This window comes from Calypte anna, chromosome 4A (assembly GCF_003957555.1).
Source record: "Calypte anna isolate BGI_N300 chromosome 4A, bCalAnn1_v1.p, whole genome shotgun sequence".
Classification (NCBI taxonomy): Eukaryota; Metazoa; Chordata; class Aves; order Apodiformes; family Trochilidae; genus Calypte; species Calypte anna.
Window position 1 is genome coordinate 26,321,333 of NC_044248.1, and position 144,179 is coordinate 26,465,511.

At 35.7% G+C, this 144,179-nt stretch overlaps 1 protein-coding gene across 1 annotated transcript; it reads left to right on the forward strand.

The window, feature by feature from the left end:
- The first annotated feature begins 9,689 nt into the window (after positions 1-9,689).
- Positions 9,690-116,845, forward strand: GPM6A (glycoprotein M6A). The gene is made up of 7 exons (XM_008502519.2): positions 9,690-10,273; positions 83,622-83,814; positions 94,482-94,638; positions 107,121-107,274; positions 109,266-109,342; positions 110,573-110,638; positions 116,080-116,845. Exons 1-7 carry the CDS (start codon positions 10,237-10,239, stop codon positions 116,230-116,232), a joined length of 837 nt encoding a protein of 278 aa, XP_008500741.1. The 5' UTR covers positions 9,690-10,236; the 3' UTR covers positions 116,233-116,845.
- Positions 116,846-144,179: the final 27,334 nt, after the last annotated feature.

Below are 144,179 nucleotides of genomic sequence, written 5' to 3' on the forward strand. Positions count from 1 at the left end.
CTTTTTCTCTGATTTTTAGGAATGATTAAGGGGGTAGGGAGAATGATGCAGTGCAAAATTTAGTGTGTGTTCTCTTAAGACATATTTACATACCTTTTGTTGCTGGGAATGCGTATTGCAGAAAGAACTAATTTGCTGAATATTTTGCAACTGATTAGAACTGTAAAAGAGTATATATGTGTAGATGTCCTTGTGCTTTTTATGTATAAAGCTACATATGTATTGATATAAATACATATACTTATATATGCAAATGTGCTTTATATATGTAGGTGCACTTCAACACTGTAACTTCTCTCTCTCTCCTAACTGAAGTATGCAATCTATTAATTTATTTTTTCTTTCTTTTTTTTTTTCTAAAAAGAAGTTAGATTTTGGTTGGGCTTTTTTTTGTTGTTGCTGTTGTTGTTGTCATGTTAGTCACTGGAATGACAGTGATGGCTCGTTTAGATTCCTTACATTTGACACATGTAGGCCAGCATAGACATTGCTCAGTAGGTAATATACTAAGGAGTAAATTGTTATAAGCAGAGATTAAATTTCATACTTTACAAATTAAATATTAATAATCTCCAGTTTTAACAAACATGAACAACCTACACCTAAAGTTAGCGTTAAACATCTATGATTTTGTTGGCTTCACAATTCTCCATAAGACGTGAGCTTTCTGTGCCAGTGGGCGAACCCACTCAGCAGATGTTTGTCTTTTTACTATACTGCTAGTCCCCCTTTTTTGACTTGTTTTGCCCTCCTTATTCCCCTCAGATCTTGGATGAAATGAGTACAGTTGGAGAAAAGGTCTGTATCTGCAAAAATCTTAGTTGGTATCCATACTAAGAATCTAGTGACTGCTCCTTAACCAGACCTTGAAGAGTCCACAGTGGGGAATGTAGACTCTTTAGTAACAAAATATTTACCGGCGTTGCAAGAAAATGTCATCTATTCTATTCTTTTTTTTTATTTCTTTCTCTAGCTTATATTCTGTAAAACTCAGCTGAACCTTCCATATTCTACCCTAGTGCACATAAACATTTTCTGAAGCAAACATTTTTCTCAACACCCTGCCTGTGCTTCCCATGTACTTATGTTTTAGATGTGTAATTTTAATTTATGTTTCCATGTGGTTAAAAAGATGCCATAATGTGCTCTTCTTCTCATGAGAGAATATCACTATAAATAAGACAATCTAAAACCTGATTGCATTGTTTCTTTTGAAATTTGTATAACAATATATTAATTTTACAGTTCTAAAAAGCAACCTACAACTCTTAGAATAGTGGAGAGAGAACTTTTAATTAACTGGCTTGGCTTTTGCAGGAACTCTCGCATAGCTAACTGTTCTGTGGCTTGTGTGCTGAGCATGTGCAGTAACTTGGCTATTTCTTCTGTGTTGTGATTCCTGTGGAGAAACTAGAACCTGGAGTGAAAAGCAGAAGGAATGAACAAGTTTATAGAGATGTTCTATAACTCAGTGTAGCTTAACTCTGAATCCTGTAGGTAGGGTGTGGGTAAGAAATAGTGAACCTTGACATAGGTTTTAAAGGGTAACTGTGTTTTATTGCTGCTTTGATTTTTGTTGCTGACACACTTGCACACAGTGACCTGTGATAGAAGTGAGGTAGCATGAAATCAGTTGTAAAACTGTGATGCTTGGTTTCCCTGTTCACAGGGATCATTTAATGGATGGCAGGAGGGTAACATTACAACTAAAGATGAGAAAAGCGATGAGATACTTAATACCTTCTTTGCCTCCATCTTTATTAGTCAGACTAGCTACCACCAAGGTATTTAGCCCCTGAGCTGGAATATAAGGATGAAGAGTAGCCCAATACCCCCACTTGGATACCCACAGGTCTCTCGGGCCAGATGGGATCCACCCAAGAGAGAGCTGGCAGTGGAGTTTGCAGAGCCTCTCTGTATCATTTATTAGCAGTCCTGGTTAACAGGGGAGGTCCCAGATGACTGGAGGCTTGCCAGCGTGATGCACATCTACAAATCTTGCTTGACTAACCTTACTCTATGACCAGGTGACCCATCTAGTGAATGAGAGAAAGGTTGTGAACATTGTCTACCTGGACTTTAATAAAACCTTTGACAGTATCTCCCACAGCATTCTCCTAGAGATGGTGGCGGCTCATGGCACAGACAGGTGTACTCTTTGCTGGTTAAAAAACTGGATGGAAGGCTGATCCCAGAGCGACATAGTCAGTCAATGGAATTAAATACAGTTGGTGGCCAGTCACCAGTGGTGGCTGCCAGGGCTCAGTTTTTGTCTGGTCTTGTTCAATATCTCTATCAACAGTCTAGATGAGGGGATTGACTGCTTCCTCAGCAGGTTTGCAGATGGCACCAAGATGGGTGGGAGTGTTGATCTACTAGAGGGTAGAGAGGCTCTGCAGAGGGACCTGGGTAGGTCAAATCAATGGGCTAAGGCCAATTGTATGGGGTTTAACAAGGCCAAGTGCCAGACCCTTAATTTCAGTCACAATAACCCCAGACAATGCCAGAGGCCTTGGGAAGAGTGGCTGGAAAACTGTCTGACTGAAAAGGACCATGGGGTATTGGTCAATACCTGGATGAATATCAGCCAGCAGTGTGCCCAGGTGTCCAAGAAGGTCAACAGCATCCTGGCCTCTATCAAGAATAGTGTGGCCATTAAGAGCAGGGAGGTGATTGTGCAACTTTATTTGGCACTGGTGAGGCCGCACCTTGAATACTGTGTGCAGTTCTGGGTATATCACTGAAAAAAGACATTGAATTGCTGGAGTAAGCTCAGAGAAAGGCAACCAAGCTGGTGAAGGGTCTGAGAACAAGTCCTGTGAGGAGAGGCTGAAGGCATTGGCACTGTTTAGTTTAGAGAAGAGGATGCTGAGGGGAGACATAAATCACTCTTTATAACAACATGATAGGATGTTGTATTCAGGTAGGTGTTGGACTATTCTCTGAAGTAAATAAGACTAGAGGAAATGGCCTGAATTTGCACCAGGGGAGGTTGAGACCAGATATTAGTAAGTATTTCTTTACTGAGAGAGTAGTCAGGCACTGGAATGAGCTGCCCAGGGAGGTGGTAGAGTCACCATCCCTGAAGGTATTTAAAAATCATGTAGATGAGGCACTTCAGGACATGGTTTAGTGGGATGGTGGTTTGTTTATTTTGTGGGGTTTTTTGTGTGTGTGTTGGTAAATGGACATGGTGATCTCAGAGGTCTTTTCCAGCTACAATTCTGTGATTCTGTGATCTCATATTGGAAACTGCTATTTCCCAGTTGGAATGGGAACTCTTCTTTCTCTCTGATAAGCGTCATCAACATATGACTGATAGTGAGAATAATGTTGGAAAAAAAGTGCATTCTTGTCTGTGCATCTTTACCTCCTCTCTATCACCTTTCATTCCATACTGCCCTTTTTATATATTCTTGTCACTTTAATTGTACATCGTTTTTGTGTTGCATATTCTGTGCGTAGCTGCCTTCTGAGCTCTTAACTAAGAGGTAAATGTAGTTCTTGTCAAGACAAAGGTTTAGACCAGCTAAAAAACCTTTTGAAAACATGAAAAGGTATTTTGAGAAATTTCTTAAACTTTGAACACAAGGGACATCACATTGCTACAGAGAAGCCTGAATACTTTAAAAAGACTGATACCAGTAATGGAGCAGAGGGATTTATGGAAATACACCTGGGCCAAATAACATATTTAGTCACAGTGTCTCAACACCTTACTCCAAAAGACTGGTGGGAGGGGAGGAAAAAGCAAAGGTGTTGGCTGCAACTAAATTGTATATATATATCAGCCCTCTAAATTTTAAACCTATTTGAATGAACACTTTAGTGTACAGAGACCACAGAAGTAAAGGAAATCTCAGAGGACATTAAGAAATGAAATCTTTCAGAAAACATAATTACAACTTTAATTAATTAAGTTATTATAAAAACAGAAGGGACTATTGTGGTCATCTAGTCCTAAATCCTGCATAATGCAGGACTTAATCAGAGAATTCCTGTGACCTAATTAAACTAAAGTAGAACTGGAAAAATATCAGTTCTTGATTTAATTTTTGTGTGTGTGTGTGTATTCAAGAATCCAGTCTTCACAAATTTCCCTAGTGTTTTAAAGAAAATTTTAAATATAATTCCTGTTCTGAATTTATCGAATTCCACAAGTATAGACCTAACTTTTTTTTTTTTCCTAAAATGCAGGTATTCTTTAACTTTTTTGTTATATTTACCAGACTAATACCTTTTAGTTTATAAATTAAAAGGATGTTTACTTAACTATGTCTTTGGCCATTTTTTTTTGAAGTAGCTCTGGTTTTCACCAGCATCTTAGCATTGATTTCACCAAAACTTATATAGAATATTTCACTATATGGGATATTCCACCAGTATTTAATCACAGTGTAGCTAGGATTGGACAACACCCTTGGAGACAGTGTAGATCAAGTACATCAAGAAAGGCAGGATCAACTAGAACTCTGTGTGTCTGTGTGTGTATGCTACCCTGTGACATGTTAATTTTTATCAGTACATCCATTTCACATCAATACTGGTGTTTATCTGTACACCCCCACCCAGCCTTATCTGAGGGGAAAAGACCTCTGCTGGAGATCAGCCAGGTGCCAGTGGGCTTTGGAGAATCTAGCCATACAATTTAGAATCCCTTATGCATAATTGTGATATTGGGGATCTCTCTGAGTTTTACTGTCTAGCATTCATGTTCAGCTGACTGTTCTCCATTATTCCCTCTGCCAGCATGTTCTCAGAGATAAAATTTACTGGATGAGTAACAGTATACATTAGGAATGTGGCCAACTGGTTGTGTTCCCAAAGGTATTAATTCACACTTGACCTGTTAAAAAAGGCATATATTTTCTTTTAAGTTATCAAAATCATTCCAGTTCTTCAGAATTTTATTTCAGATGTATGTCTGCATGTTTGTTTTTTGGCAATGCAAAATTTTTAATGAAAAACTTTACTTATTTTCAAAAGTAAAACATTACTGAGAATAATAGTGAAACATATCCACTCAGACTGAAGTTTTCAAGTTATAGATAATACTTACGATAGCTTTAGATAATATTCTGGGAGTATATTAAGACTGGTATTCTGAATCAGCCATCCTATTAGTAAGTTTTTGATCTTTCTCCTCTTGATTGGTAAGATATAAAATATATATATGAGTACTGTGGTGTTTTAAGCCTGGGTACCATATGCAGTAGTAAAATATTTTCTCAATGAAGACTTTTTTTTTAAGCAGATGAGTCTTTAACAAAGGGGTTAATTTTTTAAATATGTTAATGGTGCTAGTAGCATCTATTAATATAGAACATAATGAGGCTATATGTAAAAATGTCTACTCTCTCCTCTTTAATGAAATCCTTGTTGCTATAAGTGTTATAATATAGAAGGATGTAGAAAAAATATAAATTAAAAAACACTGTTTAAAAACAGTGTCCCTTTACTTCTGTAAAATATAACATCCAGACTTGAGCACAAATAGGATTGTAATAACCCCTGAAACCTCTTTTTTAGTATTTTGTGTTTGTATATAACGTCTTTTTTTTTTTTTCTCTGCTTAGCAAAAAAATATTGATATTATCAGAATACAGACATTTCTTTTAAGTAGTCAAAGATTAACTAGCACAAGGTAAAGTCGTGTTCTAAAATGTCTTTGTTATATGACCATCCTGCTATTTCTTTAATAGCTGCCTGTTTCAATTCGGTCTTCTAGAAGAATGCGATTTCCTCAGAAAAATATTTTTGGGGAATTAGTAGAACTACACACACTTATCTCATTGGAATGAGCAATAATATTCTACCAATGTTATATTTTACCGTCAGCTTCCTTCCTTCTTCTCTTAACATTCCATTTCCCAACTAACACTGATAATTGTTCATGTCATCAAGGATTTCTCCTTCCCCTGAATACTTGTGTACATGTCTGACATGAATTAAACTCTGTGATGGAGCATGTGCTGTTTGTTTATTTTGATAAGTATATTGCCAAGCTGTAAATAAGAAATACACATTCTAGAACCGTCAATTAGACACCTTTGGAAGTCCTGACACTTCTCAGTGCTTCATCTAACCTCTCTCTGTTGGGATATTCCAAAGATGAAATGTCTTGTGCCATTGTGTTACAGTTATATTTCTATTCTGGATACAGAATATAACTGTTAGTTGTATACACTAAAGATCAAGATAATCCAATTTTATTTTTTCTGTGAATCTTTCACAGAAATAATTACTACATGTACATCTGCATTACTGTTTTGGTGAGTTCAGCAGTGAGCTTTTAAAATAAATGTCCTAGTTTTGCCCACTTGCTATATTTTGATTAGTATCAAAAAATATTCTCTCAGAACATAAATGTTTTTCATATAATGAAACCATAACATGCTTTCCAGGAGTGTACCTTTTGCCTTCAGTCTCAAAAGGCAGTCAGTCCTTTGGACATCGCTGGCATTGGTCCAAAGTGGATTCCCCTAAAACACAAAGAAAGGATATTGCTTCACTCTCCATATCCATCAAAAATTACTCATGCAGTCCTAGAGAAAGTATTGCAATGTAGCTTAAGTAATTTGAGCTAGCTTTTGATTTTTCTTGCTTAGTTATTGAGATAGCCACAAAACATTGTGCTTTTAAATGATGGTTCTCATGTCTTGATCAAGACATCATTGCACCACAACATTATCATTATTACATAGTTGAAAATCAATATGATTGAAGGATAGCATGGTAAACTCTTTCAAAGATCATACAAATCTGTGAGTAAAAGTCAGGTGTCTTGTCATGCTGTTTAAAGCTGTAAGTGCTCTACTACATATCGTAATATCATAATGGATACCAAGGGATCTGTTAATGTCATCAGTTTCCAATTATTCTCTTGATTAACTGTTTATTTAGTCTCATTAGACACTCAGATGTTCTGTGTTGCCTTGCCATTCACAACTGTCTTGTTTTGTCCAGTGATCGCTTGCACCAACAACCTTGTGTCGCATTAAGAGGGAATTTTGGACAGTCATATGTAGCTCCTATTGAAATAGTTTCCTTCTGTGCCAGAAGGAGAAACTTAGCATCTTGGGTTGTTCCTGAGTATCTCTTTAAAGTAGCTTGTGTTTCACTGGTGGTAAACATGTTTCACGGTATGCTGAAGAAATAAAACCTCTGTGGTTGCTGCTTAGAAAATCACATGAAGTTGGCATTTTATGGTATGGTTTGTTACTATTTACCACTTGCAAGCTTTTCTCTTGATTGATTTTAGAATTAACACCGTAATTTCATCTTGAAAGGTCCTTGGAGAAGTTTTAAATGAAACATCTAAGAGACAGATTCTGTTTCAGCATTAGTATGTTAATAAAATGCAGCTAAATATGAAGGAAGATGAAGTAAAATCTCTTTCCTGTTATATCTCTCACACAGGCATAAGCTGTGAATTCATATCCAGGTAGTAGCACCTGAAACTAATCAAGAAGGAGCTTTGACACTTGTGTAGTTTGGAGGAGTAAAAGGAGGACCTCTTAGTACCTTTATGACAATAATATCTTCACAGAAAACAGATAATTGCAAGAGATGGGTTGAAAGTTCAAAGTCATTGTCTGACAATGCTATACTTTTCTTTACCAGTTATACTTTTCTTCACCAGTTACTATAACTTCATCTCATCCTCTGACATATGAGCGTAGGCTTTTTAGGAAGTTAAAAAGCCTGTTATTAAAACTAATGTGTGTGGTTAACTTTAGTGGTTACTAAATCAGATTCACTCAGGCCAACATCTCACATGTTTGTGTCCAAGAGCGACTGACATGGAAGTAGTATAAGAAAATGATAAAACTTTCCACACAAAAATGTTCTTCTATTCTCCAATAGGCTACAGGTCAGGGATCACCTGATCCAGAGGTGCATTCATATCTATGAGTCTTTGTGATTCAGGTTCTTATTCTTGCATTTTTTTCCCTTTTACAACACCCCGCTGCCAGAAGTTCCACAGGTTAGCTATAAGTTGTGTACTATGCCTTTGTTTTCTGAGCCTACTTTCTTTGCTACCGCTCCCCCTTTTTGCAGTTCTCCCTTTGAGGAACACATCCTTTCTTATTCACCTTTTCTGAGTCACTCATGTGCTATCTTTATGTTATCTTCTCCCAGCCTTTTTTCAAATTTTCAATGGAATGCTTTATATACTTGAAATTAAGTTTGATTGTTTCAGCAAACAAGGTCATTTGTTTCCATAGGCAATCCATACATCCCTTGTTGCAAACATCACTGTTGAAGAGGTTATCTCAAATTTTGGTGCTATCAAGAAGGCAAGCTTAGAAGCAATTGCCACACTATGTAACATACTTGCCAGACACTTTTTTAAAAATAAAAAGGCTTATTAATGCTTATCAAAGAAAATACTTTGAAAAGAAAGTATAGCAGTGGAGACCTATACAGATCTTCTGTTTTAAAGGAAATATTCCCTTTTTACAAAAGTATGACTGAAGGAATAATTCCTAGAAAAATGGAAGACACTTGGATGCTATGATGTCACAGCACTTTAAAGAAGCCTGAATTTGATGATTTTAAAATGATCAATTAGTTTTGAGGACTAAAGCAATTGATCATTATTCTTCAGTTATTCTAAAAACCAGAGCACTAAAAAGGTGAATTAAAAAGGAAGAAAGGGGAAGGAAATGCACTGGATAACTAAATATTCAGTCAGGTTTATTTTCTTTATATATATATTTATACAGATAAAAATTATTCTTATATGAATCAGTTTTGAAGAGATTTATATACAGTATAAAAAAAATCCCACAGCAAAGCAAAAAAAACCCAAACAAAAAACCCAAAAAAACCCCAATCCAGCAAAACAAACAAAACCAACTAACTAGGCATTGGGGGGTTTTTCGTGCCTCAGAAAGCAGCACTGTTTTGATAGCTATTTAGCATTTATATGTAAATAAGTCTTTTCAGCCATAGTAGGTTTTATTTTGGGTTAAGTTTTAGTCACTTTTTTTCCCCAGAAGGATGAGAAGTGAAAACTGTAAAGAAAAATTGGACTTGTGTTCTAACCTCACTTTTGTGAAATAATGAAAGTCTTAAAATGATGTTACATTACTCTGTAGATTAAGGTACAAAAATGCTAATTTATTGCTAGACTGCAGCGTCCAATTTGCATTCCAAATCAGACTGCAGAGCTCCCCAAATGAGAAGGTGCCCTCACAGTGTATTTAACCTGTGCTTTTCCTGAGTAAATTCATAATAATACATGTTTGTACATGCTTCCTTACATATATAACGACATGTGGTGCTTCACCATTTTAAGAAGCTGCAGGTTTTTTTAATGGGGTTTTGAAGTGTACAGCTGATTTTGGATATTAGCAATCAGAAAAAGAATTGATGCATGTACTGTTTTAAATCTCTGAACTGCTTCTAAATTTCTGTTTACTGTGACACTGAAAATGGGTAGGTTACATATAATTTGCAGCGATTCATTTAGTGTTTTAGATTGTGCTTTTATGTTTTTATAAACATACAGTTGCATACAAAATGGTTGTTATATAGATGTTTTCCAGAATATACTAAAGGTAATAGTGTATCTTTTTTGTTAATTGCAGGTGATACAAATGTATGAGAAGGAGGGAATTGAAGAGTCATATTATTCTTAAATGTGCTGATACATGAGGAGGGGGAGAGGGGGAGGGAGGGAGAGCAAGACAAGTAATACAGCATAAAGAACCCACAGGCATCTGGGCTTTCCCACTTCAGTAGCAAATAGGGGGAATTATGGGTTGGTGGTCTGCTTCCTGTTAGGAGGACACCCCTCCATCTGTTTTCAGTACAGCCTGTTTCCAATTTAAAGCACAGATTTCAATACAAACCTCAATTTCTTTTCTCCATTTTATATGCAAAGTGAGGCGTATGAACCGATGTCTTTGCCATAAGGGCTCGGACCAAATTTCCCCCCAAAATTCACAGGCTGTTCATTTGAATACCTGCTTACAGTGGTACACAATGGGCAGCTTTGAGAAGAAAAATTGATAATCTTCACGGAAGAGTAATTTGAATGAAATTACACTTGACAGCCTGTCTCCAAGCAAACAAGGAGAGTGAGGGAGCCTTAGCTAAGCTCTGAGGACTTGCCTAAGCCTCTGCTGTTGGAGCTTCCCAGGGAAAAAAAAATCCACACTTTTTCCTACATCTGACTGAAGCTTTTGATTAATTCTCTGTAGCTGTTTCTAGTGAAGAAAGGTAGCCATGGAAGAGAATATGGAAGAGGGACAAACACAGAAAGGTATTGTGATAACATTGCTTTCTCTTTGCAAGGAGATTATTTTGCAGTTCCTTATTTGCTTTAGCAGCATGCTGTAAGGTTGGTGTATATCCGTATGTGGCAGATGGAGAGGGATTTTTTTTGTTGTTTCGTATCATTTATTTCATTTGTATCTGCAATAGCACCTAGCATTAATATACTGACTATCATCTAATATCTAGTACTAAAAGAATCAAAATAGGGTATTGTGCTTCTGTACTAATAATATTGCAAGCATTCAATGCAGCCTGCTTCCCAGACCAGTCTTTGTTAACCTTCATTTATTTCACGTTTTCACGCTTGTCTGGCTGGGTCAAGGGAGTCTGGTGTGAACTATGAGAGAGCTACTCACACAATATTTGGAGCCAGTTGCAGTTGGATATCTAACAATGTAACCAATACTTGCACCTTGAATGCTTGCTGAGAATAAACAAAAACATGGGGTATATTTTGTATATATTTAGGCAGTATTAAAACTTCCCTATGCCCTTTTCCCCCTTTTGTTTTATAATATGTTGAAGAAGCCTTGCTATGGTCCTAACATTTGTTTTCTACAGACTTGCATTTTGCTGGAATTCATTTTACATGTTGCAGCTGAGATTGCTTTAGCAAGACATACGCAGCATGTTGAGAGCCTTTCTCTTTCTGGTCAAATTGGAAATGACTGAACATGATGGGATATATGAGCACTCAGATGTGCAATTGCAAATTATTGCAAACAGTTAGTAATTTATGAATCTCTGAAAAATAGAGTGATTTTAGTCTTTTCACTTAGGTGTTTTCTATACAAGCGACAGGATTGAAAGGAACCAAGGTTTCTTTAATTTTTTTTACTGCAAGCACAAAGGGTAATCCTAGTGAGTATTTACCACAGTAAACCATATATACTTTAAATTTTGTATTTAGTTTGGATTTACTTCCATTTTTGAGGAACTTGGCAAATCATTTTAATGTAAATTGCCTGTAAAAGCATATTTATCTGCAACGATGACATATTCTGTTTTTCAGCTCCTTGATCAATCTGCTTTCTACACGTAAATGTCATGCTTTCTCATTATAAGTGACCCATTTAGACAGAATGCAGCTTTGAATTGTTTATGCTCTTGGCTTGATCTAGATGCACAGTAGATAATCATGAGAAGAATAAAGGAGGATGTATATGCCCCCTCTGTGTGTATGCATACCTATATTTATAGATACATAAATCAGTATCTGGTTGGTGATTTCAGCAGTTTCTTCTACTGAATTTTGATAATAAAATAAATTGCTAATGTGAGTCAAATTTCTTATTGTGCTTTACATTTAGAAATTAAAGACATAATTTTTCAGTGTGAAATGAATTTTTTTTCCATCTCAAAACAACTGAATTTAACTTTGACCACTGAATCAAAATACTGCGTAGTTACTGAATGGTGTTGCCTGAAGAAACACTGTGAAATTAAAAAACCTTACATTTTTATTAGATAGAAAAAGAAAATCAAAGAAAGAAGTGAATAATTTTGCATATTGAAAGACCATGCTGGTATTGATAAAATGTGTCTTCATTGTTCATATAATAAGCAGCTGAATGACCAATAGCCACTCAAAATGGTGTGATTAATAGTGTGATTACAACAGCTAACACTACTTACCCTCCACCCCCTATTTACCTTACCATGTGTTCAGCCTTTCTTCCTTTATAGGTACGCAGCTGTCATCAGAGACAGTGACAGGAGAATGCTAAGACCTCACAAATTGCATGTATTTTTCCTTATTGGTATGGGAGGTGTTGCTGCTTAGTTGCTGTGACCATACCTGTGAACCTGTCATGTCAGCCTGTGGTATCCCAGTTCTGATGATCACAGCTTTAAAAATGTATTCAGAGTTTGAAGCAAATTTACATCTTGGGAGGAAATAAAAAAATATTTTCATCTTTGAATTTTTAGAGGTGCTTGAATGCAGGTGCTGGAATTATAGTGAAATCCAGAGATGGTTATGAAATCATGGATCACTTTAAGTCTTTTTCCCTGTGCAGGTGAAAAATATTGACTGACGTTACTATGATGTTATAGTTCTCTTTCATAGTTCCATAGTTCCTGTGGTGGTTCTTGTGGGGTTTTTGGTTGTTTTTGTTTTTGTTTTTTTTTTGTGTGTGTGTGTGTGTTTGTTTGTTTGGGGTTTTTTTGTTTTTTCTCTCTCCTTTTCTTTCATTTAGCATGATCTATCTACTATGTGTTTAACTGATGTCATCTGAACTAGTTTTTCTAAATGTAGCATCTCAGAAAATTTAACTGTAATTTCTACATTCTAATTTTCATCCTCCTGCCATCTTGAGTGGAACTGTTTGTTCCTTTCTTTCTCCTCTGCTTTCTGAAAAATCAATGGGAGTATAAATTGGCACTGCTCATCAACTTCTGTCCTCTTCAGTGGGAGGTTCGAAGCATGTGCTGTGAACAGCATTACGTCTTCCTAGCAGCCATGATGGAAATGAATAGTTTCATACTGATGCATTTAATGCATACGATAAAGATCTCTCTAATAAAAGGCTTGCAGATTTCAAAGTCTTGTTCTTTTAGAGAATTTTATGCAGTAAGATATCCATAAGTGCAAACATAATTCTTACCACAGTGATTCCAAATAATAAACCTTTGCCTTACACCATCTCTATACATCCTAGTGTTTAATATTTTATGATTTGATTATGGCTGTATTTTGGAAAATTGTCAGCAGGGAATATACGTATTACATCTGTTTTCTGTGAATAGTGAAATACTAGGAAATGTACAGTTCAGATTAAAAGACTGGAAAACAGGTATGGATATCTTTCCAGCCACCCCTTACCCCCCCCTCTCCTCACCCCGAGCTTCTCAGTATTTTCATTCTGTTGGCCTTGGAAACTGTTTTCTTCTGGACATCAGTACTCTTAATATGGTAAATTGAGGTATTGATGCTGTCGAACAGCTGTCACGTGTAAAGTTGTAAAAATTTGTTAAAAAATATATTAATTAATTTTCTGTTTTAAAGTATTAGAAGACTTGGTTACCCCTGCCCCCACTCCCCCACCCCTCCTCTTCTGCTCCCTTTTTTCTTTGATCCCACATTTCCTTCACTTGCAAGCCAGTACAGGTGGAGAAGAGTGGCTTGGAAGTATTAGCTAGGCAGCTGTTTGTAGCTGTCCAAGAACTGAAAGTGTGTAGAAATCTGGCTGGAATGCCAGTTACACATGAACACTAAAATATATTCTAACAAAGAAAAAAGTCATAACATCTCAAAAATATCAACTTGTTCACAATTTCCATAATACTGACATTATGCTACATGCCTAGAACTGTAACATACTAAAAGCTTTAACTACAAATTTGCTGTCTGGAAAACCCAGAATAACTAAAGCCTGTAATTTATTTGACTGGTTTATTTCCAAAAATGACCAGCTCCATTTAGAAGCAAAAGGTTCACTGATGTCTTTAGGGATGCATGCTAATTTTGAAAAGCTCATGCATAAATCTTCATGTGTCAGTGACAGGTCTGAACTGCCAGTGTTTGAAAGACAATGACGTCAAACTCTTAGCTTTGCTATGTTGAAGAATATCAGTCCACTTTCTGCAGAACAAATCTTTTCCCCATGAAAGCACTGACATTGCAATGATGTCCCCAGCCCCAGTCATTTATCCCAGGACACAACAGTTCAGAGGCCAGGCACTGTAATTTTCTGCATTATGTGGGACTTGACATAGTAAAGATTTATTCTTATCCCATGCCTATTTCATAAAAATACCCCACTGTAGCACAGCAAGACATACTTATACCACTTGCACTAAATGGAAGATATAGGTGCCTTTTTTATGGTTCATCCATAAATTCATTTTGTAGTTCAATCCCTGTGTAAAATAAACTCTTAAAATGGATGGAGCATCTGTGTTTGTACAGCAGCAGATGTGATAAAGAGTTAATTTTACTTCAGCTCTCTTTGCTTTAGTATACCTCACTAACATTAAACTAAGGGTTCAATAGTAGGACAGAAAAAAACTGAACTATTATTGCAATGAGAAATGGTTGAATACTAAAAATTATTTATTTAGTACACATTAGTCATATAAGTATCTGTAGTCCATTATCAGCGTTTTTTTGTTTGTTCCACAGCATGCCAGTAAAGCAGAGCTTGAAGACAAGTTTTAGAAGAAAGTCATCAGGATTTTAGGATGCTATCAGTAATATTTATATGTATATACACTGTCTGCTGCTTCAGCCACGAGAGGCTGAATTGCTTCCTCTTACTTCAACACTTTTTGGAAAATGGCAGACTCTGAATTAATATAGACCAGATAAATGTTATAATTTTTTTTTTTTTTTTTTTTGCATTAGAAAGTAGGTCAGAATGCTGCTTGCAAAGGAGAACAGTTGTCCAGTTTCTCATTTGACTGTTGTTAGAAAATTGGTTAAAATAACAATGATCCAACCAGTATTTTTACTGGTTGAGTTTGGTTTTACTGGTTGATTTTTACTGGTTGATTGATTTTTTTAGCTGGCTACACTTCTAAGTAAAACCATGTAATGTACATGCCCTAGTACATGGGAGAGCCATGTATCTTCAGTTAGATGACGTTTATGTTGTTAGTACTCTGTCTAGTCTTGCAGAGCCCCCGGAGTATCATCAGTTTTCTGAGTAATTTTGAAACAGTTTTGAAACAGAAATTTGTCTTTATAGGTAGGAAGAAGCAGACATTTGCTAACTGTTATTCTTTAAGAAAAACCTGGATGTGCACTGCTTGATTCTTAAATAAGAGTTGGTGGATGGAGGTTAATCTTTATTTCCTTTGGGAATATATTTTCAGTTGTACTCTTAGTTCTCAAGCTTGTGTTCTGATTAGATTTTTACAAGCTCCTTCAGAGTAGAATGGTCTTAACTTCATGTTTTTAGTTTCCTGTTATTAAAAGTGTTTCTGTATGTCTAGTAAGGGTGCCAGATAAAATACTCAGTGGACAATCACAAAATAACTAACACAGTAAATAATTTTCCTTCTTAATCAACGTTACGTTTGGAGATAAATTGTAGCATCAGGCAAAGTATCTCACTGTGTTTCCTGCTTAATACTCCTTAGTAGTTAATCAATAAGGTTTGTTAAAGAAAAATCCAATAACATTCTACATGAATTTGAAGTTAGTTGTTCTAACATTGGAAGACTTTCTTTTATTTAGCAACTACAGCCTACCTTATTTAGTATTCTTACATCAGGAAAACTGAGTTACAGGGCTGTAATTTGAATATATGTAATGATTAATTATAATAGGATTTTATTCACAGATAGAGATGTAAAGAAATTTAGTCGTGCTTCCTTATTTAATCTTTAGCATTGAAATGTCTGTTAAAAGTGGAAAACATTGTATTTCTTACAGGCTTAACATAGCTCTAGTCATAGGCATGAAATTCCAGCATTAATTGTACCTAATTATACTTTTATATATTTTCTTACAAGGCAATAAGTATTCCAACTGCCATGAGGCATATGGAATCTGCAGCTCAATGTGTGAGAATTTGTCTTCCTGGTAATTTTGACACTAGTATGTCAATGTCTTAAATAAGGTATTTTAGAAAGAAAATATTCCATAATTAAGAAATGTAAATGCTTAGAAAAAAGTTTTAAATGTATTTAAGATGATTACTTTTTTCTAATTATTGAAAAGATACTGTATCAAACGAGCAATATTAATTTATAGAAAGCTTTTTCTATATTTTGTGAAAGTAAAGGCTCAATTTAGGGGAAAAGGGGTGTTTTGGGGGTCTGATTGCCCCTCCCCCCCCAAAAAAAGCATTTATTAATAAGAAAACAGTACTGCAGATATACCAAAATAAATTTGATCCATCTTAGTGATTAGGCTCCTTATGGGGAAGGATTGAAGGACTGATAGATCTAATATCTAAGAACTCTTTATTGTGTTCTGATAAACACAAGCAGGTTTGGCAATGTGATTTTTAATTTGTTTGAATTGCTTGCCACTGCACTAAAATTCAAGATGGAAGAATATATGGAATGATTCTGGCCTCAGAAATGACAATGTTTTCTTGGTTACAATAGTTTTGAACAGTTAAGTCTCCCTATGTAAATATGTGAGAATACTCTCTTTCCTTCTAATACTGTTACATGGAGGATTAAGCAGAAAATAAGAAAAAAAAAACCACTTTTTTTTTTTCTGCAGGTTATAGACACTGTTGAACTGGTTTTAGAAAAATTATGAAGTGCAGAAGCCTGATGGCCATTGAAATAAGAATGCTAAAGAGGCAAAGATGGATATTTATCTTTTATCAAATATTTTTAGTTAGCATTCTGGTTGAGAATTCTGTTTCATAAGAATTCTTTGCCAATTCACACAACTAAATTGCATAAATTCTGCTGATTTCTTATCATGTGGCTGATTTTTAAGACAGGCCAGCAAGTCCTACACTGATGTTTTGGCACAAATCTTTTGTTTGAAGGGGGGGAGAATTACAAAGACTTCAATTCCAGCATGTAAGGAATGAGAAATACATCTTGTCATTTTCTCAGCTGCAGAGAGAACAGAACATCAAAATCTTAAGGGGCAGAGATAAACACCAAATAGGGATTTGCTATCAGAAGTGTGAATTTTTGTATTCATATGCTGTAGGACTTAGTCTCAAGAAAGATGAATGTACTTATCTCTTCTACCCCAAAATACTTGAATTTTCTTCTTGCTATTCAGCCTGTAGGACTTCAGTACTCCCAAAATTTATATTGCAACCATCTGGGAAAAAATGTTAAAATATTACCAACTCCTACTAAGGGCAAGAATTACTCTTCTCTTTATATTTATAATACCCCTGATATTTGCACTTGGACAATTTCTGAAAAAATTTTTTGTGTTTCACAAATGTTTCATTTTTATTTCTCCATTTTTTTTCCCTCAGTATTGATTGCAATACAACTCTACAACAAATAAATATCACAAGAAGTTTAGTATCAATTTTAGCAAAAATCTGTCCTATTACCAGTGGTGTGCATCTGTTGCAATTCTGTTATAAAACTAGGCTTCAGTGACTGCAGATTTGATATATGAGCTTTACAGGAAGGTGCTAGTGCCAGAGTGTCTATGAAGGTCAAGAAAAATATGATATTTGCAGTATCTCCCCATTTATACAAAAAGAGTGTGTTTTCATTTTTATCTTTACTTCCTAAAAACCCAAACAAACAAAGAAAAAAAAGAACAGCAACAAAAAAAACAAAAACAAAAAACAGACCAAAACCAAAACAAAACTTATGTCTTTGTGACTGCTGTTCTGCTTTTCAATTTTCAATGGAAATACTTGCTTTTTAGAATGTAGAAGGCATGGAAATTAAATTCCACAGCATTTATAAATTTCTTCTGGTAGCATGTAACATAAGATGCCAAGTGTTGCATGCTTGTTAATTAAGCCATAGCTGGTCACATCCTACTCCTTTTTCTGCAGCAGGATGATTTTATATTGGTAAAACTGAACATTGAGGAACAATTTGAAGGAAGAGGTAAAGCACAGAAGCAGCTTTAAGGCACAATGGGGAAAAAGATGTGCTGATAGAGGTTGAAGAGAGGAAATATGATGAAAAGGAAAGGAATAAACAGTATAACTTGAAAGGCCTTCAGAGATTTGAAAGTCTGAAATTGGGGAAATAGGGGAAAATAATAGTAGAGTTAAAAGACTGGCAGATGCAGTCCCTCTCCAGCTTTTCTGTAGACTCCCTTCAGGTCATGGAAGGCTGTTGGAATATCTCTCCAGAGCCTTCCCTTCTCCAGGCTAAACAACCCCAACTCTCTCAGCCAGTCTTCATAGGAGAGGTGCTCCAGCCCTCTGATCATCTTGATGGTACTTTTCTGGATTCACTTCATATCCTTCTTGTGTTGGGGGCTCCAGATCTGGATGCAGAGTTCCAGGTGGGTTCTCTCAAGAGCAGAGACTCCTCAGTTATCGCAGTTGACCCATTGGCCTAGTTTTTCTGGTGAAGGAATCTGGTACCCTTCATACTTCATACCCTTGCTTAGCAAGGTGATGTAGCCAGTGTGGGAGGCTCTACACTGTAGCAGCACCCTCTACTACTGGTGAATCAGCTAAACTTGCTTTATGTAATTCATCAAAGCTTGCCACCCACTGATTTCCCGCCACATCTTCTCTTACTCTATTAAGCTATTTTCAATAGTAAGCAGCTGTCATAATTTTGAATAAATTTAAAAGCCTTTAGATAAGAATCATGGGAAGATCTTGGGGTGTCTCTTTGCAGCTGTCAAATGAGGACGTTTGGCCATAGCTATAAGCTTTGGTTTGCATATTTTCATACAAGAGTGGATCTTGAATATCTGGTGTCATGTGTTTGATTTATATTTGAGGGTATATGAGGAAAGCTATCCAAGCCAGGTACTCAACCTTATCCCTGGATGGCACAGAGATCTCATCCTCACCTCTATAGTGAAGACTGTGTTTCCAGCTACATTTTGCTTCATAATTTCTTCACGATGTTTACGGCACACCTTGGAGGCTGGATGTGGTCTCTGGGATGCTTACATCTGATATGCTTACTTTTCGATGGAGGAAGCTGGGAACAACTGAGCAGAAGATTCTGCTGTCACCCAGAACTGATGGATACTTCTGTGCTGCACCTCAGTACAAAACAGGTCAGGCAGCAGCATTAGATAAAAGGGGATGCAGCAGCTGCTGCTGCTGAGCACAGTGAGCCCAAATTCAGCTGTTGGATTCAACTGGCTGTTGGATTAGGCTGTTGTGAAAAACCTTAACTGAGCAGATGTACATGAACAGATTCTTATTTTTACTAATAAAGATAATGGTAGAATCAATAATACTTTGAATTCTTCACATGGCAAAAAGAATAAGCTTTTAAAGGATAGTGCTTTTTGTAAAAGTTATATACCAATAAAAAATATGTACTTGTGGAAATAGTTGGTTCTAAGTCATTGTAAATAGTAACTCAGTATGCATAACTGAGGATGAAAGTAAATGTCTGAAATTGCCTTTAGAAAGAGACAACGAACTAATGGTGTTTGTAAATGTATTCAATTATAGTATTGAATGTGGTATTATTGATTTTTAAACTGAGCAGCTTTAGCGTGAAATACTTCCCACTTAACATGGTTTGTCTTTTTCATGACTTGTTAATAAACCACTCCTCTATAGAAATGGAACTTATATTTCTAGCTGAATGATACAAAACCCAGTGATTTACTTTCTCATGAAATAGTCTGTTAGATTTATAAAATGCTTTTCCCATTTGTTGTGATGCTTCACTATAGCAGTAACATTGTCTTCAGAGACTTTCTCTGACTTCTGATTTCTTACTAAGATGTTGGCCACTACTTCTGATCAATATGCACTTTTAACATTATAAATAAAATAACTCTTTCCCCCCCCTGCAACCTCTTAGTACTAGGTTGTATTTCCATATAAACAACTGCCGATTCTCTTTGTGGTTCTTGTGCTATTTAGAAACATCTTATTGTCATGTTACTTAACCAGATGATTGAATTAGATTGAAATGTAAGAATATCTTGTTTTCTAAGTGTTCGTAATTAGCTTGAGCTCTATTCCTCTGAGCCATAAAACTTCTATTCTGTTTAGTCTTTACTATATTTGCTACATAATACTTCCCTTTTGCTGCAAAATTCATAGTCCCAGTAGAGTATTAAGGACCACTTTCATCAAGACTGTGCAATGATGTTGTAGAAATTAGTAGGACTTGCTTGTAAATGCATGTATTGCCCTTAATTTTAGGGTAATATAGTGTTGCTAAAATTATAGACGAAGATAATTCAAAATTTGGAGAATCAATGATAAAGGCTCTGATCCTGTGAAGACTCATGTACATAATTATGTCATTCAGTGCAAGTAATTCCTTTGATTTTATACCAGTTATTCAAATGAACAAAAAGGAAGCACGTGCACAGTTTTAAGATTAAGACCTAGCAATGCCATGGAGTAATTTGCAAGTAGTTGTCAGGTTTTTGGCAGGAAGTCTTTGAGAGGATGTGATGATGAAATTTAATAGGGTCTGAGATGAGACTGGAAAGAAGGTTGAATGTTGTTTGTTTATCAGCTGTGATTTTTTTGTCTTTTGCATGGCATTACAGAAGATTAATATTCTTTCAGATCTGCTGTGACTGTCTGCAGTTTCCAAGAAATTATTATTTTTTTCTCCTTGGCTGTTTTGAGTTTCAAGGGTTTTTGTTTCTGGTTTTCCTGTGAATTACTAGAATTTGGATTAAGCTGGACCTTCTAGCAGGACTGAAATATTTTGATAGTGTCTTGTTCACATGCGTAAGCCAAGCCAGTCATCAAATTTACTGTGCAGATGGAAATTTCCCCAAGGCAGGGTATTAGTGACCTTCTTTTTACCTTTTCTGTGCAACGCTGTAATGATCTGCTTTCTAAGACTGTCTGGGAGTTTAATTTCATTAAATTCCTGCTGCTAGTGCAAGGACTAACACAAAGAAGGTGTGATCCTTCTTGCTGTCCTCTTGTCATGAACTATGGATGAGACATTCGGTCTTTTACTGCAGGGTTGAAGCAGCATGTGTGTCAGTTGCCTGTGTTTTGTGGGGCAGAGTTGAGTAGATCTTTGATAAATCCTTCTGAATTGAGGGTCCATTATAAGGCTTTTTGTCATTACAGGGTTCTCAACTTTGACCATGTCTAGTGTGAATGAAGAAAATAGTTGTTTCTAAGATTTTTGCTTTATTAACTGTGCTGTTTAAAATATTACAAGGAAAAAGATACTATTATCAACTATGTTTAGAGTTTGTATGAATATCCTCTAGTTTTATAATACCATTCTATCATCCAGATAAAATTAATCAGAAATATAACTGTATATCACTGTGACTATCCTAGGAGCTTAGTAAACATTTGTCCTACAATCGTACCCACAGCATGAGGTATAAAGTCCAGAAAAAAAAAAAGTAAATTCATTTCATCTGTTCTACAGCACACAGAAGCTACAGTTTCTCAAAGATGTCCTCTTTCAAAATTATTCTAGTTTTATGAACATTGTTCACTAGTGAAAATGTTGGAATAATTATAGCCTACTGACGAGAAGGTCTTTTAGGTCAGCTGTGTTTATACTAGTGGTTCAGACAAGGTATTTTTCTCCCCTATCCCCATCTGGTGCAGTCATTAAATATTTAAGGCACTGGGGAACTTGTTATGGACATTTGGGGTCTTTTATTTGCTTTCTGCATTTGTTTGCATATGGGCAACTTTTGCTATTAATATTGTCTTCATTTTGATCTGTTGCACATGGCCATGCCATCTGTATTGCCTGTGCTTCCATCAGATATCCTTCCATTATTACCTGTCATCTCTCCTTCTAGAAGACAAAAACATGCACATTACTACATATTTATTGTCAGCCTTAACTTTAAAATCTAGTTCAGAAACCTCTGCTTTTCTTGAATGTGGTTGTAATATGCAGATTTCAAGACTTGAAAGTACCTGTAGCTAGATGTGGGTGTGTTTTGTGAATATTAAACACAACCAAAGAGCTGCTCTTCTCTGACAGAAGAGTCCCCACCTGGGAACTTACCTTCTATTGCACTGTTATTCCAACTTACCTGTCTTGATTTATTTCTCATATGATTTTATTTTTATTATTATCTTTAATGCAGAATCGAATAGGTTTGATACAGTTGCTGCAGTTATTAAATCTCTGGGATCCTCTGGGATCTCTTTTTTTCTCTTGCACTTGTTCTTCCTCCATAAATTCTTGATTTTTTTACTTCAAGCTGGAAAGATGGACTGTCTAATACTAGAGGTCTGAAGGTACTGCTGGTCAGGAACTGCTGATCTCTAATCATTCCTCTAATCTAATATCCTGCCAAGGTGATAGACTTCAGTGTTGCTACAGACCGCAGGGTTTTTTTTTTTAGTTTCTAAAAGGATAATTTTACTATGCTTTTTGTAGTCCTTCAGGGACAATGAATTACATAGTGGCCCAGGTGTAACAAACTATGTAAGAGTAGCAGTCACTAAACTGAATTATTGCAGTTCTCCTTACTGGACTTAATCTGTTACCTTTTTTTTTTTCCATATAACCTCAGTGTGATAAAGTGTATAATTTAAACCTTCCCTACAAAAATATGATGAGGAATAATTTGACTAGGGCTAGTAGTGGGTAATAAGGCTGCATTGTTTTTTCAGGCAGGCATGGTCATAAATTCTGTAATAAGAGAATACTAAAATAGAGAATAGTTGCATGAAATGAATGCAATGAAACAGATTTGCTGTTTGCAAGTGGGGAAGCATGTTAGGAACCTCCACAGCAATTTGTCCACTATTGTCAGAATATAGGAATACTTCCTAGATTTTTAATTTAATGATGCTGTGTAAAAAGAGGGCAACTGTTTGCATTTGCTTTATGCAGTTGTTTTGACTGGTTTTGTTCTTTGTCCATTATGATGCATTTTATCATGTTGGTTTTCCTTTGTTAAGAAAAATTAAGGAAACACTAGCTTCTTTTCTAAGTGTCTTTTATGGTTGTTGAGATAGAATAGCAGTTGCTCTGTCAGTGTCACCATGTTTATTTTAATCTCTGAATTAATTTTCTTGGTTGCTAAGCAATTCTGCTTCACAGTTGTAATGGAAATGACTAATTCAGTGTGCTCTCATTTCAGAATATGAAATCATTTGCTTTAAAGCTAAGACTAGATTTTGCTATGACATAATGCTTGACAGATACTTATGTCGGTGTACAGTTTTGTGACTGTAGCTAAGAAAATATCCACATTTCTGTTACTGAGTCTTAAATTGCTATAATATCCCAGCAAAGCCATTGTAAATCTAAGGTATTTAATAGATGCAGAACTGGGCTTTTATGTGTATGTAGAGGATAGATATCTGCTCTAATGTCTAATTCGTATTTTACACATTTTTAAAGGCAGCTTATGAAACTGGTTATGTAGTATGTATTTGGAGCTGATACCATTTAAGTCTTTTTGCATCCTCAATGGCAGTGGTATAATGAGTCCCCTATATCTCTGTTAGTTAGCTTGCAGATGTGTGCAGCAGGTCTTGCTTATTAGCAGTGTGAGGAAGTTAAAAAATAGGTATGAATATTCAAAGTATTATTTCTCTGGAGCTGTTTTTCAGACTAGAAAAATATAATGGCTCAGGACAATTTCTTTACTTTGTAAAATGTTGTTTTCTGCTATTTTAATTCTACTTTTGTTTGAAGACAAATATAAAGGAAAAAGAACCATATATCAAACTTCTTAGGTTCCTTAGTATCAGGGTAGTGCAGAGGTGTAGGCCTTGTTTATTTTGTTGCTGTCAGCTATGCTTTCATTCCTTCTGAGCTATCAGCTACTGATATACTGTCCTTTGGCTTGTTATCTCAGTTCCTCTCTTATGTTCCCATGCTGGTGAACTACACAACTTAGAAATGACTGAAATCTACTGTACTTCTTAGTAGAAGAGCAAAAGCATCCTGGTGGCCAAAATACCAATGAGATACTCTAGGATGCACAATGATCTTGACATTAATTCAAGCTTTATCAGCTCAGTTTCTTTAGCCCAGAGCATCATTGTACACTTAATTACTCTTCATTTTTCCTTTCCCTAGTCTGTAGTTTACTTATTTTCTTGGCAGTGGCCACCTTTTTGCTACCATTAGTGCACTGAGGCCCATATCAGACTTGATATGAATAATTTGTTGCGATCAAAAAGTTAGATGATGAGTCTAATTTTGTCCAGTTCAAAGATGCAAGATATTATCAAGAAGAGAAGACTATCCTCTGACAAAATATTGAAATGGCTGTCTCACAGCTGTAATTACAGTTGATGTTGGAGTTAAGTAAGCAACAAAACTATGCTATTTTGGAACTTTCTAATATGATTTGAGAAAAAAAGCAAACAAACTTAAAAAATCATACATCTGTAAGTATTTTCAACAATTTTTCAAAAGGATATAGGGAAAAAACCCCATGATTTTTCTGCTGTATTCCTTACAGAACAATCTGCTTTTATAAACCTTTTTGTTATAAATGAGCTAATAAGACGGGTAGCTAGTCAGAATGTTTGCAACTATAATGATAATGTGCAATGAAAGTAAGAAGTCTGATCATTTGCATTCATCTTGGGAGACTTTCTTAATTTTCAGAAATTGAGAGGTGGAATAGGCAGCCAGAATTCATAGATGACATTCTTGCTAGTGGTCTCTCCCAGCTCATCTTCATCTCTTTTATGACTTAAAAAAGCAGTACTGAGATGATAATTTTCTATTTGTGAAACTGGGTTACGAAATTCCTGCAACAGGAGCATAAAAATATTAGTATGGGTAAAAACAAACCTGCAGGGGAAATGAAATAAATTTCTAAATGAAGATGTGCCATACCCCTGGCTCTTGAGGAGAACACTGACTCGGATAAACTGGCTGTAAAAATAACTGCTTTATCATAATAACCAAATGCCAGTGATGGCACATTGTTGGCTCATGGCTAACTTATCACCCACCAGCACCCATAGGTCCTTGTCCTCAGAGCTGCTTTCGAGCATATCAACCCGTAATCTGTCCTGGTGCATGGGGTTATTCCTCCCTGGGTGCACGACCCAACACTTGTATTTCTTGAACTTCACTAGGCCCTTCTCTCCCCATCTCTCTACCCTGACCAGGTCTTGCTGAATGTATCTTCTGCTCCTCCCAGTTTTGTATCTTCAGCAAACTTGCTAAGGGAACACTCAGTCCCTTCATCCAGATCACTGATGAATATGTTGAACAACACTGGACCCCATACTGACCCCTTGGCAATGCCACCAGCTACAGGCCTCCAAGCAGGCTCTCAGCTGCAACTAGACTCACAACCTTCTGAGCTCTGTCCTTCAGCCAATTCTCAATACACCTCACTGTCCACTCATCTAACCCACACTTCCTATGAGTGTGGCTTACCTATGAGGATGTTACAGGACACAGTGTCAAAAGCCTGAAGTCAAGGTAGGAAAACATTCACTGTTCTTTCCTCATCTACCCAGCCTGTCATGATGTCATGGGAAGTTGTCAGATTGCTCAAGCATAACTTCCCCTTGGTGAATCTATGTTGACTACTCCTGATAATCTTCTCTTTCACCACATGCTTAGAGATGTCATCCAGAATGAGCTGTTCCATCACCTTTCCTGGCGGGGGTGGAGGTGAGACTGACTGACTTGTGTTTTCCTGGGTCATCCTTCTTGCCCTTTCTAAAGAGTGGAGTGACACTTGGCTTTTTTCCAGTCCTTAGGCACCCCACCTGTTCTCCAGAACTTTTCAAAGATGATGGAGAGTGGCCCAGCAAGAACAACTGCCAGATCCCTCAGCACATGTGGGTGCATCCCATCAGGGCCCATGCAATCCCATCAGGCCTCAGGATCCAAGCACTGAGACAGCCAACAGGGGAGAGTTGATGAGACTCCCCAAGCCCATCAATGCAGCCTCTCCTATTTTAGGCCTGTTTCACTTAGTAAGCCTGGCTGAGATATCAGAACAAGTGGAGCAGACCTCTGTCAAATTGGCTCTCCAGTCCTTATCTCTCTCGGACCCTGGGCCCTATGCAGACCCTCTCTGTCTCCTTCCTCTCCAGCAATCCTTTCTGAAATGCTGATGAGGATTTTCTCAGGGGCTTGCAAAGGTGACTTGGTGCCTGCTCCCTGCAGAGCAGTCTAAGAGGGTCCAAGGGTCAGGTGGAGGGTGTTCCTCCATCTGGTCCCTTACAATAGGTCCTGTCCTCATTTTCCTTCACACTTCCACATAACTTGAAATGCTGGTGTGTTTTGTGGGGTTTTTTGTTTGTTTGTTTATTGTGGTCAATAAGAGTAGCTCTCAGGCTTTGGTATTTTAGTTATAGAGTCAAGACACACAATGAACATAGTCTTTGCCAGTGACGTGCTGAATAACAATGAAGAGCATTTCTGCCCCTCCTTGGGATCTGACTGCAGACAACAAATGTCAAGATTAGAATGACTGACAGCAATGTTGAGCTATTATAAACTTCACTAGCTATAAATATAAAAAGGAGGTATTTATTACAAATGGAACAAATAACGAATGAGGTGTAGAGACATAATGTAAATGTAGTATAAACCTAATACATGGGTTGAAGAAAAATGGATGGAACTTGATCTTCAACAGACAGTCAAGAATTCTAAGAGCAGGGTAGGCTCACTGGAGAAGATTAATGATAGCGTGGAGAAGTTCACTTAAGCACCAACACGTACTGCATCCCTAAGGAGACGTTTCTCACATTGTGTGTGTGAATCCTGTCACAACTCCTGTAATTTTCTTATGCTTTGGAGAACAAAAAATTGCTTTCTAAAGGATTATCTGAAGGAGGGCATTGGGGGAAGGGGAAGCTGTATGGCTTTCTTTCTGAGGCTAACAATTATCTCTCTTAAAGCGTGCCAATGGAGAGTGACTTCCCTAGCGCTTCTGCAAAGGAATTGCAATCTTCTCCTACTTCTGTGTTATAAGGACTGAAAATTTTCTTAGTTAAGTAAGTTTTTACTTTAGAGCACAATAATTTTTTCTTTGCACAATGGGCAGAAAAAAATAATGACCTCTACCTCAAGCCCTTTGACTGATTCAGTTTTTATTATAGTCCCATATGTGAATGTAAAGTGGTCACAATATGTCAGTGCATTTGTCACTGCTTGTAGTGAATGTCTGAAATTTGATCCAGTCACTTTCATATGAGCTCTTTGATTTAGTATCTTTGTGACTGTAGAAGGATCAGGCCTGTTTACATCCTGGACATAGCCAAAAAGTGCTGAGAATTGTCTGTGACTCAAAGGTAGGTTACGAAAACCAAACACGTGCAGTTGCTGTGAACTTGGATGGTTCATTGCTCACAAACAGTGCAACCACGTGTGAGTTATCAGGTCATGCTAGATAACTTTTGGTCATGAAGTGATATTCATCGACCAGTTATATTATATATGTCACATACATTATACAAACATGACCAGTGAAATTGCGGGGAGGGATTTTTTCTCTTTATTCGGACTGTCTTCTTGCTAAACAAGCTTTAGCTCTATGAAGGCAGTGCTTTTTTTGTTTTGTTTGTTTGTTTTGTTTTTTTTTTAACAATACACTGGGGGGGGGAGGGGAACATGTATTCAACGTCTTAGAGTATAGAGGTAGTATAAGCATTTAATTAAAGTTGTCAAAGCAGTTTTGTATCCATAGATTATAATGGCTTTTAAATGCCAGTATCCTGAAATGTTACACAGCTGAGTACTTGATCATTCTAGAAATTGGGGGTGAGGGTGGGTGGACAAAGGGAGTGGGAAAGGAAGAAGGAAAGAGAAAATCACATAATTATTTCATTTTCTGTTTTTCAATTGAGTGGTATTCAAAGGAAAGCTTTTCATTTTTTTTCTTTATGATTTTGATACCAACCTATGAAATTACATTTATTAATTGAAGGATCTTGGAAAAAGACTATCCTTTTCAAAATTCTAATATTACAGTATTTTATTGGGAAGGCTGAAAGTTTTATACTTTTTTGCTTAATTTTTTTCTCCATACATAGGTTTAGTGTTTTCTTAATATTTTGACATGCATGGAGAATTATTTGTCCATAAGCAAGTACTGCTATGCCTGGGAGACACATATGTTGATGGACGAGGCAGTAAATATATGGCAGGTTGGGTTAGAAAGGTGCTTTTCATGGCTGAGTAGAGGCAGGTGAAATAGTAAAAGGTGCTCAGAAGTTGAATGTAACGTGAACTTGCAGTCCTAGGCCACAGTCTATGGTAGGTTGTGCTAGCTCTGTAGTAACTATTGTAATTTCTGATTTCAACTATACTCTACTTGCCAGAAAAGCAGTGTGTATAACATTTTGCAGAACAGTTTGTTTTTCTCTCTTGTGTGGAACAAAATAAGTCCTATAAATGATGATGAACAGAGCTTCTAGAAAATATTTTGAGGGAAAAATACATTTTGTAGAAATGTTGTGGAGCAAGCATTAGGCCATCATATTTCAGTCACCACTAAGGCTTCCTGTGTTAGCAGCATGGGTAGAGCACAGCTATATGTTGGTATTCCTTGCCAAGTAAAATTAGATGAGAGGAAAATGGAAAGTGATTGCAGCTTTTTCATGCTCCAATGTTCAACAAAGCCAAGTAGATCTGGGGATGAACTAGCCTGGAAGAAATAAATTATTACTGTTATTCATTACCACTGGAGAACAAAAGAGTGAAGAAGACTTTCATCATGAAGGAATTTTGAGCATCTATGCAGTACATGAGGTGGCTATTGCCTGGAGTTGTATAGCATTTCTACTTTTATTTTAAAAATTTCCAAGGACTTAGTAATAAAGAGGAAATGAAATCATGAGTCTTAATGTCATAAATGGATGCATTCTGAAAACTCAGGAACCAGAAAATGAGAGATGGAATACAAGAACCTTTATTAAAAAAAAAAAAAAAAAAAAAAAAGCGGGGGGGGGAAACCTAAACAAAGCTGCCCCTCTCCCACCTCCCCCCCTTCTTGTTTTAAGAGGCACATGGGGGGCTGGATTTCCTCTCTTTACAGTTTATGGCTATTTATGTAATCTTATGCAGTTTATTATTTCACGATAGAGAGGCTTGTGACCCCTCTGCAGCTGCTGCTTGCATGAGAGTGGTCCTTTCACTGTTTCTTTTCTGTTAAATCATGGCTTTTCTAACTCCTAAAGCAGGTAATAATAGGGCTATTCAGAATATGTAGTTGGAGACTCTGTGCCTTAGGGGTGTTATAAAATACAGTGGGTGAATAGAGACTGACTGTATAATGTTAGGTCATTGTATCTGCTGAATGAAGACATCCTTGCAGCAACTGAAGTCTTTGGCTTTGGAAAGTGCAGCACGGTGTCAGGAAGCATTTGTTCCTGTTGAAAGTGTTTTACCGTGGTTTATCAGAAAGAGGCATTAGACTGGAATCTGATGGAAGCTTTTCCTGAGCTGCAAACTTGGAAAAGGCCAAAGGAGGAGGGGATAGGACAGCTACCTAACAGTGAAAACAGATAGTAGAGTCTAATTTTTCTCTTCCAGATGTAGCTAGAAAAGAGGAGAGAAAGCTGAGGTAGCACTTTCTTCCCTTCTAACGTGCTTCTATGGACCTTGATGCCAAATGGTCTTTGGAAAGCTACACTTCCAGGGAGGCAAACATTCTGAAATAATTATCTCATTATGGTTTTCATTTAATTCCATGTTGAGGAAAATCTAGGCACATTTTAGTTAGTTCAGGGAAATTCTTCTAATGCCCTATTTAGAGGAGGTGCAGGAGAAGCTGCGCTGGATCCTGGTTGACATGGACTGGACTCCTGACAATGTTTGTTCCACAGATAGAGCAAATCTCTGAGTGTGTGTGTGTGTCTGTATACCACAAATTTCATGGACCAAGTTTAAAGGAATTTCAAGGAATGCTTCAAAGCAGATCTTCAAGGTTATTGCTGTTCTACTGCCATTTTCAAGTCCCTCCTGCAAAGCCTGAAAGAGATACTAAAGTTTTTCAAAGAAAAGCTTGCTAGATTTCCCACCCCTTTGGGCAGTTTAATATATTTTCCTTTAACTTTACTCTTTGGAATAGTGGGAGGTTTTTTGGCTGAAACTTTAAGGATTGAAGTCTAGAGGGGCACCATGCATAGCCAATTTCATCCTTAATAATTGATTTTGAAAAATTAATAAATAAAAAGTGTTTTACTTTGGAAATTTTTTGCATGATGATGGAAGTCCCTACATCTGAGCCAGTGTAGAGCAGAGGGGAAAAGAGCAGAAATAGCAAATCAGCACAGGTGTGCATCTATATTAATGGTGAGTAATATTTGTGAAGAAGGAGAGATTATGAGTTTGATGAAATGTGTATTATCTGAAGTAGTAATAATTTAAGTGGTTTTGTAATATCTTGATATTTTCTATAGCAAATATAGAGATGAATTTACTGTATAGGGAACAAGGCAAGATTATAAAAACAGATAATCTTCCTGGGAGATAGAAAGGAGAACTGCTATGTTATTTCTGCATGGTATAGCAGCATGGCCCTAGGGAGAACTTTTAAGATATGACACATTTAGGAATTAATTTGGGGGGGGGGAAACAAACCAAAAAACAAACCCAACAAAGCTAGAGAAGCCCAGAGGGAGGAATGACGGATCACTAGTGTGGGATATAAAGAATGTGTATGGAAAAGGTGGCTGGAAGTGAAACGGTTGTGTGTGATTCACCATCTCTTTAAATTAGATGAACAATTAGGCAGTACTGCAGGGATATTGAATATCATCTAGAACTGAAAATCTTACTGATGATGAATTTTCTAAAACAGGCTTGTGGGATATCATCTCAGGCAAACATAAGGAACATTTTCATTCCCTACCACCTACCAACAATAAGTTATAAAAAAGTTCATATGGACACTATGGGTGTCTGCAGGCCACAGCGGATTTCAAAACATCAGTTTCAAGAAGTGAAATGGTACCCACTCTTAGGTGTTAATCAGAAAGGTATTTCTGATGGAGGTGGGTAGTGGAGAAACAATTGCAGAATAATGATAATGTCAAATTGCTGCAGTATGTATTCTTATACACAGGCAACTAATACACATTTACAAAATATTAGGAGTCAACATAAAAATTAGCACTCAGTGTTTTTTAAGAGATCACCTGCTCAACAGATACTGCAGAAGGATGCAGCTATTTTTTGCTCTCTGCATGATTCCTCAGATAATTCTATTTGGTAACTGGTGACATATACCTTTAAAAATATTGTTGCCTTTCATTTAAAGTGACAGAATTATATTGCTAGAAATGCAAAGAATTTGGTAAATATATCTTAAATACATATATATTGCATTTAGCAGTATGCCATTATGCATGTTTAATTTTCTTGATCATTGTGAGTCTCTTCAAGAAACTTATTTATATTGGAATACTCTATTTGCAGAGAATGAAAAGAACAGAAAGAAACTGGCAAATGAAAAGGGGAAAGATTTTTGAGCATGCCTGAGAATATATTTGTGAAGGGGAAGAACAGCATGGGAAACCTGAAACAAAGCTCCACATAGTTAATTTTTAAATATAAAAGCATGATGTAACTGTCTTGCAGAAATCACTGTTTTTGTGTTTTGGTTTTTTTTTTTTCTTTTAATAATTTGCTCCAATAATGGCCATCTGTACACATATATTCTAAATTAACCATTCCATCCTTAAGAGTTTGGAAGTGCTTCTACCGTTTTAATTCTGTCGTGTTCTAGGCAAGAATGCAGTATATAAAAGATAACTAATTCCCAGTACTGTGACAACAATATTGACTTAGGTTTGTGAATCTATTTTAAAAAAAGAAGTATCCAAATAAGGAATTCAGAGTATTATGGTAGAAATTTCTCCTTTAAAGCAACAAATACATTGAAGGAGCAAAACATGCTACAGCTAACTGTTTATAGTGTTGTGGCCTTTCAAACTAAGATTTTCTTCCAGACATCTTTGTAGTTCAGTCTCAGGGATTTAATCTCAGTAATGTGTTACACTTGCTATTGTCCCAGTGAATTTGTTGACAGACAGTAATTGGGTCACTGCATTGAAATGCCCGATGCAAGCCCCGAGTTCTCTCTGCTGGTTGGCAAGGCAACCACAGCGGTCCAGGAAACATGCGCAGAGCCGGCTCCCACCCTGCCACTCTCAAATGGAAGGCAGGGAGGAAAAATCACTTGGATGCTGTAACAGGCAGCAGATTCTTCCCAATTTTTAATGTGTGTGTTGTCTTTCATTGGTGGTGGGGATAGAAGTGCAAGCTTATAAACAAAATGAAGGCATGCACATCATTTTATGCTGTATGTTGTGGCTTTATTCTTAGGTCTTAGATACTTCAGTTTGGGTTGATTGAATGCATTATGCATCTATTGTATCTAGTTGTTCTAATGTATGACAGAAGAAAGATAAATATTTCCATAACTGGAGCTCTTGCTCTGGTTTGCTGTTCTCTTTCCCCATCTTTTGTAACTCCCCATAGAGAAGCAACTGATGAAATCTGTAAATAAGCAGAGTTCCACGTCTTGCAATTCTTACATATAGTGTACCATACGTAAGAGTTGACACTCTTCATTGACATTTTTTTCATTTGGGGTATTTATTAGGGCCACAAAGGGGGATAAAGTCCATTGACTGACTATTCCGTTGTCTGCTGTGTATTCTTATTTTTTCTTTTTCCTTGGGTTGTTTAAAACAAGCAGTTTAGGGATAGTTTTGTCTGGAAGCATAAAAAATCCTGATGAGTTAAAAAGAGAAATTTGCTTTATTCCAAACTACAAATTCTGCTTTTTTCTTCAGTCTTATTTAGATTACAACATATCACACAATGCTGGAAGAAGAAAATTAATATAACCTCTTGTGCAATCACTTCATTTCTCGATATTCTTTTATTTCATTTCCAGAGATCTCGTTTTAATGGATTTTTTTTCCCCATATATTAAATTACTTCTTCAATGATTTAAAAATCTTTTGCAAATGTAGAGTTTCTAGGTGATTAGAAAATAAATATCTGAAACTAAATTAGTCGAGATAGTTTAAACTTTTTTAGTGTGGATGAAGGTGTTAAAAACACATAGAATACTATCCTGTTCTATTGCATGGTGATAGTAATTAGTACTAATAATTATGCAGTAATAGCAATATCTGTGATATCACTAATATATAGTATATAAAGTATATATGACAATTATATGATATACTATAGTATTTTTTCAAGAAGGCATCATGTAGTAAATTTCATTTACTTCAATATAAACAGATGTTGAAATTTCAAAATAAAGCTGAAGTGAGTCATGAGCTGAGAATAAAGTCTCATCTTCAGTGTTTGTAGTGGCATATTCTAGGTATCTCTACAGACAGTAGCTAAAACTCTAGTTAAGTTAAAATCACCGGGGCAAAGTCAGCTTTATTTACAGGTCCTCCAAAATGGACTCTACATGATTGCTTAATCAATAACAATGACACTTAAAAGCAAGTGAAGCTATGCATGATTGTTACTCAAGTGAAAGCAGTTTGGAGTTTGTGCCTACACAAAATCTTCAAATAAAGATAAAAATCCTTTGAGTCTTACAGAAGAAGAATTCTGCTCTGTCCCATAGACATATTTTAGAGTGTAGGGGAAAAAGCAATGGGAAACTGGTTTGAGGATTCAGTGATAAAATACTTATTTTTATATTCTTTAAATCTACAAATTTGTTATTATTGTCAGAATCTCTTGAATTGATTTTGTTCTGATATAAACAGAAGTTTAAGAAAAATTCTCATACTGCATAATGCATTTGCTTATTAGGTAAATATAAATTGTTATCACCTATTGATTTGCTTGAGTTCAATGGTTACTAGCATTTATATTATAAATAAACTTATATATAATATGTAGCATATATTATAACTATATTATATTTATAAGTATTTTGATTTAGGCAGAAAAATCTTGAGTAGGAAGAACTACAATTTTATCTTGATTTTTACTATAGGTTACTTTAATTGAAGCATCCAACATTGAAAAGACATCAATGATAATTAAATCTATACCAACCAGTTGCTGAGCAGTACTCCATGCACGGAGGAAACTTCAATTTGGATATCCACATTTTCACAGAAATAACTGTTGATTTAATTAACTGAATTCTGTAGTCAAGGTTGAAGCTGGAATGTTACTCCTAAAAACTTCATAGAAGAAGGGCTGTGAAAGGAAAAGGATGGAACTTTATGACTGCATGGATATTGAAATATTACCCCTTGTGGCTAAGGGCTTGGTGCTGCTTTTACAGAAATTAATTATAAAACTGCACAGAATTGATTGCAGTCAGATCTTAAATCATCTGCCTCTGCAGTGCTTTGAAGTTCTCAGGTCCATGAATAAATGCATCATATTTCATTGGAATATGTTAAATAATGTGAGGGCCAGAGCTGCAAAAAAGCCAGGAATGGTAAATAAAATCTCCCACAACTCTAGTCTTAGGAAGGTCTCAGATTTCTAGAGGCTGTGATTAAGGAATTTATATTCATGTGTATGCACAAGACATCGAAGGACACAGTTTTAAATCTCACCACTTCCTCTGCTTTTATTTCCTGTTTGTAGCATCGTAATTTTCAGTACATCTTGCATATTTTACAAAATAGACTTTATTAGAAGACTTGAGAATTCTATTTTGTTCACCTACAGTAATGTCTTTTCCTCCTTTGGACAGCATATTGGGAGTACCTGTAGCAAGATCTATTTTAAATATTCCCTGGATATCTATTTTAACAGATGGACTGCAGTGACAATGCGTGAAGCTGATGCCAGCTCCCAGTCATTAAAAGGTGTCAGGAATAAGTATATTTTTGAGAGGTTAAGAAAAAATAAGTTTCCCTTGCACCAAAAATGCTGAGGTCGCCATGAAGAAATAATCCTAAAAATTCTACCACTTTGATATTTAGCAGGTGATTTACTGGATAATTAATAAAATGATGTTTTTTCAGAAAACACAGAAATGCATTTTCATATTGAAATTATTTTGATTAAATATTTTACCTATCAGTCAATGAAATGAGCACCTTTATTTCTGGCATGATTGCCATGCCTTTTGAATAGCCTGTGAGAAGTGAAAGATAAAGTAGAAGTATTCAAAGTACTTCCAAGATGTGTGAGGAAGATCTTTCTTTTGCTTGAGATCTGGCAAGGCAAGACTTCTTACAGACTCCTTTCCATTTACATTTTGTTTGACTGGTGGTTTTGGAAGTGTCAGATATGACTTCTGTTGCTTTCTTGGAGAAAGAGCACATAGCCTAATGGATTGAAACATCACAGAGGCTATTGAAATTTTTCTGTATTTTAAGATCTTGCAGAGTTAATGGAATGCCACCAAATCATCTCTCTCCACATTCCTTATTTGCATCGTAGACAGAGCATTATTGTAACACATCCTGCTGTTGTCTTTTATTTTAAAATTTCTTTGAAAACTTAAAGGTCTCTTTTCTACCCACACATCCCCCCCTTCATTTGTCTGCTGTTGCAGGACAAACTAAAAGCTGAAAAATAGGAGGGGAATGGGAGGAAAAACTGGTTTTAATTTACTAACTTTCTACAGTAGAAATACTGGAACCCACCCATAATTTTGTCAGCTTCATGTGCACAAGGAAATATGAATGCATTTAAGTCTATTTCAACATGTATGCAACCTTAAGCCACAGATATGTTAGGTGTCCATTTTGAGATTTTTTTGCCTCAGGATATTCAACAGTCCTCCTGAGGGCTTTACATCAAGTATTTACATCATGAACTTCCAAGGTTCCAAATTGTAAAGTCCATCTGTGTTTTAAAATAAAACTTAGCTCTACTTGCAAAAGCAAGTGTGGAAATACAAACTGTATGATACCAACAAGATCTAAAAGCTTTTCATCTTGGCTTTGTGGGCTGTTGGATTTTTGTTTTATCTTGCTTTGTTTTTCTTTCGTCCTTCCCCCAAAGATTCCTAGGTGCTTGTCACTGGAGAACCTCCCACAACTCAGCTTTGGGTTTGAACTGGCAGGGAGTCTCTCTGAAGTCTGTGGCAGTAGCTCTTTGTAGGCTTTGATGGAGAGTAGCATTATATTTTTCAGATTCCTATCTTGAATCTCTTGCAGTTGTCCATATTTAAGGAGTGGAAGACATAGGAACTGTCCAAAAGAGAGTCAGAGTATAGGTATGCGTATTTTAAACTGATCCTCAGTAAACTTCTTGAGATTTTGCCTGATCCTGGGGGCTTCCAAAATGTGTATTACCAAAATAAGTTGCATTAGAGAGATCCTGGAAGTGGAGCTGCCAGGAAGTGGCCTAGAAGATTTCAAATCTTAGTGCAGCTCATCTATGTGCAGAGTGTTTCTTTACCCATGCTCAGTTCCAGGTTTCATTTTGTGAAGTGTGATCTGGAAATGCATCAGATACAGATAGTGGTAAATTAATGGATACAACATAAGCTTGGGATCAGTTTCCTTCTCACCTGTGTTTCCTGTGTCCCTGAGTATATTCCAATAAGCAAGCTGTAGGTAAGGTTGCAATAGGGGCATTGCATTCCATCTCTTCTGCAACTGTTGGTTTGTACTGAAAATGATTACAGATTCAGTAGAATAGAGAGGAAGAAAAAAAAAACCAACAGTGAAGAGAGCATGATGATGAAGCCTAGTGTTTGCATGAATATTTTAAATAAGCTGTCACTGAATAAATTATTGAAATAAGAATTTCAAAACTTGCATACCATGCTGGGCTATCAGAGTTTCCTTTCTGACACATGTAATTGCCCGGGGTAGGAAAACTGCATCTTACAGAGAATATTTTGTGCTAGAAAACTGATACAATAACAAGTTAATTTTGAACTTCTACCTTAGTTTGTGTAAGTCTAAATAACAAAAAAAGCCCCTCTTCAATTTTAACATGGAAATAGTAATCACTATGTATGATCATAAAGGTGTCCTGTTTTGTTGCGGGTTTTTCTTTTTTGAAAATGCAATATGATTATAGTAAAGTTCTCTAAAAGTATAGTTAATATTTTGAGATGCCCAACTTCTGCAGTTGTTGGTCTTTTAAAATCTTCAGAATTATTAAATTTAGTGCACACACTTGTTTTCAATCTTTTTTATAGTGCTAGGATACATGAGACACTGAATTTAAAATCATTATGGGTACATCTTGTGTATATTATTAAAGACCTTACAATATCTTAGGTTCCAGCTAAATGTGTAGGGGGAGGGATAAATGAGCCTCCTGCCTAAGCAACTTAAGTATTACTTTAAATAAAATATGAAAGATGAGGATAAGGTTACATAGCTGACACTTTCCCATGAACATATTAGGCATTTAAAATTTTTTTTTTCCTCTAATATATTTGAAAAAAAAAAGAAAAAAATTAGTAGTTCATAGTAGTTACTGGAAGATATTTTGGCCTTAATTTTCTGGGAGGAGCATAAAGCTTATCTAATGAGTGAGACATGGCAAATTAAACAGTGAAAAGATTTGTTCTCATATATTCCATATCTGAAGTTGTTTTATTCATATCTCATCAGTTAACAGAGTATTAATTAAAAAGTCTTGAATGATTCAAATAATTCTATGAAATATGAAGAAGTAAAAAATTTCTGTGAACATGAAATTTTTTTTGTCTATTCTGGCATTGTCTATCTAGTTTTTTATATAAATGCATTCCAGATCACCTTGTGATACTCTTCCAGTGGCTGGTATTAAATTGTTCTGGGAAACTAGAAGAAAACTGCTTAGTTAACACACATAACTTATCCTGAGCTTACTAAAGAATGACACAATCATGGAACAGGAGAAGTATTTTAAATTCCTTTGTGGGTATTATTACACTTACTAGTTTTCTTGTGTAATATATATTTATCTATTTCATTGTAGTATAGTCCTCATGACCAGGGTTCATACCACTGTTTAGGATTTTTCTGTGGTTAGAATTCTTCTTCCTGATGGGAGGGCTGCAACTACAGTAACACTAATAAATGATTATTTGACCCATACATTTTTAAAACATGCCCTCATTTTACCAACAGTGTCCAGAAAATATAAAGAAATACTAAAAGTTAGTTAAACTGAAGAAACTGAATCTAGGCAGTTTGTGAATAAAATACATGTGACTAGGATGGCACAAAAATAGATTTCCGAGTGGAGTGATTTACTGAGAATTTCTAAACAGCTCTGTATTTCTGCATTTGTTAACTTTTTTGTTATCACTAACTGTATCTCTCTTTTATAGACTTCTTCATTGGTCTGTGTAGTGAAATGAGGCAACCAGGTGCCACTAATTGCCGGGGAGTGGGCATGAGCTTGTGTCAAGCCCACCTGTGCCTGATTAGAGCGGGCCCCCACTGCGCATGAGCAGGACTGGGGGCCAATAAAAGGTGAGTCCTGAGACACAAGCTCAGCTCACTCCCTGGCAATTAGTGGCATCTGGTTGTCTCATTTTACTACAGGTCTATGCTTCTCTTTTTGTTCCAGTGATATCTGAATTTGCTGATGTGAGTGTGCTCCAAGAAGTAGTTATATGCACTGGACTTGATCTGGTAGTTGGAACTATATGCTAGGTGTTCTCTGTTCATTTTTATTTGCATCTTTGTAATCCTGAAAAATTTCAAACTCTTAATTTTTTGCATTAAATCATTTTATGAAGTTATAGGACAACTTTAATATAGAATATTACGTTATAGATTTTTGTGGTGATTAAAAGATCTAAATCACCTTTCCCCCTTAAAAATTGTATGAATATATATATGTACATATGTATGAATGTTGAATACATATATTGTATGAATATATGTACATTTATCTATCTGCTTTGCTTCTTGTTTGCCTGTATGATGCTAGTATTAGGTTTTCTATCTAAATGGAATATAGCTCCATAATGTTTATTGACTGTATCTATTATATTTATATCTGATTATAACAAAAATTTTCAAGAATGAGATAATATTGGTTAGATCATTCAAAATAGTATTTGACTAATTAGGCATACTTGGGTTTCAATTGCTTCACGAGAAGTCATGCTAATAAATGAATACTTTTCAGAAATTGCAAAGCAATTTTAACCATTGTGGGTAGTTACATATACTTTATATGCTTTTTAAAAGCTTTATGTACTTTTTAATGCTTCAGCATTGTAGCTATAGTAATGAAGTGTTGTTTTCCTTACTATCCTGTTCTAATTGAGCAGGACTGCAAAAGCCAGTACATTCCTAGAGAACTTACTCAGTTTTCATGACTGTGGCTAAGGTCTTTTGTTCATTTGAAATGCATTTCTGAGTTTTACTTTCTTGCTCTCAGCTATTGAAGCATAGCACAGGTGTTCAGTTCAGAGTGCTTAATTACCTGTGTTAACTGACAGAAGCTGTTAATGAAGAAAAACATAGTGCCCTTCTCTTCATGTAGAGATCATCCTTGCACTCTCTTAATTGAATTAATCTCTGCTGCTTAAGAACACTGAAGTCTCAAGTCTTTTCCTTAACCCAGTCTCTTAGGCTGGTGTGAAGCATGGTGTGTGGGAGCCTTGATTTCTCTCTGTCTTTATTGGCTTTAAAAAGCCGCCAGGGAAATAACTTGAATCTTTGCAACACTATGACTCCGTGTGCATAGACTAAATCACTCTAAATTAAGCAGATAAACTGTAGGTAATTGATTTATTTGAAGAGGTAAGATCTGTATCTTAATGAAGCATTCTCCTTTTTATTTATTCATATTTGTACAACAAATATGTGTTAAACAGATTCCAAGGAGAGACCCAAGTTCAAACTTTTTAATTTGGCCTGCGCAGCTGGAAATAGTAAGGACTAGTTTCATACTGTAAATCACTTCAGCTCAAACTGATCATCCTTCTGAAACCTGGACATGAAGTTCTTTCTCAGGCTTATACATATATTTTAAAAATATTTCTGGTTTTATTATTTTGTTCTTTTCTTCATTATATATGATAAAATTTAATTTTCTGTAAATGTGGTTTCAGTACAGAGTTGTAATATTGACACAATTGCAGGGTCATAGAGAGATGTCATGCTGACTTCCAGGTTTGATTTTTTGAGAGGTGATGGCTTTCTTGTCCTTACCAGTACAAAACTGATGCAGATGATGGTGACAATTCTGAGTTGCACTTACACAGGAAAAATCAAATAGAATTCTTTGTATCAACAGAAAAAGCAACTTAGTCTTCTTCAATAAGAGTATTCTATAACATGCACTGTGTCTGTGCAATTATTAAAGCTGCTAGTGATTCCTTCTTGGTTCAAAACTGCTCTAGTTTTGGCATCATGGCCATCTGTTCATATCCAGTAAAAGGAATTTCTTGTGCTTCATAAGCCACGTTTAGTGTAAGCATGTTCCTTGGTGCTGTGACATAGCTGTATTTGTGGGGGGTTAGTCTCACTTTTGGCACCTGAGATAGTTCTATCATGCAATATCTTAATATTTGCTATATGTACTTATGCAGGTCACTTAAAACAGTTATTGCTTGTGAAAATCACAACTGTATGGATAACAAGTTCAGGGTTTTTTGGCAATTTCTACAGTTTCACTTCTGTGTTTAGTGCTACGAATAAAACATTTGAATTTGTTCACCTCAGTAACAAAGCTGGGATGATTCAAATTGATCAACAGGAGTTGTCTTGGTTTTCTTTGGGAAGAGAGTAAGATGTTTTCATAATTTAACAATTAGGGCATTTGTTCCTGATGAGACATGCTCAAATTTATAAGTGAATTTAAGGCCAGAAATTTCATTTCCTTTTTGAGCTTTAGCTTTTTGTCTTTCTTTTTGACTCATATCAATATCATTTCCTGAATTCAATGTAAATTCATGCATACTTTAACCCTGAAAAAAATAGTTTCAAATATACTAGTAGTATGCAAAAAATGTTTTGTAATTGCAGGGTGTGTTTAGTGACTCTCATCTCTGTTCTCTCCCAACTGCTAGGGAGGAACTCTCAAGTCTCCAGTGGACTCAGGCAGTGAGTGCAGACACCTGAGACTCCTGCACACCCTTCTAGGTATCCCTCCTCCCTGCAGTTACATTCTGCCATAGTTTTAAATGTTAAAGATAATCAGTGTAGGCAGATGAGACTAGAAAAATCTCTCAGCCTCATTTTTGTTCAGTAATTTGCATATACTGAAGACGAATATAGATGTCTGAACCTTGAGGTGTCAGGAATCTGTCTAACTAGACACGGAGTCGTATGTCAGACTGTGGTAGCCTTGGCTGTACTGTGCTCTCCGTGTGTAGCCTGTCATCTGTTTCCTGAGACAGGTGGCACTCCTCTGCTTAGCAGGAGTATCATGTGTTAAGATCACAGTGAAAGATTTTTCTCTACAAATCAATTGGAGGAAATAATTGGATGACGACAAAGAGTGCACATATGCTGGATGTGAGGCAGAAAAGATCCATGGGTTCAAAATAATGTTTATAAAAACTCAAGTCTTACAGGAACCTAACGCTTTTCTTTCACAATTGGCTTCTCTTTATCCATTGTTTTCCTCCTAGAAATCTAGGTAACACAATTGTGAAAAATTTGGCAATGAGCCTATCAGTTTGGCCTTTTAATCATAACCAAACGTACATTTCATGTATGCATGGTATTAGATATGAATTTCAGCTTCTGATTGGGAGATAGCTATTCATTTATTGCTTACTATTTTGTGGACAATGCTTGATCTCATAATAAAATCTTTTTACATGAGTTGTAGTTTAGTATATATTTATATTATATTATATTATAATATATACTAATATATATACTATATATTATATACTAATATATATAGTATATTATACTATATATACTAAATATACTTTATATTTATATATATATTTATATATTTATGGTAGTTATATACTTAGCACTTTCAAAATGCTTCATAGTGCATTTGTAGTTATGTGCATTTGTCCTTATTAAAAACTGCACAAGTAACACAAAGCTGCTCAGTACATGCATGCTGAGTTTGTTACTTGAAATGCCCAGCATGATGAATTATTGAATATATTTATCTAGACTGACTTAGTAGTAAAATGGAATTCCTTTAACATAAAAGTTACTTCCCACTAGGAAGATTTTAAAGGCATTCTGTATGCACAAAATACTTGTGATATAATCCACTTAAATCCTTGTCTGTTTAATTTGAACTATAAAGTCCACTTCTAGTCTTGTCTTCTGCATTAGCATGTCTGGCATTCTGTCTGCATTAGCATATGGTAAAGCTACTATTTTGAATATCTTTCAGCTTTGTACAGGCAACAGCTCATTCAAGACAAAATTAGTATGCATTTATGGCTTATTTTTTAAGAGCTACTTCTTCATGTTCTCTTCATGTCAATAATCCAAAACTCACTGACAAATATTTGCTAGAATCAGATAGTGGTTCTATGGTTTTACAAATATTGTATTAGCAAAGCACAGTTGGATCCTGATTGGATGGTGTGCCAATGGTGACTCAATAATCAGAATACTGTATGCCTAAGCCTCTGCCACCAGCATTAATTATCTTTATGTGGCAAGCATAGGTCTAAATATATTTTGAGGGGAAGGACAGCATGCATTTAACTTCCCAGATAAGAGCTGTACATTTCAATAGCTATCTTAGCTGCAATTTCCATAGTAGGACTCGAGATCTTACAGCATATATAGCTCTTATCTAAATGTGAAAACATCTGAATAGTAATGCTACTCTCCTAGTAGTACTCTTCTAGTGGTACTACTCTGTCCATTTCAGAGATTTCCAGGATGAAAAGCAACACTAAGAATATTCATACTTCAGCCTTGAAGAAAAATCCATCCGTAGTATAACAGAGTGGATAATTTATCGAAGGACAGTTGTTTTTTGTTTTTGTTTTTTAAGCCTATCCTTGTAATGTGTCCAGCATCAGTATCTGAATAAATTATACACAAACTAAATTAACTCATTGCATAATTGTTTTTCACATCTTTTTTGGAACCAATCCAAATTTTAGTTTTCTGAATTTTGCCAATTAGTCCAAATGACACCTTTGTTTTTTTCTTTCCCCAACCCCATCTGGATTCACCTCCTTTGTACTTCTAGCTAGCTGAGTCTCTGTTTGCATTCCAAATGTCATGATAAATACCTAGTTTTTATGAGTTACATGGAAAAGATGTGACATTATTTTTTCACTTCTTTTACATATTAGTTCAGTATGGTCTAGATAATAATAAAAAAAAATTTCTAATTTTTGTACAAGGCAACTAAACGTTTGGCCACAGAAAATGAAAAAAATTTTGGAGAATAAAAGCATGTTCATACCTTAGATAGGCACATTAATACACCAATATACACACAAGGATACTTATATTTATGTTTCCATTCCAACATGGCACATAACCTTAATTAAAAAAAAAAATTAGTCTTCTAAAACAAAGACTTAAATGCACCTCTTGCTGCTTGCAAGTTTATATTTATGTAATTTTAAATTTCAATTTTTCAAATGAATCTGTTCAGTGCTTTTATTGATGCTTAAGTATCTCCTATTGAATGAAAAATTTTATTCATTTTAATGTCTTAAAAACATAGAAGTTGTTCCTAAAATACACAACAGTGGATGATATGGAATGTTATTACTTGGCAGGGTAGCAAGAGGAAACTGCAGTCTGTACCTCTCTGGATTCTGTTTAGGGAGTACAAACTGCAGAACTTGCTCCCATTTTGCCCATCGTCAGAGAGGCCAGGAAAACCCCACTTCATTACATCAACAAATCAAAATTTCTTTTGACTGAAAACTATGATTTTTTTCTGTAAGTGTTTCTGCCTAATGGAATTTGAAACAAAATTGCTTCTGAATGCTTATGTAACCTGGTCATTCAAATCTAAGCTGTGTATCTAGATATCCGTGAGCAAAGATACAATGCTCTGCTCTTGCCTGCCTGCTTCCTGTGGGCTACCCTAGTCCATTACTATAAATACAGATTTCTGATGAAAATTTCAACCTTGGCAAATAAACCTAGCTTTAGAAAATGCTTCAGAACCACTTAGATATTAATATATATTTAGACTGTGATTTATTTTGGATTGACATGACTATGTTTTAGTGCATCTTTTAATGGATTATGTGTGCATTTCTTTTTTTGGTGTTGTGTTGGGGTTTTTTTGGGTTTTTTTAGCTATGCATAGTCATTTATTTGCCTTTGAATTTTGGATCTGTTATGGTGTTGACCAGACTTACTTTTCCTTTAGCCAGACATTTCCCACACTGTGATTATTGTGCAATAGGATTGTCAAAGCCTACTGCTCAGTATATTTTTTGCCTTTGCAGCTTTCTCTTTAAAGTATATTTTTTACCTTTGCAGCTTTCTCTTTAATTTGTTTGAAGTTTATTTTAAATGTAGTATTTTCTTAGTTTTTCCCCTCCCACAAGTAATTACTGGTCAATGGGCATAACTTTTAAAAGGATTTCTAGGGATTTAAAGTCACTAAGGTAAAATGTCCTTAAAAGTACAAGCTGAGTCTTCTTGAAAAACTGATTTTCTGTGCATAATGTTTCTGTAGTAACAGTTATTTTCACAATGCTGTTAACAAGGACCATGTGATTTATATGGTCTATGATAAAAACATAGTGTAGGGAAATTTCCACCCCTTTCCACACTGTCCTGCTTTTTCACTCTAAGACTTGCAATTTTCTCTTTTTTCCTTTTGTTTGCTTTTTTTTTCTTTTTGTTGTGGTTTTTCTTTCTCCTTTGTTTCTTTTTTTTTCTTGCATCTTGATAACAATATAATTTCATTACACCTTGCCTTTTTATGGTTTTGTCTTTGCTGCAGTATCTTATTTTAGATGGATGTTTATATTTATTGGAAAATCATCATCTTCCAAGTTTTAAAAAAATGATCTAGATGATGTGCCAGGAGCCTAAGGCCATGACACCTGTCTAATAAAGGCTGTATTTTCAACTCATATGGAACTGTTTCTTTCTCAACTAAAAAGTGACCTTTGCTTGCCTAGGTAATGTTCACTTTTCCTAACTGAGGTACATTCCTGAATTGACCAGGAAATATTTAAAGGTTCTGAAGAAAATAATGTTATATAGTTATGTAAAAAATCCACGAGCAGAACCTTGGGCATTATCTCTGTACATATTTTAAAACTATTGCTTTAGCTGGGTAAATCTTGCCTTTATTTTGCCTTAAGATAAAATGAAGGTCCAAGTGACCTTCTGAAATCTTATCAAGCCTTACTTTCTGAGATCTTATGGTTACAGCCAGGATACATAAGAGGACACAATTTTTTAAAATGTTTTTTCAGAAATTAAACACATTTCTACATATTTGTTAGAGTACTGTGTTCCTTTAGGTAAAAAATATTAATATAGTATCTTGGAGGTATATATTCAGTACATACCTCAGCTTTTAAAGCTCTGTGTATGTGATATTGATACTTTAAATTGTATCTTTGTTCAGGACTTGAGCAAAGAGATCCATGGAACTAAAACTGCAAAAAGTCTGATAAAAAAAAATTATCAGATGATAATGGTCAGATAGTTAGGTTTGCTCTATTAGTTTACTGAAATAGTATTCTTGTGTGATTACGTATCAGGTTCTGAAATCAAATAGTTCAGTGACAATTGTTTTTTGGTTTTGCATGTTTGTGGGTTTTTTGGTTTGTTTTTTCATTGCTGTTTTCTCTTTCAATATTATTTGATGAAAGAATGGCACGGTACTGCTGCTAAAATTAATTAAAAAAATCAATTCTTTAGAAGAACTTTTTAAAGTTCAAGGCCATTACTATGGTCATTGAAGTTTAAAAGAACTCCTGTTAAAGACTTTGTACAGGGGCCAAATCTAGCCAACTCTTGGGAATTCATAGTTTTCAATTACTTTGATTTAATCTGTGATAAATGTAAATTACAGCCACTGACTCAAAAGATAAATCTTCAAACCCACTATTTAGAATGCTAATAGTTTAGAAACAATACAATTACAAAATCTTTTTGTTACTGTTTCTTATCGTATACTTAAGCACAAAACACTGCTTTGCTTTGTCAGCAAATGGGGCAATGTTATTTGCAAGATCCACTCCATCCATTGTTGTGTTGCTATGGTAACTGTTGCCTTTTTCTACTATATCTAACAGTGTCCTAAATTACGTAAGCAGGATTACCCAATCAAAACATTTTTTTTTAAATGAATGCCATTAATTTTCTTCTCATTCTTCAAATGTTTCATACTTGGTTGCAGATAAATTCTTCAGACAACTGCATCTGCAAAAGTGCTTTGGCTTGGGAACATAGGAGAGGATGCAGAAGGGAAAGATGAGGGTTGCTCCAGAGATGCTTTTTTCCATTAGCTTTTATAAAACATGCAAAATGAGTGTAAGTTTCCTTATTGCTTCTAAAATATTTGTATGTTTTGAATTGCAAACAGTAAGTTTTACAGCCTGTGTCACAGGATCTCTGGCTTGAAGTAAACAAGAACACTCATCAAAATAATCTTGAACAAGTAGAATATTGTCTTGCTTTGATTTTTGCAAAAAATTGTAGAAAACAGCTCAAATGCTTTAGAAATCAATTGCGTAGCAACAAAATTTTACCATAGAATGATTTTTTTAAAAAGGCCTTTGGCCTTTGAAAAAGAAACTTGGTATTTGTCATTTACAGAAATTGAGTTAATTTCCTTTGAATCTGCTTAAATGTATATAATTCCTGCTCAGATAATATCATTAAAGCTGTAGTTAAATAGGGTATGCCTATTTCTGGTAGGCCTTAGTATTCATGCAAGAGAGTTAAGATTTTTAAAAAAATGTGTATTCTGATATATTCAATAAAAGTGTCATGTACCTAGCTGTCAAATTCTCAATTTTATGTAAATGGTGGGGTTTTTATTTGTTGATAATTCTTTTTTCCTTGTAAGTACTAAAATGAGGTTATGTAAGAGATAATTTTTTGAACTAGGTTTTTTAGATTTTTTTTCATACGGAAACAATGCCCCTCATAGCAGGCACTTCTCAAACACTGGGTGACAGGACACTAGGATGTTCAGGTTTGCAGTAACACCATTAGTGTGGAACAGCTCCTTATTTTTCTGTACAGCCTCAAAGCCATTGGAGAAGTATTTCCTAAACTATGTCTTTTAGGATATGTTTTGTTTTTCCATCAGTCAGAAGTTGTGGCCTGTGAGAGATCTCCCTGAGTTGTCCTGACCCTCCTGGGAACCAAGGCAGCATCTGGGACCATTTCAGATGATGCAATTTTTAAAGCTGCCTGGAAGTTTTTTAACAAGTAACTTTTAGATCTGTTCTGGAGTAAATGTTTTATATCTGCCATTGGACCATTGCCATAACCTCACATTTCCAGTTGCATTCCCTGCTATGGGCACTTTCTCTTTTCAGAATCTGATTTATTTCATTTCCACTTTGACACATGCTGACCAGGCTTATTTCATCAAAAGTATAATAATAGACCAAAGGTGCTAAAGCTGCTAAACCTCAGCCATTTTCATCAAGGTGCTATGTATTGTATCTCAACATAAAATTAATTTCTGAAAAAAGGCTTATTCTGAGTTTAGGGAATAGTTAGATTAGTTTTCACAGTAAACAGAATTATTACAGACATTACCTGAGGCTTGATTAATTAATTTTCAACATGTACAGTAAGGTTCTGCCCCATAAGACTTCTTTCCTTACATCAATGTCACTGAAACTTAAGGACAGCTTTCCTGACAGATAGATATTTTTCAATTTTCTTCATATTCATAAGGGATAAAGCATATGCACAATTCAGTCTTTTTATCAATAATAATAATTTATAATAATTTTTATCTAGACATTTTTAATACATTCTTTTAAATTACTGATTGTTGGCAAAGCCACTTCTGCTGCTTGCTTTCCATTAAGTGAAATGGGGATATGTAAAAACACCATGGAGGCTGGTTGCCTTAATTGATTTATTTATTTTTCTGGAAAGTGGGTGTTGCTATGTAAGAACTCTCCGATTTTTCGATATTTTGGTTCTCTGTTGTGAATATAATTTATCTGGCTAAGAAAGTATAGTATTGTATAAGCTTCAGTTAATGTCCTGAATGAGGTGTCAGTGTTAGGTCTCTGTGAGGTATAACCCATTTCTTTCATTTGTATGTTTGGCTTATCTCTGTAAGATATTAATGATTTTAGTGTTCCAAAAGCTCTTTGCCAGAGCTCTTTGCTCTTGTATGTAGCTCTGCTGAACAGGAAAGGACTTGATGACTGTATTGGAAGAGTTTGCAGAACAGAACTGAGAGTTAGGTGGCCATCTGTGGACAAGTAATATCTCCTTGTGAGCACCAAGATTCCTCTTCCTACTTTCCTACTTCTTTCTCATCATGTCAGAGCATTAGTTGGCTTCTAAGGAAAAACATGTCTATTATTATTTTCCAAAACAGTGTCCTGTGCTATGCCACTGCATCCTGGTCTAGAGGTTTGACCTAATGGGTAAAGAAGGACCTTTATGTTTACCATCAACAGCAAGTGGCACAACTGAATTATTTCAAAACCTGTTTTTGTCCCAGTGAGAGCTCTGTGTTTCTTTACAGTAGAAAAGTCTCACAGGAAATGATGAATTTACTTTCTTTCTGTCAATTTTGTTCATATTAGGCCACAAATCTGTAAATCTCTTTGAAGCATTCCAGCTATCTAAATCAGCAAGCCTTTAAGTGGCTAGATTAGTGTACTGCCACTGTTCAAACAGAATTAACTTTTTGTCCTAGCTAATTATTTAGTTCAGTCTGGTTATTTTACTTTTATTTGTGCCTTCACTTTGGCTTGAAAATATTAGATGGATTGTTGCATGCCTAGATTGTCTTTTCCCCCCAATAAAATATGCTGTTGGAAGTGTATTTTTTAAAGAGTTTTATCAATATGATTTAAAAGGAACATTTTTTTCCAATGGTGTATACACTTAGCAACATCTTTAATTCATCCCCTGAAGAGCATGACGATTCACTTTTAGGATTTCTTTCAGCTTTTGCACTGAAAAACAGGAGTTTGAAATTTAATAAGTATCTTTGCACAATACATGCATATTCTTTTCAGCCTTATGACAGTTGGTAAATGTGCATTAAGAGATCATCTTCCTGTCCCCCACAGGAGATCACCTCCACACAACATATGCAGCATTTATCTGCCAAAATTCAGAAGTCTTTGAATCAAGCTTTTCAAAAAATTCTTCCATCTGGAGCTCAGTATTTTCCAGAGATTCCAGAAATTCTACTGAAAGAAATTTAAGAACGCTTCAGGAGCTATAGTTAAGCTTAAATATTTTTAAAAGAAGAGTTCTTTTGAGCATCATAAAATAAGCAACACATAATTTTAGAGCAACAATAATTTTAATCTGTGTGTGTATTTCTGTGTTTTTAATATACAGAACACTCTTTACATGCATGGGAAAGGCATATACTAAGTATATGAACAGAAATCAGCTGTAGATTTGTTTGGATTGGGTTTTTTTTTGTGTGTGTATTAATTTGTTTTGTTTGTTTGATGTGGAGTTTTCTGTTTGGTTTACTCAGGAGTAAAGAGGTCACTATGCAGGGGTAGTATCACAAAAATTGAATACCCTTTTCAGAAATTATCTGTAACATCATTAGCCCATCATTCATTTGATAGTATTACTGATTGCATGCTCATAGTATTGGCAAGTGAAAAAATTATTTTGATTTTAAATGTGAGAACCTGAAAAATAGAAGCAAAGATGGAGTGATAAAAATAAATGGAAGCTGCAAACCCTTTATTCTTCTCACACTATTCTCTTTGCTTTATATACACAGAATCTAACTCCCTAGTTGCCTAGACAGGCCAAGGAAGGAGAAGAAGTAATATGGTGAATACTAAATGATCTTTTCATTTCAGCTCTCTGGCTGGGAAAATTTTAGCCCTTTTTCTGCTAGCTCTGCAGAAGTATACTTTCAGTTATAGTCAGCACAATGAAAACTATTACTGAAGAACAGGGAAGGCAAAAGGCATAGTGGAACTGCTGTGATTTTACAAATTCCCTAGACTTTGGAGTATTTATTTTCAGTGCTAATAATATGGAGAATGATAATATGGCCTCTAATGATGGTCAACATATACATACCAAGTAGGTGCCATTTGCTTTAGTTGAAATTATGAGGTAATTTTTTGAGTTGCATCAAATCAGCTTAGTCAAAGGCTTGTTCTATAGAGTACTTGTTTTCTAACAGGTTTTGACAATCTGATTTTATGAGATGGTTGCCTTGGCAACCCATTCATTTTGCTTACATCTATGAAAAAGCAAATGAGAAATCAGTAATCCAGCTAGAATTGTTTCTTAAATCTTCCATCAATTACTTGTTTTTATCTTCCTGTCAGATAACCTAAAAGCTGGAACCTGAAGTAATATAAATATGTAATATGTAACAGTGAATAATGCTGTCTGCATAGCTCATAGGCAGATAGATGTACTATGCTCACTTAGTGTATAATTCAAAGAGCACTTAATTATAAGCTCTTCAAGGCAGTGACCTCATTTTCAAAGACATCTGTAAAGTGCCAGGCATAATAATGGTACTATCTGAATAATAAGAGAAAAACTGTGTAAAAAAGTGTTAAATATAAATTGAATTTTCTTTGTTTATTAAAAAGCACATATTATATTCTTTGCTTTGCATAATTTCTTGTTATTTTTGTCAAAATTTATAAAATTATAAATTCACCACGTTCTTTTGTGAGGAACTCCTTGCTATTATTTATTTGCTTCTAACTGGAATTAAATGAATGAAAAATGCAAGTATACACATTTATTTACAACACTTAAATTAGGTAGTATAGTTACAAATTATTATAAGATACTTAGGTAAAGAATTGTAAGAAGAACTACTCAGTATATTGATGTTGCTGCAGTATGCTAAGCTTCTTCTTTCTTTATCTTACTTTGTTTCCCTCTTGACCAATGGTAGCAATAATGTCAGCATTTTTCATGCCTTTTTATTCTGTGCATAGAATTTTTTGTCAGTCTGCCCTTTCAGGTCTTCTCAGCAATCTTCACCAATTTACTCCTTTTTCCTGAAGTTCCTCAAGTTGTTTCCTTCAGTAGGAGACAGTTGTCACTTGGAATGACAAGTTTGAATGTCTTTCAAAAAATCATTCCTTAGGTGAAGACCACCCATCTGTAGTCTGAAGGGAATTCTTTCTGCTGAAGGGAATTTTTAAAATCTCTCGTATTAATTTATCTGTTCTCTATATCCGTTTTGGGATGTTCCCACAAACCACCAGCAGACTTCAGATTGCTGGGGGCATACATGTCGTGTGAATGCTGCACATATCTGGCTGGGTGCCCAAAGTCTGGACTTGCTGAATAGGAGAAATTCCTGGTGCCTGTGCACATAGCTCTACATTGCATTATGTGGTATGTAAGATCTTGACTTTACACATGGATAATATGAACATGTACATTTTTTAACTTTAATATGAAGGAAATAATTGTTTTAAAATATAGGATGTAAAATACAAGATGTGCAGTAGGTTAATGATATTAATATCCATTTGGGAAAATCATTAGTAATGAGTAGGATATCTTGCTGATAGTCATTGCACTACCACCTCACATATGCATTATAACTTTCCTCCCTTTAATAGACCAGGTTTTCCAGTGGTACAACAACAACAACAACCTGGTCCTACTGGTTGACTAGTAATATAAAATACACCTATAGTATTTTAAGTTCTAGAAGTATTTTTGGCATGGTTTTTTGTAAGCAAACTCATCTGTAGGTGGTGCTGTTAAGTTAAAAAAAAAAAAACAACATAATTGCATTGCTTTCACAAGACTAATTATTCCCCCCTAGATACCTAAACAAGAATTCATTTTGTGTGCATAACAGATTGCTAAATGTACTGATTAAAAGTGTCTTCAGAAGAATTTTAAGTTGTAAAATTAGAAACATCACACCCCTATGCTGGGCTGCTAAGTAGTTGGAAAAATGTGGCCTGAAAATATTTATAATTGATGCTTAGCGATGGATTTATTTTTTGTTTGGTTTAGAAGTGTTAGAAGAAATGCCAAGAATAAGCCTTTCTTTTTACCTTAATTTCTTGCTTGCCCTGTAACTTCATAAAGATCATGAGGTCCTGTATGAATATCTTGTCTTCTTTTTTTTCCCCCTGTTGTAAACTCACTTGACAGTTTATAGAAAAATTTAGCCCTGAGATTAATCACTGAATGTGGCAGTCAAAGATATCAATATCTGACACACCACAAATATTTTGCATGTTACATACTTCAGACTTTAAAGATGAGCTGGATTTTGATCTGATCCCAATGACTTGACATGAAGTAACTTGATAGGAACAGACCCAGATTTAAGTATGTGGATGCTGCAGAAAACCTGAGTTGGATTTTGTCATGCATATATCTCATAGCTTAAAATTCCAATATGCTGAGATGCTACTGCAGACTGTTAATGGTTTCAGGTGGTCTTCTAGAACAAATTATCTTGTAACTTACATTTGTATTAGCTTTATGTCAGGCAGAATGAATTTCCAGTTTATTCCAGCCATATGATGTATCACTGCTGGCTCTCTTAATTACATGGCTATCATTTGTCCAGAACATGGAGTTGTAGCACAGTATGGTTTCTTCTGAATGCATAAACGCTTTCACTTAGCTGGCATACACCTCTCATGCAGGGAAACCTCAAGGGCAAAATAATTGCCTTTCTGCAATATTTGTCCTAGAAAATACACACAGAATTGGCTGTCTGGTAACTTGACTGAAATTTTTCTCTAAAAAGGTCTGATTTTACTGGATTGGGTGCATTCTCCACCATGTTGATTCATCTGAAAAATCTATGTCACCAGCCTCACAGGTATTAAATTGACAAAGGCGTGCTCTAGAGCCTTCCCAAAACGTTTGGAATATCAGCCATCAGAGTTGTACACAGTCTGAGTGTACTCAGAATGAGATGGAAATCATGAGCCAGACACAGTGAAGCACAAATGGATTTTAAAGGCTTAGGAGTTATGATTTGCCATATCAACTTACCGGTTGGACTAAACTTCAACATGAGTCCCAGAACTGACATAGTTGCCTACATGTGGGCAAATAGTCATTTTCACATGATCTGAACAAAACCTATCATATCGGACACCTGTAATCTGCACCCACATCTCCCTATTAAATTTGCTGCTATTTGAGACGAGTTAATGGCTGATGACTGAGAAAAATAGAAGGTGATATGAACGGACCAGTATCTACCAGGTCCCTTAGATCATCCAGGTAAAAATATTCCTAAAAGGAAATAAATCAGTATGAGTTTCTCAGTTGCTTGTGTTCGGGGGGTGTTTGGAGTGCCTGCAGCAATGCAGTAGCAAAAGGAAATGGCCATCTAACTGTGAGAGGTAGATGTCACTCTGGAGACTGTGCAGAAGCAGAAGTCCTTTAGGCAGAGATTTTTGAATGCCCATCATCAACAGCCTTGGAAGCAATGACTTGATTGCTGTGGCAGAAAGTGGACAGTCCTATCCTAGTAGCCAGAATCACTGGAAATAAAAAGTATCCTTTTGGGCATTGTTGAACAAGGACCATGGATGACCATAACATTCATCTCCATCCAGCTGGCTTATTTCCCAGAACTTCTCCCACTTCCAGGATATTTCCTCCAGGAAGGATCTTATCTTTTTGTCTTCCTTTTCTTTCCACGACCCCAAGACCCTAGACTTCCCAATCTGAAGCAGCCAATATGTAGAAGCACAATGTGCTATCAGCATCCTAATGTGTTTCTCAGAGTTCCCTAGGAGCTGGGACATACCTGTTATACAGCAGCCATTATGAAAATGTGCTGCCAGACTCTACTTGCTGCAGCAGGCAAATAGCAGATTTCTGTTTGACAGTTCAAAAATTTGATTTTGGACTTTCAACCCTCCTACACATATATACCCAATTATCTGCCACCTGGTAGTGCTCTCAGCTTACAATTTTAAGGTTTTTTTTTTGCCTTTGACAAGTTCTGATACTCTTAAAATATCCATAGCTGTACATCTTACACACTGACCCAGTTCTATACTGTTTGCTGTGTCACAGCCCTTCCCTAGAGCAGTATGGAGTGTGGGGTCAGCAGAGGTTAAAAGACTTCCTAAACTTGCTCTGAATTTTGGCCTAAAGGTGTAATGGTGTTTTAAAAGTAGGTGATGATATGAGACCTTTAATATCTGCATATGAATGATTACAAAATTTTTTCCCCTCATTAATGGACTATGCAGAAAGCATCAGTAACCTCACTGTTAACACATGATGTAGCTATCTGGTTTTGAGTCTCTGAGGCACTTCAGTGAAGAGATAAAAACATTCAGACACTTCAGGCTTGGAAAGTACAACTAAGTTCACACTATTATCAAATTGTAATTTCTGAATTTTTTTCTTCTTTGACCATGTTAAGCTATTGTTGGTGAAACAGGGAAACTTCTACATATTTTGTATGAATAATCAGAACCCAAACTATTTTTTTTCTTTTTTCTTAAAAAAAAAAAATAGGATTGCAAGTAAAACATTGGGGTTTCTCCTTTTATATTATGTAAGAAATATGAATATATAATAAAATGGTGGTTTTCTCAACTATTTATATGGTGCAGACATCCTTTGTTACTTTTATAACTGCACATGCTTGTCTTTTTGACAGTGTGCACTCATAGATGCTGTGGTGCATTAGAAAGAGAGCTGATGTCCAAAGAAGTATATAGATGAGCCCACTGACATTAAATGAGCATATGAAATCCTTGCCAGTATTTTTAGCACAGAGTACTTCACTAGAAATCTCCTATTTATTCATAAGGTGTATTTTTGTGGTTTGGTTTTTTTTTTCCACCCACTGTACTGTCACACACTCTTGAATTCTAAATTTCAAGAAGAGATGCTCCTACAGGAAGAGCTTGTATAAGTAGATTGTGTTAAAGAGAATTAATATTCTGGTCGTATCTTAGTGACAGCTGAAGTGAACCCAGTTGAATGTTTTTTGGACATAAAGCTGTGGTAGTTGCAGCTCATTTGTGAATTTAATCATTAAGGAATTGTTTGTAAGTGTTAGTAACTAATGCATCTGAAATTTATATATCAAGCATTGGAGGATGATTTTTATTTGAGTAAATGAGAATGAAAACTGTGTAAAAATTTATTTTAATAATCGTCCTGAATTTGTCCAAATTATGCTTAAGTTGATGTTCCCTGACTGAAAAGACTGTTGCTTAATCTACATTGTCCTCTGTCTTTATTGATATGAGAAAGATATTTTCCATGGCATTTCTATTTTAATAAATTAATTTCTAAATATGTATATTACAGAAATAAGATTCTAATGTTTCTTTCTTTTCAGTAATGCTAGATACAAGAAAGCTGTATTTTCAGACTCATCATAGCTGTCCATTTGCTAAGACAGTTGAAGGACTGTGATCTTAAGTAACTTTTTATAAGCATCATGACTGTTCACATCTGTTTATGTGGGACAATAAACCAACAACAATTACTGGGTAAATAACTGAATCAAAAATAAACCCCAAAGATTACAATTTTGCTCTTCTTCATTGACATTATTTGTGGGGGCCCTTAGTGAAGCCAAATATTTGTAAACTCTTTGGAGTTTTTATTTTAGTGTGAGATATTTGTTTTGTTTGCTTTCTTTCTGATTTTGTTGCATGAGGCACAAGCAGGAAACAAGCATATTCAGGGAAACTTGTATTGTTAGCTATGTCTGAGATTATTGCCTCCTACTCTCTGAAGCTTCTTTAAATCTCTATTTCCATTATAAACTTGTTGTAGAAGTATAATGGTGCCAAATATAGGAAGAGTTGGTACTCTGAATGAGGCTGAAGCCACTGGCATCAAGTAGCAATTCAATAGACTATTTGGTTTCTCAGTATTTAGAGAAAACTTAATCCCACTGTTGTCCTGAGGTTTCTGTTCAACCTAAAAAATTTCTAGAAGAAAATGGTCTTGAGACAAGAGTTTGCAGTATGGGGTTCTTTCCCACAGATACAATTTCAATTAATGGAAGAGGCATTTTGGCCTTCACCAGGCATTCTATCAGTTGAAAGGAAACAAGCAAAACTGATTTCTGTAACTCCAACCTGTATCATGTGAGTTTAAGCAGAAATGAATGGGGGCAGTACATAAAGGAGTTGGATGCAAAATGGATGGCTTTTGGAGCAAAAAGTGTTCAAAATCCTCAATCTAATATAGTATAAAAGTATCACAGTGTTCTTTCAGTTGAGAAAATATTTCTATGTTTTTCTGGCTGTTCAGGAGGTATTTTCTTAAGTCCTTCTGTGTGTTTGGTATAGAGAAGGTAGTATTGTGGTTTACTATATCATTACAGAGTGAAGCTTGAAGTCTTCAGCCTCAAGAAAGGTACATCTTGTAACTTTTTCTAGCATGTGTTGCTCCTGCTAAAAAAACTTATTTTAATAACCTGAAATGCAAATCTGCCTGTACAAATTTGTACTGTTTACATATTGTTGTGGTTTTGACAGTTCTAAACCTCCTAGAAAGATCAGTAGATTCCTGAGCTGTGTCTGTTACCAACTTGCAAAAACCCAGAACACACTTCTGAAGGATTCTGTTACTTCCTCTTCTATTGAAACAATAGATGTTTAGGTTTTCTCCTCAATCAGCATTTTTAACATATTTTTGCATTTTTCTGCCAACACATTACCAAGTAAAAATAAGTGTACAGCTGAATAAGAATTCTGCATTGTACTGAAGTTTTTTTCTAGGCTGCAGCTGTAGCAAGAACTTATTAAAACTGATCTTCCATTGGACCATTTCTTGGACAGAACAAATGAAATATTCTGCACTCTGTGACCTTTTGAAAATCCCCCTGGGAATTATTGTAGGTTCCAGATCTTACCTTGCATTTTACATGTAGTATTTTCAAACAAAGCTATTGCTTAAGTTTCAGTTGTTGCATCTGCATTCTGGGTATCTCAGGAGGCACTAGAGGCTATATCACCTTTGATATTCTGGGTAAGTATATGCATATCTTTGAACCATAAAGTAATCATGATTTTTTTTTTTTAATCAGCTCCACAATCTTATCAGGTCATTGTGAGTACCTCTCTCAGTTCTCATAAGCAAGATATTGCTAAAATGTGGAGATCAGAAGAAAGCAAATTTAACAATAAGATCAGAAAACAATCTGGCTTTTGTCTGCTACCTAGCTGAATTCAATAGATAAATACTGGTATTAATGACTACAGAAATAAGTGGCATACCATTTAGATGTGAAGATGGATAAATCTTGTTTTATGGAGCAGCTGATGCAGAAAGAGAGAGCTCTGAGACATGAAGAATCAGGTGTTAGGAAGCTGTTTATAGCACCTCAGCTATGGAAAATGCAAGAGCTTTCCACTCTTTTGTGGAAATTTTCAAATTATTTTCATGACTTCTAGATATTTTGCACAAAACATATGGAAGAATATTTTGGCACCTCCAATACCATTCTCCTGTGACTGTAGGGAAAACTTTGAGGAAAAGAATTTTTCTGTGTGATTTTATTGTAGTAATGACTTACAAGTAAAGAATAACAAGTGCAATGACCTTCCAAGCATTAGCTTAATTCTTGCTTAGATGAGAGGAAATTATATTCCCACAGAACATTTTTCAGGGAAAAAGCAGGGAAAGTGTGTTGCTATTATCTTCAACTGAATATTACAATCGGTTATTTCTTTGCTCTGTGTACCTATAAGCATCCATAAAAATACAAAATTATGAATATGAAAATATTTTTCTCAGCTCTTAATTATTTTGGAAAAGCATAAAATTGAAGAAAAAAAATCTTACAATCAGTTTGATAAAATTGTGCTTTAAAGACTAAAATGAAATCAACTTTACAAGACAGAGGCAAGGTTCCTACAAATAGAAATTCATATAAACTGAAATTTGAGCTAATTGCTCTATTGTAAACACTGAAATATCTTTAGGCTGTTATCTTTAAAACTGGCATCTGCCCTACTGGTCTCTAGCAGTTATTGCAGAATTTAGTGTTCTACTTCTGTAATAGAGAACATGTGTAATTAATTGCCCAAAAGCATGGAGTATGTTAACCAGACTACAGGAAGCCTTTATTAAGATCAATAATGCCTCTGGCATCTGCCTGGAAAGTTACCAAGAGTATCATTAGATCTCTCACAGCCCCTGTGTTATATTTTGGAACACTGTTTTTTTGGTTTTGGTTTTTTTTATTATTTTTTTGGAGACTAGAGCAGGGTATTCTGTAAATAATCCCAGTTTGTATAGACTTTCTCCTTGTTTTGGGTAGTCAGTCACATATTCTCACTTTTAGATTCACCTCAGGGCTTTAACATTTTACCTGCAGATAAGGCAAATAAATCAATAATCAATAAGGAAAATTAATGTTATGAAAAATAACATTTCTAATGTTTTCTAATCCTCTAGTTGTTGTAGAAAAACAACTCTAAAATTATGGAGGTAGTCTTTCATTCAGATTCCATTCTTCCTAACATCTGCAAGGCTTCATGTGTGAAATCTTGTAGAGGCAATTCCAGATTTCCATGCCAGTGGTGCATCTTACACTCAACTGAACTCTTACACCCATTGATCTGACTTTACAATCATCAAGCACACAACTTTGGGAAGAAATCAGCACAGATCTGTGAACAGCTGTCTCTGACTCAAAGCAATACACAGAGATAATAAGAGAAAAGAGATTTGGTGGAATTTTGCTAAAGCTTTAGTATCGAATAATTAGCTGGAGACAAAATAATGCTCAGCTAATGAAGCTCATATTTTAGTCATGAATATTGAAAATGCAGTTGTGAAAAAAACAACCTTTAGCAGCCTTCTGTGTTCAGCTAAGAGAAAAAATATTACTGTCTTCAGAAGAAAGCTACTGTTTTATTTAATACTGTCCTTTATAAACAGAAAAGAATGTTTATACTTTTGATGTCTTCAAAACAAAATTTAAGACTTTATAACATTTATAGATGTCAAATAGATCCTTGAAGATTGTATTCTTTTCAGCCTTCCAAGACAGCTAAATTTCTGAAAAATGTTTAAAGAGAAGACTATCTTTAAACAAGGACCAAGCCAGAAGTTTCAGAAACAGATATAAATTCCCCAGAAGTAGAAAATCCTGTCAGCATGCTCTGTTACCTTTGCCTTATGTATTGTATTCATCTTTAACTCCTTAAATAAAAAAACTAAAAAACTTCCCATATATTATTTTTAGTTTATGGCTTCTTGGCAGGGTAAAATTCAGTTACATTAATTCATTTGCAATGATTTTGTTATGGGTTATATGTGTGTTATATTTTTTCAGGATTACTTCAGAAGAACTTTTTAAAAAACCTTTGGAGAATGGAAATATAATTGTAGGCTACTGCTGCTGAATTTAATCCCTGCATTTTTTTCTGATACTTAATTTTTTTTTCATTCTTACATTCTAGGCTTTTTTGTCCAAATGGGTCAAATCATGAAGTCCTTATTAAAAAGGGGAACAGTGAATTCATTTAGGGGCAGGTTGGATGGGAATTTGAGCAGCCCGGTCTAGGTGGAGGTGTCCCTGCTCATGCAGGGTGGTTGGAACTAGATGAACATTAAAGTCCCTTCCAACCCAAATCATTCTAGGATTTAATTAAATGAGACAATAAGAATGACTAGTCAATTCTCTTCGAGTTGTCTGGAAATTTTTATTCCGTTTTCAAATACTTGCTGTTTATGGGTCATCTAGAGCTTTTGAAAGGTGAAAACACATCAAAATAGCTATTACCACTTTTCTGATGTTGATTCTTATTACTTTTGTGCCTAAAGACTGATCTGGTAATTTTTGAGACCTTCACAACTTCAAATACATGATTCTTTAGAAAACTTTTCTGAATTAAGATTTTCAAAGCTTTCTTACGATATATGTCTGTCTAATGTGCTAATTGGCAAGGAAACCTTTATGTCTCATTACAAAATACAGGATTTCAAGTGATGTTTTTGCCATTTTTTGGTCATCAAAGTTGGTTTGTTACAAAGTACATTGACCAATTTTTCACCCCCAAGAATAATGAACTCATGACTCAATTCTGCCTGAATTATTACTCAATATATCAATAAAAATGGGCTATTTCTAGCTATTTAGAAGTAGTGAGACAGAAGGACCTCAAATCTTTTTCAAAATTTTTTTCCAAATGTATGGTTTATGAATATTGGGAATTTTTTTGCACTTTGGCTGGGTTCTACTTGTCACAAGTAGAACACAAATTATTGACAGCAGTTTTAACCTGTGCTTCAATAGAAACAAATGCCTTGGCAACTGGCCATTGTAACAGATTTTCTGGGTGACATGCATATTTTATACTGATCTTGCCAAAGCCTGGCGTTTCAGATAGCTTCCTTTTCAAGAGCAGGTGTTCATTTATTCCACATCATTCTGCAACCTTGGCAGATGAGATAAAATTCAGAACTAGTGAAAAAAATAACTCGTTGATCCAGCTCCACGGGGAAAATATCCTAACGCTTAGAACTTGAAGCAGAAAATCCAGAGAAAGGAATAAGAGTGTGAAGTCACTATGTAGCTGGTGGGGGAATAGAAAAGATGGTGAGCTATACCCAAACATGCTACCTTATTACATTGTATGGATTTTGCACTTTTCAGATGAATTTGATAATACTTTGCCTGCAAAATTGTGTATTGTTTAAGTAATTGTGTATTGTTTAAGTAATTTGGGCCCCCCAGTTCAGGAAGGATATCGAGGTCCTGGAGCAGGTCCAAAGGAGGGCAACCAGGCTGGTGAAGGGACTCGAGCACAGACCCTATGAGGAGAGGCTGAGGGAGCTGGGGGTGTTCAGCCTAAAGAAGAGGCGGCTCAGGGGAGACCTCATCACTCTCTACAACTCCCTGAAAGGAGGTTGTTGGGGGTTGGGCTTTTTTGCCAGACGACTTTCAACAAGACAAGAGGGCATGGTCTTAAGTTGTGCCAGGGGAAGTTTAGGTTAGATATTAGAAAGAATTTCTTTACGGAGAGAGTGATCCGGCATTGGAATGGGCTGCCCAGGGAAGTAGTGGATTCTCCGTCCCTGGAGATATTTCAAAAGAAACTGGATGTGGCACTCGGTGCCATAGTCTAGCAACCGCAACGGTGGTCCAAGGGTTGGACTCGATGATCTCTGAGGTCCCTTCCAACCCAGCCAATTCTATGATTCTATAATTCTATAATTTATGTACTAATTGAGTTTGTCTGGACAGGAATATTAAGTATTGTCAAAAGTCACTGCAGGCATTCTTCCAAACTTAGAAACACCAAATAAATAGTTGCCACTTCATTGCAGCAATAGTTTATTGTTTGTTAAAATAAATCGTATTGTCTCTCTCTCCTTTTTTTTTTTTTTTTTTTTTTTTTTTCTTCTATGAACATCTTGGTTTAACATTGTTTTAGTTACATGTAAGGTAAACCATCAAAATTTGTTGTTAATGCCAAACATGATTTACATGCATGAGATCTCGTAGCAAAACTTTGCTTGAGAACTGAATGTGTACTTAAAAAACCCCCCATATCAATAGGGAAAATATTCTCAGCCTGTGCACTTCCATATATATTGCTCACTTGAGGAGGGTGAATATTTGATGAGTTTCACACTGTAGTAAACTCTATTTTCCACTTACTTTACCACCATTTCTGTTTTCTTGCTTACAAAAAACCAGATGCATTTTATCTTTTAAGTATTCCTTCACCTTTGCATAGGCCATCTCAAATTAAACCAATTGCAGCAAATATTTTGGTCTTATGCATTTCTTTATTTATCCCTTGGCTGGTGTAAATGTTTAAAAACTGTTTAATCAAGCTTATGGCAGAAAAATAAACAGTTGTAGATTATTAAGCCTGCTGAGAGAGAGAAAAAAAATCGTACTATAAAGGCTATAGCATACATGTATAAAATTCAACTCAAGCCACCTAGCTGACCCACTTGCTCTGTGAACTGAAGGCTTTCTGTGATGATTCAGAATCTTGTCACAACGATACAAGAACTCACTAGATGTGTCCAGAGGACCTATTGTAGATTAATGGCACTTTTAAAGGGAGGAATAAGAAGCAAAAATATGACTGCAGCTCTTGGCATCATCTCTGATCTTGCTTCACACATAAGAAAATGTTTAGTTATTCTCATCAGTGTACACTGGAAATAACTTTGGCAAAAAAAACAAGTGGGTTCTTCAAGTGGATTACGAAGCATGTGTTGCTACGTGATAGTGCAACTGCTTTGTTGACCATACTTGAACTTCAGTGTATGTCTCTATGATTCAGAATGTCAGGAATTACTGTGGTACAGTAGTTTCCAACTGTGAACTTGAGTTGCAAATGGGTTATTAGTCTTACTATTTGGGACACATTGAATTATCCTTTTTTTAGAAGATTGAGCAGGGAACAGGCTTTCAGCTTTCCAGGATTTGGACTCCAGAAATATTTTTTTTAATCGAAGTAAAAATCAAGTTCACAAAACCGTAAAAATTTAGTAATAGTTTGTGAGAAGGAAATATCTTTCTTCTGAAATAGATTCACACCTCTACTTTGAATGTAACTATGAGGCAGTTCTGCCATAATTTAGAGCAGACATTTTCTCCTATGTTCCAGAATCTTTTTTTCTTGATCTGAAAAGTAGTAGAAGAAGATGCAAAATTATTTTATATTTTGGGGTGACTTAATTTGTCTTAGCATGCTGTAGTTCATGTTGCACAAATGAACAAAAAAAATTGCTAGAGCACTTTATACCATAGCATAAATGCAATCCCATGCATGATACAGGGGAGAGAATAATGTGAAAAAACCCTCAACATTCATATTAATTTCATAAGACATGAAAATACAACTTTTAAACAGTAGAGGACTAAAGAATCTCTATTAGGACTTAAACCTGATTGAACTTAATTAGTGGTCTTGGCATAAAATTTTTCCATGAAATTATGAAATTTTGTTTGAATTATTCCAACAAATTTTGCATAATCCATATTAAAAGTATATGCTTTTCTTAGTACTCTGAATATCTTTTCTGAGTTTTCCTTTCCAAGGTATTTCCTTGCCTTTTTGTCAAGATTTTTTCCTTCCTCAATCCAAAGCAAGATATACAAACTTATGAGATCTTAAGCACAAGGTAAAAAAAAAAAAAATCTCTAAGGAGTTTTATAAAATTTGACTCACATTGATTTCTCCACTACATATCCCTCTTATTTAAATACAACTGTTTTTCCCTGCATCCTTAGCTTCCTTCACAGACATTTGTCTTTCTTTTTGTAGTATATTGGTTCAAGATATGCATAATTCTTGGAAAACACTTATGTATAGCTAGGGAAAATAACCATGGATATTGGACAAGCTGGGCACTGCAAATCTAGTTGAAAGAGCTCTAAAGAAGAAAGAAAGGATCCTAGCTGAAAAACACCTGGAATTAGGAGGAGATAAGGCTGCCTATGATCAATCAAAGAGTAGAATTACTATCTTTATTCTACTGAAGTTAGGAGGAGCACTGACAGCTAATACATAATATAAGTCATGATGACAGATATAAGTATTTGCATTTTAATGGAGAATATCACGGTCACCTATCTACCCTGTGTGTCTGTTAGGATATTTTTTTAAGGTAATCATATTCACAAATGTGCTCTTACAGCTACATTGAGTGTTATTGAAGGCTTAGAAACTAATCTTCTTGATTGTGGAGCTTCTAGAGACTTTCAGTACTGTACCTAGAGTTATCACACAAATGCCTAAGGCTAAAACACAGCACAGTGGAAGACAGGAGTACAAATTTGGAAATGCAAACTGTAGAATAGAAATAGGTTCTAACACTTTAACTGATTTTGACAAGCAGTAAGTTCATATTTTGTGGTCAATGTCACTGTAAGTTTGTTTTTCCTTTATTGGGACAATGATGATGTGTGATTTGTGCTAGAAGATTCTTAAAACTTTTTTTCTACACAAGACACCTTGAAGGACTTTAGCTTGTAGTTGTTTTGCTTAATATTTGTAACCTCTTAAAGATACAATTTATTTTGAAACATTATTTTAAGTATCAAGGATAATAATGGTTCTGCATTTCCAACCTGTTTTTCTATTCCAAATTGTGATTTAAAGGCAAATTATCTTTGTGTTTGTTATAATTGGTGTCACTGTTTATCTGATCTTTATGTAGCTTGTGAATTCCTTTTTTCTGCAGAAATATCAGTCTTCTCATGAGGACCTGTAGTATGTTGCTGATGACCTTTAAAATATCCATTCTTTGCTGAAGAGAATTCAGCTCAATATTTTCTTTACCTCTCACAAAAGATGTTACTGCAGGTGTTCAGTACAGAAACCAGAAATAATATCTCTTTTCTATGTGAAGAACAAAACTTAAGTATACATTTCTAATGAAGAATTCCAATGCTCTTCCTTTTTGCAAAAAAATATGTGAGTAAATTTTGGTCTCAGAAAAAGCTAACTGGAATGTATTCCATGGTTTTGAGGTCCATTGGTCCATCTGGCATTGGTCTCCATTGTCATGTACATGAGAAAACTTTCAGTCTGGGAATCCAGCTTCTCAGGCAATGCACTGGCTGTTTGGCAAAAACTGCAAATGGAGCAGAACATGAAAAAGCATTTTGATGATACTCAGCTATCCTAACTTTAGGTATATGGAAGGTGAGCTTCATCTAAAAAAAGAGATTTAATTTTTTTTGGGTGTGATTTTTAAGCCCACTCAGCCAGCACAGTTCTGTTGGTAGGAGTCTTTGAAACTGTAGTAAGTTTTAAAGTTAAAAAACAAATAAATAACAATAACCACACAGAAAACCTTCCATCAGCAGAGCTGCAAATTGGCCCATGCTGAAATACCATCTGCTTTACAAAAGAATGAGATTTTACTAGGAGGCAGTAAGTTTGGCTGAAGATGCACCCTGACATGTTTTGCAGTTTTCCTTTGTTTCACTTGCCCTTTTAAATAATGTAGTTTCTTAGGTCTTTAACTTTTTAATAAATGTAATTGGAGTGGATCAGAAATATATACTTGCTCTCTGAAGGTGTGCCTGAGTTTCAGAGCAGTTTCTAGGTTCTTTATCATTATTCCTTATCATTATAATCTGAAGTATTGTGTCGACTTTTTCATGTCGTCTTTTTAGAGTGGTTTTTCTCAGAAGACACTATTCTAGAATAAAGAGGAAAATCTTTTAAGGTTATGCCAATGAGCTCATATTAACATTATTGCCATTTGTACATTTAGAATGTGAGCAGTTTTCTTTCATTTAGAGGGGTTTTTTAACATATCTTACTGGAACTTGATGGCAAAATGTATCACCAACATGTAAAGCACATATTTTTATGCTCTCCTAACCTGCAGAAAAGTTTATTTGGTTTGAAGCTCAGATGCAAATAATGCTGTTTAGGCCTTGTTTTGCTGGCAGTCTCTTGTCAACATCTTAGGCATATGAAATTGAATTTTTTTTTTTTGACAATGTAAGCAGAGTACCCTTTACTGACAGCAAATACAAGTTTCTCTATGTTATATTTGGCAATTTATGGAAACTTAGAATTTTTTTCTTTGCTTATCTCTCCAAGAGCATCTTCTCTTTAATGGAAAACTCAGTCTCATGAAGCTATAAATTTATTCACATCATGAAAATTTATTTTATATATATATATATATATCTGCCATTCTTACATGGCTCAGAGTCAAAAATCCAGTTGTGGTTCTACTGGCTAGTAACTGGATAGAAACTGGATAATGGGCTTCTGGAGACCATTTTGTGTGATGGTAGTTAGTATTTACTTTTGCTTATTCAGAAAGCCACTGGGCTACTTGTCTTCAATATCTCATTGAACTGTAAGAATGTAATGTGCTGTTTTCTGGAATAGGTTTGTTTTTCCTTTTGCACAAATGCTAATTTAAAAGTTCATTTTGTATTCTGAATTCTCAGCCTTTAAAGTACTTACAGAAGTGGTCTGTTGTGTTGCAGGAGAAGCTTTTTTACTCTCAAGAATTGCTAGCAGGTGGTGCTTTAGAAAAGAAGTAGTGTCCATTTCAACTCCACTGCCTTGTATCTGGTTTCCTCATTTACTTAAGCACTCCTTCAGTTTCTGCTTCAGGTCCTGAAATATTATTCAGAGGTCTATGTAAATAGTATAAGATTTTGACTCCTCAGAGTCTTCAATAATCTGTGAAGCTAAGTCCATTGGTAGTGTCCTGAATTTTCAGATTTTGACTTTTAATAGATAAATTTTGGTACTGTTTCCCATGCAGTCAATCAGATTTTATGTATGGATGTGTTTATTTATGTATTTAAAATATATTTTGGGGTATATAATCTTTCTCTGATGTGTAATGTTGAAATAAGAATAAGCAATAGCATATGAGAGATTATGTAACGGTAAAAGAGAAATTTTGCCTCTAGCTTCTACATGTATCCATGTGCCCAATATGGAAGGTAATCAATAATGTCTGTTTGGAGTCTTTTGGGTATAACATTTAAGGTAGCTTTGTACTCTAGATGTTTACCTTTCACATACCCAGTGCACAGCTGCCTTCCTGACCAAATGTCTTACAACTACACTGAGATTTGCCCACTATGATTGCCTACCTATTGAAAAATCAAATCTACACAGGACGTTCAGTGTGGTTTGTGAGCTCTGCAAGGGAATCATTTACTGCAAATTGATTTTTTTTCCCATTGTCTCTTTGGATGAATTTTGATAGACCTGGAAATAGGTGAAATCCCTAGAGGCAGATGAATTCTTGTTCCCTATTTCAGTGGCTGTAGCCTAGTCTGATTGTGAATACTCCAAGATTCAAAAGCAATTGGCAAAAACCTTCTGAGATTGCATGTAAGCACTGATGAATTAAAATGGAGTTGAATATCAGATTATTTTTTGTATAAGAATGCAGTGGATCTGACTAACAGTGATGTGAGAATAATTTGAAAAATTTCCCATGATATTTATCTGCACTGTGTAGAATGAGAGTCAATTATAGTTGTTATAATAGCAGTTAGAGAACTTTTCATAGTGCTCCCTGATGATGTTTGCCTGCAGCATACACAGCTCTGAAATCTTCACATTGGCTTTGAAGAGAACTTCCATGCATCCTTCTGCACTCAGGCACTGCTGGATTTAGTGGTGTGTAATGAAGAAGACTGAAGGATTTATCTTTAGTAAACTAGGGAAACAGCATTATAAATCCATACCAACAGTGTTGAAATGTTTTCAGCAAAGTTTGTATTATTCAAATATTTTTTTCATAACATTCTGTGCTTGAGCTGTTTTGCAGTTTACTTATATTTCATATCTCTTAACAGACAGAGAAATTTTGTAACTTTTACTGTTGGAAAATATCCTGATCCTAAAAAGGGAATTCTCAAATTAATATTGTTTAAAAAAACTACATAGGAAACTTGTGTCCTGGTTTCTGTTGTCTTCTCTGAAACCTGGCTGTGAACTTTCATCAAAATGTGAATGCCGAATGCCATTACCTTACATTTTTATCTTATGAAGTTACTCAGTTAATCTTCAGCTTCTTGGTATGGTTTCAGTGTTGTTGCCATCCAATAAGAATAGTTAAAGTTCACTTCAAATTTAATAGTTTAGTCCATTTCATTTCACATACATTAAAGATTTGGTCTGCAAAACAACTCTCTTCCTTGAGTCCCTCCCTATATAACAGGTAAGGCTCTCAGTCATTTTTCCTGTGCTGCACATTCATAGAAGAGGTGATCCATGCACTTGGCAAGTGAATCAGAATAAGCTTGGCTGGGATCCAGTTAATATGCAGGTAATGCAAGAGGAAACATAGCAAGGTTGTTTTAATCTTGGTACTTTCTTTAGAAGTCATGAGAGGAAAACAGGAATGAATAATTACATATTGAACCAAAATCTGTCCTTGTCTTGTTTTCTCAATGTTTTAATATACAAGGAACATGAGTTGGACACTGAATAAAATTTCTCTATACTGAATGAACTCCAATTTTGACATTTCAGTGTCTATATATTCTTAATTCAGAGAAATCACTTGGCTTTATCAAAAACTTCTCTGTGTGTATTTTTATTTTAATTCCGGCTTCATTTAAATATCATTTAATATAAAAATAATTTTTAAAGGAAATTGATTTAAATTCAGACTTCCATTTGAAAATATTACATCAATTTAAAAAACAGCAAAAAAACCCCAAAACAAAAACTGTAGTGGAACAAAACAATCAGATGCCTCTAATTACTGAGAAGTGGGTGTGAGCCAGTATCAAATCCACCTGTGCCCAATTAGGGCAGGCCCCCTATTGAGCATGTGCAAGACCAGGGGGCCAATAAAAGGTGAAACTCACAGCCCCAGACTAACTCACTCCCGAGCACTGTATTACCTTTATTACGCCACTAGCGCTCATCGCCTACAAGGTGAGGCTCTCTGCGGAGTCTCGAACCCGGGGCTTTCGGCATTGCAGTACTGGGCCTTAACCAGCTGCGCCACGAGAACCTCACCTTGGAGGTGATGAGCACTAGTGGCGCAATAAAGGTAAAACAGTGCTTGAGAGTGAGCTAGTCTGTGGCTGTGAGTTTCACCTTTTATTGGCCCCCTGGTCTTGCACATGCTCAATAGGAGGCCTGCCCTAATTGGGCACAGGTGGATTTGATAATGGCTCCCACTTCTCGGTAATCAGAGGTGTCTAATTGCTTTGTTTCACTACAAAAAAACAAAAACAACCCCAAAACCAAAAATCTTTGAAAAATCTGTGTAAGCAATATTTTCTCTTTGAACAAATTGGTTTCAGCATTTTCTGGAATGGTTTGGTTAGGGGTGTGAAAGCATTGCTTGAATTCTTCTTAAGGTGGTAAAAATTCCTCCTTGCCAGACTATAGCTCTGTGCATCTCGTCCACTGCCTTAACAATTTAGTGGCGGTCAAAATAAAGGGTTTCTCTACTTGCAGTTTCTATGGATTACCTTAGGTCACCACAATGGGTGATTATTCTGTTTTCAAGATTTTAACTATGTTGCAGCTCTGCATTTTGTGATTTACCAAGCTGAAGCAGATGCTGAGTGTAACAGCTTTGTTCTCATACATAAGTGAGGAATTTCCAGTGTAGACCTGGGTGTATGCCTGGGGTATTAATTTTGCAAAGACATACATGAGATTTCAGAAGGAAAGACTCATCTTTACATTCCCAAACATGAACGTAATTGCCATAAAAATACAAAATTATGCACTATAAAATAAAAAAGTCTCTAGTTGCTTTTTTTTAAAAAAAAATTCAACAGAGTAACATGTAACTTAAGTTCTATAAATCCTTGTGTACAATGATAGTATGGATACTTATAGATACGTACCTTTCACATGAACAAATATCTCCTTCTTCAAAAGTGAGTGTATTTGTTTTGATTTTTTAGTCTCAAACCTTTTGTCTGTTTTCATTTTTGTATTTTTTTATTTCACAGAAGTAAAATTAGCACAGTGTGACAATGAAGAGACTGGTACAGGAGCTCAATATGACTTCTGAAACTGTGACCCTTTTTTGAATACTAAAAGGCTTACTTGTGGAGATAACTGTACTTACCTAATTAAATTAGTGCACAAAGTTGCAATGGATTGATGTTGACAGCTTCATGTTTATTAGTTTACAACTATTGTGACTTTAATTCTAGTGTAAAAAATTAAGTTTTCATTTCCTCTAAAAAGAAAAAAGAAAAAAAGGTGTTTATAATAGATATAATGATAAACTGCTTTATCAAATAGAAGTTAATGCTATTTGGTTTATATTTACTAAGTGAGTAAGGAGACTTACAAATTGAAGATGACAAAATGAAAATTAATTTAATATTCATCAAATAACTATGTTTGACCATAGTCACCATGGGACTTATAGCAATGTCAAGAAAAAAATCAATGCTCTAAAGAAGACAAATGTCTATTATTTGTATGGTAATAACAACAATGTGTTCCTAAAGCAGCTGTTATTCACCTTCTGCAGTGATCTTCCTTTAAATCAGCAGTATATTTCAAAAGATAATATAATACATTAAAAAGCTTTTAATCTCAAACCTTTTGAGAATATGAGAAAAATCCTCTGTATTTTACTACATTCTGTAGCACACTACATTTGGTTCACCATATTAAATTTGCTACAGACTTTTCAAATAAGGAAAATACAATATAAACCTTACATACTATAAATAGAATTTAAAAGACTTTGTTGTCCCAAAATCTTACTAGTTTTGTGATTTTTTTTTTTTAATTTTTTTTTTTTTTTTACATATCTATGGTTCCTTTAGAAATAGGATATACTGGCTTCTTGATATTTGTTTTATTTGCTTCATTTTTCTGGAAATGCTTCAGTGAAATAATTTACAGGAAAGTGGATATTTCTGGCTATGAAATGTGAGATTAGAGAGCATCCCGTCACAGTGCGATCTTCACATCTGAAGAACTGAGAAGCTCTCCTGATGTAAAGCAAACCAGCAGAACAGGGAATGTTTGGTAAATATGAGCCTAGCATTCATGGATTTGGGCTTCTGGGCAATGTTTTCTTATTTCAGGATTGGCCTGTCTTTTGCTATTTCATATGAAATACTTCCTTTCCTTGACATTTGGAATGTGGGGAAAAGAAAAAGGGTTGTAGTAATAGCACATACTAAAGCCAGCATAAAGCATCTTGCTGCAGGCCTTTCCCACATTAAAGTTAGACCACGCGTTAGGAGATTGGACTGGTGGAGGATGAAACCAGTTGAGCTGTACAGGCAGCGTATTGGCTTCGTGCAGTTGGTCTTGCTTGACTTCATAATAGATGACTGAAAAAATAATATTTGTAGGCATCTGCTACGAGTAGGATAAAAATGTTAAATAGCAGTTTTAATTTTTTTTCATATATTTCCACTTTTTATTGCCTTTAGTTTTCCACAGATATTTTCTTGATTTTTTTATGTGCCTATCTTCAAAATAGATCCCTAACCTTAGATTTCTGTGAGGAAAAGACACCTGTGGTGCATAATAATTGTATTTCATGTTTTACACTCTTTGCAGTGTTACTTATTACCTTCTCATCCTTCCGTTTATCTTAGCTAAGTAAATAAGCTTTACTTTTAGATTTAAATTTAAAAATCCCCACAAAATTAGTAGAACATTTTTTGCAGACATTATCCTTCCAAAAAAAAAAATTTTTTTATTTCACTCAAGTAAGAGTTTACTGGAAAAAAAATTTGCATAAGGGGAGTGGGGCAAGATATCTAAACGGAAAATATATTAAGATTTTCTAGTGGCCTCCAGCATCCTATCTAGATTAAATTTTGTCTAAATTTTGTCTAAACTTTGATGAAAATGCTTGTATATAAGTATCTTACAGATGAACCTTTGTGAAACTAGAAAGAAATTTCTTTCATGGCAACGCAGCAGTTGGGTAAGAGTAATATGAAACATGATTTCAGAATCTCTGTTTTTAAAATGGAACTTTCTTGACGGTTTCTCATGTATTACTTGTAAATGTCTTCAGAATTTTAATATATGAGTATAAATGTTTTTTCCAACTTATATAGAGAGTGAAAATTAAATGTATGCTTAATGCTGATTGATCCTTCACTAGATTCTAATATGGTTGAGAGTAATTTTTTTTGCTATTCATTCCTTTGCTCTAAACATTGTCACTTGACTGAATACTTGCTGAGACTTTTACTCCTTCTGGAGTCAATAATAAACAGCTTAATTCTAGTGGGAGATGGTTTAAGCTTTAAATATTTGGTAGTTTTTAAGCTGATAGAAGTTAGCCACCACAGATGTTTCTGTCCAAAAGAAATATGTATCTTGAGATCTTAATAGATTGCAAGTTAATGACTCAGTTCCAGAAAAAAAATTCCAGTAAAAAATTTTCAGTCTGATATCATTTGAGTTATGAGTTCTGGACTTGAGAAAGTATGTAACATACTGGTTCACAGAGACTTTGCTTATATCCTGTATCTTTAAAGTTGTTATTAATGAAAAAAGTCAATATGTACATTTTAACTGTGTAAATGCCTTTATTTATGCTCATTAAAAACCACTTCTGTTTCTGTTTTATTTATATCTGTAAAACTACTTCTTGATAGATTGATAGGTTTGTATTTTCACAGGGGGCTAAAGGTTTAGTTAATACTAGAGATGTTTGTTACTTTTTAAAGAGTTATACATATTCACGTATGTATTTTGAAAAATATACAAACGGCAATTATTAGTTTCATGGAACAGTCTTTCTCATAAATGATCAATTCAGGACTGGCTTACTCAGATCATCCAGAAGGGTGATGGCTATCTGCCTCATCATCATTTATTTCTTCACCTAGTTTTCTTTCTGAGGTGTTGAAACTACAGTCATATATAAAGTTACCTAATGCTTCCATTAAAATATTATGGTTTTATTTCCAGGTAGAAATATTCAGAATACTCCAAATTTCAGACTGAATAGTTCTTTAATTCATTTTTCTCCTACTTCAATTTAAATTATTATACCTCTGTGGGTAAAAAACACATACAAAATCTTGTGCCTGTCTGTTTCATTGAGAAGTATCTTAGTGCCTTGGGGAGAGGTTGGGAAATTAGATATCTAGGACAATGGTGAAGAAGGAAGAGGGGGGGTGATGATGTATTGCTACTGCTTATCTCCCAAATCAGATGATCTTGCTCTCTCCCAGCTTTGAAGAGGACCTGCAAGATTATGTCCTTTGGCTGTTTCTCAGGCAACTGGTGGTCAAGAGAATAAGAGTAGCTAGGATGAAAATAGCCTTATGGTAAAGGGAGCTGATGAAGTCAAATAGAGGGTTTTTTAGATGAAATGGATGTAAAACACGAGGATGTAGGATCAGAAGTTGCACATGATGTAGAATAAAGAGCAGAATTTTACTTCTATCAGCTATTCAAGTTATGCAGCCTATCTGCTTTAGTGGTGGAAAGTTTTGTTAAGGCCAAAGAGATCATTTAAGGCAGCTGAATATTTTGTAGTTTATTCTTATACTTCTTGACACTAGGTAATGCACAGCAGCTCGAATATTTCCTGAGATCAAAGTATTCACAGCTTAACTCTAATTATATTTTTGTTATTTCTGAGTGTTGAGAACACACAACTGGAAATAATAATAAACTGTGTTTTGATTGTATTAAGAGATATATATGTAAGTATTCTGAAAAATCACATCATTATTCTGTATAACAAACTGAAAAGTCACTTGGGAAATAACCTATCTGTTCTACTCTTCTACCACTTGAAAAAAAGGAAAATACCTTTTAAATATGTAAGAGGTTTGTAGACCATTCCAATTAAACAGATGAGTGCACATAAATTTCATGGAGGAATGTGCTCTGAGTTTGCTGGATTGGATAATTCACTAAAACCAGAAAAAACCATGTGGCTTAAAGCCCAGTGTAACTCAGTCAATTTGTGAATGGATAAATATTACTGCAGAGTTACATCTCAGTATATGCTTCATAATAGTTTTCCATTTGGGAGACATAGCTATGTAAAGGCTGAGGAGAAGGATTTAGGGATTGTTTCTATCAACTCTAGGTGATGAAAAGGATATTTACATTCTTGTTTTATGATCCATGGCATTGTAATTCACTTTATAATGAGAGTACTAAACATTGTGTAGAATTAGTATTCTTACAAACTTGTTTCCAGCAGATTGAAACCTTAATTTTAAATATCTATAATAATTTCAATAATAATTTCTGCATTATTGATACATATAAAATATAACCTCTTTATTAACAATAATGAATTTTAAATTTATTTAATGTACAAATTTTAGGCTCATAATATATAAAATAAAGTTAATGGGCAAATCAATTGAATTAATTAACCAAATTCTTCTTTATTTTTATCAAATTTGTGCATCTGGTTTGTTTTATTCCTGTCCCTTTAGCTTCAGAGTGATTTTGCAGCTGATGAATGTTGTCTGTGTTAAATCATCCAGCAGGTTTTTTTAAGGTTATGAAGACTGACTGAGTTATGCCTGGCTGATTTGTATTTCAGGCAGCAACTTCTCTGTGTCAGTAATTTTAATACTTATTAACTGTTAGATTAAGATTTGTCTCATTAAACAGCAATAAACCTAATGTACTGAAGAGTCTGTAACAATGAATCATAACACAGTTTTCTCTACATTGTCATAATCATCATTGTGCCACAAATAGGAATATTAATTTGTGTTTGTAGTTTCTTTTACAGGTGTGAATGTGTAATTTTTTTGCATGTATATACATAAAATCTTTTAAATACTTTTCTGGAAAAGTTGCATTAATTTGCATTTCAAGCTAAAACAGTATCTGTGAAATGGGAAGATCTTCTCAGGCATGTACAGATTCTTGCTCCAATGTTTTCATTTAATAGTAAGTTATAGTGGAACAAAGCAATCAGATGTCTCTGATTACCGAGAAGTGGGTGTGAGCCAGTATCAAATCCACCTGTGCCCAATTAGGGCAGGCCCCCTATTGAGCATGTGCAAGACCAGGGGGCCAATAAAAGGTGAAACTCACAGCCACAGACTAGCTCACTCTCAAGCACTGTATTACCTTTATTGCACCACTAGCGCTCATCGCCTCCAAGGTGAGGCTCTCTGTGGAGTCTTGAACCCAGGGCTTTTGGTATTGCAGTACTGGGTCTTAACCAGCTGCGCCACCAGAGCCTCACCTTGGAGGTGATGAGCGCTAGTGGTGCAATAAAGGTAATACAGTGTGGTAATACAGTGGCTGTGAGTTTCACCTTTTATTGGCCCCCTGGTCTTGCACATGCTCAATAGGGGGCCTGCCCTAATTGGGCACAGGTGGATTTGATACCGGCTCACACCCACTTCTCGGTAATCAGAGGTGTCTGATTGCTTTGTTCCACTACAGTAAGTTCCTCTCTCAGCACAGATAAACATCATGGACATGGATATAAATCATGGACATTTATAAATTGGACATGGATAAACATTTATAAGTATCAAATATGTAAAGTTTTTTCTATATGAATATGAAACAGTAAACTTGTCATGCACTTGCATCAAAAATTTGGTAAGAAAAGTCCAAGCCATATTGTGTCCACTTCTATAATTGTTCCTTCTATAGCACAGTCAGCTAGAGTCTGATTCTTACTAGGTATTGCAGATACTTCTATATTGCAGTATCAAACAACATAGACAGGTTTAAGGAACAACAACAGTAAGGATGGCAACTGTCAGGGACAAAAGAGCAAAGAGCTCGGAAGTGCTTTATTAAGGGCTTGGCACTCCAAGTAGTAAAAAGCCCCAAAACAAAACAAAACAAAGAAACCCAATGATACCAGCCTAAACTAAAACCATTCTACTACTGCTTTCCCTTGGTTATATTAGTGGAAGTTAAATGTTTTCTTAGATGCTTACACAAGAAAGAAAGAAATTCAGGTCTAGAGTGAGGCTGTACTCTTTGGAAATAATTGTGTTGTGATGCTATCCACTTCTGGCTATCTGCCTCAGATTCTCTATGTTTTATTCAAGCTACAGTGTTAATTTTATGTTGATGAGATGAGCCACATTTTCACAGTGAAGCACATGCTCAATACCTAACTAAATGGAATATTGTAGTGTCTAAATAGTAACTGAGCCAATATCTTTGACAAGCTGTGAGATGTGCATCCAGTAGCTATTGCTTAAATTAGTTCTTTGTTAGAATTATAACTGGCAGAGCTAGAGAAGGTGACACTGATACCTTCAAGGAAGCATACAGCATTGCAGGGTGATCATTTACCTGTCCATCAAAGAAGATACAAATAAAGTGAAGAAAGGCTCGTTTCCTGTCTGATTGGCAAGGAGAATGAAGCATTTGCTTAAAAAAAGTATTTCCAGTCAATCCAAGATTGCTTCCATTGTGTTGTTGAGTTACAGAGCAGGAAAGAGATGCAGAGTAGCTGCAGCTTCTGCTATACCTTGGAATGTACCTTTAACATATGAAATCTAGACCCCTGATTGTGACTCATGATGAGACTACTACAAAGCCACAGATTCTCTGCTGTCACAGTTCTGTAGATCTGTGTTCTGCAGGAATGCACTAATGAGGTGGATTGCTTTACAGTGCTCTTTTGTCAATGTATGTTATCTAGCAATTCTCATAATTCATTAGAAAGTTATTCAAGTTCAACAAATACTTTTGCAGAATACTGTGGTGCCACAGAGGAAGTCAACAGCAATTTGATCTTTGAACTCCCACCACTGAGTATTGCTGAAGACCAATGAAAGACAGGATGCAGGATGAAGTTATTGCATGTGCTGGTTATTTTGGATTTACTTTTTAGACAGATTCAGCATTCCTCATTTCATTCTGTTCCATGCTGGACGTTATAATAGAAGTGTGTACTTATGTATAGCGTGTGTGTAGTTATCTATATCCAGATGTCTTTCTGTTACGCAGGAAAAGAGGCTGTAGGCAGCCCTTTGTTTTCTTCCTCCAGATTGCAGTGCAATTAAGGATGGAATAAAACAGAATCATGTTTCTTATCCGTGGGATAAGTAAGTACATAGATGTGACTTCACCTCTAGGTGAGAGGACCTCCTCTTGACTACTGCTTAAGTTGCCATGACAACCGTATTACAGCTAGACCCATGTTTATTTATGTTAGATGTGTCTTAAACTTAATTGAAAGCTCATTTTTTATATAATTTAGCTCAGATATAAACCACATATTTACTTTGGCTTTGAAAATTTATCATATTATGTTACAGTAACACAGAAATTATTGATCCCGCTCCCAGGGGTATTCACTAAGTATACTCATTTGAATAGCTCAATGTTATTCTATTGCCAGAGACCTCACAAAGCAGCCTCTGATTGCAGGTTGCTGATATGTTGATACTTCATATAATTCCCTCGAGTAACAAAGTTACCCTAACCAATGCACAAAGGTCTTTTCTGGGATTTTTTTTATACAAGATAATACAAAGGCAGCCATCTGATCAGGGAGTGAGCTTTTGGGAGCTGCCTTCAAGATCCAGCATAACCAAACTGTATCCCCACTGCCTGAAGTTGTTGTTTTGACCAGTGGGATTCTTACTAGCAAACATGCATAACAGTGCTTGTGAGAATGCACATTCATAGGTTTCAGTTCTGTTTGACAAAATCTTCATAGTAAGAAAAACTCTTTTTACAATTCCTCTTAGTCTTGGTCTCATCATGAGCCCAGCAACTGATGCAATTATAAATGCAGAATGACTGTAAAGGCCTAAAGAATAACATTTTTATCAGAATTACATTTTTAACATTTCAATATTAGCTCATAAAAAGATAAATCAAAGATAGGAAGTCACAGTAAATTCAGTACTGATACAGTATTTAATTATTTAAATAATAGAATACTTGCATATTTGCTTTGTATTTTCTTACAATTAGTTGGCATTTTTCCTGGAAATTGTTTTGAGGTTTTCTGTGGTTTTTGTTGCTCTTCTACACGTTGTGCTGCCTATAACACTTTATATAACACCTTAGTTTAGGTAAAATTTTATTTATTTATTTTTCCACTCTAGGAGCCAAGATCTAAGTAAGCTTTGTTGCTTGATAGATAACTCTGTAATAGTGAATGTTCTCATAGAAAGCTAATTTAAATAAGCCATCTTCTGAACAAGACTTAAAAAGGTACTGTAGCTGTTAGTGTTTGATATAAACAGGTGATAAAGTTTTCTTCTAATTTCCAGTAGATCTTCTGTAATGGTAGAGGGTAAAAGAGGGGTAATGGAAGAGGGTAGAAGCAGAGTGGGATCTATCCCACAGATGACTCTGGGATACAGTTAGTGGGCAATCCTATTTCTGTAAAATGTAAGTCCTCTTGCATTTTACTCAGGCTCTGCTGTCCTACTTCCTAATATTAGATAGAAAAATCATACAAAAGAGGTCAATGAAATGTATGATATTCAGAGATGTTTGTTCCCATTACAGATGTAATTATCTGTGATTAATCAGTGGTGCATTTGAGATGTAGCTGCCTGTCATTAATCATCCTCGATGTTCTAGCTAAAAATGTAATATAAAGGAGGAAAACATCAAGACCTGAAAATCCTTCAGTATTCTCTATGTTTAGGGCATTATATATATATATTTGATACTTATTTTCTACATGTTAATTTTTCCATTGAAGTTTGGAATGAATGAGTTTCCTTAACAGTTTATGAAAAAGACAGTAGCGTAATTTCATTCTGAAGCTGGTTCTGATATAATTAGTTTAAACTTTACTTTCACAGAGTTATAATGTAGGTCTGAATTTTAAAATTTTATTTAGACTAATTGCTCTGACTGGAAATGAACTGTATGTTTTATTTGTCATTTATATGTCCTGATCTCCACTGAAGAGAAATAGTTCTGGTATCACTAACTAATATTCCTTTATCATAGGATCATCGTATGTCCTGGTTTGGGCCAGGATAGAGCTAATTTTCCGTCTTGTAAATTTGCTTTCAGCTGAGTCTTTTGTGAGCGTCTATACTTGCTGAAATTAACAGCACATTTCTCAGTCAGTGTCTGCTTCTAGGACTGATAACACTCCATGTTTCTAGTTACTGGTATGCAGAACCGAGGACACTGCTCAGTTCTGAGGAACATCTTGTGTTCCAGAAAGAGAAAAGGAGTAAAGAGGTCACACCTGCAGCCCTCCTTTAGGGAGGAGCACACAAGATAAATGACCCAGATTGACCAAACAGAGTATTCCATCCCATACACTTCATACTTGGTATAAATTTGAGGGATCACAAGGGTCAAACCCCTTCTGCCTTCTTCCTTCTTCCTTTGGCTTTCACCTTCCCCTGTCCCTGTTTGCTTCAGCATCCTGAGAGGTTTCTGTCCGTTCGTCTGCCTGTGGTCCTGATCTGTGCCAGCCTGAATCTGTGTGTTCCTGCCTCCAGCTCCCAACTGCTGCTGACTCCAGGAATCCAGCCTGGACTTTTCCAGGACTGCCCTGCAGCCTTGGTGGTGATGTGAGAGTCACTGGGAGAAAGGGAGGAGGAATGTGGTATCATCTTTCTATATATTTCTATATATTTAATAATTTTTACTTTTTATCATTCTGTTTCATTAAAGCTGTGCAGTTTAGTTTCCAACCCATAAGTGTCTCTCCCTTATTCTCTCTCTTTTCTTTATCAGGGAAGGGAGGGGGATCAATAGAGAGCATCTGTTACTTGGTTTAATTGCCGGGCCAGCGTTAAACCCCGTGACATCATGGAATCCTAAAATGTTAGGGTTTGGAAGGGGCCTATAGAGATCATCCAGTCCAGCCACCCTGCCAAAGGAGGATCCCCTAGGGCAGGCCACACAGCAAAGTATCCAGGAAGGTTTTGAAAGTCTCCAGAGAAGGAGATTCCTCCTTCTGGGCACCTTGTTCCTGTGTTCTGTCACTCTCACAGTAAAGGAGTTTCTCCTCATGTTGAGGTGAAACTTCCCATGTTCTTTCTTGTACCCATTATTCTTTTTCCTATTACTGGGCACCATCAAAAAGACCCTGATGCCTTGCTCTTGACACCAACCCCTCAGATATTTTGAGGCATTAATAAGATCAATAAGATCCCTTCTCAGCCTTCTTTTCTCAAGGCTAAAGAGCCCCAGTTTTGTCAGTCATTCGTCGCAGGAGAGATGTTCAAGTCCTTTAAATTAATCATCCTTGTAGCTCTCTATTGGACTCTTTCCAGTAGATCCCTGTCTTTTGAACTGAGGAGCCCAGAATGATACAGTACTCCAGGTGTGGTCTCACCAGAGCTGTGGGGGAGGAGAACATCCCTAGACCTGCTGACACACTTTTCTTGATGCAACCCAAGATGCCATTGACCCTCTTGGACACAAGGGCATGTTACTGACCCATTGAGGATTTATTGTCCACCAGGACTACAAGGTCATTCTCCATGGAGTTGCTTTCCAGCAGGACAATCCCTAATCTGTACTGGTGCCTGGTGTCATTCCTCCCCAATTCAGGATTTATACAAACTGACAGGTTGAAACAAACAAGAAATTATTGCAATGTTAATGTACACTAATTTGATAGCTAAATGTATCCAGTATCTGAATTTTTCTTTGACCCACATAAAATAAAATTCCTTGTCTTGCCATATTCTATGCATTTCATTATTGATTTAAATTATAAGATTTAAATTAAAATAAAAAAAATAAGTAAAAAACCCACTGTTCTTCATATTAATAGTTACGAAGAAAAATAGTGTTTTGGAGTACTTCCTATGTTTTCTATAAAAAGATGTGGTCCCAGCAGATCTACATTTTCACCTGAAGGGCAATATTGGTAAATATAAGCATTGTAAGAACAGTAAATGCTGAATTATATTGCACAAGGTTGTTATTGTGCATGCTTACTGTGCAGGGTGGACTGTTTGAAAAGTGTTGAAAGCTGTAATTGCAGATGAAAGCAAACATCAAAGGAGATATAATTTTTTTTGATCTTTCCTAATAATTGTTTCTGTGTCTGTATGTTTTAACTGCCTTGTGAAATAGTGTTCAGACTCATGAATGACTGCCTGTCTCATGCAGACATATATGCACATTGCACAGCTGAGTCACATTCTGTACTGGTGGTTCAATACAATTGTTCCAGCTAAAATAACTTTTCTATTGTTCTTTTATTGAACAGTTATTTTCACATTCTGAACAGTTGAAAGAAAAGAATCAAAGCAGGTGTTACTTACAGCAGATTACTTTCTGTGGTGTATGAATGATGTAGGATACCCATTTCAAAAATCTTAGTCCTGATTCACTGATTTGCTTTAATATTCAGTTGATTTGACAAGACTGAAAACTCTAGTTACTCATGAAGTAAGTAGTGAGAAAGGTAGTAGGCATATGAAAGAACTAAGTAAATGTGCAAGACTTTGAGAATACCTCATTACTTGAAAATTTCATGTGATTGGAGGAATTTTTTTCCCATACTTTTTCTGTGAGTAAAGGACTTCTGAACTGCTAAAATGTACTACTACTAAAAGCTCCCCTCAGAGGCTTATAAAAATGTAAGAGAGGAATAGAAACACTCTTTTTTCACAAACTATAACTGTCTTTTAGATATTTTTTGAACTCTAAAACTGTGAAACTACAATTTACTGTATTTTACAATTTTTGCCTTTATATATTACATAAAGTATGCCTTACTGTATTATACTGTTTCAGTATAATGGAACTAAAGTAATATTACTGACCCTGGATTTTGATGTGGCTTGTAATATCTGGGGCTGTGCTCAGCTCTCACTGGACCTAGTGGGTGAGGTGCAGCAGTTGTGTTTTCATTTCTTTAACTTTTTTTTTTCCACTTTTTCTGCCTCAGCAGGTGAAAAAGAAATCTTTACAGAACCTCTCTTCCACCTCTCTTCCTCAAGCTATTGCAATATTAAGAAACACTCTCCCTACCGTCCCTGTAAAATATTTAGGTCTATTTTATTTTTTCATCTTTTACTTTACAGGCCCTCAGACATCTCTCCCATTATCTCTCTACTGTCATTCCTCTGCCTCTTTTTACTTTTTCATAAAATGCTGATGGCTGTACAGTGTTACTAGATTTCTGAAGCTTTTTCTGTTATTCCATGCTGAAAATGGCAGTGGGCATTTTGTGATAACCTCTGAGATCATGCAAATATGTATATCGCTGCAGTCCTTGTCCAATGTATTCATTTTCAGTACATATTTCTTTTTTTTTTTTTTTGTGCCTTTTGGACAGTGGATTGTGCACTCAAAGATCCTTTTCTAGTATTTGTGTAGGATTTTAAACACTAAGAAATTAACTACAGTTATTGTTTAGGGTAATCTTAGTAACCACGACTAAATAAATGAGAAGAGTTACTCCAAAATGATTTTTATATTTTCCTAATCTGTTCCTAAGACTTCCCACTGATGGAAAACTCCCAGACTTCCTGGGCGTTAAACCCCACAGCCTAACAATCACTGAAGACACAAAGTGGTCACTGGATTTCAAAGCCCTGTGCTGCTGATTGTAAAGCTACCTACTGTTAGTACAGTAGGAGGACATAAATTGCCAGAAGGATATAGCTTTCAAACAGTGTTATATGGGCTCAATGAAGGGGAAAAAATTGAATGCTGTTACCAAAGTTCTGGAAGGGTGGAAGGTGTTACACCCATGCGGGTGTGTGATGGTAGCTGGAAGTAGGTAGCTTACACAACAGGTTACTTGTAAGACTTTAGCAGCAGTTTAACTATATGAATTTGTACATTTTACATTTTGCTGTGTTAAAACAGACAAATATAATATTTGTCGATAGAGAAAATTAGCTCCACGCTATACCTTTCTGTTTTTATAAAACTAGCATGCAGAGTGGGGAATTTACCAAATTTTTGAACTCTGTGCTGTACTCATTTAGTATATTCATTCATATTTTTCTTACAGGAAATATCCAGCAGTTTAATGCCTTCTGTACTACTTATATTTATAAAATATTAGTAGAGTTACTACTAGTTTAGTTACTAGAGTAACTAAAATGTGTGTATGTTTAAAAATGGCTTAAGCTGTTCTCAGGGAATCTTGTGTATAAATAGCTGCTAAACATATATGTATGAAAGGTTGATATTTGTTCATCAAGAGCACAAAATGAATGTTTGGACAGAGGAAATTACTACTTTGGTTATCCAGTCTAAAGGAAATAAAAAATTACTACCTTGAAGGACAAAATACCTATTTACCTGCAGAAGCCAAATGTACTTTGTAAAAAGGAGACAAACTTTCGTTAAAGAATGAGTGGTTTGCACCTTTGTTTGTTTGTTTTAGTTTTGGGGGTTTTGAGGTTTGTTTTTTTTCTTATAACTCTAAGATTTGACATCACCTGAAGCTTTTGAATCATGTTGAAATATATTGACCCACAACTGCAGAACATCTTAGAAGAATTTTTAATTGGCTGTGGTCTGTATAAGTATTTAAATTTTATAGACCTCACCTTGTTTTCTATTAAAGAAAGGATCTAATCTAAGATCAGATCTAATCAAAGGATTTCTATCAAAATCTTTTCTGGCATAAACTTTTACTGCTTAGGAGAAAATAGAACATCTGGCTACTGTGTCAATGCATGTCTGTGTTCTCTCAGTCAGTGGTTCCAACCTTTTAGGTCCTTTCAGGAGACAATAGAAAGGGCTCTAAATAGAATGTAAAAGTCCTTATGGGTGTGGTGAGATTTGGGAAAGTCAGAGATTCTGCATTCATGAAACTACTGGACAAATTAGTTGAGGAAGTGCCAGAAACCTGAGCACCCTTGCTAGGGAAAGGATTTGTAGTGGAACAAGGCACCAGTTTAGGCACTCGATGGCACGACACAAGGTTGGCCTTGTATAACTCAAGAGCAACTGCCCTCATTTAAGAAACATTACACAGGGTAAAATATATTGTGAGAAAATTCAGCCTTTCTAGTGGATATCTTCATTTATTCTTGTAAGGTATCTGAGTGATGCATAAAGAATTGCTGCTGTGGCCAGGAGCAACTTTGCTGTTAGCACTCTACAAAAAAAAAAAAAAAATGGAATAAACCTATGGTGATGGAAGGAACTGAACTGGATAACATCTTTCTGTGGTTTTCTTGTTCTTGAGGATCCTACTCAGTAATCCAATAGATGAGCAACAGGTATTATGTATCCAGATATAACCTAGGATTTACATTGTACCCTGCTTTGGAATAAAACAATGAAGCTGTACAAGGAATAAACTGTTTAAAGTTTCATGTAAATCAGATGACATGTCTACATTTAATAGGTCAAGTAGCAACTGAGAAAACTCAGAAGTTAAATTAACCTTTGTCCCTTCACAGATTTTCTGACACAGGTTTTTATACTTGAGCTAATCTCTCTTTGGCCTGCAGTCTTCATTTTCAAGAATGCTTCTCAAGAATAATGTCTTTCTTTTTACTTTCTTGATACAGTGACACACAATTTTATTTTCTTGTAGGGTGCTTTGAATGTTGCATCAAATGTCTGGGAGGTATTCCCTACGCATCTTTGATCGCTACCATCCTGCTGTATGCTGGAGTTGCGCTATTCTGTGGCTGCGGACATGAAGCGCTGTCAGGAACAGTCAATATTCTGCAAACCTACTTTGAGATGACAAGAGCTGCAGGAGATGTTATTGATGTCTTTACCATGTAAGTTCCTAGTTTCTTTTAATTCTTTTCTCATAAAACTGCTGAATAATTCAATGAGGGATATAAATCTGACTGAAGAAAATGTAATGAAAATCACAGAAAGAATTTTTTTAATAAGTTCAGCAGATGAAGTTTTGACAGAGCCAATATATTTACTATTTACAACCAATTTGTAATACTATCCAATACCCCGTAGCTATAATTTACTTTACAACAAATTTTTACTTCATATAACATTGATGAATCTGTTCCATACATGCTTAATCATAGAATGGCTAAGATTGGAAGGCACCTTAGAGATCATGGAATGGTTTTTTTGAAAGGAACTTTAATGATCATCTAGCTCCAACACCCCTGCATGGGCAGGGACACCCTCCACTAGACTGAGCTGCTCAAAACCTCAGCCAGCCATCTTCTCACCTAGTCCCAACTGTCCTGCATTATCCATTTTATCCTGTGATAATTTCAGTGTAAAAGTCCAACTAAAACCAAAATAATCTCTAAACTCTAAAGAGCTAAAGCAGAAGTGTGTTACAAAAAACAGATAAATTCTGAGTATAAATTCAGTCACGAAGTGACTGAAGAGTAGTGCAGAACCCTGAGACTTGAAATGTCAAAACCCTTTTGCATCCTGTTTTCCTGATACTCATTGGTTTTGAAGGTTTCATACTTTGCTACTCCTGAGAACTTATTAATGGAAGGCCTTTGTTTTACTGACCATCTTCTTCACTTTGATAAACTAATTACACTTAATAAGGTAGTTTACTATAACCTGAAATTAAATGATGCATTTTCTAGTCTCTTTAAAATTCTCCCTTTAAAACACATTTTTCTTAGATATTTGAAATAAAAATTCTTATGTTGCTGGTAATGTTTGTAACTAAAGCTGAAGCATTCTATTCTCAAATTTATAAACATTTTCTTTCATGAACATTTTTTATATAAGTGAAATAATTTGATCACCCATCAAAACATTGACCTCTTATGATAGATGGTTCCATGATAATGTCAGTCCGGTGCTTAGCAATGATCAAAAGGCAAATTGAGTACTGGGAAATCATAGAAAAACAGAGAATGAAAATCATAGAAAAATAGAGAATATTCTTATGCCATTGTATAAAACAATTTGCCACCCATATCATTAATGCTGTGTAGAATTTTACTGCCTCAAGGAAGGTAAAAAAGGGGTCATTAGAGTCATAGAACAGAGGCTACATGGTTAAAAATTGAGCACACTAGGATTCTTCAGTCTAAAAGAGCATTATTAAGAGTTGTTGGGCTAAGGGCATGTAAATTCACAGTGTTATGAAAAAGGTGTTCAAGGTTAAAGTGTCTTTTACTTCCTGTACAAGATTTGAAGTATCAGAGAAAACTAGGCACAAGGTTCAGAAGGAACACGTGATGGTGCTTCAGCTCTGTACATCAAACCTCTGAAGCTAGTTTCATATTGTGGATGACAAAAGCTTACATGGGTTCAAGGATAATACAGGATACTCTTGGAAAACATATCCATTGATGGTTTCTAATGACATACAGACTTACCCAGCGCTTTATCCTGTCAACTTACCTGCTCTTACTTTTTTTATATTCATTGTTTGACACAGAAAAATGAACAAAATATATATTTGATCTGACTTGTTACCACTGTTCTCATGAGAGTTAGAAAGAAAATTTTAAATCTCCTAACTTAGGTAGTGCTATATTAATTAGCAACATCCTTTCAAAGCTTCTCTCTGAAGGTTAGCTGAATTTTTGTGGAAGCAGTAGCCAGAAATGAGAATGGACCAAACATTTATGTCATTGCTATACCATACCCAATTTCCTCCTTAGGACCATGGAATTTAGATATATATAATATCTAAACTTGGGTAATAAATCAGGCTGCTGGAAGTATGTGACTTCAGCTTCGCCTTTTTGGTCTGTCATTTAGAATAATGCGTCAGACTTGGCTTGGTGGCTAAGGCTCAGTGTTATCCTGAATGAAAGATCAGTCATTTTATTAGGCTCTAGCTTATTTTATTAGTCCCTAGGAAGCTATTAGTGCAGAACAGCCATAAATCAATACTTTCTCTTTGTAGCAAGTTTTCCAGCTTCCCTCTGTCAAATACTTAAGTGAAAATATCAGTCAGGAGATGGAGTTTGAATGCATATAGTTCACTGGAAATTATTAAGGAACTGTAAAGGTGATTTTCTTTTTTTCTTGACATTTAGTTGTTTGGCTTAGCTAGTAGCTTTTTTTGTTTGTTTGTTTGCTTAAAAATATACTAAAAAAATTTTTTCCTTAGTAGGCCTACTGGAAAAAAAATTTCAGTATATTGAGTTGTAAAAGATGTTTCTAATGTTATATGTGACAGGGAATGGAGTAAATATTTTGAGTAAAAGCAGATAAGCTCTTGCTTTTATCCAGATAAAATGTGTTTCTCAAATAAATTAGCATACTTTAATTTTCTAACTGCCTAAGTAGATATGACTCCCCTTTTGAAGTTATTATGTAGGGAGAGGAAATATTCGATATTTTGTCACAACTGTTGGTTAGCAGTTAGAGCTATAAAAGCCCTTTGGTAATTATATTGCTTTGAAAGTCCAAAAAGCAGAAAGAAAAAATTGAGTAGAAACAAACAATGCAGTGCCTACACACTTAATGTTATGCATTTTGTTATTCATTGTTTTGATTAGAAATAGAATTTTTTTTAATTAAATAATAGAGCAGTATGACTACTAAATTGTATTTTGTTTTGAGGTTAATCAAGACATTGTTACTTAATGCTTCCAGTGATGCAAAATGTCTCAGACTGTTTAACCATGCTGAAGGTTTCTGTCTATATTTTATTAGCGCAGTGGATTTCAAATGTTCTTCAGATTAAAGATCAATCCCTATCTGAGAGCTACTTATGTGGGTGGTAAGAAATAAGAGCTTTTTTTATCTGTGGCCACAACTATGTTTGTTCTGAATTCCTGTAACACAACTCACAGGCCACCCTGTCTCTTTTGTCTTTGTTGATGTAGCTCCTTACTGCCATTTAAAAGAAATAACAATGATTTTTTTGAAAGGATTTTATCTCAAAGTACAGAATTACAGCCTGGCTTGAATTTCTTCAGGGTGATGCAGGTAAAAGAGATACTCTAAATTTCTGAAAACTCAAATAAATCAAATATGTTCCACTTTTCAAAAAAAGATACTGTACAGGTATTTCTTAAGGAAAGAGCATATCTTAAAAATCACAAGCATAATAAGAAAAACTTTTCTCTTTAGACATTCATTTTATTTTGAAACTTCATTCCACAGAGTCCAGACTTCTTCACTGTCACCATTACCACTTCTCTAATGGTAGATCTTTTTTTCTTTTTTTTCTCTTTTCCTTTTTTTTTTTTCCAAAGTGAAGAAATGCCTGTTAGGGAATTTAATATACAGAACTCATAAGCAGTTGTTTGGGATGTGGATTCCTTTAACAGATGTAGCATGGCTATTTTAGCTCCTTGTGGCTCAAAAAGATCCTAAGAAAAGAAATTTGTTGGTTTAAATTATCCTGAAAACTGTCTTTATGATATTTTAACTGTGAATTGTTTCTGTTGCCCACTTTGTCAGTTCAACAGTTCTGTAAGCTTCACTGAATCAATAACCTGCTTGAGGCAAATGTGGTTTTCAGATACTTTAGTAACCTAATAAGATGAATTTTTATATATCTGCAAAGTGCTAGCTACAACTAGATTTGCTTACTTAAGCACTGATTTTTACTTCAAAGTCAGAAGAAATATATGTATGTATATTGTAGATTTTATTGTTGCATAGGTCAGTTTGATACCTCTAAAAAAATGTGCATTGTATAAGTGGTTTTTTTATACAGTTTTCTGGTGTTTGGAAAAAATTCCAGAAAATGATTTTTTAGGAAATCTTCATTGCAAGTTATGTTTGCTGTGTTATCAAGCAGCATCTTCTTACAGTTCTTTCTCATTAGCATGCAGGGCCAGTTAGTGCCATCTGTCACATGTTTGTCATATGTAGGCCATGAAACAAGGGAATTATGCTTTTAGAGTAGAAAATGCCGAAACCTTTCTGATAGAAACCTTAGCAACATTTTTCTACTATAGTCAGAGCTAATTCAGATCTCTGTAAATTCACTTCCCTTTAAAGGTGTGAAGCCAAATAGTAAACTAAATGAAGTTACAATCTGTAAATCTGTCACTATCTTCTTTGTTGGAAGTGTCACAGACATTCCACTAGAGCCACCTTCTTAGAGATAAAAATGTCCTGTCTTTCAAAATGTCAGCCTCTGTTTCAGATGTTGTTGTATCCAAGTTTGATGTTTATTGATAAACTTGTCTCTTAGTCACTGTGTAGTCATAGTTTATTACAAAGGTATTATTTAGTAATATGTATGTACAACTGTTTTCTTGTGAGGAAAAAGCCAAGAGCACCCATAAAAGCTTTTAAATCCCCCCTCTAAAATGGTGGTTTTAGAGATAAATAGATAGATAGATAGACAGACAGACAGACAGACAGATAGATGCTATTCTGATTTCCCATTCTTTTTTTGGCTTTGCAGCTGTTAAAAGTTAGGTTTGCACCACTAAAAATATTGTGGTCATCATTGATATTATACACTAATATTAATTTAATTCTGTGAGAGCTATTACAATGAGAATTCTAGTAAAGTCTAGCTGATATGAAATACAATATTTATAAATATTTTCATTAGACCATGTGATTGTTCTGTTTTAGTCACGTACTTAAGTATACAATAATACTAAGTTTAATACTTTATTAATGGTAATGATCTTCCTTATACTTGTTGGTTCAAAAGCTTAGCATAAGTATATATAAACCAAAGTAGTAGGCCAACTGCCTGTGGTTGAAGTCCAGTCATTTGTTTCATCAGTACGCTGCCTTTTCAGAAGTGTATGCTGCCTTTTGGTAAGGAGTGTTTTCATAGTCCTCATTATGTAAGAGTCTCCAAATAGTAGTTTAAACAGTAATTTTATTTTATTTTATTTTCTATAAATAAAAGTAATATATTGTCTAGGCAGTGTGATCTAAGATTTATAGCTTCATATCAGTAATGATATGAACCAGGTTCTAATAAAATGAAAGGTTTATATATAAAAAATATTTAAAAAATAAGCTTTCTTGAAAGTGTGCTTGATTCTTAGATAATAGGTTTTATTCTTGCATAGGTCAAATTCTTACTCTAAAAGTATCTGGAAAATGTTACTTATCTGAAAAAATAGTTACATATCTGAAAAAGTAATAAACATAGAAAAAATTATTTTCTTACAAAATTTTTTGCAAACACAGTGCTTGGCAACTATCCTTTAAATCCCTAAATATGAACATACTGATAAATGTAAAAGGTATTTTTCTGTGACAGCAAATAGTTTTAAATTAAGATTACTTTGCCTAAAAATGGTAGAAATCCTAGTTTGATGTGTAATTTTAAATTAATGGAGTTTTAGTATCAATTTGTCAGTCCTATGGTATCAGTATTTATTGTGTGTGACTTCAAGCTTGCATTTGCAATAATGAAATACTCACATATTCTGTGATATGCCTTTACCACATCTTTTTACACTTTATTGCTATGGCAAATAGATTGGGACTTCAGTAAAACCCCAGAATGTAATTCTGCTATAAATCTGCACATTACTGTGCTCTAATTCCAATCTTTTTTGACCTTGTTCAGGCAAAGAGCGACCCAGATTTCTCTGTAATTAACTTTTTTAAAAGCACTGATACAGGTGAGCAAACAGAAACAACTTTTGAGAAGCAGCCTCATCCATATGTCATGGTCAGAATGTTGTGGTTTGGATTCATAATCATTTAAGCAGTTATGCTGGTTCCTTTTCTGTTTGAAAATAGTTACAAGATTCATAGATCAGAAATGTGGTTTCCACTACTATTGCTCTTCTGTTAGCTTGCAAATTCACTGCCTTTTCAGGTGAAATCTTGCCTTAACTGTTCCACTCCTGCCAAGGAAGCAACCATCAGACTTTTAGAGGATGATGTTTTAGGGTTGTATTCTGCATAACTCTAGTGAGTTGTACACCACAAATTAATCAATCAATGCTAAAATGTTTGTACTGTTCTCATGTTCAAATGTCAATGTACTGTTAAAATCAATGGGGTTTTATGTCAAATTAGCTGCGGGTCAGCATAGAAGAATAAAATCTGTCCCTTGCAGAATGTGAGTGTAATTTGCATAATATAGTATGATGACCATTTATTTATATAATCCAAACAGTCTGTCTTTAGTTTTGAGCAAATTATTTCTGTGATGACATACGAATTTTCTTCCAGAAATACAGAACCAGAAGATTCTGTTTTCTATTTATTATGTTTATTTCTACTTCATTAAAAATACTTCTGTGTCTTCATTGGTCTCATCCTTCGCCTACTGTCAATCCTTTCTTCTTTTATCAGTTCCTTACAAACTTCAATGGAGCATTCTGAACTAAAATTTTGTTTTCATTCCCCATGAAATTTAGAAATTTAGACTCTGTGTTAACCTAATTTCAGAAAAATTCCTCATGAAGTAACATTTTCTTCATAGTTTCATTTTCTCTTTTCTATAGCAAGGCTTTTTCAATCTCTTTCAGCTTTTTAAGTTGTTACCTAGTTTTTTTATCTTACTTTGTAGGTAATACTGGATCATTAATAAATCCTCTTTCCCTGCTGGCTGTGTGTTTTCCTTCTGTAATCTGCCTTTGCTTGTCTCCTCCCTTTGCTAACACCCTCTGTGCTTCACAGTTCCACCTATCTTCTTTGTTCAAACTCTTTAATTGAATAATTTAACCAATTTATACCAACCAATTGTTCCCAGCTGCTTTGCAGGAGAGCACCTATTTTTAAAAAATCCATAGGGGCTTCTGCATACCCTAAACAAACCTTCTAAACCTTCCAGCTTGCAAACATTGTCTCATATCTTGACTGTTTTAAACACACTTGCAAAATTGTTCCTTGTAGCTTGAGATAGCTTGAAGGAGCAGGCTGCTCTCTCAGTCTCTTAACAGCCTCTTAGGATCACATACTCAGAGGGTAAGAGGCTCAGCATAAAGGCCAGCACTACTGTTTTATAGACTAACAGAAATTACTGTGAGTTCTCTATGTGAACATCAATGATTCAAAGTTCCTTGCAATTGAAAGGATATTTTTTTAAAAAAAAATCTAATCCCAAAACCCAACAAAACTGACCTACCCCAATGGTAGTTACTACATGCCTTTCTCATCTTTCTCATTTTTCTATGCCAGCTACAAAAAAATTTAATTAGAAATTGCACTTTGGTGATCTAGGTAACTTTTTAGTACTTTGATAGCTTTATAATTTTATCTTCTTTACTCTGTTTTCATATCTTAGGAATAATTATAATTGTCTGAATTTATGTTCATTCATGGAGTATTGGTACACTTTGCTGGCATTTACATGCTATTCAGCACCTTTAGTATCTGCATGTTATCTCTATTAAATTCAGGAAGAGAAATGTGATGCAGAATTATAAATGCTGGAAAGCTATTTTCACAGTAATATATAGTACTCTGGTGGGCTCAACCAACCATAACCTCTAATAATAGGCTTTTATCTCTTTTTCAGGCTGAAGTGTACACATACTTTGCAAACTAATGTGGAGTTTTTTGTTTGTAATGTGTTCCTATACTATCCAAATTAAAGGAGAATATCCATAACTAGTACGTAGATTGGTCCGAAGCAATATAACATAATTTTGATATGATACTTTTCAAAAAAGCCTACAACATATAGACATGGTCATTTAAAAATTAATCTTCTTGCTTGCAAAATAGGTTTCAGATTACTCTATTGAAAAAAAAAAGGCTTTCATTAATTTCAAGATGGTTTCCATAATTAATTTACATTTAGATAAACATTCAATTTAGTCTATTCAGTAACCTAGTTTAATATATGAAGACTGGATGATCACCATTAATTTGGGTTTATCTTCAAAATCCTCATTGACTGACTTTTAATATAAATGTTCCATGACTCTAATTATATCACTATGTGATGTCTGTAGGACTCCTGTATTTAGTGAATAGGTGAGCAAGATTTCCTTTTGTTCTTCTCCTTTAGTGTAGCTTTTGTCTTAACATAATATTTATCTTTTCAGTCCTGTAAGTAGCACAAAATTTATCTTCATAATTTTGCCTCTTCTTCCTTTGCTCCCTACCCACCTCTGTCCTTCCATCCAGCCTACACAAGTGCAAGCCTTGCCTGTACTTTTTCTTTGTCCTTACCCACCTCACCCTCTGGCTTGTGTTCATCACCTCTTTTCCTATTCCCTTCTAACTCCCTGGCTGCTCCTGTGCTCTGTCGGCAATATTTGAGACTGCTGAAACACAGATGGCAATTAATCTCCTTGAGTTTATCCACAGAGAATAAAATTTTATTTTAGAGAAAGGCAATCTCCAGTACACAAAGACTATATTTTATTATCTACTATAAATTAATTGGAAAAATCAAAGTTTATATAAAATTTATTGGATGCTGCAGAATAATTTAATACTAACACTATCTTCAAAACTATATATACAGAAAATATTACTGTTGTAATATGTTTTCTTTTTAATACAGGACTAAATGTGGTTATATTGCAGTACAGTTCTATCTGAGTTTTAAAGAGGTAGTTGAATGATTGTTTCACCATTTTTTTGGATATTTTCGTTCTTCACATTATACAAGATTCTTCATGGAGTAAGTCTGGCTATTTCATCTCAGTCTGATTGGTAGAGATTTTATTACTTCTCTCCGTAATGAACATATAAGGAAGGAGATTTATTTCAATATTTGTCTCATGCATAGCTATATGTATTTTTTCCTTTTAGAAAGCTTAAGTGAAAGTTACTTCTTTACTTACACGTAAGGCTGAAGAGAAAGCAGAGATCTTTTAGTGTGCTTTTGGATAGAAACAACTCAGTGGGAGGTTTAGCACAGATGGTTTGTTGCAAGGGCTGAAATAGTCTCAGGACTTCCCAAAAGCCTTGATCTTTAGGACCACAATAGCTTGTAATTTCTACAGTACTGAGGACACTGAGGTCTGTGAGGAGCTGCTCCTGGCAGATATCCCACACTTCAGCTACTGGTGGAGGCCATAATATAAGGTTTATAAATTGGAATAGGAATTAGAAGAGACCTATGGAATAGTGACAAAGTTGCTATCTGCTTGCTTATTGTAAGTTTATTTTCACTAATAATAAGACAGGCTTAAAACATCATTTTCCCATTAAAACAATATTACACTGGCTGAATTACTATAAAAGTATGGAAATTAATCGGGAGTCATTCATTTAAATTAGGGAAATAGTATTTCTATAATATGATCTCTGATCATATTTGTTAAAATAAATTTAATCTTTGCATCATTTTATACTGTCTATAGCATTAAATTTGCTTCTACATTTTGTATATTTCCTGTATCTATTCCACATTGTTATCAGCTTACCCAAGTTTTCATTTGAATATGAAAGAATAAGTGATATTGAAAAAATCTTGGAGGGGTTTGTTATTGGAATATTACGGGAAAATACACTCCATTTGTTCCCAAAATCCCCCTCAGTTGTCTGAATTCTACAGTAGTTCCCAAAGCCATTTATAATACTTCTCACATCCCCAGTCAGACAATGACTTTAGTTGCATTTTTATGGTACTAATCCAAGCTTAAGATACATTCAGTGAAGATGAAGATGTAGTTAAATAAATGAAATACCAATTGTAAGTGTGAGTCTGACATTGAGTCTCTTGAAAATCATCCAAACTCAAAGATATTTTAATTGGGGTTTGCGCTTTATTATTGTATGGCCTTGTAAAACGTATTGAGAGTTGTCTTTTGGGTGATGATGAAAAGTGTGATCCTAAAGAAATGTTATAATCAAATTTATTGTCATAGCAATAAAGATATTAATCTCCATATCTTGATTAATATCCAGTTTGAGTAGCTGTTTAGTGATAGTCAAAATTCACCTGGCAGATATTCATAGGTCTCTGGCTTTTCTTTTATTTTGGGGGCAGAGTCTCCCTGAGCTAGTTTTGATTGTCTAGACAGTGCTGGGCAGGACAACCACATAACAGCCAGGTAATCTTTGTAATAAATTGAGCCTCTGAAGGCTCTACATGTTAGACTGTAATCCATCCTTCCATTTCTTAAGCTTTGGGTCTGTGAAATGATGATTTTAAAGCCCCCTTATAGAAGAAAGGCAGATGATCTGACCTTATTACTTAAATAATAACATGTTTCTGGTTTGAAGTTAGGGATCTCACTGGATGAATTTAGTATTCCATGTCAGACACTTTGTCCATTGCAAAAATAATGAGAAGAAAGCACTGGCTGTCAGTGCAGCTTCATGGGAAGGTTTTTTTGAACAAAAAGTTTTAAAGGAAAGATAAAATTAAACTATTTTTAAGTTATTCTGAGAAATGCTGTCTACACAGATCCATGTTTACATTTTATTAAGTTAAATGGCTGAGTACTTCTTATACCAATACTCTTTTATTTCAAAGTTTACTCCTGTTCTCAGCTTCAGCTGCCATTATAGCACATCAGCACTTAGGCTGACTCCCATGTAGAAACTTGGAGGCTTAGTGGGTCTGACTGTCTCACGCTGAAATGTCAGAGTCAGCTTTAAATATTTATGTAGAGAAATAATTTTTGCTGTTTCTATACAGGATTGACATCTTCAAGTATGTGATATATGGTGTAGCAGCTGCATTCTTTGTATATGGCATTTTGCTGATGGTGGAGGGATTCTTTACAACTGGTGCCATCAAGGATCTCTATGGGGATTTCAAAATCACCACTTGCGGCAGATGTGTCAGTGCCTGGGTAAGTGGCAAAGAAAGCTTTTGTACTTGTGACAATTGCAGTGGTTTTTTATATCTGTAGTGTCTTGTGATTTTTTTTTTCTTTTGCTGTTTTCCAATACTTCAGTTTATTGGTTAAAATTCATAGTGAAGGAGAATGGAATGTTAGAAATGTTCTCTATTTTTATCAGTCATAGGAACAAGTAATTCCACTGGCTGAATGGGTAAGCTTTTTCTCTCAGCAATACAAGCTCTTTGGCATGGCACCAAAAGTGTGTAATGCTTTCAGCTGTACTGGGAAAGAAATGCTTTTCTTATTAATATTTACATTGTTATTTTAGAAATCTTACCTGCTCTTTGGAACAAGCTGGAGCCTGTCATCAGATTTGTTGTTTTTTTTTTTTAATGCAAAATGCCCATTATTTTCTCCTACATTTTCTCTGGTCTGGAGAGGTCATTCACTTGTGACTGAAAAATATAGATTATAAAAAAATTTGATTTGTAATCAGAATTAAAATGAGGTTTCTCATATTAAAATTACTGACTATTTGAACTGGGATTAATTTATGATTACTCTTCAATATCAGGTAAGTATCTAACTCTTCTGGTGTCTACCTCTTCTGCAACGTAGGTAAGAGGCCTGGACACTTCATAGCTCTCAGAGTTGGATATTTCTGCATATTTCCTGATTTTAAAAATAATGGTTAAATACAGCCTGGTAGATCTGGCTGTTCAGGTACACTTAGTGTTATACTATACGTGCTATAACTGATACATAAAATAGTAGCGAGAGGGCAGTTTCCCTTCTAAAAATGACAATATTTATTAAACTAGAATCCAGACTAGGATCAAATGTAGGCTATAGTGAATAACTTCCAGTCACACTAAAAACTAACAAAACTACTGCTTTCACTCTCCTCACAGTTAAGATTAAACTGAAGACAGGTAATTCACATATATTGGGAATTGGGGAATATGGCCTGCATGCTATCCCTAAATAATTGTAACATGATCCATAGTTACGGTGCTTTATCATTTTATTTACTTTTGTTCCTGTATGATGCCATTGTATGATGTTAGCACTGGCTAAAAAATGTTTTAAAGCCTTTAAACAAATATATGAATAAAGATTGGTAAAAATTTAAATAAAGAACAATGATTGCTTAAACCACAACTTCTTTCATCTTCTGGAAAGAAATCTCCAATCTGCATTCACTGAGACCCTGCTAAGCTAGTTCAGAATCTGTAGAGAGTAGCAGGTTTTTCAGAACATCATTTTTCCTTCACAGGTCTCATAAATGCCTGTCCTCAGTATTACATCAAAGCAATGTTGCATCTCCTCACAGTTTTGATGGCTTTGCAGTATAAAACACAACTCCATAGTACCTGTCTAGAAGAAATGAACAGTTAAGCATTCATTTTATCATTAATAACATTATTATTAATGACTCATTAAATTAATTCCTTCAGCATTTTATTCTCCTTATCAATATTTTATAATGTTTGTGGTTTGCTTTAAAAACCCCTGGGTTGATAGAGCTTCTGCGGATAAGGTTAAGGCTGTGTACAGTTTATGATCACAATTAAAATAGGGCATAAATTATTTTGAGTTACATATACTGTTATTATTCTTGAATTTAGCAGAAGTTGTTTGTTTTTTTTTTCTTTTTGCTGGAAAAAAGATATTGAATTTGTTTGCTTGTCTTGCTCTAATGATATATCAGTAAGACTACTATACACAGCTCCGGAGCCATTTTGAGTCTTTATTCTGGCTTTTGCTTCTGTGCTCTAGGGATTTGAGAGTAAGTCAGTATAGACATCATTTTTTTCAAATAAGAATTGATCTCCAGTTTGATTAGATTTATTTTGATTATGTCATATTTAAAATTCTGAAGGGACAAAAACCAGTTTACATTTAAAAAACATTTGAAATTGGAAAAAATTTCAGTCCATCTGTGGCACGTTTATAACTTGTTCAATTCCTTAAATCATGCAATGATCTGACCAAAGAACAACAAAAAGATGTTGGAAAGGTATCAGATCTAATCATTACCCTTGTGTGTCAAGCCCAGATATCTCTATTGCTATGCAAACATGCTGTAATAAACTTTGTTATATACAGTTGCCAAAATAATTGTCAGATAATGCTATTATAGAGGATTGGCAGACAATACAAGATTTGAGAAAGCTTCCTTGTATAAAATGTTGAGATAGTAATTTTTTAAATAGTAAAACGTAGACTAAATGTTTTCTTTTAGCAATACCTGAATACTAACAGAAATATGTACACAGGATATTTTGAAACATTTAAATTATAATAATGCCTCCACATCAAAAACACCCTCTAAAAACAAGCTAAGACTATCGTTTCACATAAAGTTTTCTGGTGTCTTTCTAAATATGTTAAAGTCCAAAAATGAGCATAATTATGACTGTGATTAAACCTAATAGAAGGGGAAAGTAATGGAGAAAAATTTTAAAGAAAACCCTTGATTTAACTTTGCATGGACAGGGTAAATTTCTCACTGGAAATCCATGGACATCTTTTTTCCTTTCTTGTCCAAATGTTCTTTGAAAAGCAGACTTTTAAGTACACTGAAAGCTGACATCTACAGAAACTTTTCATATCCCCTTGCTGACCTCCCTCCTTCACTGTGACTACCTCCTTTCTAGCTAGCTCTTCATGGGCAAAAGGATTTTTTTTGCCTGAAGTAATAGGAAAAGTGATAGCTCAACCATTCCAGTGACTGTATAGTTGATTTATCAGCTCACATGAGCATTCAGAGGCTTAGCATCCAAATTATGCCAGTGCTTCTGTGGAGTTTATACCCTCTCAGGTCTGAGAGAAGGCCCCTGACAGTGGCAGTGGAGAGTCTCATTGGCAGCCTTTTCAGAATTAATTTACTGTGAAAAGTAAAACAAAACCAGTCTAACAATGGCAGTCAGGAGGGATGGCTGTGTTGTAAGTCTTCATTTTTCAATGCCTGAATGTGCTTTTATAGAATTAAATAAACAGTTATATATAATTGTGCTGCAGCCTGATCACTGAAGAATGGGAGACATGCTTGAAGCCAACTGTTACACTTTATATATCTGGGATTTAATACCCTTCCTATTTATATTCAGCTAGTTTGATCATTGAAAACCCCATTTACACCTCATTTTGGAATGTCTGCTTACAGAATCAATATAGAAAATGAAGAAATACGAGTGAGGATTCTTTTCTTTGAAAACTCTTACTCTTACACATATTTTAGGCTATGAAATGGATAAGCAGTTCTTTTTATTTTTTCAGAAAACCTTGGATAAAAATTTCAGCCTGATAGTTGCATTTCTATTTCTTTGTATTTTACTTTTTCAAAGACACGTTAAGGCCCACATAGAGAGATATGGTTTATAATCTAAGTTGTACTGACTAACTTGTCTTCTGTCATAAAGAACATTTTATTCCAATGAGTGAAAGGGATTTATTTGCCTTTGAAAATTATTTTGGCTACCTTCATAATATTTGAGCCATGCTTTCTAAGTGTTTAAGCAAAAAATCATACATATTTATAGATCTATATTGCAAGAAAAATCATGGAAGTTTTATGAATGTTTTGAAAAAAACATCTGTTTTTTTTGAAAAAAACATCACTTCACCTTACCCTAACCAGACCAGTTGTTCTAGAGTCAATGAAACTGTACCATCTTGACATTTGATTCTCTGTAACAGGAGGAACAGAGTTCAGGGCAGGCTCAGCTGGCTTTTCCACTGAGAACAGATGCATCAGTTCTGAATGCTAGAAATAAAGCTCTCGTGTCTGAAAATCAGATGCCATATCTGGATATTCTGGTGACAAAATGCTGAGCTGACAGACAGAGAGGTCTTGCTTCTGACTGAATACTCTGTCTGAGGAATGCATTGTTTCATGCCACTGCTACTTCATTTATGAGAAGAAACTTCCCTCCAAGACAGCAGAAGTACTAACAGGTCTAGAATCCTTTAATCCAACCTTAAATGAGAAAAACATCTAACAAAACTCCCCCCTGTACTTGTTAAGTAGTGAATGCATTGCATAGTTCTGGATGCTGACATGGGAAATCAGAAAGGGGAGATTCATATGGACATGGATTTATCCCACCTAAGAATGTCACTAAGATTGCCAAGAGAAGAGCCTATGCTCTTCAGTAGTTAAAGGACAGGGAGGGTTAGAAAGACCATCTTAGCTGAATTTTTCCACAAATAATTATCCACTTTTCTGCAAAATTACCCTCAAATGTTTTAAGTTAGGTCTTTTATATCAAGCACTTCAGTAAACTATCATCTAAATTTACTATGATATATCCGGCTTGGCCCCTTCAGTTGGAATTTAGATGAATTAACATTTGTTATGTAAACAGTGCTGGAGTTAGTGAATAAAATGAAACATATTAACAATTTTATAGGTTTCTGGAAGGCATCTTATCTCTGGAGAGTAGACCAGCACTGGAATTTTTTTAAAGATCTAGGTTCCTTGTAGTTTTCTTTGCTTGTTCTTGAAACAAGAAGGACTAACCCTTGTTATACTTACAAACTCAGCTGAATGGTTAAGAGAATCACCTGTGTTTATTCCATTACTCTCCCAACTACAGTGATAAAATACATATGGTTTCTTATAAAGAAATAAGAATGAACATTATTACTTTTCCCACCCCACTGCTAGACTTTCAGAAATCTTTTGCAGTGAGCTCAGAACTTATTTTGTTATATATTTCTAGATGTTGACTGTATTTTGGTCTGTATTATTTCCATAATCTGGACACATTAGTTTATTTTTCTTTATTTTATACTTCCAGATTTTCTTACTTAGAGATATTACACATCAAATCATTCTTTCATATGATTATTCCTCTTCTCACAGAACTTATCATGAGACTTACACCCAGCCCTTTTGTTGACTGCAGTGTTCATTGTCTCCTTTAACAGGGAATTATGCCACACATTGTAATATGTCTTGACAACAGCTTTCTCCATGGGCTTTACCTTTCAGTTCTGAATCATCATAAATTATTCAAGATGATAGCTTTATTTCCCTCACATTCACATAATCCTTCTCAGTTTTACCTGGAATGATTCATCAGATGACCATAGTTTTCCCTGAACCTTGTTCTCACCTGGCTACCTTATCCTTTTCACTGCATTTAGATGTTTTACTCTTATAACAGCTATTTAAATCTGTGAATGTCAGTGACTTCATCATAAATTCACAATTTTGTGGTCAAAAATGTGTCCTTTTTCCATTTCCAGTTGTTTCTAGCCAGTTTGATTTCTCACACTTAGAGTTATTATCCCCAGATTCCCCAGAAACCACAGCTTTGTGTTCTTCATATCAACTACATCTTCCCATTGCTGTCTTATAAATTGATAGTTATACTGTAAATATTTTTAGTACTGCTTGCTTGAAGGAATGAAACGTGTAAACATATCCCTTCAGTGCTTGTATCCTTTTATTTGTTCATGATGCTTAGCATTCAAGTTAGCCAGGTTAGATGTAGCAAACCAGAGTATGAACACTTCTTTCAACTGAAAAGTTTTAACATAATTTTAGAATTTCCTGACTTTCTCTGCTTGGCAAGACAACAAATGAGAAAGGAAGGTGCCTCTCCCTTGATTATCTCACAGGCTTCTCAAGACCTGGTAAGAGCAAATTGAAATTTGCTTCATTGAAATTTTCATCATTGAAAACTATTAAAGTATGAATCAGATTTTTAATACATATGTTATCAGCAATGTGAAAGCAAAATAGATGGAAAATTTGCCACTAGGACCTGACATTGGCAGGGAGTGGGACATGATGGAACTGATTTGTTTTGATACTTTGTGTTTTTGAAATGAATAATTATGTGACATGAACACAGTCTGGAGAATCCATGAATGAGCACTATTTAAGTGCTTCATTTAAGCACTTTAAAAAAAAAAAAAAAAAGCAGTTTCTCATACATCTAAATGTTTATAGAAGGAGAACATTTAAAAAAAAACACACAAAAAACTGGTTTCATAAAATGGATGGCTCAGAATTTAAAATTTCAGTGATTACAAAATTTTCTGATAATAGATCTTAACAATTTCAGGAATGTCACATTAGCTAATATTTAATGTATGGATTAATTGCAATTAGGCAAACCTGAGTAGTCTGTCCTGCTGTGAAAAGAAATTTGGACCATGACTGGTTTTTTTTTCTTTTTTTTTTTTTTTTCCTCCTGAAGCTGTTGACTTGAATGCAAGCCAAGAAGGATCAACCACATGACAGTAATAGCATAGCATGAAATGTATCTATGTTTCAACAAGACTTTTGGAGCTGTGCCTAAGAATATCATATGTCAGAGAGAGAGATAAGATGAACATGTTTTGTAGATGCAGTAATAAAAGTCCAACAAGTGACTGTTAGCAATGAGAGTGATATTTTAAGCAAAGCAGACAACTCTGTAAGTGTGTGTTTTCTGTCATTTACAGTGCATTTAGTGGTAATATCAGAACATCAATGTTTCTCCTTCCAGCAGCTTTCTATGTACAATGAGATAGGCTGAAATACTTTTGCTTCATCTTTTACTACTGTTCAGGAATGATAGCTCATCATTGAGAATGTTAAAGGAGGTAATTTTCTTGTGAGCTACTTAACAGTCCTTCTTAAACATATTTTAATTTCATTTTTCATGTGAGAAGAGGGTGTATGAATACCCTGAGAGGTTGTCTGGGGTGGTAGAGAATGATCTGCAATATATTATGCATTCATATATCAATGACTTTAAACACATCCGTATAATATTTGCAATTGATGACTTAAGAAAGCATTATGATTTATTTAGATTTAAATAAATAAGAATAGTATTACGACTTCTAGACAACGTAACATATGTCATAAAGTAGCTGAGTCTGGTTTAGCTACAGCGGGGAGCAAATCAACAAATTCTTGTCTTGTTCTCTCTAGTATCTGCATATGGGAAACTAAACATTTAAGATGCTGTGTCCAAAAATATTGGGAAAAGGTTAAAGTATTTATGTAGTGATTCTTCTTTAAAAGTGCAAAAATTCCAAAACACTTTTGGATGAATTCTGAGCTTCACAAAAGTAAAAAGAACTGAACAATTGTAGTGTAAGAATACAGACTGTGAACAGAAACAAAATATCTAATATTTACACTGATCTATGATAAAAGTTTACTGAATAAAGGAGGTTTTTGAGTCTGGACTGTAGATGCAAGGAGGTAGGCATAACCTTGCAGTATAGAAAACTGGATACAAATAAACTAGAGGTCTGAGGTAGGAACATAAGTAGTATGTTTAAATTGAATTCTTGTATACTAGAGAAAGAGATAAACACTATCAGTACCACTTCATCAAAACTAAGTTAAACATTTGAGAAAATATATGGCGATTGCTATTAATAATTTAAAAAGTGAAGCTTTGTGTGTGTGTCAGAGTTTAGTGAATCTCAATGAACTTTAAACACAGCAAGGTGGTTCACAAAAATGAATATATTGGAACGATTTGGAAAATAGATACAATTATATGGCAGCATGAAGTTTTAGGACTTAAGTTTTATTCAGGCACTTCTGAATTCGTTGCTACGGAGTTGTGGTGGGTTTTTTGTTTTGGTTTTTTTTGGGTAGTTTGTTTGTTTTCAGTTTTTGTTTTGTTTTTAAAGTAAGCAGCTGTATCTGCATACAATAAAATTACTCAAGTTTGCTTTGTTTCCATTTCAATACAGCTCTCTGTAGTAACAGTGTTACAGTCCAAGGGAGTATTAACTTTTTTTTGTTTTGTTTTGGATCTGCGAAACAAAGTCGAACTGTACAAAGGTTGTGTGCAAGCAGACTTTATTTGACAATTGACGCAGGCAAAATGATGGAGCCAGGCAAAAGAGGGAGAGAGGAAAAGAAGATATAAGAGAGAGAGAGAAAGAGAAAAGAGAGAAGCGAGAGAAATGGGAGAGAAAAGGGTAAGAAAGTTAGAAGAAAGAATGAGAGATAAAGAGAGTGAGAAAGAGAAAGAAAGAGAAAGAGAAAGAAGGAGAAAGAGAAAGAGAAAGAGAAAGAGAAAGGAGAGAAAGAGAACAATAAAGAAGAGAAAGAGGAAAAGAAAGAAGAGAAAGAGAAGAGAAAGAGAAAAAGCAAGAAGAGGAAGAGGAAGAGGAAGAGGAAGAGGAAGAGGAAGAGGAAGAGGAAGAGGAAGAGGAAGAGGAAGAGGAAGAGGAAGAGGAAGAGGAAGAGAAAGAGAAAGAGAAAGAGAAAGAGAAAGAGAAAGAGAAAGAGAAAGAGAAAGAGAAAGAGAAAGAGAAAGAGAAAGAGAAAGAGAAAGAGAAAGAGAAAGAGAAAGAGAAAGAGAAAGAGAAAGAGAAAGAGAAAGAGAAAAGGAAGGGAAAGTGGAAGAAAAATAGTCACCACCAGGGGCCCATCTGTCCAGTGAGTTTCTTCAAGATGTCGCTGATCCTGGACAGGGTCCGATGCGAGATGGTGGTGGGTCAGGAGATGACCAAACAGCAACATCTTGGACAGCCATATATACCCCTGAGTTCCTTTTGATCCAAAGAGGCAGCTGTCAGGCAGCTACCACAGAAGCCAGGTCTATTGGCATCAGAGCCATTGCAGACAGGAGGGAGCTGCCTGGAGGGGGGGCTTCCAGCACACAGCTCTGATCTCTTTCCAGGTGCCACTCCCAGCTCCATCCCAGCCCCCTCAGCCAGGTACATCAGCATCAGTACCACCAAGGTGGCTTCCTCCACCCTGGCCAGGGCAATCATGCCTGGAGGGACATCCCAGCACTGCAGGCCCTCAGAAAACGGGATCAGTCTCCACCCAGCCGATAATTCTTAGTTCTTAGTTCTTATCTCTTTCAGGGTGTCACCTCCTGCTCAGCTCTGGCCAGGCCAGGTCCTCCAGCCCAGCCAGAGCTCTTCACTTTAAAATTGTTCTTTTGAGACAATTTCAAATCAGTGAGATCAGACTCTCACAAGCAGTACCTTTTAGATATGATTTCACTGTCTCTGTCCCTAGGGACACCGAAGCAATCATCCAGTGTTTCTTCAGGGGTATTGAAATATTTATTACAAAACTAAAAAAAGTGCAGTGGTTTTGAAATGTGCTTTTCAAGGCACCAGTATCCACACATTGTAAAATGAAAGCAGTAACTGAAACCTTGATCTTGCTGAAATAAATAAGATTTGGAAAATGTTTTCAGTAGAAACAGGGTTTCAACCAACTATGACCACCATATGTGCTGTACATATTTAATCTCAGAGAATTCCCTGAAATCCCTACTTTTTGCCATTGATCTGTGAAATAAATTTTATTTTAAAAACCTTTCTAGAAGCAATGATGGTTTGCTTACTCTGATAATTTATGATTCAGGAAAACTGTTACTAACAAATAGCTCATAAAATCTGGTAAGAAGGTTTTACAAGCCATGGTATTAGTACAAGAAATTAACTGCTGCAAAAGTGAAAGATTTATTTTGTTCAAATAATTATCTTGTTTATCTGTTCTTTCCAAATGTGAACTGAGTATTGATTAGTGAACTTTTATCTTCCTTATTTGGTAGGTGAGTTTCAGTGTCACTTCCAGCTTGTTTTGGGTTTGTGTGTCTGGCTTCTTACAATGAAAACTGAACTGATCATAGAATGTAATTTTCCCTAGCAGGGCAATACTCAGCATAATAAAGAACAAGCTGTATAATTTCTGTAAGATGATGTACTCCTATTTCACAAATCATTTCCTTGTCACGTAGCAGAATGCTACTCCAAAGCAGAAAGATTCCTTTGAACCTCAGGAGACTGATTCCTGAATTTAATTCCTGGGGTCAACAGGTTCTTTAAGCATTTCTTGTAAGGTCTCTAGAGCAAAGAGTGGAGATGGTAATAGCAGATAAAATTATTTTTAAAAATACTTTAGTCCTTCACCTGTGGTTTAAAATAATAAAGTTCAGCATTTTGTTCCATTATAATAAGAATTTATAAGCTAACACCTCCTATGGCTGTAAAGTAATAAGTTATAGTGTAGAGTTAATACTTTTGCTCTTATTGACCTCACAGCAGAAATAGTAGTATTACCCAGATCTCTTTTTTGGGGTTTGCTTCACTAATATCAGCAATGGAAGCTTCCAGGGATAACTCATAGCTACCAAGTGATTTAACATGGAATTTTTAATTTTAGTTATTCTTATAACTTTCCTTCTTATAAAGAAATGTTTCAATTCCTCCCCCTGTCTTGGATGTATAACATTAATTCGGGCATGTCATTGGCCACTGGCTTTTTAGTAAAAAGTGACTGAAGGAGGCAAATGGAATCAGCATTTGATTCACTTTGAGATACTCAACCAGAAAGATTTATGTTTTACAAAGATAATCTCTTCCATAAGCCAGCAGGCAATTCTCCCTGAAAAGGTGGCTCTTGTGACTCCCAGCAGCCATCATCTAACAGATTTGTCCTGTTCTTATTTCATGCCCAAGGCAGATTTTTTTAGAGACTAGTAAGATCTATTTTTTCCTCTTTACTATAGCAATTCTTTATTTTATCTCAGTTGAGTTTTAAGCAAGCAAGGCTACTACAGTTCAGAAAATAAAAAGATATTTGATAGGAACTATAATGCTCATAGTAAAGCTGATTTTTTTTCCTTCATTTTGTGGCAAACACAGAATAGTAGGAAGATTGCCAATTTTGTGTGGAGCCCCATCTTTAAAAAGAGTTGCTACAGTTCAATAATATAACTGTTACTGAATGCTTAGTCTTCCCTTCAATTTTTATGTATATACTACACTGAGAGATGTATTAAATTTATTAAATATTATTTAGTTCAGAAATTTGAAAAGGAGGCTCAAAAATAAGTCCTGAGTCATACATGATTTTGACAAACTCATAGAAGCAAGGGAGGAAGGATTTACCTTTTACTTCTAGAATATAGTGAGAATTAAAAGGCTTTTTCTTGTGTGAGAACACACAGAGAGCCTTCTTATTTCTTGCTCCCGCTTTAGATAAATTGAGTAGAGCTCTTTAGCCTGATAATAAATGAAGATCAGATGTAGCATTTTAGTTGGGAATTCATAGTCCTGACAGGCATCTACATTTCCAAGTAATTTTCCAAGTAATTATTTGAAAATGAGGGCCTGGGATTGAACCAGGCTTTAACACAGTAAAGAGGGAAAAAAAAAAAAAAAACCCTAAGAAAAAAAGAAAAAAAAAACAAGAAAAAAGAAAAGAAAAAAAAAAGAAAGCAATCAATAGAGGAGCAATGATAAAACATAACTGAGTGCCTTCATTTACCTGTATTGAATATTTTCTCTGCAGTAGATGGAATAGATTTTTCATTATATGAAGCAACTAAGACAAGGAAAAATTCTCTGTAACATTCAGGGGTGAATATTTATTACAAACTTCACTATTGCTTACTCTATTATTAGTTGGTTTTCTAGTAAGTGTAATTTTGGGAAATGCTGGAAGGGAAGACAGCCACTAACTGCATAAATACATTTCAAAAATCTATAAACATAAATTTGACACATCAGGTTTAAATTAGTTTGATGATAAGGAAAAAGTTAAACTGGTTTATAACTTACAAACTGGCAGGGAAAGCTGAAGTGCTCAGTACTAAATAAAGTGATAGAAAGCAGATACCCAATGAAATAAATAGTATACTTATATTTGTTTTTCCACTTTGTCTTTTACTTTTCTGAATATTTTGGGTAATAATTTTAGTGCCATAAATTCTCCAGCTTTTCATACTACTGCTGAAAGATTCAACTGCCCAGGGACAATTAGGAAAAGTAATCTGCAATGAATTTGAAACTGGATTAATTAAACTACGTTAAATTGCTATGAAAAATACACTTCCTCAGAATTAAGATGGCTTTCATTTAATATTCTTTGGAAGTAAGTTATACTAATCAAATTAAGGTCCCATTAATACTGCTTGAGAATGTCCATCCCATAACTTTGAAGTAATAAAACCACCTCACCTAAAATTCAAATCTTTTGTTGTTTTGGATTGCTTTTCCTGATTAGGTCCTCGTGGACAAGCCAGCCCTCTAACAATTTTTTCAACCCTTTTGATTCTAACCTTATTTGATTTCCTTAACAAAAACTGATACTGTATCAGTCTTTTATCACTAGATGTAAAAGATCTTATAATAAAGAAGAACTAGCAAAAAACTTCCATTTTCCCCGTAGCTATTGTTTAAGGTTCAGTTTTATGCAGATTGAAATTGTAGACCAGTTTATTCAGCTTTCAAAAATACCTCATCATTCTAATACTCAGAGTCAATGCTTTTTTTTTTTCTGCCATAGCAGCTACAGAAATGTTAGTGTGCTGAGGTTTTTTGACCAGTTCTTGAATTGACGATCAAACCAAAGTCTTATTTTAAATACGAACAGAAAGAGACAAAAACTGTCAGAAAGGCACCAGTTACTTCTCTGTGGTTCCTTTTTTATCGGCAACGGAGTATCAGTGAAGTTGTGACCTAGACTGATTTCATTCTTCCCTCTCTCCCTGCAGTTTATTATGCTGACATACATCTTTATGTTGGCCTGGCTTGGTGTTACAGCTTTCACTTCTCTGCCTGTTTACATGTACTTCAACCTGTGGACCATTTGCCGAAATGCCACTGTAGTCGATGGAGCTAATCTCTGCTTGGACCTTCGCCAGTATGGTATGTCAGTGAAAAGCACTAAATATAAAGCAAGATTTCACAAACATCATTTTGCTTCCATGTACCCAAAATGAAGTTTCAGTGTTTCTGAAACAATTGTTAAGCACCTCTTCTATCCTTTTACCCACTGCTTAAGGCAGTATCTTGGAGATGCACTGCTTTTTCAGGCCTGACAAAATTGAATCAACATTGTCCATACTCCCAGGGTACCAAAGATTTGACATGGGGCTTCTGTGTAGTCTCTTCAATTCTTGGAACTTGTATAAAATGCTTAATGAGACATTTTTCTGGAGACCTTTAATCTTGTGGTAAGACACTGATTTGGAGATGTGAGATCAGGTTATCACCTGTCTTTGCAGAGCCCAGAGGTGATTCATTGCTTGCAAACATAGATGGTGATGATCATTCAATTCCTTTTTGCCACAAGACTGATTTGAATCTAGATGTTCTGGCCCCAGTGGTTTCTCAGCCCACAGAACTTTGGGTAATCAAACTCTAATCAGTTTCTTAAGTCTTTCTTTTGCTAAGTTGGCCTAATATAAAAGAGCAGTATATTTTCAATTGCTATTTTGAGATTTTAAAAAGTGCTGTATTGTTTGGGAACTAATGTTTCTTTCATAGCAAACATTTCACTTTAACTGAAAAAAAAAGAATATCACGCTTGTTTTTACAAGGAGAAAATTTTTTTTAAAAATTTATTGATTTCCCCCTCCACCAGCATGACAGGTGAGTTGAGAAGACAATCATCTGTACAGATCTCATCAAAAGCATTCATTCTTCTTTCTGTGATATTTTATTTTGCTAATATTCATGCCTATTTTTTTCTTTACTAATTCTGTTTAAAATTTGCATAGAACACTAACATATGAAATGTATATTCTGTGAAGGTACCAATTTGCTCTCAATTCTGTGTAAAAATCACTTGCTAGTAATAGAACAGTACTATTTTTCATGATAGCTGTGTTATAGCAGTTTTCTTCAAACTAGTCTTTGATTTAGTATCTGGACAGTAGCTGAAGAAAACCATCTAGCAGCTTCTAGTTATTCTTGCTGATAGAGAAACCATTATTAGAATTAAATATATGTTTAAGTAGCATATAACTTGTGAAAGAAGCTTTGCACCAGATCAACGTGTCTGAAAACAGTATTCAGCACATTTGTCCACATGAGGGTAGAGAATATTTGAGAACATCATGGTAAGTGTATAACTGCTTGCAAATAATTTTCGGATGTTTTGCTTATTATGCTGAACAAAATCTGGACTGCAGATATTTTTTAAAATGTCTGAAAAATGTCTAACCTCACGTTTCCTACTGGGGCTTTTCCTAAATAGATGATGTTTTAGTTTTGTGATGGTTGTGATTATATAGAATCATATATACATATATATATACATATATATATATAGCTCTTGAATTGCTATAGCTGTATAGATGATATTGAACTGTTATGATATGGAATCATAGAATGGTTTGAGTTGCAAGAAACCTTAAAGATGATCTCGTTCCAACCCTGTTGCCATGGGCAGGGACACCTCCTACTGGAGCAGGTGTCTCAAAGCACCACCCAACCTGGTATTGGACACTTCCACAGCTCCTCCAGGCAACCTCTTATGGTCTCTGACCACCCTTACAGTGAAGAATTTCTTCGTAACCTCTAACTAAATCTACACTCTTCCTGTTTAAAGCCATTACCCTTGTCCTCTCACTACAAACCCTGCCCAGCTTTCCTTTGAGCTCCCTTCAGGTACTAGAAGGCTACTGTAAGGTCTCCCTGGAGTCTTCTCTTCACCAGGCTCGAAAACCCCAACTAACTCAGCCTGTCTGCATATGGGAGATGTTCCAGCCCCTAGTCATCAATAAATATTTTGTTGCTAAAGAAAGTTCTGTAAAGGAGGCAAGAATTTGAATTTCTTAGCTTTTCCGGCTCATATGAAATAACCTGCTATGTACTAGAAATACTAAATACTATGACTATTTATTCTGCTCCAGGTATTGTAACTATTGGAGAGGAAAAGAAGGTTTGCACCACATCAGAGAGTTTCATCAAGATGTGTGACTCTAATGAGGTGAATAAGTGTGATAATCTTTTTTGGCAAACAGATAATATGTGTTACAGTAGGAAGTAACTGATAGGTGTTTTCTTCTTGCTTTTAATGTTCTAATTCTTGTTATGGTGATGAATTATAATCCCAGTTGAAAACACTGTCAGCAAATCCCTTTCCTAGTCTTTTGCCATGTATAGGATTTAGTCAGGGAAATTTTTATTTTTTTTTAAGAACCCTATTGCCATGTATATCTTTACTGAGATGTATTTGAAAGCTAATGTACTTGTTGCACAATGAATAGCTACCTATAATGAATAACTGTTTGAAGATCTTATTACTGTTGTGACAGAAGAGTAAAGATTTCAAATGGATTTGGCCAAATTTTACAGTGTGTTGGCTTAATCACTTCTAGTACATTTTCCTTAGGCAAAGGCCACCTATTGCAGTGCAGCTGAGGTTTTTGGTTTTGTTTTTGAATTAACAGCGATGAAGAAAGGACAAATAAAATTATATTTCCCTCCAACAAAAAGAGAGTTTAAAAATCTTGATCTCTCTCAAGTTAGAGGGTGATTTGCTAAATTTTTCATCAGGTCTTACCATGTTTAAGTAAATCTTAGAGTGAAGTTACACAGTCTGCCTTTATACTGAAGCCATCTCAGAAAATACAACCTTTGCTGCTCATCTAACACTTTGTCTACTGTGTTATTTAAAGCCAAATGTAATTGTTTAGTAGTGGGATGAGAAGGTGGTTAATTTGGGCTATTTAGGTAACTTGATTTCCATTATAGAAAAAATTTTTTGCAAATTTGGGAGGGAAGTAAATAGATAATAGGACGGCTAATGAAGGGAAAGTTTTCTTAGGCTGTCTCTGGCACTAGAGAAACCATCAAAATATTTCTAGATCTGGTAAGGAAGTATTGTAACTTAAAAAAAAAAAAAAAAAGAGTATTGAACTACTGGGCTGTTTTGTTTTTTTTTTAAAGTAATTGGAGCTTCTTAATATTTACAATTAAAACATAATTTTTAAAGTACAATTATGCTTTATTCCTGATACAAATATTGTACCAAAGCAAGCAGAAGCAGAATGTCATGCAGTGATGTCAATTGTTTGGAAAAAGTAATAGTAATATTTACTCATCTAGAAGGGTGGCCTCAGAAAGGCAATTTTCTGCTCTACATTGTTCAGAGTTTTTGTTCAATTTCTGTTTATTGTACCACCATGAAAGTCCCTTTCTTTGTCACTCCTTGCAGCTAAATATGACATTCCACTTGTTCATTGTGGCCCTTGCTGGAGCTGGAGCAGCAGTCATTGCTATGGTAAGCTACCCAACACTGGTTTTACTGTGTCTTCTGAACTGCTAATACATTCTAGTCATTACTTAGTATGTTATTCAATTTCCATACTGTCACTCAATGCTATTACTAAAATATATATATCTATAATTCAATGCTCTCTCTTACCTTATTTTTAAAAAATACTTTTGGATTCCCCGTGAAGTATAATATTATGATTTGCTTTTTGAATGAAAAACACCACCTTTGAGTACAGGCTAAAATTTTATTACTATTCTCTTACTGTGTTGAGTCTATTGTCTGAACTCAAATTGGGTGTCTTATCACCATAGTAATAACATTTTATGATCTGTGTCTTTCTGAGTATTCACAGTCTTGCTGTGCTGCTATTTTGGGAGCAGACTCTTTGTCAGTTCTGTGCATGTCTGGGAGCGTGTCAGTTTTTCTGTCAGGATTGATTTTTGCACTTTTAAAAATATTAAGATTACTTTGAATTTGATGACATTTTGCCAGTGAGAATATCCCACTGACAAAAAGAAACGAGCTAGTGAATTTCTCTTCTGTTTTTATTTGTTGTGTCTGCTTAAACAAAAAGATATTTTTAGAACAGTGATTCCATGCCAGTGTAGGTCTGCATGATACACACTGGAATGGGAAAAGAAAAATGACTATTACTTGGTACTGATGCATTCCACAAGAAAATTATTACATTTATAAAAGAAAGTAATCAGGGAATAATCAATGAATATTAGTGATTTCTTTTTGTTCTTCTCTGCCATTGTTTCAGTATTACATGATGCCCCACCAACAAAGCAGACATAGTTGAGTGAAAAATACACATTTTCAATGTTATTTTTTTTCCAAACCAAAAATAAGAAGTACAATAGTAGAGTAGAATATAATATCTATTTATAATTTAATTAATGTTCCAAAAGGAGGCTTTTCTACTGTCTGGTGATGTAATTACTATAATATATATATTAGTGTTTAAAAAGTACATCCAAAATATGATTAGTTCTCCAGTGCACTAATGTTTTGAGTATATTCAGTAATAGTTATCAAATGCTAATGTATTCACATAACAATTCTGCATTTTAAAGAAGAGTTTTGAATCAGAATAGCCACCACAAGATCTTCAGCAAAACCAAAAACATCTTTAGTGGAAGCAAATTAAGTAGATGCATTGAGCCACATAGTTTAAATGCATGATATTTCAATGAAGTTTAAAAAAAACCTTCAAAGCTCAGAGTACCATATCAAAGATTCCATAAATGCATTATACCAAGCACTAATCCATGAGGAATTCACTTTGATGGCTTACATTTATTCCCATATTTAGGAAAGGTTACCCATACCCAAGTATGTTTTTATTGGATTCTCTGACTGCACAGAGAAAAAATGGTAACACTGCCTGTTTCAACAGAAAGATAAGATAAGGATCTAAGTGCTAGTAAATTGTGTAACATTAAAATTCTGGAAAATGCAGCTGCATTGTCTATATTTCAATTTTGTAACAAAACTGTCTGGTTTTAACCTACTTTTGTCATTTTGATGAAGACTAGTGTGTTCCCCTCTTCAGTGACAGTAAATTGAAAAAATGTTATACCAGCCGACGTTTACAGGCTGAGCAATGTGCTTCACACTTGAAACACTACACCAAGGTCTGGCAACAGAATATGAGGGAAAGCTCAGATTTTTGCGATTGGACAAGCAGTTATTTAAGTGTTTTATTTTTTTAAGGGAGTTTGTTTTCCCAAGGACAAAGAAGTTTATGTGAATTTTGGATCCTAAGCATCTCATTTAGAAAGAGGAAAGCATTTGTTTTCATCAAATGCTACACTAAAATTAGTAGAAGGTGGTGAAGTATCAGCAGTGGGCTAGGGTGGAAGAACAAAATGTGTAGAGCCATTTAAGTCACATTGTTTCTTAGACTTCAGCCTGAGATGAAAAAAAAGCCTGATAGAATTATTCATGTTGTTGATGCTTTTTGTGAGTCTTGAGCACATAAAAAATAGACAGGATTTTGAATCATACTGAATCTGAAATATGTATTATTCTGAACATTGATGTTCTTTCTTGTGTCTAAGTGGACAATAAATGGATACAGAAATGAGCATTAAAGTATATTAAACATGTTAGTTTTATTTTGTCAGATAAAACCAGAAGACACTGAGTTGCCTAAGTGTAAACTTTACCCTCCCAAAAGATTTAGTGTAAGGTTAGTAAGCCTCCTGCCTGTGATATTTTCCCAAAACCACTACAGCAAAACTGAATGTTTGGGTAGAGTTTCCCTTCTCAAAATGACCATGTGAGCAGTATTCATCTGCCTGAACTTTCACAGATGTCCTGTAAGATGGAGATGCAATGCGTTCTCCCAAAATAAGGAAAAGGAAAGGTATAAGTTGTCTAGTTCCTCAACCCTAATATTATTAGGCTCTTTTGCAGGATATTAGATGCCTGTAAGGGGAGAATAAAAGTTATTTAGGCGTCTGCTAGGATAATGACATGCCCCAAAACAAAAGGGGAACAAAGCGAAAGGAAAAAAAACCCAAAGAAAGCAAAAAACTTTCTTAGCCTAGATGCATTTTTTCAATTTAGAAAGATTAAAGCATATTTTCAATTCAAGAAGAAAACTAAGCAAGAATATTTCCTAGAGTATGGAAAGACCCTATGCTGTTTTGCATATGCCTGTAATTGAACCATCCTGAGGCAGACTGTGGGAGCTGCCCTGCTTCAGTTTCAATAAGCCTTGACAGGGCCCCACTGGCTTCAGGCTATTCAGGTCATGGAAGTGTGAAATGCAATTAGACAGACACTTAGAGATGACCTCCTTAGTGTGACAATGTTATCTAGGAACCTGGTGCTAAACAAAAAAACCCAAACCAGAAGGTGGTGGGACTGTTAAACGTATTTGCCATTGTATAACATGGATTTGTATGAGACGAAATTCATTATGTAAGCTATGGTAGTTGTTTGGAAGAAAATCATCTTGCTTATTGTGAATGTGAATTCAAAGAGTTTTCAACAGTTATTCCAGAATTTTCTTTCTGTAACTTTTTAAGGAAGAGATGGATGAAGAATGGGAGTTTAATATAGGTCAGACTGTGGAAAATGTACCTTCTGAATAGTCTGTTTCTTTAGTAGAAGAAAAATTCCTAGTGAAACTGCAAGATATTTGTCTTGCAAGTTTTAAATTTGCCTCTTACATTGTAGTTATGAAATATTTTGTGTGGATAAGAAATGTGCCTATGTGGTTCCATTTTCACCACATATTCTTCATTACGTGGTTTTCTGGGACATGTGTTTAAAAAGATGAGGAAAATATGAGTACATTGCTCGGATACTCCCTGCTTCCAGGACTGTCATGTCTAACCTCTATTTCAGGTTCTGTTTGTATTTTGGAATTGAAATCTTACCCTTAAAGGACCAGCACTGGCGTTTTCTTTGGATGTAAATTGTAATTGTCTGAGATGACAGAATCATTAAGATTACCAGCCTGTTTTTTTTTTTTTTTTTATTTTTCTCAAGTTTTACTGTGAAGGAAATTTAAGGCATTTCGTTCAGCAGAATGGTTATTCAGCAGTGTAGTCTTTTATTTGATCTGGAAATGCCTGACCAGAAAATATTCATTGTGAAACCTTTTGGAACAAGACAGTTAGATACAAGGTGGTTTTTTCTTTTGTTCTAATTTATGACCAGAAAGTGTCCTGGAGTAGCACAGTACATGCTGCCATCTCCAGCACTTGCACTGTCATCACAGGCTGTGCTATTATTTTTCTACCATAGATATTAAGAAATAAGAGGTATGTAGAAATACTACTATCTGTGGCCTTTTTCACAGAGGAGAGATTCTCTGAACACTTCTCCCATTTTATGGCTCCTCAACTCGGACTGTATTCCTCAAGTAGGGATTAAGTGGGTGAAAGCTTGCCATGAACTACCAGGACAAAAAAGACATCAAAAATATTTGGTCCTTTGAAGGTTTTTTTTTCAGAATGCTTTCCTTGATCATAATTATCCAGATTAAGAAATGTACATTGAGCTGCATTATAGAGTAACTATTGGCACAAAAGATTTGTGGAAAAAGGCAATACTGGCATTTCCAAAAAAAAAGAACACACTAAATTAGTTCTGTTAATTTACTGTGAATCTAAGACACTCTCAGATACTCTGAGATTATCTACAGCAGTCCAGTTTCAAGGTAGTTTTATGATTACTCTGTTCTACTTTCCATTAATTGAATCCCATTTTCTTGACTTTTTAGGGACTCATGGAGTTATTTTGATTTTAGGTGATTATCTGTGGCCTCTGAGGCAGTTGATCAACACAAATATAAGAGATGCTTTCATCAAAAAGTATCTGATAGCCTGCTAGGGGAGGAATAAATATCCAGAATCCAGAATAAACTGTTTGGATACTGTTATTGAAAATTTGTATTTTCTGGATGAATTGACAGCAAAGCAAAGATGAGAGGAGGACAAGTTTTTAAGGAGGTGATTTTTTTGAGGTCAGAGGATGTTTGCAAGCAGATCCAGCAGACTGAAGGTGGGTTTTTTGAGGTCCACCTTCAAGAGAAAAGCTTTCAATATCTGCAAATATCCTAAAAGAGCTGAGAGGCTGAAATGGACACAACAGTAGTTTGTTGCTCTAATAAGAAGCAGCAGCAGACCTTACAGTGTAAATGTGTGTATTGAAGTTGTCTTTTAAAGGTCATATAAATACTTTTTTTTTTTCTATGCATTTTTAAGGATTACATTAAAAAAAAGTGATATCACTAATATAATTGAAATGAAAAAAAGAAATTAAATGGTGACGGGTGTGCCTTTTTAAGACCTCATTTTTTTTTTAAACTTTTTTGTCACATTTGGCCCAGCTGAATATATTCTTTGATTTTTGATAATTTTTTCCCCAGCTAGCTAGTTTTGAGACAGTCAAGTTGTGGATGAAAGAAATAAAGAAATCATGGCTAATAGGAAAGTTAATTCTGACTTTAACAATAAAGAAAAAGCTGATATTTCAGTAATTGTATTAGATGTCTAATCATAAGACTATGGATATATGTACAACATATTTCTATCTTAAGCAACTACTTTAACAAATAGTGATTCAATGGAGAAAAGTCTACAAGAAATAATCAGAAGACATTTTTCCATGTAGATTTGCAGATTAGTTGCACTGGTAAAGCAAGTTCTATTAATTCTGTTTTAATTTTAATTTTCACACTTCTTTTAATTTTTCAATAGCTATTCCTGCCAATTGCTAGCCAGAATAACAGTAACAGCTGTGAGCTGAGTAATCTGAAGATTAATGAAGGTCAATCTTGAACTTTGTGTTTCTGTACTACTACTTGATTTAACAATACTTAGTTCCTTCTGATGAATACCCAGTCTTTGTCTTTCAAGTCTGAAGCTGCTCTATTCTAACTAGCTCTGTTGGTTCCTAACTCCTTGTCACCTCTTTTACAGGTCCATTATCTCATGGTCTTGTCAGCCAACTGGGCCTATGTGAAAGATGCTTGCAGAATGCAAAAATATGAGGATATTAAATCAAAGGAAGAACAAGAGCTTCATGATATTCATTCTACTCGCTCTAAAGAGCGGCTCAATGCTTACACATAAAAGAAACCTTGTCTTACTTTCTAACACGTGAATGCTTTGTTGTTTAACTAAAGACCATCCAACCATTAAAAAATAAAAAATAAATTGAAAGTGCTTCTCACAAAAGATAGTTTGGGTGACTTACATATCACCCATGTACAATTCTTCGTTGTCTAGCACTTGGTTTCTTAATTAGTTCTTACTTTGTGTGACCGTTCTCTAACACAAAGCTCCTCGATAGCCTTTCCTGAATCCTTTTAAGCTAATTAGTTCTGATAGATCAAAGATACTAAACTATTGTCAAATACAAATATGTGTTTGATTTTTTTAATCACTTTGTATGTGTTACACATAACACCTTTTGCATTGTTTCTTATATGTTTTTGGAAAAAAGTAGCTTTTTATACTTTTTAGTTTTGAGTTAAATTACTACTTTAACTACAGGTATACTTCAAAGGGACCATTGTACATGATGTACAATATATAAAGAAAACACTCTGATGACTTTCCTTTATATTTGGAAAACTTGCCAGATGGACCCTGACCAACTTGAGTGAAGGTCCTAGGAACGTTTTAAACAATCAAAGGTGCAATTTCTAAATTTGTAATAGTGGGTAAAAAAAGAAAAAAAAAAAAGAAAAATGAAAAAAAAAAAGAAAAATTAAAAAAAGAGAAAAAAGAGAAAATGGAAAAAAAAAAGAAAAAAGTGCTTCTTATCTTTGTTAACATTGTACTACTATTGATGTTTTTAAAGAATATTCTCTTGTTCCAGTTTCATGGGTGATAATTCCTGTTTGTATTGTGAGCATGCAGACCGTGGTGCTAACAATGCATGGCCACTTGCCTTTTGAAGGAATTCCATACCACGGCTATCTGTTAAAGAGTTATGGTATATAGACAATTGTTAATTAAGTGATATAGTTATCCATAGTTTTTTACAGAATGAACTCTCTTTAATTCAATGATGGTTATGCTAAATTGGAGCTGTTCATGTGATGATGTAAGAAATTACCGCTTAGCTACATTTATGAAAGTAATATATCAAAAATACAGTGACTGTAGGAGTCAGATGTCTTTTTACCTGCTTTAAAAATTTAAATGGATTGCACCCGTCCCAGCTGTAAAAGATATACTAAAGGAAACTTCCATAAATGTTATAGCTTGGCTTTTAGCTTTCCTACACATACTGGTTTACCTGTATTATGTTAAAGTACAGTGAAAGACCACTACAGAGCTTATTATTTGAAAGTGTAGTCATATATTTGAACTTTTATTTCGATAGGAAAATGTTATCAGAAAGATAGGTCATCTTAATTTGAAAGGATTTCCAGTATCAAAAACAAAACAAAAAACCCTATTTAAGAAAAGTGAGTATTATTGGACCAAATTTGATGGATTTTTTTTTTTTGCCTATTTCTAATGCTACAAGAATGCTGTAAAGTGTCTTTTAAAGTGATGTAGCCTGACAAGACATTTTTGTCAGTGTTAAAAATCTTAGGTAGTTTTGTGCACTTATTGGACCATTGTGAATTCTCTCTCAGTGTAAGTGCATTTCTAATAAAACTTCTTGAGTAAAACTCTTCTTTGTACTATTACTAGTCATGCATCATCAGTAATTTTTAACAATTCTTGTAGTAAGTAGAGGGTAATACTATAGTTACTTGTGGCATGATAATGCATTAAGTAGTATTAGTTGATTGAAAATTTTTTTTTCTCTTCTTTTGCTTGTTTTGGGGTTTTTTGGTTGTGTTTTTGATTTCGGGGTTTGGATTTGGTTTTTTTGGGTTGTTTTGGGGGTTTTTTTTTTTTTTTGTTGGTTTTTTTTTTTTTTTTTTTACACTTAGGCTGTCCTCTGGGGTCAACAGTTTTCTGATAATGTGCAGTACCGGTATTACAGTTCTGCAAAAAGTATTAGGAACTTCTTTTGGATTCTATATTGTAGTGTTTCAGTTTTGTGTCTTAAAACGTTTGTGCTGATTTTTAAAACTATGTCTTTTAAACTCATGTAATGATGTTAATGCTTTTGGCTCTTCTCTGGTATTAGAGTTTGTATTTTCACAAAGAATGCTTTGTAGCAGGCATTAAAATTAATCTGTTTTGTACATAAATGTGCCAACAGCTTGATGGTGGCGTTTTTGAAATGTAGAACAAAGTGCTTGCAAAAATGTAATAAACACACTTGTGTACTTTGTGTACTTATTAATTGTTCATCTTGTGTAGTTTTATTCTTTGCCTATGCTAGACAAATCATTGTAACCAGAAATGGAAGAAATTGTCCTTGTATCTTTCTTGCTGCTGGAGGACTGTTCTCAGTGTTATACATTTTTTATACCACCTATTTTTAGGTTCAAGGAAATATTTAATCTTGAACTTAATATGAGTCAGCAGTGTGTACAGGTGGCCAAGAAGGCCAATGGCATCCTGGCTTCTGTTAGGAACCCAGTGGCCAGCAGGAATAGGGAGGTGATCATCCCTCTGTACTCAGCTCTGGTGAGGCTGCATCTTGAGTACTGTGTTCAGTTCTGGGCACCTCACTATAGGAGGGACACAGAAGTGCTGGAGAGTGTCCAGAGAAGGGCAACAAAGCTCATGAAGGGCCTGGAGCACAAGTCCTGTGAGGAGTGGCTGAGGGAGCTGGGGGTCTGGAGAAGAGGAGGTGAGAGGAGACCTTAGAGCTCTCTTCAGCTGCCTCAAGGGAGGTTGGAGCGAGGAAGGAAACAGCCTCTTCTCAGTAAAATGTGAAAGGACCAGAGAGAATGGATGTAAGCTGCACCAGAGGAGGTTTAGGCTGGATGTTAGGAAATATTTTTTCACTGAGAGGGTTGTCAGGCATTGGAATGGCCCAGGACAGTGGTGGAGTCACCATCCCTGGAGGCATTTAAAAGGCATTTGGACCTGGTCCTTAAGGACATGGTTTAGTACTTGACTGTGGTGTTGGTCAAAGGTTGGACTGGATGATTTTAGCGGTCTCTTCCAACCTAAACAGTCTGTGATTCTGTGATATTTCCTTCAGCAGAAATTCTGAGAACAATGAGTAAAATTTTAAAAATAGTAATCTGGAGATGTTATATTAATTATAGGATATGTCTCTGTCTAATCTGTGAAAAAAAAATTCTCATTGCAGTGAATAATTTAAAAATGCCAAAAAACAAATGCTAAAGAGTGACATTCGTATCTACTTTCATTATACAATTTCCTTTGGCCTGTATCTGTTACAAATCATATATAGGTAAAAGTACTGTGTGCAGCCTTCCCATGGTTAGAAATCATGCCTCAGGTTTTTCTAATTCCAATGAAATAAAATTCCCTATCATTGTTATGAACAGATTACTCCAAATATGTCTCTTAATCAGCATTTAGTAACATTACTTATATATTCTGAGAATAAGAGAGTAAAATAATTTCTAAGAGCAGAATTTCATAGTCTAGGAAGAGTGAGGTAGCATATGCCACACATGGTATATTTTCAACATGTCAGCCAAGGGAACAACTAGGCAATATTCACATTACTGTGGTGTCATTTGGAAAAAGCTCAGCAGAAGCTGGTCTGACCTCAGCCTGAATGTTGCTAAGGATACTGATAACTGGACATTACAGTAACTAGTATGTTAAAACCTTGATAACAATACTACATTACTTATGTGCATGTAAAAATGGTTTAAAAGTTTAAGAAAAATCTATAGCTTTGACAATTAACAAGATATCACTAGGGAAAATTAATTAAAATACATTTTCACAATGTGTTTTGTTTCTCAGTTAACTAGCATTCATGTAGCTCTTTGTGTGCCCCTGATAAGAAAACATGCCATAGTGGCAAACAATTTTTCATCAGCAGCACAAGCTAAGAAGGGAGTAGAGGAGCTTCCCACAGCACACCAGTCATAACTGATTCACTTCAAAGTCTGAGCATGATTGGTTTATTCCAGATCCTTCTCTGTTGGCAGCCTAAACTGAGGTATGATGCATGGGTATTGATTTCTATAAACTGCTCTCTGCTCATGCTAACCCTGTGACTATGGTATTTTTTAAAAACAAGAAAAACAATAGTAGATAAATGCATTTGCTGAAGTTTTTTTTGTTTGTTTGTTGGGGTTTTTTTCTGGCACAAAAGAATGCAGTAAAAAGGAATATTCTAGTTTAAGAAGCTTCCAGCACTAGGTCTGCAATTTTGCATTTTCTTCACAGTTTACTATGCCCCATCTATTGTGCTATTAGAATCTTACAGACCAGATCAGAGAATTGATCAAGTTAAAAATACTTCCCACTCATTTTCCCCTACCCACATTACATATTTTTTTTTTTTTGCACAAGGTTATTTTACCCCTCAGCAGGACTGTTGCATCACTTCTGTTTTCAGCCCAGCTACACAAGCTGTTTAATCAGCATGATCTAGGCAATAGTGAAGTGCTCTGCAGACTTGGGGATTAGTTTCCACCTCTGCTACAGGAAGAGAAATGAAATTTTAAAGCCAGCTTCATTCCTGAGGCCAGTCAGGCCTGGGTGGTATAATTAAAAGCAGGAGTCACTGATTATTTACTAATTTCATGTTTTTAAATAGTTAATGTCTTATCACAGAGGCTAAAGAAAACAATAGGATTTCTGCTATAACTGGAAGTGTATATGTAAATTCACTGGGTCTAACAATACATGCAGTTCTTAATTTTTGTCTTAGTGCAGTTATTTAGATTGTAATATGCATACACTGCTTATAAGTATTTGTTGAACAAGTCCATGGTTGTAGTTTGCACCCAGATGGTATAGCAGATTTTAGAACATTTCTGTACTTCCCTTTCTTGTATTATTTCCTATAATAATTAATGGCAAAAGTTGTAGAATTCTTTCCACTGTTAAGATCCAATGTCAGTTTGAATTATTCCATTCAGTGTTACCAGTAATATCAATATATCTGGTATCCTGAAAAACACAGCTCAGTCCAGCTAATTCATAAGAGTGGACTACAGTGCATTTCAAACCAAGAAGGGGAAGATGGTGCTTATACTAACTCTCTCTTAAATATAAGCAAAAGTTTATTTCCACTGAGTTGCACAGAAACCCTTCAAACAGATATTTTTAGTCAGCAAACCAATTTATGTCTCCAGGTGATATCGTTTCAGCATTACCTCCATCTTGGGTAGCTATCCAATGAAAAGAACAAGCAGTTAATATACTTAGCATCTTTCTGTCCTGTGTGAACTCTTCTGACTTGTATTTTTTTACAAGCAACTCCAGCAGTTTCTGATTTCTGAGATTTTCAACTGTAGTTTCTTTTTCTTTCAGATATTTGCAGAGGTTCTCAGCACTTCAAAAGGGCTACTCCTGTACTTAATCATTATTTGCAATGGTGGCAACAGGTAAGTGATTATGTTGGCACAGTGAGATACCTGGTTACTTGTTGAGAATTGGATTATCTTCAGCTCACAGTACTCTAAGCATCAGCCAGGAGACTTGCAGCTGTGGTGCAGGGAGAATTTTAGAAAATGGTTCTGCCCATATGGTACAAGATGCTGTAGACTCTTTCTTCTCCATGTAAAGTGAAGTCTGGCCAAATAATGGAAGCCCCTGGAAAGATAATTGGAGGGCACTTCTCCAGAAATGATAAGGTAATGTCAAACAGAAGCTCTTTTTGCAGAAGCTGCTACAGCTATAGCAATAACACAGCAACAATTTAAATTTTGCCACTAGATCCTATGGTTCTGCAATATGAGTTCCTTAAGCCAGAAATGCTTCAAAGGCCAGAAACATGATAGTAACAGCCAGGCTTCCCAGTGTCTGTCCAAATACTTTTTCTTCTCAGCTGTCTAGGGGAAATGTTGTTTATGTATGAATCAGTTTCCTAGAGTAAATAGAGAACTTTTTGATCTCTGTGGCTCTAAGTCCTGTATTTTTAGAGAGCTTTCCTCACCTGTACTCTTTCACAAGGATATGTAATGCTTGAACAACAAATCTCATTTGGGAACAAATTTATCCTCAGCAAGTTCCTGTTCCAATTAAAGCATACAAATACACTCCTGTAATTTTAGAATTCAGCCAGTTTAGTTCACACATACAGCCACACCCTTGCAAGTGTGGTTCTTTGAAATAATAAACTAAATCACATGGTTAGACAGAGACAAATTGTCAGGTTCATCAGCTGGCTGGTTTGAGCAGACAAATCTTTCTTAGGAAGGCAGCATTGGAGCCCTCATATTGTCTTTTTAAGTTATAAAATATGAAATAACATGTTAGACAGGAACAGCTCATTATTGTATTTAATTCCTATCTGTGTTCTCCTTTCATTATTTACTTTTTGTGATTGACCTGGTGTTCCTTGTGCCATAATTTTAAATGAAATTGAAATAACACAAAACTTGCTGCTGCTGAGAAGGGGAGATCTCACCAATGAGACTGAGTGGTGTACCCCATGGCTATAGAGATGGGAATAGAGATACCCCATGGGAATAGAGATGAAGGCAATGAGAAAGAGTGATGGAAGGAGAAATGTAAGATATTCTGGTCCTAGCAGTCCTAGCTGCAAGCTAATCAACTGGTCTGAGGACATATGCCTCAATTAAAGAATTTTATACAGGTATACCTCATAAGGCTCATGGGCTCAGGAAGTACTGAGAGCTTCTCAAAAGTTACAAGGGGCAAATACTACCTGAAACATCTTGATTTTGTGCAGTCTTAAGACATCTGCTCCTTAAATGAGCAGATGGCTCAGAGAAACCTGTAGTTGCAGGTTGCCCTTAATTGTCTCAGTAAGACCAAGTTGCTGGTGGTCTGGCCATGTCCTCCTGGTTTCCTTTCACAGCATGATTAACATGATGGCAGAGCAAAGGTGTCACATTTGCAGCAGCATGGAACAATCAGGTAGAGTTTGTGTCATTTAAAACAGTCCAGGGAATAATGCAGAAGAGGGCCACTGCTGCAGAATTAGTCCTGGCCCCACAGAAGCAAGGTTCTATTTCACCAGCAGAAGAGAAAAAAGCCAGGATTTGAGCATGAGCAGTCTGAAAAATCATTTGCTTAAAACAAAGTGAGACACATAAGAATTTTCTGCAATAAAGTTAAGTGATTGCATTTTTCATATATTTTAAATATACAAACACACATGCTTACAATATCTAGTCTGATAAAAGAATTTTTAAAAATATGCAGCTAATCAGTGCTCTGCTGTCTGAAACTATATTATTCTAGTATTGGAAGATGAGTAGGCTGAGATCTTGCAGACTTTTTGAGTATTCTGATGTCCTGTAGGACTGCAAACCCATTATCTCTATTCAATGAGCTTTTTTTAGAATCTACATTAGAAAATACAGTTAATGGCTGCCTGGATAAATCAAATACACTTGAGAAGACACAGCACGACTTTTATAAATGGCAGTCTATTAGCAAACCTACAGAAGTCTTTTGAGGGTGTCAGCAGCTATGTGGTTATCAGCAGTCTCTTTCATTTCCAATTTATTTAGACATCCAAAAGGCTTTTAACATAGTTTCTTATCAAAATATTTGAAGAATAATCAGCCATAGAAAATTCCTCATGGGTAAATAATGGGTTAACAGATAATAACAAAAGTTCTCACACTGAAGGAAGGTAATTTTTAAGCTCTGGTTTCTAGGCTAGGTCATTTTTGAGGATGGTTGGTCCTGATTCTGTATGTTCACCTCCATCACTTTTGGGCAGAGTATCTGGTAATTTCTGTATTTCATAAGGATTATATTGTTTTGGACTCCTCTGTCTTTTAGGGCACACAACCCCCTTTGTTCCTTGTTTGAATTCATCTTACCTCAGTCATTCTTTACCCGGGAGAAAATGTTTCTTGTTTAAGTGGAGTCCAACAAGCAGTTTCCTCTCTAAAGAGCTGCCACTTGTGTTGCCACAATACTTCCCATTACCAAGCTGGCATCCTGTATAGTGACCACACCTGTATGCATCCTGTCCTCTTTAGAAATTTATAACAGCTGCATAGTCAGAGACTAAACATCTGTACTCCACTTATATTAATGCCTCTCTTAAAAGAAAATTGGAAATTCAATGATTGGTTGAACCTTTTTTCATGAAAGAGGTGGCATTTATTTTACTCTGCCATAGTCACCAGATACTTATGTATGTTAAGATTAAGTCTGAAAATAATAGCAGCTTTGACTCTTCTTTATGAGACTATTCAGGTTGGTTTGATTTCTGCTAATAGCAAGACTCTGGGCTTTCATGGCATTATTTTTTTTTCTCTTCAGGTCTTCCAAACATCATGACAGGAACATGTTTACATTATAGTACTTGAGATTTCTCTCAGAATTTAACATGTGCAAGTACACATGTGACCAGCTTTTTTTTCCCCTTTTCTTTCCTAAACAATACTGTTTTCCCCCAGCCTATACAGTCTCTGGAATGTAACCTCAGGTGCTGCAACCTCATGCATGTTTTCCCCTCATCCTTTTCCTGGTACCCCTCTCACCAACACATCTGCCTCCAGAGCAAACCATTGCTGGGGCTGGCTTCCACCTTCATCTCGTGCAAGTCAGCTCTGCTCCATCTGCAAGTGGCTGAGAATGGCATTGGGATTAACTTTACCTGACTCAGCAAAATGCAGCTGTACCCAGTTAAGTCCCTGCCACTGTTATTCATCACACTTCTCTTGGTGTGTTCTCAGCCTGATTATCCAGATTTGAGGAATAAGACTCAATGTGGTACCCTGTGAAAAAGATGGAGATGGTGTTACCGAAGGAGAAAAACTGAGCTCCTTATAGACGTGGCATTCATTATTCAATATTCTGAATATAAAACCAAGGCACAATGAGGAAGTGGGGGAAATTCATACATACAGTATCATGTTACTGTACTTCCTATGCAAATCTGTGCTACACAATACTTTTCAACTTATATTAAAGGTTTATAATTTTTCTTTAAAAAAAAATACTGATATCAGAAAATATACTTTCCTGAATCTGGGTGGAGGTGTATATCTGAGACAAAGCAACTGATAATGAAAAAAACCCAAATCAATTAAATTAATGAAAAAAATCTTGAAAGAAATAGTGTGGGTTCATTTGGTCATTTATATTGTATACCTAAGTGAACTGTAGGAGATGTTAATAATTTTTTCTAATCTAAAAAGTTTATTAAAAAAGAATTTTAAAAAACCATTTAAAAGAAAGCTAACAGTATCCTGGAATGAAATGCATTTTGATGTCTTAGTAACTTGTGTACGGTGTGGTATTTTTTTGCATTTTGACAGTAAATATATGGATTCATATATCCATTTGTATTTAAAGATGTTAAAATTTAAAAGAGCCATATGCATTGAAGAAGTCATCAAACTGTGAAAGTCGTCTCCACTCACCAAAGTTTTCCCTATGTGCCATGAGAAGCAGTAAGAGTTTGTTATCTGCATTAATCTCTTTAAACAGATTAAATTCTTGAGAACAAAATCCACTCAATTCCTGGACTAGTACATGTTCCAGATCTCTGGAACAGGTATTTATGACAGACAATTTGAATATCTTCCAGAAGATTACAATTAAAAATCGTCACAGGTTTCCCCATGTGGCTAACTGAGAAGACTGAATAATTTGTACTTCTTTTTATGTTGATAGCACTTCTGATAATTTCATTGCTTTGTTTTCTTTTAGCACACTGAAAAAAATTAAAGAAACAATTACAGACAGCTTTCTGAGTGAAGCCAGAGCTCTGTTTGCTAGACCATTTGTCTCCTGCTTGTGAGTGTTTGGTTGGATGCTTGACAGGGATAACAAATACATAACCTAGTGTTAAATTTAAATTTAATGAATGTTGAAGAGATTATGCTTTTCTTCTCTATTGTGAAGGACAGATCATGGTCAACCCATGTAACAAACTCTATGGCCTTGAAAAATCTGTTGTGAAAATCATAATTTACCTGCAGAAAGGAACCTTTATTCTATATTTTTATTTTGGCAGCTGCAGTCCTGACTTCATATACTTAGAGCTAAGCTAATTTAATTTATTCTGTGTTGTAGGCAGGGAGACTTTGAAAGCATGTTGGTCTTCATACTTACTCCTCTTGGCATTTAAGTATTTTTAGATATTAAAAAAAATTATATCATGAGAAGATTTTCCCTGTAAAGTATTGTTTTGTAACTTTTATCAGCAATGAGGAAAATGGTTGAAGGGGAAGACTGGTAAATCTCACACTGAAATTTGTAGAATACTGTCATCTGCTGGTAAAACTGTTTAAACCAGACAGATGTGCCTAATCACTTAGCTGCTTCGAGAGAATTTGATTTTAATTAATCACTTTCAGTAGATTATTCCAATCCATTGCATTTCTAGTTCTATACTTTAGAATTTATTCTATAACATAACTTAAAAACATCCAAACATGCTGCCTTTATATAGATATATAGGTAGAATCATCCTTTAAATCTTAGTCAAAATTGGTAAATTGACAGGAAGTGAATATTTTCAGCAATGAGCCTGACTTCTTGGCAGTACTCATAATTATAAAAGGCTTTTTCAATTTTAGCAGCTTTTTCTACCTACTTTGGAAATGACATTTTTGCATAATTATTGTTGCAAGATAATACTCTGGATTAGCCCTACGAAAAAAAGATATATTTGTATAGTATGGGGTTTGGGTTTTTTAATGTTAGAGGTACAATTTTAAAAAAATGCTATGCTTGATGATGCTTTCTAGAATAAAGATATTTAATGAAACAAATGAATGGTAGTAGCTGCATGTAAACCTTATTTGGCATTAAAACAACAAGCACAGTAAGCACAGTTCTAGATTGACTTGAAGAAGAGCTTGGTTCATAAGTTGTGGGAGCGTGCAACAGCCACGAGACAACTTGTTTAGGGCTGTGGTAAGTGGTGTTACCTCTGTAGCCATGGAAGTTCCATGTTGTGCTGCCTTGCTATCTAGTCAGCCAAGCAGCTCTTCAAAGACAAGTTGTATTATTGGTAGAGCCTAAAACATAAAGGAGGATAGGATGGGTGACACTGTGATTTTAGGTACCTTAGGGTATCTCTTTTGGTCTTCAGCTACTACAGAAGGGTTGTCAAACAAGACACCTTTCAAATCTGTTAGCCCTGGGAAGGGTATCAAAAAAACCCTAAAACATGCAAAATGACACAAAATTACTAGACTTAGGTAAGTGAGACTTACGTCTTGATCTCCAGTGTTTTGACTGGGGCTTCTCAGCCTAGGGAAGAGCCAACCCTGCTGCTGCTGTCTGGCTCAGCCCCCCAGTCTGGGCTCCTTGGCAAAGGGACAGCACAAGCAAATCCATCTGAGGCTCTTCCAGCTCTCATAGGATCCCAGCTGGAGGAACAGTGTGTGCATCCATCACACATGTAGCTCTTGATGCAACATTTCCCCTTAACAGATATTTAGAATACAGTTCTGATTTAATAAGGAAAATAAGAAGGATTATACCTTAGGGAAGGCAGAACCCTTCATGTTCTTCATAAAGCAGGCTTGGTGCCTTAAAAGAAAATAATATTATGATTAATCGTAGGTTTTTGTTTGATTGAACCAATTGTCAAGATGAATTAGTAACTTTCCTCAGAAAAACTTGTTCTCTCCCCCAAAACAACAAGCATAAAGAACTTCCTTTGTCTTCATAAGTAAGTATTTATCATTTCTGGAGCTCACTGCCTTAAGCCTTACCAGATATCCAGACTAATGTTACTTGAACTTAGGATACTGTACTTTTCTCTCTAACGAAGTATTCTGTAAAACTCCATATCTACACCTTTGCTTCTCTGTTCTTTCCTTTGACAGGTTTTTTGTTTGCTTGTTTATGTTTTTAAGATTCTTAAAAGGATAGATTGCATATGACACATCAAGATTCTGAAATATAGGTCAATTACTATTAACACAATGTTTATTTAGTGTAGTGTACATGAGAAAAATGTCAATTACCTCTTGCCAGAGATGCTCTGACTGGCATTAAAAACTTCTATTAGTAGAAAGTCTTAATTTATTTAACATAAAAATAAAATGTAGATTTTGACAATTTGATAGATTTTAACATTATATTTTCAAGCAAGAGTTAATATACAAACTTGTGCTCTACCAAAAGTAAAGGTCCAAAAGATTATTTATTTGATGTGAATATGAAATTCAGGGGTACCCATATGAAATACAGGGGTAAATGAAGCAATATGATAGAAAATGACCTTATAACTGCTATACTAATGTAGAAAATTATTTTAGTATAAAATATTGATTTCAATTGAAGCATTAATTTTAGAACTGTGAATAAATGTTTCTTGCCAAAGTCAAAAATAACAGCGTTCTCTTAAAGATTATTAGAAAGAAGAGGTGATGTCTTATTAAAGACTATTCAGATTATCATAGAATCATAGAACCATAGAATCACAGAATTGGCTGGGTTGGAAAGGACCTCAGAGATCATCAAGTCCAACCCTTGAACCACCGTTGCGATTGCTAGACCATGGCACTGAGTGCCACATCCAGTCTCTTTTTAAATATCTCCAGGGATGGAGAATCCACTACTTCCCTGGGCAGCCCATTCCAATGCCTGATCACCCTCTCCGTAAAGAAATTCTTTCTAATATCCAACCTAAACCTCCCCCAGCACAACTTAAGACCATGCCCTCTTGTCTTGCTGAGAGTTGCCTGAGAGAAGAGCCCAACCCCCACCTGGCTACACCCTCCTTTCAGGTAGTTGTAGAGAATGATGAGGTCTCCCCTGAGCCTTCTCTTCTCCAAGCTGGACAGCCCCAGCTCCCTCAGCCTCTCCTCATAGGATCTGTGCTTAAGTCCCTTCACCAGCCTGGTTGCCCTCCTTTGGACCTGCTCTAGGACCTCAATCTCCTACCTGAACTGAGGGGCCCAGAACTGGACACAGTACTCAAGGTGAGTACAGCGCTGAGTACAGGGGCAGAATCACTTCCTTGAACCTGCTGGCCACGCTGTTCCTGATATAGGCCAGGATGCCATTGGCCTTCTTGGCCACCTGGGCACACTGCTGGCTCATGTTCAGCTTCCTGTCAATCCAAACTCCAAGGTCCCTCTCTGTCTGTCTGTTCTCCAACCACTCTGTCCCCAGCCTGGAGCTCCCCATGGGGTTGTTGTGGCCAAAGTGCAGGACCCGGCACTTGGCCGTGTTGAACCTCATCCCGTGGAATCAGCACAACTCTCCAGTCTGTCCAGGTCCCTCTGCAGAGCCCTCCTGCCTTCCAGCTGATCCACACTCCCTCCCAGCTTAGTGTCATCTGCAAATTTGCTGATGATGGACTCAGTCCCCTCATCTAAATCATCAATAAAGATATTGAACAGAACTGGGCCCAACACTGATCCCTGGGGGACACCACTAGTGACCGGCTGCCAACTGGATGCAGCCCCGTTCAGCACCACTCTCTGGGCCCAGCCCTCCAGCCAGTTCCTAACCCAGCACAGAGTGCTCCTGTCCAAGCTGTGGGCTGATAGTTTTTTCAGGAGGATGCTGTGGGAGACGGTGTCAAAGGCTTTGCTGAAGTCCAGGTAGACCACATCCACAGCCTTCCCCTCATTCACCAGGCAGGTCACCTGATCATAAAAGGAATTCAGGTTGGTCAGACAGAAAAAAATTATTAAAATTATTATCTTGGGAATCCTGAGGATCATTCACCATCATGGCTTGTCTTCACAAACGAAGGTTTCAGAAGGGCTCTCTCTCCCCACGCTGATGGCTGAAAAGGCCAATGTGGGACAGGCAGTGCGGCTGCAAAAGGCCCAGCAGAGTCTCCTGTGAGGGAGCCAAGGCACGGCTCTTTCTGTGCTGTCTTTTCTCCTCCAGACTGATTCACTGTGTGCTGTCAAAGGAGGCAGCAGTGTTATGGATGGTGTCTCCATGTCTCCCCGTTGTAGGCCAGAGTGGAGCACTGATGGCAGTCAGTATGGCCAAAGCTGAGGGATTGTGTCAGGGAGTCCTTGTGTCTCCTCTCTGGGGCTCCTCTGTTGCGGCAGCCGGTGCCAAGTTCACCATAAGCACAATCTTAGGGAGGTGGTGATCCTCTATCCTGGAGACGTGCCCTGCCCAGCACAGCTGTGTCCTCAGTAGCATGGCCTCAGTACTGGTGACCCCTGCCTGTTCAAGGACAGGGACATTGGTCACACAGTCAGTCCCGTGGATGTTTAGGGTTGTATGGAGGCAGCATTGATGGAAGCATTCAAGGAGTCGCAGGTGGTGACAGCAGATGCCCCATGATTCAGACCCATATGAAAGAGTAGACAGTACAATGGCTCTGTAGACATTAATCTTTGTTCTTTTCTCCAGGTGTTTATTGCTCCAGACTCTTTTATGAAGTCTTCCAAATGCACTGTGTGCCTTTGCTAATCTGTTGCCTATCTCTTTGTTGATCTTGGCATCCAAAGAAATAATGCATCCTAGACAACTGTACTGCTGGGCTGTCTTAAGCTCTGATTTGGCTACGGTGATGTGGGGATGATGGAAGTCTTCCTGTGGTGCAGACTGGAAGAGAACTTCTGTCTTCTTCAGGTTGACTTCCAACCCAAAAAATCTGAAGCCTCTGCAAAGCAGGATGTTATGCACTCTAGAGCTGCTTCTGTGTGAGCAACAAGGGCGGCATCATCAGCAAAAAGCAACTCTTGGACCTCTTAGGTTTGGGCTTAGAAGGTAAGTTTGCATTGTGCAAGGCATTGGTCTGTATGAGACAGACACAGTCAATGAGGTGCTAGTGCTTGGATTGAGGATGCATCCAGGTTGTCTTCAGGCTGTCTTTCTGTTGGAAGATAGTGTTGGTGATGGTGAGCTGCTACTCAGCATGAAACTCTAGCAGGAGACATCCATCGTCATTACAGTTTCCAACACTTATCTAGTACTCCTTTCCAGGATTCATAGTTCTTTCCTACTCTGGCACTGAAGTCACAAGGATTATGATCCTATCACCTACAGGAACCTTTTGGGTGAGGCAGTGGAGGCTGGTGTAGGATTTGACTTTTTCTGCGTGGTCAGCTTGGAGGGTTGGGGCATATATACTGAAAAGAACAACACATTGCTTGTTGTGTAGTGGGAGGTGTGAGGAAATAATGTGATTCGAATGACCCGTTGGAAGAGTTTCAAGTTTGGAGGCAATGGACTTTTTTATCATGAAGCCAAATCCTAAGAGGTGTCCTTCAGTTTGGAGTTTACCTGACCAATAGAGTATGTAGCTGGCACCATGTTCTTTAAGACTTCCTTCCTCATGAAGATGAACTTCACTGAGAGCAACAATGTTTAGTTAACAATGTTTAGTCGTGACAGTTCGTGGGCAATTAGAGCAGAACGACACTCAGGACACCCACTGTCCTCTATGTCAAGCATGGTTCTGATGTTCCAACATGCGAGTGTCAGTCTGAACACACCTTTACAGGCAGGTGCATGCCTTTGTTTCTTTATCTTTGTTCGATTGCATCAGAAGATGCCCGTTGACCATGCACGTAGCACACCTGGGGGGGGTGTGGAGATGAGTTTTGGTTAGGCCACCTTTTCTAGCTCCCTCTCAGTGTGGAGCAAGAAATGGTCTCCTTGAAAAAGGCTGCTTGGTCACTCAGGATGCTATTGTCATCTCCTGGGTCAGTCTTGAGTGACCAAAGTCCTGAGCTGCCTTCATGCAGAGTTGGGTCTGTGGCTTCCAGTGCACCTTTTCCCTGACATTTCGACCCTCGCTGCAGGGGCTGTACAGGTGTGGGTTCACCCTTCGAGCTGTGGCTTTTTTAGGTCAGTTACAGTGTGCATGGAACTGGTCCCACCCTCTACTCCTAGGGTTCATCTGCCAGTGCCCAGCAAACTTGGACAGTAACAGCAAAGTCCTCAGGACGCAGGTTTAGTTAGAGTTTCCTTCTCTTAGATGGATGGCCTTACAGGGCTAAACGAGCTCCATCTGCCCGGGTTTGGAGTTAGAGTTGTCCTTCTAGGATGGTTGCCTGAAGGCTACTGAGCCCCTCCTGCCCATGGACACACTTTGTCTGACCCTTCAGTTGTGACCTGTCTGGCATGGGAGACCCTACTGGAGGCATCTGCTCCCACCAGCAGAGCTCCCAACCTGACAAGGGCACACAAGCTCCTCCACCATGACAAGGGGGTGCCCGTGGCGGGTGAAGATCATTACTATCTGGGAATCATACTCATACGAGGGTATGTAGTGATAGGACAAGGGGTAATGACTTTAAACTAAAAGAGGGGAGATTTAGATAAGATATGAGGAGAAAATTCTTTACCATGATGGTGGTGAGACACTGGAACAGGTTTCCTGAAGAGGTTGTGGATACCCCATTTCCGAAAGTGTTGAAGGCCAGGTTGGATGGGGTTTTGAGCAACCTGGTCTAGTGTAAGCTGGTTTGAATAATCTTTAAGGTCTCTTCCAACCAAAAATATTCTATGATTCTGTGATTTTATGATTGGGTGTTGCTATTGAGTCAGATAGTAGAGGGGGGTCCAAAATAAGAGAATTAGAAGCACCCTCATGTGTGAAGTGTGTGTGTGATCTGGTCTACTGTCTAAATTTGTCTCCCAGGTCGTGAAGTCTACAAAGCAATTCAGACCAGCAAAAGATGGTGCCTAGGAGCTGCAAGCTATCAATGTTTCTTAACTTGATTGACTAACAGTAGGCAAAAAACATACTGAGATGTTGTAGGCTATCCCACTTTACTTCCAGTTGCCAGAATAGAAAGGTGTAAGCTTCTTATGCCAGATCCATTGAAACAACTGCCAGTGCTATGCACTGGTATGCTACGGTATGCTATGGCATCATTCCAGGTGCATTCAGGTGTCTGAGTTGAACCTGATACCTAAACTGCTTAATGAGATATTACACGTTTTGCTTACATACAAACACCTAATTCAGATGTTCAAGCATTCTGATGCTTCAGAAATTTCCAGAAGTAGGAGTGTTATTTGAGAAATACACACATGACTGAGTATTGCCAGTAAGCCAGAGCGGATGTAGGAAGAAAAAAGATGAGACAAGGCAAAATGTGAGATGACAGGGTAACAAATAAGGGCCTTGAGGGGATGGCAGTGAATTAGAACCTGGGACAGGTTGAGAAAGCCAGTGAAGGGGGAAGGTAATCACCAACCTGACACAAGGGCAGAGGACAGATTTGAGTGAGCAGGAAAGAATTTGAAAGAAAACCACTCACAAATAATTGTTGAGATCAGAATGCAAAACAATTTACTAGTGTTTGGAGATCCTGGCAAAAAGTCCAGAGAGAAAGCAATTCCAGACAATTTACAAGCTATGAACCTTGAAATGAAAAAATAAAGATCTGTCAAGAGATATTCATATTGTCTCATGACAGAAAAACCACCTTTGAACAGTTGTAATAAAGATGAAATACAAAGCTAAAAGAAAGATGAAAGATCTTCCTCTGGAAGTCTGAGTCACTGCAAAGTGACTCAGCCATTGAGACTGAGGAAGATTGCATAAGACCAGGGATCAGAATGAAATAATTTCCTTTTGAATTTACTTGAAACATCAGAACTATAGCAAACAGTAGAAAGATTTTAAAGAGCTGATGGGTCTTTTTTGCTTTGTTTTAGTAAAGCTCTGTAGAGTACTGAGAATTTATACAGCATATAATTACCAGAAATAACACAAACATTCCCAAAGGTAATGTCTTGTCATAAAAATGTAAATGTACTTTATAGTTCTGGTTACCTAGTCTTCCATAGTTTGCTTTTCTATTCCTTGACTTTGGAAAGGGAAAATATCTTACTGTATTGATACTGAGTCTTCACATCTCCAAAATTAATAATTTATCCATGTACCACTGAACACTACAAAGCAACTTATAGCCTGTGTGATTTGATTGGTGCCACTTGCATTTAAAAAAAAAAAATTATTATTATTATTATTAAAGATACCAGTAGTAATAAAAAATATAACAACAAACAAAATTGTGGAAATCGAGCCAGTTGTCCTTATCAGCCTCTCTGTTTTGTCCTTTTTTTTACTGTTTTGTGTGATAAGCATTGTCTGCTGTGCTACTTTTCTGTGGAGCATTTAATTCAAGGAGGGGCTGTCCCTGGGCTCCAAATAGATGATAGGCACACCACCTTTCATTTTAGCCAATGCTATGTCCTAGCTTACTTCTGTCAGCTACAGTTTTCCAGCTTTCAGGAATACCTTTTTATCCTTTGTCCAGGAATTATCACAAAAATGTGCTGCCCTGAGGATACTATGAGATACAAATACTAAATACGTAAAAAATGAACATTATGAAAGTTTTCCTGGTGCCTTACATGTGTTCCTGGTCTGTTCCAGTAAGGGTGTGTTACGATGAGCTGAAGGATACTAAAATAGAAGGAGGGAAGTGGGATCCAGACATCAGTGACATTCAGAAATGTTACTGTGTCAGTGTGTGTAAATGGAATGAACAATTCAAAATTTTAAAATTTTCAAAATAAGAAAATGCTCTAAAATGTGTTGGCTCCCACATTATGTGAATATGTCCTTCTCTTTTTTTATTGCCTTCTGTTTCAGAAGTTCTGAAATGGAAATATTTTACTCGGTCATTAAATTATTTTGCTTTTCCTTGCATGAATGGTAACTGAAGCCTCCAGTGTCTCCTTGCAGATCAGCCATGGTGCGAGGTGCAAGGCAGATTTGGCCATGAGATGGTTGTTCCATAATGTGAATGTTCATTGAGCTTTCAGACCATTAGGGAGCTTAGCTGAGGAGACTGTGAAGGCTCACATCTTAGGATTTTTAAAATAAATTTAGAATGAAATATGCCAGGCAGCTCTGAGTTACTTAAAAGTAACCAGTTTCAGCCAAAACCTTTTGGAGAACATTTTCCCAAATAGTAATTTTGTTTGGAAGGAACCAGTTTCATGGGAAGGGTCACTCCAGTAGGAAAAACCCTGGTTACCTACCGTGTTAATGTTTTGTAACCAATTTCTGTTCTTCCCTGAAATTTAAGAACAGATCTTTTGCTGCCATCTGGTGTTATCACATAGAGTGGTTGGAATAGCTACCCACAGCATTGAAGTCCATAAGGTACTTTCCAAGCAGTCTTTAAAAAACGATAAAAATTTATAGAATATGATAGGAAAATTTTTCACTTTTCAAGCAAGTTTAGGAGATTTTGTCTTTGAGATTGAAAGATGATTCCAAACCATAATTTTCTGACTAATAATTATGAAAAAAATGGTACTGTTATGATAATCATATTGACTTTTTATTTGTGCAAATACTCAAGTGAGAAAAAAATTTATGGAGTTAGGTGCTATGTCAATATATCAGCTGGAGGCCTGTTTTGAACTGTGCTCTACATGTGCTTATGTATCTGCCACTACCAAAAATCTCTTGCTTACACACCCACATGAAAGCATGCACACAGCTTGCCACTAAGAAATAAAATTAAATTTAAAAACCAAAACCAAAACAGCACCCCCCCCCAAAAAAGAACCAAAACAAAACCAAAACCAACAAACAAAGAAACAGAAAACAAAGCTGTCAAAATGCTGCTTAAACCAGACTGAAGATGTCACAGTTCCTCAGCCAAGAAGAGATGGAAGCCGGGATCTCTCCCTTCCCATTCAGGCTACTGAATTTCTGCAAATCTTGCACATGGCGGTGGAAGAATCGGTAATTGAAGGATAAAAACAAGAGGCTTTTGTATAACTCTGTAAGACAGAGAAGAGTGGCAACATCATTTCCCTGTCTGCCAAGAGACAATCACTAGATCTGGTGGTAAGAAAAAGGCCTCTCAGAGCTCCTTTCAGATTTTTGCAGACTAGGTAAATATGTTTTTAGAGTTTAACACAGGAAAAGAGGAAAGAAAAACTAGGTGTTTGCTGTTATGTGCAAAAAAAAAAGCCAAAAACCACCGACAGTAATGATTGTTGATGTTCAGAGAATTACTGAATTTGAGCCCCAAGCCTCTAATGTCTTTTAGCACCAGCCCTGTACACAGCAATGAAATTAAAATAATTAAAGAAAATATTAATGTTTATGTAATAGATCTGTAAAGATAAGCACAGTCTGGAGGAGAGACACAGTTGAGCTATGCAGTACGGATGGGGCCAATCTGTACACTTAGAGTCACACTGAAATAATGGTCTTTTGCCTTGTTCTATTTCTTTACTTTTTTACATAATCCTTTTCTTAGCATTTGTCACGGCAACAATTTGTGTTCTCAATAGGGCTTTGAAATGTCTGACATTCTTCCATTAAGACATAGCTTAGAGCAGGACATTTAAATTTTCTGGAAGACTTTATACAAGAAGTAAAACACTCTCACTCACTAAAATAATCAAATAATCACCTTTTTTATTTTTTAAAAAATTATTTTATTTTTTTACTTATTTTCCCTTAAAGTGAAATGGAAAATAGCATGTAAAGAACAGTAGAAAGCAATGTATCTGTAACAAAAATTCTACTGTTTCAGTCTTGGTTTGTTTTTTTCAAGCCTGACAAGCAAAATTTCTTCTCTTTTGTAGACCTGGAATTAAACTATACCATGTTTACTACACAGATAGTAGTGGAAGATAAACTAAACAAAGATAAGGAAATAAACATTTTAAATATGGTATTTTAGTAGCTGAAGATTCATTGCTAAACATTCTTTTATCATTCTACTGATGGTTGTTTCCCTTCTTTCCAAAATCAACAAATGAGTTCTGTCAACAGAATAAGAGAAAACAGAAGAATGCAAGAAAAATAATTCTCTCCTATGAACAAACCTTAAATGTGAAGATTTTCTTTAACAACACTTGAATGGGAAAGTAGAAGAAAAAATATTTTAAACAGAACTTTGTAAAGATTTTGAAATTATTTTGTGGTATGTTTTATTATAATAACAAAGAGCCAAATGCAAGAACCCTCAGGGATCACTCTAGGTCTGCATTTCTGCCTTTGTTTCCAAACCATTAAATGCCAGGGGAAAATGTCTTTTCAGTGCCATCAGAGAACTTGGAGAAAGAAGCTTCATGGAAGAACTGGCAGATAAACAAGTTTTATATTGTGGAACTCTTACCTCCAGATAGAGGTAAGAATTTTTAAATACATAGGTAATTTCTCCATGTTCCTAGTTTCTTTTTAGTATGAATGAGCTATTCAGTGTTTCAATGCATTGTTTTGAGTATGGATAGGATTAATGCTCATAATTACATCATTGTATCCTACAATATCCAACAATATCTGTTCATGTCTTAGTATCTATGTTTCAGATTCAAATTTGGATTCTTTGGAACAAAATCTGATTCTGAATTTTTACCTACTCTTATATTGTGATCTCCTTCTCTCCCTTCTCATCCCCTGTCCTGGTCATTCTGACAAATAGATTCAGGTCAGGCTGATCTAAATGAAAACATAATTTGAGGGGCTACAAAATCAATGACAATATAAATTTAAGAGGATCTATATGGATACATTACATAATACAGCTACATTACTGCAGTGCTTCGGATCATATCAGCAAATTAATTTTTCTACCAAGTAATAATATATGCAGAAAATTTCCACAAGGTGGGGATGAAGTGATGTTTCATATCAAGTAGTTTGCTTTGTACAGGACTTACAGTTTGTGCTCCTTTACAAGTTTTATGGAATAAAAATTTCATCTTATAAGTCAGGGATTCAATTAAAATATTCATGAAAACACAATAGCTTTCTACAGAGTAATGTATGATACAATATAGACTTTTTAAAATAGCTTTGATAGTATAATCTTTAGAGTTATAAAGCATTGGTCCTCAGAGAGTTCAAGTCAATTTTTTTCACCTTCTGGCATATGCCTTATTGAAGATTGCCAGCAGATGTCCAAAGCGTGTCCAAGTGTAGAGTTAGGAAACTTTTGCTCTATCTTCATTCTGGTTTGAATGCTGTAACTTGATGAAAAAACACATATGACTTTTTATTTCTTAACTTTATTAACTTGTGAACTACCAAATTTTAGCAGAAATAGGGTAAATGGAGAAATTTAAAATAACTGCAAGGGAAGGGAGATTGTTTTACCTGAGGAAAGACTGTCAAAGACTGGAACAGATTGCTCAGAGAGCCTGTAGAATCATCATCCTTGGAGATATTCTGATTTCCAGCTGATGAGGTCCTGAGCAGCCTGCTTCAACTTGACCTTCTATGAGCAGAAATTTGCACCAGAAGACCTCCAGAGGTCCCTTCCAACACATTTGATTCTGTTTCTATTACAAGACAGCTGTCTTGCAAATGTGTAAATATCTAAGATCTCAGGAAATATTAAAATGTCACTGGAAGAGTTCACCTGAAATTAAGAAGCCACTGAGGCAACAATCAAGGAGTCAGAGGTGTATAAGAAGTTAGAGAAATTTGTAGACAGATAACACTCACACTAACAATATTTGCCTCATGGCTCTAGGTATGCATACCAGGAGGTTTCTTGCAAATCATATTTTCAGAAAGTGAAGTGAGTGAAAATGGATAGTTGATCAAAATATTTGAGAACTGATAGAAAATAAAAATGTGCAAGCAGACAGCCATTGTAATGACCATCCATCCCAAACTACAGAAAGAACAGAATAGAACAAAATCATAAGAGTGTGTAAAGGGGTTATTTGGATCTGACTTTGTAAGTCACCCGTGTAGGTTTAGTTTCCATTTCCCCACTGAGATTTAAACTCATCTACCATCTTCTGAAAGTTTGAAACCATTCAGCTGTTTCTTAGTGCAATGCAGCCACTTTCACAGAAGATTGACTATATGAAAAATTAATTAGTTAAATTTCCACTGACAGAAAAATGGAGCAGCTGGACTGTTTGTTCATAAATTAGAAAGGCCAGACACTCCTGTCACAGGCAACATCTTATACAGGCTCTTGACCAAAGTTAATTTTTCTGTTCAAGCAGTAAAATTTTCCAGAAAACTCAGTAGAAATGTTTAGATTAATTAGTGAAAGATCATCTCAGAGTATCCACCAGATGTCATTGTGGTCTTGTGAAGATTACCACTGTTAGGCTTGTAAAAAATATAAAAGACATAAGTTAGAAACCACAGCTAATTTTCTATTTCATAAACTGATCCACAATTTAAAAATATATATCTTATTATATGTTAGAAACAAAATTTGAAGATTTTCCATAGTTTTTCTTTGGTCCCTGTGGAATACAGAAAATTTAAATACACAGGTTCTTTGTATCAGCACTTCAACACTGCCAGCCTTCTGGCATGCATTTGCTGTGGAGGGAAAATCTATTTTTAGATGAGATTAAATGCTTATATGAGGTTAAACAGTAGGAAAAATGAGTAAGAAAACCAAAGAAATGAATGCTTCAGAGTTTTAAAGCATTTCTTTCACACCATCTTTAATTTTAATTTTTCCTTCTGGATGAATTCCCATGCATAGAGAATTAAGATTTGTTTAATACTGTACACAGTTCTTGAAAGCAGAAATTTCCTCAAGAATATGAGGATGTAATAAAGGCAAATTTTAATGACTGGTGTATGGTTTTGTCCCAAAATGCGAACATTGCAATTATAATGGAGATTTCTTTTGGGACAATCAGATACAATTTTCAGTTGAGCTCCAAAGATCAAGTTAATTATGATCCAAATGACTAAATCCTGCACCTTGCAGAAAGTAAACTACTTGGATTCGTGACTCAGTAAGGTACTTTCAACATCCAGAAATACACAATCATTAGCTGTTATTGAGGACTGGTATTCTCCAAGTTATTATAAAAGTTCTATAATGAGAAATGTAATGTAATAAATGCTGGAGAGGGGAAAAAAATGTCTTACATTGTCCATATTTAGAAAATGTATGTAGAAAATTAACATGGGTAACACATTGATGTAAAGCAACCCTTGCTCAAAGTCCACAACTGGGATGCATAGAACAGAAAGTTCTTTGAAGAGGTTGCAATATTTCTCTTCTGAGAATTTTGGTTCTATGAAAAATTATGAAATTTTAGAATTTTCTGCTCAAATAAGAAAATACCACCTCTCTGTAGTGAGATAGGACCAGGTGCCCTGAGTTATTGATGAGTGGGTGTGGGTTCACCTGTGTCTGGCCTCCCTCCTGAGCATGTGCAGGAGCACGGGGCCAATAAGAGAGCAGCTGACACCCACAGAGAGAGCTCTCACTCATCAGTAAGGATGGAGAAGCCCACAGCTCGAGGAGCCCCAGGAGCAGGCAAGAAGGGGTAGATCCCGGAGCCCCAGGAACAGCCCTAGGACATCGTCCAGGAATGGGCTAAGCCCCGAGGCCTCAGGATCAGCCCTAGGAGCAAGAAGGGCTCCTCCCCGCTTCATCTGGTGGAGAATGCGGGCAACCTGCAGAAAACCTAGCTGGCACAGAAACTGCAAGAACATTCTCCCTGTAAGGTATGATCAACAAGCTCTCTGGACAGGAAACCCCAGAGCAGAGGGGAAAATCCCATGAGGAAGGGTTAAATCCCGAGGCCCATGAGGAAAGAAACCCTGGAACAGAGGGAAACCAAGCCAGAAGAGCAGATACAGGAGGGAGAATAATAACTAGAAGAACAACTTGCAGAGACTCTGTGAAAAGTGCCTGGTGCAACTTGCAGAGACTTTGTGAAATATGCCTAGGCTAAGCCCTTGAGCAGAGGGAAATCCCATGAGGAAGGGTTAAATCCCGAGGCCCATGAGGAAAGAAACCCCGGAACAGAGGGCAAGTGCCTGGGACAATTTGCAGAGACTTTGTGAAGAGTGCTCAGACAGCTTGCAGAGACTTTGCCAGAAAGGGGCTGACATCGAGCGAATATATGGGTATGCTTAATTCCCCTTAAAGAAGGTTGAAAGAAAGAAGGTTGAGAATTCTCCCCAAAATACGTGTAAGGGTTGAGAATTCTCCCTAAAAATATATGTAAAATAAGTTATATGTTATATGTAAGTTATATGTTTAAATCTTGTAAGTTATATTTTTGTGTAAAAATCCTCTAACCTCTCGGTGCCTCCTCGATGCTCTTAGTTGAGTGTCCCGCGGGGCCCGAAGAAAAATCCTGTAAAAATCCTGTATGTCTATGTCTAAATCCTGTATAAGTGTGTTTTGTACTGCCCCTCGGCGCCCCCTTGATGCTCTTAGCTGAGTGTCCTGCGGGGCCCGAAGAAAAATCCTGTAAGTGTATTCTTGTGTATAAAAAATCGTGCTATGTAAATATGTAAATGTCTATGTAAATGTCTGTGTACTATGTAAATGTCTGTGTAAAAAAAAAAAAAAAAAAAAAAAAAAAGGGGGGGAAATGTAGTGAGATAGGACCAGGTGCCCTGAGTTATTGATGAGTGGGTGTGGGTTCACCTGTGTCTGGCCTCCCTCCTGAGCATGTGCAGGAGCACGGGGCCAATAAGAGAGCAGCTGACACCCACAGAGAGAGCTCTCACTCATCAGTAAGGATGGAGAAGCCCACAGCTCGAGGAGCCCCAGGAGCAGGCAAGAAGGGGTAGATCCCGGAGCCCCAGGAACAGCCCTAGGACATCGTCCAGGAATGGGCTAAGCCCCGAGGCCTCAGGATCAGCCCTAGGAGCAAGAAGGGCTCCTCCCCGCTTCACCTCTCCTATGTAAAAATTAATGCAGTGTGAGCTTGGTTTTTTTGTTCTGGCATCACAGGTATTTCTATTTAGTGTACACAACCCCTGTGGATTTGGTGTTTTTCCTGACTTACTCAATATTCCCTTAATGAATGACCTGTGCTTCCATTACATCTAACAGATATTTGCAGTAATTGGATGCTCCTCAGATTCTGTGATCTAGCCCCTGGTATGAAAATTAGGAAAAAATAATCAAAGGGCATCCTTATTAAAAATATAAGCCCTTTTATTTACTGATTGAAGAATTACAGATTGCTTCAGTATATCTTAGCTATTTTATGAACTCCACATAGAATTAGTTTGGCTATATGAAAAAGAAATGTTATTGTGAAAGGAAAAATACAAGCAATGTTTTTGTTACTTGCAGTATCACAATTTCCTTGGCACTGGCAGGATTAAGACATCATTATTGTTGTTCCTTTCTGAACACAAAAATATTATCCAGAGAGTGACAAATGGTTTTAGCATAACATGGAGTGTTCCTGCTTTCACTATAAGAAGTGCTTTTTGGAGAAATCTGTTGGAAAAGCTAGTGATCCTCCTGTATGACAGATGTTACTTTTCTTGACTGATTTATTGTAATCTCTCAAAAGGGGAAAAAAATAAAATTAATGTGGATCAAAACTATAGCCACAGGGAACTTAATGAAGATTTACAGTTAGAATACAAAATACAGTGGTGTGTGGAGCAGAAAGTAGACATTAGAGATTTGAATTAAATTTTGCCTAGATGCCTTTCAGGGTCTACACACACACAAAAATAAATCTATTCTTACTTAATTTATTCTTTTATTTTATTGCTATGCTTATGTCTACATTTATCAATAGAAAGTTTCTACTTCAGTGGGAGCACAGATGGGGTCTTACAGCCAAATCCTTTTTAAGTTTTGGGCTAGATGATAAGGATTTGTAAGCCTTCGTAGGTTCAAGTTGTATTAGATACAAGAATAATGAAATCATCAGCAGACAGTAGTGATTTAAGGGAAAACTATTCAGTGAAGTACCTGAAGAAACTATACAGGAAGGAATGTTTAAATAACAGCCTCATAGAGTCTGTTGTTGCCATGGGAACTCCTGATGCTCAGGTGATGAGGTGTGGGATAGTGGCAGACACGGATGTGTTAAAGCAGGAGCGTTGAGAGAATATGTGATGACAGACTGCCTCAACATGAGCCCCTCCACCAGAAAAATATGCAGAATGGGAATTCTGATATTTTATCAGCTCTAAATGCAAATAGTTGCCTGAGCAAGGAAGACTGGTTTGGATAAATTGTGCTGCAGTGGACTTGCAGAACAATTTAAATTTGTATCTCTGATTGTTCACAGAATTTGAGGGAATCATTTAGAAAATTGTCATGGTTGACACTCTTTCTGATTTGACACATAAGTCAAATAGAGCAGGGATCATGAAGGGACCTATGTGTTGAACCAGAACATTACGTTTTGTCACCAGGTATTGTTTTGTCTTGGGTACTGCTGACACATACATCATCATGTTTTGTTATTCTCTGTTATTATATAACCAAGTTGGTTAGTATTACACTTATCTGAGACATTTTTCTACCCAGCATGTTTCCTCTTGTTTCCTTTTGTGCAGAAAAATTTCTTCCTGTCCTTAAAGTATAAGATCATAACTTTATTTGAAAATATACCAATAGTGATAGAGTTCTATGAGGATGCATCACATATCCAAACAGTGAAATAACATATGTGACACTGTTTTCAATTCTGCTTCAACCATTTTTAGATAGGGGTACAGAGCAGTATGAAGACCCCAAGTTTTTATCTGTAGGATTTGGAAAAAAAGGATTGTCAGGTAGATTTTAAATAAAAAAAAAAATAATGCCAGAGATCACACAAGTTTTTTCATTTCAGAACCACTTTTGGAAGATTGATCTGTTTTGTCCTGGCTCCCTGCCTTGTTTTTTTTCCTTTGTTTTTCTTTCTGGATAAAAGTGATCAAGCACAGACGTTCTCAGGTTAATGGGGTCTTGTAATAGCAACAGTGACTGGTGAAAAACAAAATATTAGCCTGGTAGATTTATTAAAAATACACGAGGAACACCAGGTCTACCCTGTGAAAAGATCTTTCCAAAGGAAACTGCATTGCTTACAAATCAAACTGTTCTTTGTACTTTTTTCCAAGTCACAGCATCATCCTGAACACTTTGCTCTGGTAGAGAATATCTGTGATATTCTAGTTCTGTGATACATTGTGTAATTTTCATCTGTTCATATAACATATGTGTGTTTTTGCAAAAAGCAGGGACACCCCATTTTAAATCCCTCTATGTGGAGTAGGAACACCATACTTAAAACAGCCATGAAAACGATGGATATGGAATGAATCATGTAGCATTTAATAAGAAAGGAATTTTTCCTGATCAGTTGCAGTAGCAATAGAAAAAAAGTAATAATAATAATAACAACATAAAAATATTGTATTAATTATTTGGGATTTAGATAGCATTGAA

Coding starts and splice junctions, on each gene's coding strand:
- GPM6A (XM_008502519.2), top strand. CDS start 10,237: ATGGAAGAGAATATGGAAGAGGGACAAACACAGAAAG. Junction 10,274..83,621: donor AGAGGGACAAACACAGAAAG/GTATTGTGATAA, acceptor ATTTTCTTGTAG/GGTGCTTTGAATGTTGCATC. Junction 94,639..107,120: donor GCAGATGTGTCAGTGCCTGG/GTAAGTGGCAAA, acceptor CTCTCCCTGCAG/TTTATTATGCTGACATACAT.